General features: G+C 41.4%; 3 protein-coding genes across 3 annotated transcripts in view; all 3 read right to left on the bottom strand.

The window, feature by feature from the left end:
• The window catches only part of macf1b (microtubule actin crosslinking factor 1b), a 62,364-nt gene extending 54,506 nt beyond the window's left edge, over positions 1-7,858 (bottom strand). The window contains exons 1-6 of the mRNA XM_041242678.1: positions 6,674-7,858; positions 5,978-6,049; positions 3,990-4,160; positions 2,202-2,365; positions 1,080-1,239; positions 679-763 (exon numbers count right to left, since the gene is read on the bottom strand). Coding sequence (XP_041098612.1) covers positions 679-763; positions 1,080-1,239; positions 2,202-2,365; positions 3,990-4,160; positions 5,978-6,049; positions 6,674-7,195 — 1,174 coding nt within the window. The 5' untranslated portion in view covers positions 7,196-7,858. The remainder of the gene's footprint in view (positions 1-678; positions 764-1,079; positions 1,240-2,201; positions 2,366-3,989; positions 4,161-5,977; positions 6,050-6,673) is intronic.
• Positions 7,859-54,096: 46,238 nt separating this feature from the next.
• Positions 54,097-111,475, bottom strand: LOC121313682 (plectin-like). The gene is made up of 32 exons (XM_041246466.1): positions 110,587-111,475; positions 106,029-106,090; positions 97,558-97,647; positions 94,260-94,337; positions 93,964-94,056; positions 91,062-91,228; positions 84,924-85,039; positions 84,158-84,264; positions 81,473-81,592; positions 78,606-78,701; positions 77,911-78,038; positions 76,057-76,150; positions 75,780-75,934; positions 75,314-75,644; positions 74,892-74,969; positions 74,618-74,779; positions 74,330-74,434; positions 74,096-74,191; positions 73,846-73,971; positions 73,344-73,496; positions 73,073-73,227; positions 72,679-72,805; positions 71,807-71,990; positions 70,790-70,947; positions 69,661-69,839; positions 69,425-69,563; positions 68,765-69,121; positions 68,331-68,414; positions 68,044-68,148; positions 66,993-67,091; positions 61,185-64,565; positions 54,097-60,827 (listed from the first exon to the last, which is right to left on the bottom strand). Exons 1-32 carry the CDS (start codon positions 110,699-110,701, stop codon positions 54,489-54,491), a joined length of 13,779 nt encoding a protein of 4,592 aa, XP_041102400.1. The 5' UTR covers positions 110,702-111,475; the 3' UTR covers positions 54,097-54,488.
• A 27,257-nt stretch (positions 111,476-138,732) lies between these two features.
• Positions 138,733-141,731, bottom strand: LOC121313684. The gene has a single exon (XM_041246468.1). The coding sequence runs from the start codon at positions 141,252-141,254 to the stop codon at positions 139,371-139,373; it is 1,884 nt and encodes a 627-aa protein (XP_041102402.1). The 5' UTR covers positions 141,255-141,731; the 3' UTR covers positions 138,733-139,370.
• Positions 141,732-144,179: the final 2,448 nt, after the last annotated feature.

Below are 144,179 nucleotides of genomic sequence, written 5' to 3'. Positions count from 1 at the left end.
ACAAAGAACCAGGAGTGGAAGGGACAATGTTGGTCACCCCTGCTCTCGAATTTTTATAGCAAACAGAACTGTTAATTATATAGGTTATATGACCTAACAAGTTATTCATGTTATTTGTCAGTTGGTTTCACAACACTACTGCATTTACTGTGAGGTGCTCTTTTTGAATTATTCCAATCATAGTAGAATTATACCTAACATCAAATGAATATGTTCTATTATATGACTATTCTAATCCTAATTACTCACGGTGTATATAGTTCATGTATTTTTTTTCAAGGGAAAATAAATTGTATGTGTATGGTAAAGTCATGTACATATAAACAAGATAATCTGTCATGTGTACAATGTGTTGTGTAAGAGATGTCATCTTGTTCTGGTCTACCTGCTCAATCTGTGCAAAACAAAGTATCTTGTAATACAATTTCTTATTTTGTCTGTTATAATAAGAGGCATAACAACGTATTATACTTCGCAAAAACAGATCTTGTGCTGCTATTAAACATAAAAACAGTTCTTTTAATATCTTTTTTTTGTATATATAATTGTGTCTGTAATGAAATCTGTATGATAGCTGAATTGCACTTGGATTATGACAAACCCTTAGCAATTGTTGATTTCTTGTTTGTGGTTTTAGACGTACAGGGTGGTACACGGTTACACACGACTGATACTGACCTGATATACACTCCATTAGTCTCTGACCCTTTAACATGACTTCCTCCAGACTCACACTTTTGGATTTAATTTCTTCCACAGCAGCCTGCATAAGAAAAAGACAATGCCATGTTCATAACTTTTACATGTGTGCTGTTTAAATAAGATATCTCACACAGGTCTATATACATATACACATACACAACTTCTAGTAGACTATGATATTGAAGTAATACAGACATCTGACATTTCCTTGTTTAAGATCAGATGGAGATTAGAATTACTACATAGCATAAAGAATATTTAGTATAGGGTGCTATATATGTGTAATAAAATTATTGAGAACTTGAGCAATGTAATAAGCAATCATGTACTTGAAGTCACTTCATGTTTCCAGGCAGGTCAGTTAGCAGTGCTGATACCTGGGCGTGGTCAGCAGCCTCCTGGATGTGGCTCACATGCTTCTCTGCGGTTCGAAGCTCAGTCAGGTTTTGCTCCATGGAAAACAACCACTGCTGGAAAGTGTCCGTGGTCTCCTGGAAGGCCTGTGCTTTGGGGAGGATCAGCTCCAAACTGCGGTGCCTGTCAGAAACGAAAGGGATATACATTTATTATTTATTTACCCATTGAGACTGAGATCTTGCTTAAAAGGGGGTCCTGGAAAATGATAAAAAGAGAATGTATAAAAAAAACAATTACAATGTACAAACAACACAGCATGTGGTCCAAAGTTAATTAGCAGCATACAGAGATCTAACAGTAGAATAAAATCTATTTATTAAGGTGAAGTGAAGGATAAGCATTGGCAACACGTACTGATTAATTACCCAATACGATCTTTAAAGCCAGAGAAAGAAAGATGATCAAATTTCATGTTCGTACGATGATGGAAACAATTCCATGTCTTCAGGAATGGTGTGCCAAACAGAATTCTCCCGTACGTGTTCGAACCCTCGCAACAGCCAAATTAACTGAATTAAAAGTGTAAACTATAGCCAACGCTAGTCCTTTAAAAACCATAAACACAAAACAATACCAGCGCAAAATCCTCTGACTCATCAGTGAGACCTAGCCTAGTTGTATGTACACGTGACAATGATGTGTCAAAGGGGAGCACTAGAACAAATCTGCAACATGAATTATACAGTACATCTAATGTATGTACTTTTTAGGATACCATTTATATTGTAGTATATCAATGAAGGGTATATTCTTTTCCAAGAGTAATACAATTCCTTTTGCAGTTATTGGCTGAGTTAAGAACCACTTTTCTTGAAGTTGGAGGGGTGAGGGGGCAGAACGCCCTAAGCCTATACAAATCACACAAACGGCTCAAAATGGTTAATATTTTCATTCTGTTGAATCTTAATTCTATTTTTGTTTTTTTTACAGTCACCATTTTTAAATCTTTTGGATGTCGTGGTGCATTTTCTCTTCCTTGCCATTATACCTTTTTGGTCACAGCATAAATTCAGTGCAGAAGATAGCTGCTGTACAAACCTGGTTTCACCTCTGCTGTAGCTGGGATATGCTGCTGTACAAACCTGGTGTCTGCGTTCTGAAGCAATGTCTGCCACCTCTGCTGCAGGTGGGATATGCTGCTGCAGACCTTATTTTCTGTGCCTTGGCTCTGCTCTAGGAGCTGTGGCCCATCGAGAATCATTATCTCCAGACTGGGTCTTCTGTCTTCCAACAGGCGCTGCAGAAGCTGAAATGTAACCAAATCATATTAGTGCTGTAGCCCTTTATATTCCATCAAGGATGGGTAGAATATCTGTATTTCACTTTATTCTTATACCCACAGTAAGGTTACCAGATGACTCCATGTACACTAGGACAGTATGTTTTACCTGCCTCAGGTACTTTTCACAGCAGGACTACACTTACCACAATGCACTGGGGTGTGAGTTGAAAAGCATCGAGTGTCTCAAACTGTCATAGTATACATGGAGTCATAGTAACCCTACTTATACCTGAAATCCCAAAATATTTTGCAAGAGAGCAACATTTCCTGCTGCTGTGTTGTCTATTATTTTCCTGTTGCTCTGCTGTAATTTTGAAATGAATTTTTCTTTATCAGTGTCAGGACACAGCACACTTAGGGAGTTCAAGAAGGAGTGACTGGGATTGAAATGCAGCTCAGTTTCACAGTTAAAAATGTTTGCTTGCTCAAATGAAATCCTAACTTGAACACAACCTGATCTAATACATAACCTAGAGGAACCTGTTATTCAGTACAACCCCAGATTATTTCCTGATGAATAGGCTACGAGTGTATGAGGTTCTCCCAGCAATACTGCTGTATAAAATGGTTGTCTGTTTGGGCCTTTGGATAAGGTTCAATAGCAGGTGAAACACTTAGTTTCAGATATCCAGGCTTCATTGTGGATGTCTAATTAAATTTCTGTTTATACACTAAAACTTTAGTTTAAAAGCCCAGACAAAACTAGATGCCCTGTGAAAATCTAAATTGGACCTGACCCACAAAGATAAACTTCCAGTAATAAATATCATGGTGTCTTCTTTTCCTGAACAGTGAGAATGACTATTCAGCCTACAAGCTGTCATCTAATGTATTACATTCACACAACTCAGTTTAGTTTTGATAAGTGAGTACTATCACAAGTTTCAGGTTCCAGCTCACAACACATCAGTGAAAAGGCATTCTAAAATATCCTGCATTACAAACTACTAGTTACCACCACGGCTTTGAATACAGCTAAAACCAGATCACTGCAAGGAGATAGATTCAGCTGATCTGCTCAGGTCATCACTGCAAATAAGACATCAGATGGAATTATGCTAAATACTGTACATACATTTTTATCAGTTACAAATGGTGCAGACTGTTTAATGACTTAATCACACTATAGAGAGTCAGGGGCAGCTCTATAACGCTTTCATGGCAGACAAAACGTTTCCAGCTGGTTGGTGCAGCAGCACTGTTCCTTTGGGAGGCAGTCCTGCCGAGGTGGGACCCTATGGCCTGTCAAAGATTTTGGTTGTTTCATGAGGGCTTAGGAGAGATATAAAGTAGAGCAGGGTGTCATGAGTTGGCTGGATTGTGGAGGAGGGGTAAAAGCTCTTCGGGGCTGGATTGAGCTCCACCTGCAGCCTCCGTTATTTAATTAATATATTTTTTGTAATGGTAGCCATGTAAATTCAACAACCGTTATGGAAACCATTTAAAGCACTTTGCAAGGCGACGGGATAAAAAATATAATTGAAACTCAATATTTGAGCAACTTTGGCCCTAAGAACTGCTCCGAATGATTATAAAAAGGGTAAGGAAATTTTAGGCAACGAACTGAATAAATGCTACAATACAGTACCTTCTGCTCTTGTAGCTGGGCTGTGACCACTTTCACTTCGGAAGACGGGGGTTTCTGAGTGATTGTCAGCTCTTCAATGTCACAGACCCAAACCAGTAATGCCTCCAGGTTTTGTAGAAATGCTTGTGAGTTTCTTGAGTCCTCTTGGAAAGTTAAGGCACATCGTGCAACCTTAGCAGACAGACAGAAAATGTTTGAGAACTTATCGTGTAGAAAAGCAGACATACTTACTGGCATTGACAAACGCATGACGCGTTTGGAAACTGTGAAAAATTGTTTCTTTAATATAAAAAAGGGCAAATCTATTGTTAAGTTTAGCTGATTTCCTTATGCATGAATGAAACTCCCTGCTAGTTACCTAGTTACCAGATACATACTTAGACAGCAATTCCTTTCAGATTGGAGACACAATACATCTAAAGATCTCTCTTTATTAAGAACAGATTTCTTGCAAGACCATTTTCCGTAATAGAAGGATTGCACTGTATTTGTAAATGCATGTAGTACTGATAAACCTAAAATGAATTTATTCCTCTATCTTTGAGTTTCCATGACACCTAACACCAAAGGGAATCCAAAACTGCTGGTGGCAACCATTTTCAGAATTAGCTTTGGGACCCAATATTGTGCTTTTTTTCTTACGATCTTAGACATTAATTGACATGTTTGGCAGATAGCCATTCGTTCTCAAAAAAAACTTTTTTTGACTTGCGTCAGGCCTGAGAGCCCTTACTGTACCAGAGAGCTCCATGGGACAGCTATCCAGCACTACTCTTATGAGTGCTGTATATCTGAAACATCCCTTATACATATTCACTAGGAAACTGGAAGTAGTATTACTGAACACTTAACTACAATAGTGACTGTACTGATACCTTTACTACTGTACTCATTTCTCACAAAATATATTCCACTAGATGTCCCGCCTTCTTTTGATAACTGTTCAACGTATTTTAACCTTTTAATGTATGAACACATCTTTAACATTGTTCTTTGCATTTTGGGCTGTGGTGATTTTCCACATTTGGTAACCCTGCGTTCTCACTCTATAAATATATTGCTACAGTTATGCCTCCAAACAAACTTGCAATCCTTTTGTAAGATGTGGTACCTTGTTTATTGTGTTCTTGGGTTTATTGTAAACTGTGTTTTAAAACTATATATTTGCTAGTAATTATTGTTATATTTACCATTACTACAATATTTTGTATAACTTGTGAAAAAATATAAATTGGGAAATAACGTATTAATGAAGAGCTCTTTAAAAACTGAGAATAATCCTCTAACCTCTGCTATAACTAATCAAAACAGGGTTAAAAGAAAATACAGTCCTTAGCAAAACATTCCTACAATCTTTACGGCTTTGTGGACGTGTGTTCTCAGTGCAGGACGGATTTCAGTCTCAGCTCCTCAGTACTGCTCTCTTGAACCTTGGGAGCACAACAGCACTTCAGTCTATGCTCTCCAGCACTGCACTCCAGAGAGACAATAAAACCTTCTGTTTTCTACTTTCTGGCACTGCTATTGAGTACCTCAATGATCACTCAAGCACCATGGACCTCTTTTTCCAAAAGTTTTTTTTTTTTTTTTTTTTTTTTTATTTTATGAAAGGAAAATAGAACAACTCAAGATTTTTAAGGATGTTGAAGTCCACTTTGATGTTTCTTATTAGGCACATTAATTGTTTTTCTTTCACGATAAATCTTTGAAGAACATAGGTTTTTCTTTTTTTTTTTTTTTTTTTAAACATGGCCATCCTGCATAAAAACAAAACCTAAAACACTCAGTGTTTTGTGCGCAACCTCCTTTCTCAGCTCTCCAACGCTGTTCCATTGTCCCTTGATGAGCAGAAAGGAAATCAAAGAGAGATTTACATCATTTGCTTTCTGACTCTAACGATAACTAGCACACTCCATTATTTTCAACACCAAGTAAAAACAATACCATAGACACATTTTTATAGTGCAGTAATATTGATAATCTTGTACCTTTTTGTTAAGCACACTCCACTTATCCACACTGTTGTCTTGATCTGATATTGACTGCTCATCATTCTGAAGCTGTGGAGAGGAAGGCAAATTACAAGAAAAAGAAAAGTCCCATTACAAACTGAATTCAGAGGCTTACGTTATTGAGGGGGTCTGATTATCAGAGCTGTCATATATTAGACTCAGCAGCATTGTTGTGTTTTAACAATTACTTTAAATGGATGATTTTTAATGTGCACATTATTTAAATCTGTCACCACTGAATCTTGCTAAAAGGACAGTATAAAATAAACTCAAGTAACCACGTGTGTCAGCCTTGTTCTTTAAAGACAATGGCAGAATCAATCCATTCAGGTCCGTTTTCAAATGGTCTTAATCTGATCTGGCTGAGAGTATGACTATATGGTTTATATATTTACAAGCCATTGTTTTTGGACATGAAAGAAGGCATACTGTACATCATGACATATTGAAACCTGTACTTTAGTGAGGGATCATGAAATAACTTCCACTGTTTTTCCAACATTGTTTAAGGAGTTAATGCTTCAAGTTTAAAAAAGTGTTTATTGCCAACATTTCATCCAAAATCTCCTAACCATGAAATCCTGGCAATTAACAGGTTAGCCTCTTAAACATGTGTATTAGGTCAGTGTTTCTTCTTGGTGATGCACAGCACTGGGAAGGTAATATATTGACCTCAGAGAGCTCCTCAGCAACCCCAGTAAGGACCCTCACAGTCCTTGTGATAATGGGGTCTCCCCCCTTCTCTCCTGATGGATACTCTGTCACTTCCACGATCTCCGTGACAGTGGTCTCAGTGACCTCAGTGATCTCGGTCACTTCCCTGGTAGCCAGTGGCTTCCAGGACCAAGGGCTCCCTGAGCTGTGTTTCAGCACTCCTGCTGTCTGCTGCCCCTGTCCCCCAGTCTTGTCTTTGGGTTGGTTGCAAGAATCTGTGATGTCTTTCTCAATGAGAGTTCCATTTTGGGGGATGTTAACAGGAGAAGTCTGGATTGGGCTCCAGGCATTGTCAATGAGCCTGTCCTCTGTATTGTTGTGAGTTTCCGCGTCGTCCTTGTCTTTAAGGTTCTCCCCTCCCCAGTTCTCAATGAGGGGAGGACCTCTGTGCTGGTAACACTCTTTCAGGAAGTCCTCCTCTGACTTCACCTGCTTGGACTTCCGTCCTAGGCAACCGGGTCTGCTGATGGAATTCCCCATAGTCCTAAAGCCAAGAGGTTACTGAGGTGTGTGGATGCAAGACCCCGATTCATGCATACAGGCTGATGCTTAGCTGCCTAAAACAAGACAAGGCCATGGTAAAACAAAGATGAATAAAAAGCATGCTCCCACAACTCCTCCTCTCCCACCCACAACATATGACAATGGGCATCTACGGCTGGCTATGCCTGAATAGAACAGGTGGTGACACTTTAAAAATAATTAGGGTTAGGATCAGGGGCAGTCATTTGTAAGAACATTCTCATGAAGAGGAGCTTATTTTAGAACTACTAAATAGATATAAAGCTAATGCATTTCTGCTACCCTTGTATAAACTATAATGCACATGCTTTAAGGTATAACTTCAATGCCGTTTATTGTCAATTGGATATAGAACAGAGAAAATACATCTTCAATGTAAGTGTGGACTTTGATGACAAGCATCTGCACTGGTAATAATGTCCAGTTTAATCTGCTGTTGGAATTCAGTCCCCATTCTGTTCCATATCAGACAATGAAAAAAAAAAACAGATTAGGACATCCATAATTACAATTGGCAGAGGCTGACAACTCTGTTTAATCTGCAGTTAACAAGTAAAGATCCACATTTTTTATGTTAACTGGTGACTATTAACAGTTGGTACATATAGGATTAATGTTTTTTTTTTTTTTTTTTTTAATTTCCTTAAATATTGTTCTTTAATAAGTAAAAATGTTAATAAGTTGAAACTGTTCTACAACTTTTAACAAAAAAAAGTTAAAAATGTCACTTGTAAAAAGGAATTACAAAATGATAATATTACAGAATTTGTGTTTGAAATTAGTACATCTGAGTTCTAGACCGAGAAAGCGTGGAGAAGTTTATTGCTTAGGCAATACATTGATTTGCTGATAAAGGTGCTTTTATCAACAATATTTCCCTGGTGTGTTCCCTGTCTCTTTATTTACTGGGCTGCTTCAACTCTGAGAGCTCCCTCCATCCCTGCATTTATAAATATCTGTTCCTAGGTCCACAGAACATCTCCCTCATCGGTAAACACTCTTGTCCAGAATAAAATATCTGAAGAGGCAGTCCAGGAGGGACACCATTATGTCCCCCAGATCTCCAGCTGAACAGCAGATGGACATTGCCAGCAGTAAAAGCCTGATTCTATAGAGCATTTCGGAGAGCAGATGGGCACTGCCAGCTGCAGAAGTGCAGCTGGCTGGCAATGCCAAGAACACAATTCTTGTTGACTTCTGCTTAGAGACATATGGTCCCTGAATTATTCAATTTGGAATTGGTAAGAGAAAATAGTTTTTTTGTAAAAATACATGCTAAAATAAGGAATCAATTATTGACGTAGAATTGGATGTTAATTCCCATTGATTTCTCCCTAGTAAGTTATTGTTGGACTTTTCTCTGCCTATTTTTTTGTGCACTAGTCTAGTTTTTAAAATATTGCTTTTTCACTGGTCTTACCCACAACAGAGTGGGCACTGAATTAAGTGGAACTTTTTTTGGAGACACTGTTATTGTATGAACCTGTGGCAGGCTGGTGAGTGGATAAAGGCCCAGAGACAGACTGCAGTTCAAAAAATCCTAATTTTATTATAAATAAACATAAAAATAAAGTGCACAAGGGCAAAATAAATCTTTAAAACACAAAAAGACAGACAACAAAACTTACAAAATTAAGGTTTCCAGGCTGGGCAATGCCTTCACTGGATTCACAAATCACAAAAACCACAAACACCACAAACACCACAAACACCAACCTGCTTCCTCAGCTCCCTCCTTCCAAATGAGAAGCAGAGGCCTCCTTTTATGTCAGGGGGCTGATTGATCGTTAATTAACCTAATCAACCCCAGCCACCTGGGCATAATAAACCCAGGCAGGTAGGGGAAATTAACCCCATCCCTGCCAATTTAAAAGGGCAGAGCTTTGCTCTGCCACCCCCCCCCCCCCCCCCCCCCCCCCCCCCCCCCCCCCCCCCCCCCCCCCCCCCCCCCCCCCCCCCCCCCCCCCCCCCCCATGTACAACGTACACCGGCCACAATCGGCCAACTCCCCCCTTCCCCCCACCCCCCCTCCCCCCAAGAGTCCAATTATGTCCCTTGGGTGGGCTGTTATGGTGGGCGGGGTTGATGTTGGATCCCCCAAGCCTTCTTTAGTTGAGGGGGCCCCGGATCTCCAAGGTAGTACGGCGACGGCGGCCCGGCTCCCTCTAGTGGCGGCTCCTCACCCCTCTCTGGCTCTGGGAGCGGCGGCGGCTCCTCACCCCTCTCTGGCTCTGGGAGCGGCGGCGGCTCCTCACCCCTCTCTGGCTCTGGGAGCGACGGCGGCTCCTCACCCCTCTCTGGCTCTGGGAGCGACGGCGGCTCCTCACCCCTCTCTGGCTCTGGGAGCGGCGGCGGCTCCTCCTCCCTCTCTGGCTCTGGGAGCGACGGCGGCTCCTCACCCCTCTCTGGCTCTGGGAGCGACGGCGGCTCCTCACCCCTCTCTGGCTCTGAGAGTCACGGCAACTCCTCACCCCTCTTGGGCTCTGGGAGCGGCGGCGGCTCCTCACCCTCTCTGGCTCTGGGAGCGACGGTGGCTCCTCACCCCTCTCTGGCTCTGGGAGCGACGGCGGCCCCTCACCCCTCTCGGGCTCTGGGAGCGATGGCGGCTCCTCACCCCTCTAGGGCTCTGGGAGCGACGGCGGCTCCTCACCCCTCTCTGGCTCTGGGAGCGGCGGCGGCTCCTCCCTCTCTGGCTCTGGGAGCGGCGGCGGCTCCTCACCCCTCTCAGGCTCTCGGGAAGGCGGCTCACCCCTCTCTATTGGAGTGACTGGGGCATCTCCCATGTCTACCCCCAGGTAATTAATCACCATGAGGGCAACCTCTGGGAAGGACGCTGGGTGGTGTTGTTCCTCCCACTGTTCCCACCTCTCCCCATCTCGACGCCACAGTGTGTTGATAACTATGGGGAGATCGTGGACGAGGTCTGCCTCAGATGGCATCAACCAGTCCCAGATCTCCTGTGACTGGTGGTGAAGGTGGTGGTGCTGGAGGTAGTGGGGTGGCCCCTGATGCCCGGGGTGAATACTGCACCTCTTCCTGGGCCTGGTTGTAGGGGCATCCTGCCCAGTTGTGGCCGTCCTCCTCACACCAGCCACACCAGTTTGCCGGTGGCACATCTGGGCAGGACCACCAACGATGGTCCTCCTTCCCGCACCAGGAACACCAAGGGAAGAGGCTGGCCGGGTCCTCCAGCAGTGGCTGCAGCAGCTTACATTTCTTCAGCTGCTGCTTGTCCTGCCTTTGCCGCTGTCTGCTCTTCTTTCCCATTTAAAAAAAAAAAAAAATTATCCCAAAAATTCCAAAAAAATAAAATAAAATATTGCTCTGAGCCTCTAGGTGGCGCTATCCCACTCTGACACCAAATGTGACAGGCTGGTGAGCGGATAGAGGCCCAGAGACAGACTGCAGTTCAAAAAATCCTAATTTTATTATAAATAAACACAAAAATAAAGTGCACAAGGGCAAAATAAAAATCTTTAAACACAAAAAGAAAGACAACAAAACTTACAAAATTAAGGTTTCCAGGCTGGGCAATGCCTTCACTGGATTCACAAAAAACACCAGCACCAGCACCAACACCAACACCAACACCAACACCAACACCAACACCAACACCAACACCAACACCAACACCAACACCAACACCAACACCAACACCAACACCAACACCAACACCAACACCAACACCAACACCAACACCAACACCAACCTGCTTCCTCAGCTCCCTCCTTCCAAATGAGAAGCAGAGGCCTCCTTTTATGTCAGGCGGCAGGGCACTGATTGATCGTTAATTAACCTAATCAACTAATCAACCCCAGCCACCTGAACATAATAAACCCAGGCAGGTAGGGGAAATTAACCCCATCCCTGCCAATTTAAAAAGGGCAGAGCTTTGTTCTGCCACAGAACCATATTAAGATGTGTCATCCACTAAAAGAGTCAAGCTACAAAATAGAGATTGTAGGCTGGAAATCCTTCTTTTCATATTTGTGTAGGGCCTTTAATTAGGAGCTTTACCAATTTTCACACTTAGCTGACCACCTGTAAACCAATATGAACTGTTTATTAATACAGAAAAAACCTGCAGTAATCTGTTTTGATCATAGGTACGCTCAAGATGTATAAATATGAATTAGTGGTACTTATTCTCTCCATTTCCTAACTAAAGGAATGGAACTTGAATATTGCATGTTATATATGTTCATATATCTAATTACATAATTATGTGAAAACTACTGTTTCGCAAATCTGCAGTTTGTTGCTGTGTATCTACACTTGTAGGTGATTCTAATGGTTCTGTAACACTGTAATGCCCATCTCTGTATCACATACAGTGTGATACAATGATTAGCCACCCTCTGCATTATTCTTTCTTAAACCTAGTCTCATGTCAGAATTTCTTATAAGCAGTTCCATTGTGTGTTGCAGGACAGGATGAAAAACTGTGCATCCCCCATAGAATTTGCTTCATAAAGTGAAATGAAACCTGCTGAATAATGTTACGTTAACATTGTTGAATTACATATTTTAACATTTTGAAATCTAACATGCATGCTGTACAACTACTTATAAAATATCTAAATTATGTTCATACAGTTTCTTTTTTTTTTTTTTTTTTTAATTATGTCTCAATCTTAAAACTCTAGGTGATGCAAAACTTTTGACCATTTTGGTTTTTCTCATTTTAAAAATGCTTGGGCATTACAGGGTTAAGCACAGTCTGAAGGATGTCTCTTTGGCTGGCAGATTCTTCGTGCAAAAAAAGAAACATCTGAAGACAATTTCTCGGTATAGAAATTTGAAGACAGCTCTACTTGACGGGCAGTGTTCAAAATGGTTACCCTGTGTTCTGCTTGGCAGCCAGGCTTGGAATTCTTGGCCAGCTCAGGCCACAGACTTTCAAGGGGCAACTATTTATACCATGATCAAATATGACAAGCATAAAATGCTTTATTTTTCTTCTCAATGCTGTCTAGATTTGGCATGACATTTATCTTGGGTTTTTTTGTGGGTTTTTTTAAGAGTCTTGGCTACCATTGCAAAACCCTGCTTATTAGAGCGAGCCTGCATTTAATGCATTTAAATAATGCATTTGCTGCATTATTGCAAGTATTTTGTTCACGGTTATCATTGATTTAATGCTTTCCGATAAATTTACCCATTGCCATGTAATATGTAGTAATTCCCTGTGAAACTAATTTCTGAAAATGTAAACTGTAAATATACATTTTTTTATCATTTAAAAATATAATACAGCAAATGTTTGTCTTATTGATGCCCTACCTGTTACTGTACCGTGCATTTAGGAACCTGGCAGTCTGGCAGTTTACTTTCCATAAATGATTAACAAGCTGCAGGATTTCTTTGAAATGTCTTCAATGAAAAACACAGCAGCTGCATCAAAGATTGGAAATATTTCTGCTAAAGATTGCTCTGTCCAGTACAAGAAGGGAACATTTCACGTCTTGTTATCTTTACATGTATTTACACATTTATTTTGTCTGATTATCTGGCAAAATGGTAATCTTCCAAATAAAAGCCTGACACTGCTAAAAAAAATATATATATATTTTATTGATTTGTTTTTCCACTTAACCAATAAAGTAAATAAATACCTGTCTATGCAATTTTTATAGATGTAAATAAATCAATATATTGATTATAGTATATCTCAGAAACATCAAAAACATACTATCATTTTTAGGTATAACATGTTATACTTGAGGTGCATGCTAGCGAGACTGTGTAAATGCAGTAAAAACCAGGTCCTGTATACAATAACCACATGACCCCAGGGATAGTTCAAATAAGTCACATTGTAACGTATGGAAGAACCAGTACAGTACACAGAGTATGAAGGGTTTCAATGGGTTATACAGCTACAGAAGAGCCTGTCTCTCGCTCTGACTCCACATCCCAAATCAATGTCTGGTTTTTCCCACACTGGGAAGGTCATTGCGGATCACCAGCAGGGTGATTGAAACAGCTGGGCTTGCAAGTGGAAAGAGATTTATTGGTGCACTGAAGCACTGAAGCAGAAGACACTGCATTGTTAGGGTTTTTTGAGTCTGAGAAATACAATCTAGTTTTGGGACAAAATAAAAATAGAAACTCTCTGTTTACAAAGTGTTTTCTTTCAAAATGTTAAATTTTTTATACCAATGCATATAATAGTAATTATATTACAACTACTACTACTAAGAAGAAGAAGAAGAAGAAGAAGAAGAAGAAGAAGAAGAAGAAGAAGAAGAAGAAGAAGAAGAAGAAGAAGAAGAAGAGCATTTGAATGAGAATCGTCTGCAGTAATACTGCATCATCATTGGGAACTTTGTTGTGAAATTGTATTAAATCGTTATTGGATGTGTGTGTTCTTCATAAACATCTTCATAAATATTTCCAATATTCTTGATGCTCTGCCATTGCACACAAACAAAAAAGTGAGCTCAAAGTTTGCTTGTAGAATTGAGAAGTCACATGGGTTGAGACAGGGTTAGGAAGGGGCTAGGTAATGAAAACAAAAACCCTTCAGCCCAATTTTACTGAATTTTGCATTGTCCTACCATACTTCCCACGCTGTTATTTTGAATACAGTAAATGCAGGATACTGCCGCAATGTTAGCACTGTCCGATCCATGAAGACTGTAAGACAGACAGGGACCACAAATCGTGAGAAACTGTGCATGCGCTTTCTATGATTTTTCCTATAATAATAAAATAAGCATTCTTAATTTCCATTACAGTAAACCACACACAGGTGCTTACGTTGGGTTGAAGTGCATAACCTGTATCTGTACAATCTGGAACGCAATGCACCTTATTGTAGCTGTGAAAAAATAGAGATTCGGATGAAACCAAAAGACTTTATACTTCACAATTACTAGAAGTCGTTTATTGTTAAGCATTTTGAATGTTTGTGATCAGATTCTGGCCTTGACATGCCATGTAGAGGATGGCATCCAATATAAACTGAAAACAGACCTTTCTTCTGCCTATGACAATGTACGGTGCAAAGGGCCCATTGCGAAGCTGTCAATGGCCTTCAAGTGCCGACCTACCATCTGGTTAATAAACGCAATGCTGAGTGACCCTTAGTTCCAAGTTAACCATGGTGTCTGAACCAGCCACACACAGACTTTGAACAATGGAATCCCACGAGGATCCGTTCACCAGACCTCTTCCATCTCTACACCAGACATTCCACCAACCACATCTCACAAATTAATCTACGTGGACGATATTGCGCTGGCAACACAAGCACCTTCTTTTGCGGCAACAGAACGGAAATCTCGAAGCTTAAAATACAATGCATCCAAAACTGTAGTCTCTGCTTTCCACCTGAACAATTCTGAGGCCATGAAATCACTTAATGAGATGTTCTGTGGTACCCCACTTGTGCACAACTACAAACCAAGGTACTTAAGAGTCACCCACGATCGGATCCTCAGCTACCATCAGCATCTTGTATATTTCAGCAACAAACCAAATCCAGGATCAACATATTGCTTGCCCTTCTGGGGCAACAGCCCATACACACCAATCAATACTGCTAGATAGGTCAGTTGTGCACTTCAATCTACACCACCTCCCTGGCTATCAGTGCTCTCCAATATCACACCATTGAACATGAGGCAAGATGCTGACTTACTCCGAGAGTACAATTAGATTATAACCAACCTGGCCCTACCGATACATCAAGATATCAAACCGCCACCCCCCAGCTGGGGGAGGGGCACTGGCTCAATTGGATGGCATAAACTGGGGCTATTTGGTTAGCATCAACATGAGAGTTTTTTAATACTTGAAATAGTGCGCTGTTTATTCCTGGATGATGGCCATTATTGTCTAAACTGGAAAATAAGTATGTTTTAATTGTCCCAGTTCAACACAAACTGAAAACATGCAAGCGATATTGCCTGATAAAGTTCTGTTTAAGATGTGTCAGTAAGAGTTGCATTACAGAACAAGTGGAGAAAGACATTATAAAGACATTATGAAGTCAGAAATGACTTGGAACTGACCAAGATTAACCACTATAATCATAATCACAATCATAATCGTAATCATAATAGATGATAAGGCTGCAATCCCATTCAGATCACCACCACGGTCTGTTACTGCAATCAGAAGATCCAGTGGAAGGAGCTTCTTTTACGTACAGCAGTGTTGTTTTGGTTTATATTATTTGTTGAAATGGGAAAAGAAAAAAAATGTACTTAGGAAAAAAAAGTAACATATTCTGGGATGTTAGTTTCTAGTTTGGCTACAAGATAGCAGTGTTCCGGGGGGGGGGGGGGGGGGGTAAAGAGTTGTGTCTCGTAGAGAATATAAAGCATGTTGAAATTGTCCCTGAGCAGTGCCTTCCTGGTAATGCAATGGAGCACACCATTTATGTTGACACAACCTTTAATGAATGGGTTGGGGGAAGGGCACTGGCTCAATTGGATGGCATACACTGGGGCTTTGGTTAGCATCAACATTTAATTGTGTCAACGGATTTCATTGTGATGCTAATATCAGCACTAGTAGCATCAGGGTGCAGTTTTTGCACCATCTGGAAATGTGATTCTGTTATCCCTTCTGATAAACGAGTCTGAGTTATTCTATAGGATGCCAATTAAACACTTCTAAATTTTCCAAAGAACTGTAATAGCTCAGCAAGGACATGAAATAACCAAAGCAATGGATGAGCAGGACGCCCCCCCCCCCCCCCGACTCACACACATTCCTGCAGATCATTGTTTGACACAACTGCTGTCTTCTGACACAGACCAAAAATAAATTAATAGGTATTGATGTAAACAAGGTTATTTCTAAGGTTTGAGTGTTTTGATACTCAAGAAAAAAAATAACAAACATTATCTATGAAAGTTTTACAAATATCAAACCTAATTTTTATGAAAATAAAAGGTGAATTAAAGTTTAACAAATATGGTATAATATTTTTACAAGGTGTGTCTCATACACAATTGTATTTTGAAGATTGTTCTTTAATTGAAATATTATATTTATTTATTTATTTATTTTTTACAACGGACCACTACTCCACATGTGTACAACAGAAAGCTAACAGAAATAAAGGCTTAAGGAACATGGATGGTGTTTCAAACAACTACTCGCGCAAGACATTGCCTATCAGCATCAGTTTTTGGGTCAGTGTCATGTGCTGTCTTTTAAACCATGACATTAAAGAGGTCTAACAGAGATGTGAAGTCCTGCTTCCTATCGCTGGAACTCAACCTTCTGTACACCGCTGTGGCCTGCTAGTAAGCACCCTATACTAATGCAAAACATTTTTTGAATGACCACTGTGCTAGCTGTCCCTTTTGTGGTAATTATTGGAATTGTCCTGACCATAAGAAATATATCCATTGAAATAAGTAGAACAACTTTGTATAACCCATTTAAAACAAGCAGTTTCATTCAGCCTTAAGCGTCTCAATGCAGAAGTGTGTGTGCTGTACTGCCACTGATTACTAAGAGAGAATGCAATAGGAATGTTTATTTTGTCAAGCACTGCCATCTACTTAAACAAAATAATACCTGATCAGCATTACATTTAGACATAATGTTTGAGATTAACAAAATTAGAGTAAATTATCATAACAATACAGTTAAAGAGCAAGTTTAAATAACAGGTAGATAGAAGCCAGTTAAAAATGCTCCAAAAATTACAAAATTAAAACCGAAGCTCATTTTTTATTACACTACCCCTTTTAAAAAACAGGGACCTTACAGTGGCTTACTTGTTTGCTAAGGTGGTTACTCCACACTTTCCCTGGAGTTACAATGTACAAATGAGCAGTATTTGCTACAGTATGTACTTCTGCAGTTAAGTCAGTTAGCAGCACCTGCACATTGACTCCAGGCTAATATTGCAAAAAGCACCCCCATCCCCCAAGCTGTGATTGATGTTGCTTGCTGTTTGTTGCTGTTTTCAAAATACTTATTTTAGTTTATGCAATAATAGTGAAAACCACCAGCAAGCGGGGCTCTATTTAGTACTGAAAGATAGAGCATTGATATTACAAATGAATGCAATCAGTTAAGTTTGTGACACCTGCTGGATATGAAGGAACAATTAATTTGCTAGGCATTTACACAGTTAACATTAGAATATCTTACCAAACTTTTTTTTTTTTTTTTTTTTTTGTAGAGGAACATTCAAATTTCAGAACTGTACATAATGCTCTAAAGTGAGAACTGCCCTCTAAAATATAAAGTACTGCACTCCCTATTTATTAACTTAAAGAAAGAAATTTCCTTGATATACCACTTTTAATTATGACCAAGAGATGTACTTACTTACACTGATGGGTGAAAGGCTCTCTATAACCACCGTATATTCCTTTCCACTGTCAGTATGCTTTCCCATTCACTGAAGCGGAATCCTGGCTGTACAAACACCCACTTATCAGATGCTCCATTTGCAAGGACAAACACAAATCAAGCCCCTTCGCCAGCCACTTGCTCTTGGACAACTTGTGAAAAACTGATCACATTTCCTTTTTTTTTTTTGTTCTTCTGAAACTGACTGTCTCCTTCAGTTCCCTGTAAATCAGATTTTCAGGATCGGATGCATACCAGAAATACCAGAAATATTACACTAAAAAGGTCCATCCATCCTTTTTGTTTCTTTCCAAAGTCCTCTCTGCTATCCAGTGCTTTCCTGCTGATAGGGTCTCTATGCCCTCTTGTCAGCTCTGCCAGAATGCCAGGCAGTAAACCCACCTCTTCTGGATAACCCCTCCCCCAAGTTTCTTTATGTTAAAAACTCCATGCTGGTCTCAGTGAAAGAGCTCCCAGAGGCAGAGCTCCTGATACATTCAGATGTTAAGTGATAGCCGCTACAGCCCAGTCCCCTCGTACTCCTGCAGTGAGTTCAGAAGCAGGCAGCTCGGGGCACAAAAGAAGGAACTCCCCTCTCTTTTGAAAAGCAGTTCACCAGCCGAGGCAGCAACGACAAAGAAAACGAATTACTGTAAAAACCCTGCTTGTTTTTCAACTTGGGTCAGGCTTCCTAAACTCCAACTGGCATCCCTGCTGGAATACTTTGTCTGAGGCTTTTCATGAGGTCACTAACTGTCTCCCTTTATTTTAAGTTAAAGTATTGTACGTTTGGTTACTGCATATATTCAACCACCAAAGTCTGGAGTATTCCCTTCCTCGAAAACATTTTGGACACATTAATCTGACCTAAAAGATAAAAATTGAAAATTTGAATCAATAAAAGAACACAACACCATTGGTTCATTTAAAATGATATGCATGTGCAACTTGAATTAGGAACCCATCAACGAATGCACATGCAATCGTATGTTGATAATGAGCTTCCGTTTTTTGCATCACCCAAACAGTGATCTCACAGATACGGCTTGTACAATGACTGTTGCAGGTCCTTGGGTTTAAATGTCATTTCGCGATTCACTTGGGTGGTCTGCAATAACACATTACCCATGCCAGGTTTTAGTCATGTTGACTGCAAAAACTACTCCTGTGTAGGGTGGGGTCAAGGTAGGGTACAATTTCTCAATTTTACACCTGCTAGTTTTACCTGATGTGTGGTGTGGGGATCAGTTATTTAGAGTCAGACAGAAATTCATTATTCAATTAATTATATTTTAGTTTGTGAAAATGTTATTGTGGAACAATGCAGCAGGAAATATATATATATATATATATATATATATATATATATATATATATATATATATATATATATATATATATATATAATAAATAAAATGGTTTTTAAAAAAAGATTGTATTTTTGCTTGAGTTGATGTCGCCCAAGACCTTTGGCTTCCATCTTCTCAAGAGATTTTGGGGCCCACAAAACATGTGTAATCTGGGGGTTATGTCTCCTCAGAGGGAAATTGATTTCTTTTAATTCACATGAATGTTGAAGTTTCATTATAAAAGTTCAGACTCTCAGCCTGAGGAAAAAAAAAAAAATGAAGAAAAAAAAAAGTTGGCACTGCAAAGGAATCCTTGTAATCTGCTTGTCTGTTAGCCTTGTGTGGACAGGTGCCCAGCAACTCCACTAAGAAGTTGAAGTTGACAATGCTTTTCCCAGACTCCTCTTTCATTCCCCTACCCCCAACCTTTCCTAATAATGTGCAAAGAGTCAATGAATCCAACCTGCCGTCTTCAGACTGGAGGGAAAGTCTGTTGGGATTAGTCAGAGGAGAGAAGAGCTTAATGAATAACCAGCCACTGGTCACTGAGACAGAAAGAGGGATACACAACAGAGAGGGCAAGAGATCTTCATCTGCTGTGCCAAACGACAGGCTGCTAATTCCAGTTAACCGTTTCTTTCCTAATGCATTACGCTACATAGCTGTAATGCTCTGCCCATCCTCTACCAGAACGTTTCAGGTCTTGTTTTGTTATAATCTTTTTTTTTTTGGCGTGGGATTACTGTGGGTGTACTGTGTTCCAGCAGTGTGTTATGTTGTGTCACACAATTTGAAAGACTAAGAGGTAAGAAATGGAGAACATTTCCCATTAACTTGTCATGTCTTGAGCAGCAAGTTTGATTTTATTTAGTTAAAGTTGTTTAAGTGAAGTAAAAACAACATTGAAGCATACTCTAAAAATACATTGAAGCATCCTCTAAAAATACTTTGACGCATACTCTAAAAATACATTGAAGCATACTCTAAAAATACATTGAAGCATACTCTAAAAATACATTGAAGCATACTCTAAAATACTTTGAAGCATCCTCTAAAAATACATTGAAGCATACTCTAAAAATACACTGAAGCATACTCTAAAAATACATTGAAGCATACTCTAAAAATACACTGAAGCATACTCTAAAAATACATTGAAGCATCCTCTAAAATACATTGAAGCATACTCTAAAAATACACTGAAGCATACTCTAAAAATACATTGAAGCATACTCTAAAAATACACTGAAGCATACTCTAAAAATACATTGAAGCATACTCTAAAATACATTGAAGCATCCTCTAAAAATACATTGAAGCATACTCTAAAAATACACTGAAGCATACTCTAAAAATACATTGAAGCATCCTCTAAAATACATTGAAGCATCCTCTAAAAATACATTGAAGCATACTCTAAAAATACACTGAAGCATACTCTAAAAATACACTGAAGCATACTCTAAAAATACATTGAAGCATACTCTAAAAATACATGTTCGTCTCTGGAATGTACCTCAGTAAACTGACCTCCCAGCCTTGATTTTCTGAGCAGACAGCAAGTTGAGATTTGAGAGCTCAGCTTGTGAAATGACGTGTTAGATCAGGAACCCCGCTGAAAATTAAAATGTCCCATCTCAGTGGGAGATATGTTGCAGCATCCTAAACACTAAAGCAAAACAGCAAAACTTATCATACCTTTCAGCTCGATCTCTGATACTCTGTTTACGTCAAACCAATGTGTTTAAAAAAAAAAAGAGGAAAGAAGAAAGAAAACGTAGCTGCCCCTTGACCCTGTGAGAGCAGACTTGTCAAATGACCTCCGTGGGTGCGCATGTGACAGGGCATTTCAATGCAGCAGCTATCCTGGGAAAGTTATTTCAAACTGGGTGACCCTGCGGTCAAGTTATTTCACCTTCTTATGTCCCAGTCCCTCCCAACAATACAACTGCATATTCAACAGGAGCCACCTCTGTCAGGCGGTCCAGCAGAAATAATCTCCTTTTTGTTATTAGTGGTTGGCCAGAAGGAGGATGACAAACATGTTTTAAACCTTTAATCAATAACCCACCACTTCAATCCCAGTTTGACCCTTATATGAAAAAGTAATTTGGCATACAATAGTGAGAGTACTGCGGTTCTACTGAAATGTTATATATCCCTCCCCTTTGACGATATAATATCCTTCATTGATTAATTCGTGGCAATGCTGATCCAGCTGCTGAATGAACAGGTCCTGTATCAGTGGTTGCATGGCTGCTTCAGTGGCACCTCTCCCAGCAGATGTGACCTTGAATAAATCAATCCATTCATGTTTCTATTACACAATTAAACTTCCTTTACAGAACAAGTGAAATAATAATCTGGAATACAATATCATACAGGTGCCCTGAAAAAGAACACAAACAGCAGGCAGCAGCATTACCAACAATGCAACTGAACACTGTAGTGTTACTGGTATGGTACTATGGCACTACAATGGACTATTAGTGTGTATTGACCCCATTATAATACAGTTGATATTTAAAATTGTGAAATAGTTACCATTATTCAACTATTAGATCAAAACCAATGCTAGCTCATCGCAACTTGCTAATGAAGGGTCAAATGACCAAGAATAGTATATGATTATTGAGGGTTTAACAATTGGTACTGTTGAACAAAAAAGTCTATGTGCTGTCAATAGTGCCCCCTGACTCATCAGACCACCCACATGACCTGCATTTCGGGGGTCAGATCCCCTAATCTGCATTCAGACCCGCAGACCCACGACAGTCATTGTAAAACGCGCAAAATAAAACGTATCTGTAAGATTGGATTTAAGGTCAATCATGTCAGGTTCCCAGCCTCAGTGTGCAGTACAAAACTAGAGTCCTCTGTGTCTGTGCAGTTATCAGCACAAGACTAGAGTCCTCTGCGCCTGCAGTTATAAGAACATAAGAACATAAGAACATAAGAACATAAGAAAGTTTACAAACGAGAGGAGGCCATTCGGCCCATCTTGCTCGTTTGGTTGTTAGTAGCTTATTGATCCCAAAATCTCATCAAGCAGCTTCTTGAAGGATCCCAGGGTGTCAGCTTCAACAACATTACTGGGGAGTTGATTCCAGACCCTCACAATGCTCTGTGTAAAAAAGTGTCTCCTATTTTCTGTTCTGAATGCCCCTTTTTCTAAACTCCATTTGTGACCCCTGGTCCTTGCTTCTTTTTTCAGGCTGAAAAAGTCCCTTGCGTCGACACTGTCAATACCTTTTAGAATTTTGAATGCTTGAATTAGGTCGCCACGTAGTCTTCTTTGTTCAAGACTGAACAGATTCAATTCTTTTAGCCTGTCTGCATATGACATGCCTTTTAAGCCCGGAATAATTCTGGTCGCTCTTCTTTGCACTCTTTCTAGAGCAGCAATATCTTTTTTATAGCTAGGTGACCAGAACTGAACACAATATTCAAGCTGAGGTCTTACTAGTGCATTGTACAGTTTTAACATTACTTCCCTTGATTTAAATTCAACACTTTTCACAATGTATCCGAGCATCTTGTTAGCCTTTTTTATAGCTTCCCCACATTGTCTAGATGAAGACATTTCTGAGTCAACAAAAACTCCTAGGTCTTTTTCATAGATTCCTTCTCCAATTTCAGTATCTCCCATATGATATTTATAATGTACATTTTTATTTCCTGCGTGCAGTACCTTACACTTTTCTTTATTAAATGTCATTTGCCATGTGTCTGCCCAGTTCTGAATCTTGTCTAGATCATTTTGAATGACCTTTGCTGCTGCAACAGTGTTTGCCACTCCTCCTACTTTTGTGTCGTCTGCAAATTTAACAAGTTTGCTTACTATACCAGAATCTAAATCATTAATGTAGATTAGGAATAGCAGAGGACCTAATACTGATCCCTGTGGTACACCGCTGGTTACCACATTCCATTCTGAGGTTTTTCCTCTAATCAGTACTTTCTGTTTTCTACATGTTAACCACTCCCTAATCCATGTACATGTGTTTCCTTGAATCCCAACTGCGTTCAGTTTGAGAATTAATCTTTTGTGCGGGACTTTGTCAAAAGCTTTCTGGAAATCTAAATAAACCATGTCATATGCTTTGAAATTATCCATTATGGATGTTGCATCCTCAAAAAAATCAAGCAAGTTAGTTAGGCACGATCTCCCTTTCCTAAAACCATGTTGACTGTCTCCCAGTACCCTGTTACCATATAGGTAATTTTCCATTTGGATCTTATTATAGTTTCCATAAGTTTGCATATAATAGAAGTCAGGTTTACTGGTCTGTAGTTACCTGGTTCAGTTTTGTTTCCCTTTTTGTGGATCAAACACAAAACTAGTGTCCTCTGCGTCTGCACAGTTATCAGACACAAGACTGGAGTCCTCTGCGTCTGCACAGTTATCAGACACAAGACTGGAGTCCTCTGCGTCTGCGCAGTTATCAGCACAAGACTAGAGTCCTCTGCGCCTGCAGTTATCAGCCCAAGACTAGAGTCCTCTGCGTCTGCGCTGTTATCAGACACAAGACTGGAGTCCTCTGTGTCTGCGCAGTTATCAGACACAAGACTAGTGTCCTCTGCGTCTGCACAGTTATCAGCACAAGACTAGTGTCCTCTGCATCTGCACAGTTATCAGCCCAAGACTGGGGTACTCTGCGTCTGCGCAGTTATCAGCCCAAGACTGGAGTCCTCTGCGTCTGCGCAGTTATCAGCCCAAGACTAGAGTCCTCTGCGTCTGCGCAGTTATCAGACACAAGACTGGAATCCTCTACGTCTGCGCAGTTATCAGCCCAAGACTGGAGTCCTCTGCGTCTGCGCAGTTATCAGCCCAAGACTAGAGTCCTCTGCGTCTGCACAGTTATCAGACACAAGACTGGAATCCTCTACGTCTGCGCAGTTATCAGCACAAGACTGGAGTCCTCTGCATCTGCGCAGTTATCAGCCCAAGACTAGAGTCCTCTGCGTCTGCGCAGTTATCAGCCCAAGACTGGAGTCCTCTGCGTCTGCAGTTATCAGCCCAAGACTGGAGTCCTCTGCATCTGCGCAGTTATCAGCACAATACTGGAGTCCTCTGCACCTGCGCAGTTATCAGACACAAGACTGGAGTCCTCTGCGTCTGCGCAGTTATCAGCCCAAGACTGGAGTCCTCTGCGTCTGCGCAGTTATCAGACACAAGACTGGAATCCTCTGCGTCTGCGCAGTTATCAGACACAAGACTGGAGTCCTCTGCGTCTGCGCAGTTATCAGCACAAGACTGGAGTCCTCTGCGTCTGCGCAGTTATCAGCCCAAGACTGGAGTCCTCTGCGTCTGTGCAGTTATCAGCCCAAGACTGGAGTCCTCTGCGTCTGCGCAGTTATCAGCACAAGACTGGAGTCCTCTGCGTCTGCGCAGTTATCAGACACAAGACTGGAGTCCTCTGCGTCTGCGCAGTTATCAGCACAAGACTGGAGTCCTCTGCGTCTGCGCAGTTATCAGACACAAGACTGGAGTCCTCTGCGTCTGCGCAGTTATCAGCCCAAGACTGGAGTCCTCTGCGTCTGCGCAGTTATCAGACACAAGACTGGAATCCTCTGCGTCTGCGCAGTTATCAGACACAAGACTAGAGTCCTCTGAGTCTGCACAGTTATCAGACACAAGACTAGAGTCCTCTGAGTCTGCGCAGTTATCAGCCCAAGACTGGAGTCCTCTGCGTCTGCGCAGTTATCAGACACAAGACTGGAATCCTCTGTGTCTGCGCAGTTATCAGACACAAGACTGGAGTCCTCTGCGTCTGCGCAGTTATCAGCCCAAGACTGGAGTCCTCTGCGTCTGCGCAGTTATCAGACACAAGACTGGAATCCTCTGCATCTGCGCAGTTATCAGCCCAAGACTAGAGTCCTCTGCGTCTGTGCAGTTATCAGCCCAAGACTGGAGTCCTCTGCGTCTGCGCAGTTATCAGACACAAGACTGGAATCTTCTGTGTCTGCGCAGTTATCAGACACAAGACTGGAGTCCTCTGCGTCTGCGCAGTTATCAGCCCAAGACTGGAGTCCTCTGCGTCTGCGCAGTTATCAGCCCAAGACTGGAGTCCTCTGTGTCTGCGCAGTTATCAGCACAAGACTGGAATCCTCTGCCTCTGCGCAGTTATCAGCCCAAGACTAGAGTCCTCTGCGTCTGAGCAGTTATCAGCACAAGACTGGAGTCCTCTGCATCTGCGCAGTTATCAGCCCAAGACTAGAGTCCTCTGCGTCTGCGCAGTTATCAGCCCAAGACTAGAGTCCTCTGCGTTTGCAGTTATCAGCACAAGACTGGAGTCCTCTGCATCTGCGCAGTTATCAACACAAGACTGGAGTCCTCTGCGTCTGCAGTTATCAGCCCAAGACTGGAGTCCTCTGCATCTGCGCAGTTATCAGCACAATACTGGAGTCCTCTGCACCTGCGCAGTTATCAGCCCAAGACTGGAGTCCTCTGCATCTGCAGTTATCAGCACAAGACTGGAGTCCTCTGTATCTGCAGTTATCAGCACAAGACTGGAGTCCTCTGCGTCTGCGCAGTTATCAGCCCAAGACTAGAGTCCTCTTTGTCTGCGCAGTTATCAGCCCAAGACTGGAGTCCTCTGCATCTGCAGTTATCAGCCCAAGACTGGAGTCCTCTGCATCTGCAGTTATCAGCACAAGACTGGAGTCCTCTGCGTCTGCGCAGTTATCAGACACAAGACTAGAGTCCTCTGCGTCTGCACAGTTATCAGCCCAAGACTAGTGTCCTCTGTGTCTGCGCTGTTATCAGACACAAGACTAGAGTCCTCTGCATCTGGACAGTTATCAGCCCAAGACTAGAGTCCTCTGCGTCTGCGCAGTTATCAGACACAAGACTGGAGTCCTCTGCGTCTCAGTTATCAGCACAAGACTAGAGTCCTCTGTCGCAGTTATCAGACACAAGACTAGAGTCCTCTGCGTCTGCGCAGTTATCAGCCCAAGACTAGAGTCCTCTGCGTCTGCGCAGTTATCAGCCCAAGACTGGAGTCCTCTGCGTCTGCGCAGTTATCAGACACAAGACTGGAGTCCTCTGCGTCTGCGCAGTTATCAGCACAAGACTGGAGTCCTCTGCGTCTGCGCAGTTATCAGCCCAAGACTAGAGTCCTCTGCGTCTGCGCAGTTATCAGCACAAGACTGGAGTCCTCTGCGTCTGCGCAGTTATCAGCCCAAGACTGGAGTCCTCTGCATCTGCGCAGTTATCAGCACAAGACTGGAGTCCTCTGCATCTGCAGTTATCAGCACAAGACTGGAGTCCTCTGCATCTGCGCAGTTATCAGCCCAAGACTAGAGTCCTCTGCATCTTCAGTCTTGTGCAGGACTCCAAGACTACGCGATAGTCCCTCCTGCGTCTAGACGCAATAGGTCGTATCTGACCTCAGAGCAACACGACTAGGAGTCCTCTGCCTCAAGACGGGGACGAATTAAATCAGTCGGGTTCTTATCTCAAAACAGTCCGTCTGCGGGTCTGACCTCAGTTTATACATCAACAGACTCTGTCCTCTGGAACGTAGACGCAGTTATCAGCACCAGACTGGAGTCCTCTGCGTCTGCGAAGTTATCAGACACAAGACTAGAGTCCTCTGAGTCTGCACAGTTATCAGACACAAGCGTCTGCGCAGTTATCAGCACAAGACTAGAGTCCTCTGCGTCTGCGCAGTTATCAGCCCAAGACTAGAGTCCTCTGCGTTTGCAGTTATCAGCACAAGACTGGAGTCCTCTGCACCTGCGCAGTTATCAGCCCAAGACTGGAGTCCTCTGCATCTGCAGTTATCAGCACAAGACTGGAGTCCTCTGTATCTGCAGTTATCAGCACAAGACTGGAGTCCTCTGCGTCTGCGCAGTTATCAGCCCAAGACTAGAGTCCTCTTTGTCTGCGCAGTTATCAGCCCAAGACTGGAGTCCTCTGCATCTGCAGTTATCAGCCCAAGACTGGAGTCCTCTGCATCTGCAGTTATCAGCACAAGACTGGAGTCCTCTGCGTCTGCGCAGTTATCAGACACAAGACTAGAGTCCTCTGCGTCTGCACAGTTATCAGCCCAAGACTAGTGTCCTCTGTTTGTAGAGTAGAGGTTGTATGTATAGTACACTCCATTCATTGATGGGTTCTTAAGTCAAGTTATGAATAGTCTGGTGTAGACCAATATTTCAGCTGATGAAACCCATGCTTCTTAAAATAACTTACAACATTACAGATTTCTCTGGATAAATATCAGTAATAAAACAGACATTGACAACAGCCACAAAGTCCATGTTATTGCCCTTTTCAATCCTCGAGTCAACAGTTTTCCACTATAAGCCTAAACTCCAGTCAATGTCGGTTTATAGTGGTATCATTTTACCAATATCTTTCTGTATGTACCTGTCCTTGTGCTACCATTGCCCCTACAGGACCACTACATTGTGTTATCTGAGTGATGAAAATAATCTAGAGAAACCCTATGCAGTAGATTTCTTTGTGGATAATGGACATAGGGAAAGGGAATTGGATATACATGTCTATTCAGCAACAACAAATCTAATAAAAACATTTCTGTGCGAGTAATTGAAAGAATTGAAAGCAGGCCAATCCTCCCACCCCCGCTTTATTTCTTCAAAAATAAATTGAAGCTAGGATAGATACTTTAGTTTATATGCTCATTACCACGTTCACTCAGCATGTAAAAATGAATTGAAGCTAGGATAGGTACTCTAGTTTATATGCTCATTACCACGTTCACTCAGCATGTAAAAATGAATTGAAGCTAGGATAAATACTTTAGTTTATAAGCTCATTACCACGTTCACTCAGCATGTAAAAATGAATTGAAGCTAGGATAGGTACTCTAGTTTATATGCTCATTACCACGTTCACTCAGCATGTAAAAATGAATTGAAGCTAGGATAGGTACTCTAGTTTATATGCTCATTACCACGTTCACTCAGCATGTAAAAATGAATTGAAGCTAGGATAGGTACTCCAGTTTATATGCTCATTACCACGTTCACTCAGCATGTAAAAATGGCACACAAAACCTTTTTTTTTTCTGAAGAAAAAAAGGACCCCTTTTTATAGGTCAAAACTAACTGCAATTCTTTAAGCAGTCATTATCAACAGGGCTGTAATTTCCCTGAGCTGCTCAGTTTTATGAATGGCAGGGGGCCTCCTGCAGGGAGCTGTAGCTGTTCTTTGCCTGAGTTATAGAAAAAAAAAAGCTCTCTCTCTGGGATTTTAAAGGATTAAAAAAAAAAAAAAACAATAGAGGAAGGTCATGTTAAGGAGGGCTTTGTTCTCAGTTTTTTCCCTTCTGTAATATAATATATATTTATATATATATATATTATATATATATATATATATATATATATATATATATATATATATATATATACACACTCCAAAAATGTTTTCCAATTTCCAACACCAGATGAAGACACGCTACATGTCGAAACGCGTTGTGATTTTGTTTGGTTTTGTTCTACTCCAAAATGTTTTAAAATAAGTACAATTTTTGAACTTGCTGAATGACATCAGTGGTCATGTCTTAAAGAATACATTGAAATTCTCACACCCCGAGGTTTTCATGCAGGTAGGTATATAAAGGATATAAATGACAAATCTTGAGGTGTTCTGATAAATATGCACACTACTGTGTATCAGACCTGGGATTAATAATGATTTTATTTAAATATTTAAAATGTATTTGATATGAATCTAAATAATTAAATATTTCAAATATTTTTTGTAACTATTGAAATGCGTCGATTTCTGTATCAAACATGTTTATAAATGTGTTGCAATGATGTGAAACATAACAAATTAAGTTTTATAAGAAGATCTATTTAGTTTTATATTAAAATATTTTCAAATACATAATTGAGTGCGGACAAAATCTTAAAGTATTTGATATATATAAATTAAATCTCAAACATAAATATACTTGTCTCAGGTCTGTGTCTGTGTATATATATATACAGTATATGATTCATGGATGAAGGCTATATTTGCATCCTGAGCCATTCAAAAAAAAGGCATAATACCACAGTAGTGACGTCAAAAAGTGATAATTTCTCCAGAGGAAAATATACTTGAATTTTGACCCATTTGACTCCTCTAGACCATCACTTTCAATTCAAACACAAAATGTCTCGTTTTCAATCACTCGAGAGTACAGAAATGTTCATTAATGATTAACAAAATGAGAATAAGTTATATATATATATATATATATATATATATATATATATATAAGATATAGAATTAATATATATCTTAAGATTGCTCCAATTGTTTCTTTCCTCGCACAGAGGTTTTGCATGGATTGTGGAAGTTTGCAAATGGTTTTAAACATAAGCCTGTCACCGACTGAGTGAAATGTTTCTCTCTGCAGTGACAAGTCATATACCAGTCCTGGGTGAGTCAGGTGCACCAAGAAATTAGCAGCTTAGTTCCTCACATTAAAATAGAATCTTCAAAAGTATTTGTTCTGGTTCCTTCATTAATCATTACTGTCTTAACAACCCACTGTAAAAGCATAGTAAGGCCCAGTTAAAATGTTGCAAAGCGTATTGAAGTGTGGGGTTTAACAAGGTTCCAAAGCACAGAGCAGCAAAGAAATGCATGTTTGAGCACAGAGGTCCAGACAAGCTGCATACCTGCCATTTTCACTCATTAACAAATCTAATATGCACTGCATTTAAACTGACACACACGGTTCTGGCATGCCACTCAGATTCAGTTGAAATGTGTTTGCCCACTGACGATGGGAATGAGAATGTAGAGATGGGAGCCCAGCTAACAAGATTGAAGTTTTTGTAGGTACCAAACCTCGCTTATCATGCAAAAGCATATTTTTTAATTGGACTCAGAGCCTCAGAACATTCTGATCCAGCAAGAGCAGAATGGCAGAATCTATGGAGCGCGGTTAATATGCCAGAAGCAATCAAACTAGGTTTGATTATAGCAAGAAAAACAAAAGTATTTAAATAAATAAGAAACCTAATACAATAACATTAAGCAAATGCATGAGCAGTCCTAAGTTTTAATATTCAGTTAATATTAATAATTACAAATTAGCCTGTCTTCTGTCTATATCAACGAAGTAAAATAGAATTGCAGTTTATAAGAGATTGCTATATTAACATATCTGAATTAGAACTACATGTTATAAAATCATTTAAAGTATAAACTGTAACTAACAGTAAATTTAATAAAGGAATACAACTAATGTTGTAACCTTGTTCTCATCTGATTGTAGTACAGGCAATGTTGAAAACGACTCATTGGTTTTGGCCGATGAAGCGAAGATTTTTTGATGGTCAGCGATTTAACAGCCAATATCCTCTCTATAACGAGCGATCTCATTAATATTAACGAACGGAAATTTTGGATAACAGAAGATAGGTGTTTATCTTACAATAATCAATTTCTACATATAACAGAAGTTAATTAGAACCTGGAAGGAAGAGATGGGAATGTAGAACGTGTTAATACGTTAAATTAGATATTGGTTTGAAATAATGAGTATTGAAAAATGTTTACGATAGTGTTTCATATCAATCAGCCCTAAAATTGGGAAAAAGCAAAGGTTTTCTTAGCACCTGCTTTGACTGGATTTTGTATAAACAGTGAAGAAGGTCAGGCTTAGTTCAGTCACTGGAGCACTAGGGCATTTTAATATGTTAACAGTGGACTGTATTTAGATATAAATAATGGACTTTCCATTGAAAGCTTGAATTATTTTATAACAGATCAACAGATCACAGATCTTAGGTTATAAAATGCAAAGAAGCATTTTAGCTCTTCAATTAGAACTCTTCTGATTGGACAATGCACACAGCTTTTACACTTTACAGTACAAATGGATGCGCAACGTGACATAACACTGAGTGAGAGACATGAAATATGGCCTGTCAAACAGTAATTAAATTAGTCAGGATTTGTGAGATTAAATAAAATGGATTGCTTTGCTTTGAATACAAAATGTTATTTAACAAAAGTGAACAACCATAAGTACAAATGAAATTATATATAGTTATTTTTATTTATTATCATAATATGAAATTGAAATCTGAATTTGCAGGTCACTGTGATACCTTGAAAAAAATGCGCTGAGCCGATAAAGAACCTTGTAGAATACACGTGTGGCTGTATAGGAGTTCAAAGCAACATTGCAGTTAAAATGGAAGGCTCCTTTTTTTATGCTTACCCCATTACCACTAAAGACTATACAGTATTTATCGAGATTACTCATGACTTCAAGATAATGTTGCAATTTACCACATGAAAATACATTTTACTTTGTCAATTACACGGTAAGTTACTCCCAGACCCAAAATCTTATCTGGAGCGCTGTTTGAGCGCATAGGTGAGGTAGAGGTATACAGGTGAAAGATAGGAGAGGTAGAGGTATACAGGTGAAAGAGGATAGGAGAGGGAGAGGCATACAGGTGAAAGAGGGTAGGAGAGGTAGAAGGATACAGGTGAAAGGGGATAGGAGAGGTAGAAGCATACAGGTGAAAGGGTAGGAGAGGTAGAGGTATACAGGTGAAAGAGGGTAGGAGAGGGAGAGGCATACAGGTGAAAGAGGATAGGAGAGGGAGAGGTATACAGGTGAAAGAGGATAGGAGAGGGAGAGGCATATAGGTGAAAGAGGATAGGAGAGGAAGAGGTATACAGGTGAAAGAGGATAGGCAAAGCAAGGTAAAAGTGTGGTAAATATATTCTAACATACAGAAGCATAATAAAAAAACACAAGTGTGAAAAGGTGATAAAAGAAAACACATGAACACTGTAAAAGTAGTATACTTCTATAGACAGTAGAATATCACCAGTGTATTGTGTTGACCTGACCATACACAAATGTTAATTTATTTATTTCTGCTGCATAAAAAATAAGGAAACAGGGTTGATGACAAACACAACAAAACTATTACAGAAGAAGAGAGAGTTTGGAGTTTTTCCTTTTAGAATGTCTCATTTAATCGATCGAGAGGTCATTTTAAAATGGCTTCTACAGATGGAGCAAAACAATAATTGCACAGAATGCTAATTCCCACGGAAGAGAGCTAGCTGTTAGCCTGCAGGATTGGTCACCTGTAGCACTGTAATAAATGCCCTGGAAATTGGGGGCGGGGTGGTTGGTAAATTGATTTATGTGAGGACCAATGTTGAAATGCAAAGGAATTCTTTTGTTTTTAGAACAGAGGTAACATTTTTCAGCTCAGCATGAGTTCCTGCTAGCTTTGTATACAGTTGCCTAATATATGCCATTTAGAAAAGCTGTAGTTTTTTTCCTTCTCACCCTATGTTGGCCGACCCTCGGGACATTTTTTTATGGGGATTAATTGCTGTATCTAAACAGGTTCCTTTCCCATGCTATGAAAGTGAAATAGTTTATCTGGAACAGCCCTGTGAGGTACAGTAAGCACTTTTACCTCAGCTGTTGGGGTGGTGAAGTCAAAATATTTAAACAGAACAGACTTTTAATGTTGGTAGTTATTTTTGAAATAGGACTTATTAGACTTTCAACAGCACCACTGATGTGCAGCAATTCCTTTGACTATAGTTAGCAGTGTAGCAGTTAAAGAGCTGGATCAATCGAGAATGGTCATGGTTAGGGTAACTCTCTACTTAAGTAACGCGTTATTGTAATAATATAATTTTTTTGTCAATAACGAGGTAACATGACGCATTGGATGTTTAATCTGAGTAATAATATTACAGTTACTTTCCACAAAAAAAAAAAAAAAAAAGTTTGTCTCGTTTCCTTTTCTGTGTTGTACTTACATTAGTGCTCTAATGTAGGTGTCTCACCACCGAAGACGCGCTCTCTCTTCCGGGATTCCTCACGGCAATAAAACACACAGAGGTTTTTGACTATTGAACATTGCCTTTCCCAGGAGGACTAAATGCTGCCAAGAACAAGCGAACCAAGGGGGTTCGGAGAGTGGACACGGAGCAAAAAACAACCTTGAACAGGCAAGAGAAAAACAGCAAGAGACTGCTAGCAGTATTGCAAATACCTGTGTGCACTGTGTCACTATAACCCATTGTACTGTAAATACGTGTGTGGGCACTATAAACCACTTGTGTTGCACTGAACTCCTGGACTGTTGGGATTCTTATTGTTACAGTCCGTAATTCATAACTCTAATCAGTCAACAATTCAGGCCTTTTTTAGATAATGACACAAGCTCTTAGGTTCCAGTTAATTATACAAAACGTATTTGTCCTGTACAGTAAACTATATGCATTTGTTTATTATTATTATTATTATCCATCCACCCATTATCAATAACCGCTTAATCCTTTACAGGGTCACAGTCAGACACAGGGCACAAGGCAGGACTACACCCTGGACGGGATGCCAGTCCATCGCAGGGCACCACCCACACACAAACACTCACACAGAGAGCAAATTAGAATGACCAATCAACCTGAACAGCATGTCTTTGGACTGTGGGAGGAATGGGGAGTACCCAGAGAGGCAAATGCTAAACTCGCCACTCATGATCTGTACATAGGCTGATGGAGTAAAAAAACTAAAATAAAAAATAAAAACTATCAACAGGAGAATGGCGTTGTACAATGCAAGTCTTGCAAAGTATCTGCAGCGGCACACTGAAGTGATGTATCAGTCCTGTAGCTGTTTTAAAAGCCATAGTCGTGGTATAATATTTGTTGTTGAACGTAGCGGTTTGATATGATAAAGGCTTGTCCAAAATGAGAGTGTGAATTTGCAAGAGTATCTTCTGTAACACAGTTTTGACAAAGCCTGTAGTTGTTTTTTTTAAATCATGCCATGTTAGATTATTAGGAAAGGAAGTACATGAGGAGGATAATTGAGAGTGATTTTCTTCTTTATTTATTTACATTTTAACTGGAAATCGGGAATGCTCTACACTGAAGGCACTTGGTTTCAATAGCATATGTTAGGAATATATTAGAGGAGATCAGGTTCAGATCAGGTTTTAAATTTTGGCTTGAGCATGCCTCTACTCTACATGTCAATTTTAACGATACACTTCAGAAACACAGGAAGCATTTCTACCACTGCATATTTTTAAGTTTAATAGGACAAGATGAAGAGGAGGTTTACTTGACTGTGTACCGCTCTTATTTGTTTGTTTGCTTGCTTACACAGTGGTGGCCACATGCATTGCATCACTCCATCATTTTACATTTACTGCTTTATCACCACAAAGTTCGTTTTTCTATATTTTTTATGTTCTTATTGTTGATTTGGTATTCATGGTTTTATTAAATTGTAACGTTTCTATGATTTTCATAATGTGAAATTATTGAGTCAGGAAATAAACAGTACATTGTTTATATGCCAAAAATGAAATGTATTTATACTACAAAAATGGTAAAAACCTGATTGACACATTTATTAAATTAATTACCAGACACACAGTACAATAGTAAATCATAGTCACAACTATTTTTTTTTTTTCACAGGACAAGACGAGACAAAGAAATACGAGTAATATGTAACAAGTAATACAGCCTGCTACTTTGTTTTATTGAGTAATAAGCAAAGACCTTATATAATTTTTTTTTTTTCTGAAGTAACGAGTAATGAGTAATAAGTTAAGGCTAAATTGTTATTTTTTTAAAACCTTTTCAGGGCTCATCAGAGCTCCATCTGTCAGATTCAGCTTATTTCTCCTTCTGATCCACAAATCAACCCTAATTCCTTTTCAGACTGTGCTCTCATGTGTGCAGGGGGCCTCTGTTGTAGGTCTGCTCTGAATCCTCCCTGCATAGAACCATACAAAAGAAACTGGCGGCTGTTTCAGCTCATCTCACAGACCTGCCAGAGACACTGAACCCCCACCCCCTCCTCCCTGCTCCTGATACCCTGACCCTCTCTGCCTCCCTCTCTCCCTCGTACAGACCTGCCAGAGACACTGAACCCCCACCCCCTCCTCCCTGCTCCTGATACCCTGACCCTCTCTGCCTCCCTCTCTCCCTCGTACAGACCTGCCAGAGACACTGAACCCACACCCCCTCCTCCCTGCTCCTGATACCCTGACCCTCTCTGCCTCCCTCTCTCCCTTCGTGCAGACCTGCCAGAGACACTGAACCCACACCCCCTCCTCCCTGCTCCTGATACCCTGACCCTCTCTGCCTCCCTCTCTTCCTCGTACAGACCTGCCAGAGACACTGAACCCACACCCCCTCCTCCCTGCTCCTGATACCCTGACTCTCTCTGCCTCCCTCTCTCCCTCGTGCAGACCTGCCAGAGACACTGAACCCACACCCCCTCCTCCCTGCTCCTGATACCCTGACTCTCTCTGCCTCCCTCTCTCCCTCGTGCAGACCTGCCAGAGACACTGAACCCACACCCCCTACTCCCTGCTCCTGATACCCTGACTCTCTCTGCCTCCCTCTCTCCCTCGTGCAGACCTGCCAGAGACACTGAACCCACACCCCCTCCTCCCTGCTCCTGATACCCTGACTCTCTCTGCCTCCCTCTCTCCCTCGTGCAGACCTGCCAGAGACACTGAACCCACACCCCCTCCTCCCTGCTCCTGATACCCTGACTCTCTCTGCCTCCCTCTCTCCCTCGTGCAGACCTGCCAGAGACACTGAACCCACACCCCCTCCTCCCTGCTCCTGATACCCTGACCCTCTCTGCCTCCCTCTCTCCCTCGTGCAGACCTGCCAGAGACACTGAACCCACCTCCACCCCCTCCTCCCTGCTCCTGATACCCTGACCCTCTCTGCCTCCCTCTCTCCCTCGTGCAGACCTGCCAGAGACACTGAACCCACACCCCCTCCTCCCTGCTCCTGATACCCTGACTCTCTCTGCCTCCCTCTCTCCCTCGTGCAGACCTGCCAGAGACACTGAACCCACACCCCCTACTCCCTGCTCCTGATACCCTGACTCTCTCTGCCTCCCTCTCTCCCTCGTGCAGACCTGCCAGAGACACTGAACCCACACCCCCTCCTCCCTGCTCCTGATACCCTGACCCTCTCTGCCTCCCTCTCTTCCTCGTACAGACCTGCCAGAGACACTGAACCTGAACCCCCCTCCTCCCTGCTCCTGATACCCTGACTCTCTCTGCCTCCCTCTCGTGCAGACCTGCCAGAGACACTGAACCCACACCCCCTACTCCCTGCTCCTGATACCCTGACTCTCTCTGCCTCCCTCTCTCCTTCGTGCAGACCTGCCAGAGACACTGAACCCACACCCCCTACTCCCTGCTCCTGATACCCTGACTCTCTCTGCCTCCCTCTCTCCCTCGTGCAGACCTGCCAGAGACACTGAACCCACACCCCCTACTCCCTGCTCCTGATACCCTGACTCTCTCTGCTCCCCTCTCTCCTTCGTGCAGACCTGCCAGAGACACTGAACCCACACCCCCTACTCCCTGCTCCTGATACCCTGACTCTCTCTGCCTCCCTCTCTCCTTCGTGCAGACCTGCCAGAGACACTGAACCCACACCCCCTACTCCCTGCTCCTGATACCCTGACTCTCTCTGCCTCCCTCTCTCCCTCGTGCAGACCTGCCAGAGACACTGAGCCCCTCCACCTCCTCCTCCCTGCTCCTGATACCCTGACTCTCTCTGCCTCCCTCTCTCCCTCGTGCAGACCTGCCAGAGACACTGAACCCACACCCCCTACTCCCTGCTCCTGATACCCTGACTCTCTCTGCCTCCCTCTCTCCTTCGTGCAGACCTGCCAGAGACACTGAACCCACACCCCCTACTCCCTGCTCCTGATACCCTGACTCTCTCTGCCTCCCTCTCTCCCTCGTGCAGACCTGCCAGAGACACTGAACCCACACCCCCTCCTCCCTGCTCCTGATACCCTGACCCTCTCTGCCTCCCTCTCTTCCTCGTCCAGACCTGCCAGAGACACTGAACCCACACCCCCTCCTCCCTGCTCCTGATACCCTGACCCTCTCTGCCTCCCTCTCTCCCTCGTGCAGACCTGCCAGAGACACTGAACCCACACCCCCTCCTCCCTGCTCCTGATACCCTGACTCTCTCTGCCTCCCTCTCTCCCTCGTGCAGACCTGCCAGAGACACTGAACCCACACCCCCTCCTCCCTGCTCCTGATACCCTGACTCTCTCTGCCTCCCTCTCTCCCTCGTGCAGACCTGCCAGAGACACTGAACCCACACCCCCTACTCCCTGCTCCTGATACCCTGACTCTCTCTGCCTCCCTCTCTCCCTCGTGCAGACCTGCCAGAGACACTGAACCCACACCCCCTACTCCCTGCTCCTGATACCCTGACTCTCTCTGCCTCCCTCTCTCCTTCGTGCAGACCTGCCAGAGACACTGAACCCACACCCCCTACTCCCTGCTCCTGATACCCTGACTCTCTCTGCCTCCCTCTCTCCTTCGTGCAGACCTGCCAGAGACACTGAACCCCCACCCCCTCCTCCCTGCTCCTGATACCCTGACTCTCTCTGCCTCCCTCTCTCCCTCGTGCAGACCTGCCAGAGACACTGAGCCCCTCCACCCCCTCCTCCCTGCTCCTGATACCCTGACTCTCTCTGCCTCCCTCTCTCCCTCGTGCAGACCTGCCAGAGACACTGAACCCCCACCCCCTCCTCCCTGCTCCTGATACCCTGACTCTCTCTGCCTCCCTCTCTCCCTCGTGCAGACCTGCCAGAGACACTGAACCCACACCCCCTCCTCCCTGCTCCTGATACCCTGACCCTCTCTGCCTCCCTCTCTCCCTCGTGCAGACCTGCCAGAGACACTGAACCCACACCCCCTACTCCCTGCTCCTGATACCCTGACTCTCTCTGCCTCCCTCTCTCCTTCGTGCAGACCTGCCAGAGACACTGAACCCACACCCCCTCCTCCCTGCTCCTGATACCCTGACCCTCTCTGCCTCCCTCTCTCCCTCATGCAGACCTGCCAGAGACACTGAACCCACACCCCCTCCTCCCTGCTCCTGATACCCTGACTCTCTCTGCCTCCCTCTCTCCCTCGTGCAGACCTGCCAGAGACACTGAACCTTCCACCCCCTCCTTGCTCTTGCTGCAATTGCCCATCCTCTGGTTAGCAAGTGAAAAAGCTGCACTGATTACATGCTGAGTACAGCACCCTCTTGTGTTAAAAGCATATAAATGTGTGTGTGCTAATCCAAAATGTAATGCAGCAATTCTAAAATATATTTTCTAATACTGGGACATTGCTGTACTGATGGGGTTGTATAAAATGCTTCATATACTACACTGTACAGGAGTACTACAAATACTATACTCTGTTAAAGTGTCATAATGCTTTGTGTTGTAATGTAAATGACTTGTCAGCCACTAAATAAAATAAAGTGCAAAGATGGGAAAGACCAGGCACAGTAGAGAGCGAATAAAAATAAACAACAGTTACACAGTGATGAAATCTAAGGATGCTGAGAATGGAATGCATCTATTGTGTTTCCCCTATTCATGAAGTTCTGGTTAACTGTTTGCTCCCACTTCAATTCCACTTCTTTTCTGGTGAATTCGTTTTTGTCGGTTACCATGAGGTCTGGAATGTCTCAATAAGAACTCCAAAAGATTTGATAAAGCAGCAATACCCAATGAGAGGTTAAATAAAAAATATTGCTCTTGTATAGAAATTATTAAGATATGAAATATGAATTTCTATTTTCTCCTTCGTTTTTGTGTTTATGGCATTGAAGATTGTCTAGTTGAATATTTCTTCTCCTTTGTTATCCTTGCTTGCAACCTAAACTTTTTAGCTTCAGGAGATGACACATATAAGTTACTATGAGAGGTTTGTAGCGTCTCAGATTTGGCCCGTGACTTGCCATGACCATGTCTGCAGGGTTGCATCTTGCTGTATCTTCCCCCGCAGTCACATCTGGTTATTTGGCATCACAATTAGAGCACATTTCCCTGTTTTGCAAGCTGTCTGACTGGTGGATATCCACAGGCAGTGCACCAACTTTAATAATTAAGCTCTGACTTACTTACTCTATTAGTACATACCCAAGCTTCCTGGTTATGAATAATATTTGCTATGGTGGAAGAATAATTGCAGTCGGCACTGTGTCCTACACAGAGTATGTTTCCTGCACATTGAAGGCTTTCTTCAATGCGTACAATGTGTTCCCTGTCCCCAAAGTGTATTAAAAGAAAAGGTGTGTTACATGTCAATAGTTTAAGTTACCCAGTTTGAGAGTAGAACAGTTTTCAAATCAGCAGTTGTTCTCAAATTGTGGTATACAGAGTGCAGTGAATTGGCTTCTCAGCCCATTGAATTGAATGGAAAGGCGAGGGCTCTAAAGCGGACTGACTTACCATTCAACTAAACAGCAAGCTCTGTATTTGAGATGTAAGTGAATGTCTTATGCTGCTGTCAGTGTCGTTAACTCAGCAGCCTGCATTACAAGTGGTAGCCGAGAGTGTTCCCAACATTTCTGAGATTTCATTCAAGATGCTGTCTTCTACTACAACTTTCACTACAGTGCAGTTTCACTTTGTTGTTAGAGATTAGTTGGGGGTCCTTGTTTAATATTGCTTTTTAAAAAGTAGTTCCCTAGCCCATAAAAAGCCCTGGACAGGGAACTAACCTCAGGATCCACAGCAGGAAGCCTCTTCTCCATCCCCTCCAGCCAGTGCCGAAGAGCTTTGATCTGTTCTCTAAACTCTGCTCGCCATTGCAGCCAATCTTCATCCTCTTTCCTAATGGAAGAACCGGTATTAGAGACAGTGTATCCAGAATCTATAAAAGTGTTTGCGCAAACTTTGTAAACGTTGTTTCACTGAACGCAGTTACAAATTGTAAATAACAATGTGCAAAAGAAAATATATCAGAAAGTGTAATAAAGCATGGTAAAGCACAGGTAAGCACTGTAAAGCCCAGAGCACTATGGTAAAGCAAAAAAAAAAAAAAAACGTGGCAAACCATGGTAAACTATGAAAAATGCATTGTATAACCATGGAAAGAGCAAGACAGAAAAACTGCAAAAAATATCTTGCAACAACACTGTGGTACATTTTTATAAAGGAATAGATAACATATTTGAAATGCTGCTTCAACTGTTACCGTTACTCAAATGAAGCTTTGATTAAAGACCTATAGTAATTGAAAATGCCTTACTTAAAATAGTGTAGACACACACCCTCACACTGATAAACTAAACATGCACACGTACCCTCACACTGATAAACTGCACATGCACACGCACTCACACTGATAAACTGCACATGCACACGCACCCTCACACTGATAAACTGCACATGCACACGCACCCTCACACTGATAAACTGCACATGCACACGCACCCTCACACTGATAAACTGCACATGCACACGCACCCTCACACTGATAAACTGCACATACACACGTACCCTCACACTGATAAACTAAACATGCACATGCACCCTCACACTGATAAACTGCACATGCACACGTACCCTCACACTGATAAACTAAACATGCACACGCACCCTCACACTGATAAACTGCACATGCACATGTACCCTCACACTGATAAACTGCACATGCACACGTACCCTCACACTGATAAACTAAACATGCACACGTACCCTCACACTGATAAACTAAACATGCACACGTACCCTCACACTGATAAACTACACATGCACACGCACCCTCACACTGATAAACTGCACATGCACACGCACCCTCACACTGATAAACTGCACATGCACACGCACCCTCACACTGATAAACTGCACATGCACACGCACCCTCACACTGATAAACTGCACATGCACACGTACCCTCACACTGATAAACTGCACATGCACATGCACCCTCACACTGATAAACTGCACATGCACACGCACCCTCACACTGATAAACTGCACATGCACACGTACCCTCACACTGATAAACTGCACATGCACACGTACCCTCACACTGATAAACTGCACATGCACACGTACCCTCACACTGATAAACTGCACATGCACACGTACCCTCACACTGATAAACTGCACATGCACACGCACTCACACTGATAAACTGCACATGCACACGTACCCTCACACTGATAAACTAAACATGCACACGTACCCTCACACTGATAAACTAAACATGCACACGTACCCTCACACTGATAAACTGCACATGCACACGCACCCTCACACTGATAAACTGCACATGCACACGTACCCTCACACTGATAAACTGCACATGCACACGCACCCTCACACTGATAAACTGCACATGCACACGCACCCTCACACTGATAAACTGCACATGCACACGTACCCTCACACTGATAAACTGCACATGCACACGCACTCACACTGATAAACTGCACATGCACACAACCCTCACACTGATAAACTGCACATGCACATACCCTCACACTGATAAAAAACATGCACATACCCTCACACTGATAAACTAACATACACATACCCTCACACTGATAAACTGCACATGCACACGTACCCTCACACTGATAAACAGCACATGCACAAGTACCCTCACACTGATAATCTGCACATGCACACGCACTCACACTGATAAACTGCACATGCACATGCACTCACACTGATAAACTGCACATACACACGTACCCTCACACTGATAAACTGCACATGCACACGTACCCTCACACTGATAAACTGCACATGGACACAACTTACTGATAAACTGGCATCACACCAGTTTCCCCTTAAATGGTCTATTGCTCCCTATATTTAGAATTCAGCAAGCTTACAACCCAAGAATTACAAAGCCTAATATATCTATTGCAAAAAAATATATATTATTTTATTAGAGCTAACTAAGCATATCCTGCCATTGGCAATTCAGAAAACAACAACAATCGAGCGACTGTAATATGCGGCCATTCAGTTACATGGAGGCTGCATCTGGTAGGCATGATGCCTAACATAGTGTTTAACCTGGCATGCACCTGAATGCATGGCCCACATCCAAAACCAGAAGGCATGGTGTCTAATATTGAAAATATAATTAAGGGATTCCATTTAGACTTGCCCATGACAAATGTGCACATGGCCTAGATTAAAAAGTTTGGTTTGTGATGAAAGCCAACTGCTGTACCTCTATTCTTGTTAACATGACCATTGTTTACATATCCATCTTGGATCTCATATCACATACCTGTTATACTGGAGCAGAAACAGCACATCCTGGATCTCATAGTGCATACCTGTTATACTGGAGCAGAAACAGCACATCCTGGATCTCATAGTGCATACCTGTTATACTGGAGCAGAAACAGCACATCCTGGATCTCATAGTGCATACCTGTTATACTGGAGCAGAAACAGCACATCCTGGATCTCATAGTGCATACCTGTTATACTGGAGCAGAAACAGCACATCCTGGATCTCATAGTGCATACCTGTTATACTGGAGCAGAAACAGCACATCCTGGATCTCATAGTGCATACCTGTTATACTGGAGCAGAAACAGCACATCCTGGATCTCATAGTGCATACCTGTTATACTGGAGCAGAAACAGCACATCCTGGATCTCATAGTGCATACCTGTTATACTGGAGCAGAAACAGCACATCCTGGATCTCATAGTGCATACCTGTTATACTGGAGCAGAAACAGCACATCCTGGATCTCATAGTGCATACCTGTTATACTGGAGCAGAAACAGCACATCCTGGATCTCATAGTGCATACCTGTTATCTTCTTTTCTGGCAGATCTTTGGAGTTTTTGTATAACTTCAGCTTGTTGCTCCTAAAACAGATATATTCAGCTTAGTAAGGCACAGGGTTAAATCCTTGTAATAAAATGTGTAAGAAACAATGTCAATACACTTTGATTTTATTCAAACAAAAGCAATGAAAGCATTAGCTGAAATTCAGATTGGCTTATTATATTAAAGGGTATGAGTGCTAAACAAAAAACATGGATCCAGTAGGCCTCTGTGTACCATGGCTTTGTGAGGCTGAACTGTAGTAGCAGTTTTCTTTATTATTATTTTCACATTTATTAATTTAATCACATTTTCTTTTGATCACTTATATGTATGTTTTATTCATTTTATTCACATTTGCTTTGTGCACTGGCTTGTTGATCTGATTCTGTAATATTCACGTGTAGTATTTTGAGTAGTGGCACCTTTTTGTCACTGCTAATCACCCCCCTCTTTCACCAGCTTCCTGCTAATTAAGTACTTCACCTGTTGATCAATCTGAGATGGCTTTAAAAATCAGTCTCGTCAGCACAGCAGCAGTGATACACAGAAACTGATACTGCTGCTCTGTTCATTTTAAGGTAACGAAACTACCAGGATTTCCAGGCTGTGCTGGCTTTCCGGTCCATCCTTAAATCTACTGTCTGGATATTTTCTCTTTGCGTTTTTAACATTGTTTTATTGTATTTTCTTTTACTATACAAAGCCCCCATTTTATACTACATACTTTTATGATAGTTGCTTTGTGTATTTATTGTAAACTGCCTGGAAATAAATCATTTAAGCATTCTGGTTGTCCTGTTTCTCCCTGTCTGGAGTCGTCACACAACCATTCCAATGCTGAACAAAAGAACCAGTGTGGGTGGGTAATTGCCCCCGTACTTAGTGAGTGGATCTCCACTCTGGCGTAGTCAGGCTACGTTATTGAATTTTTCTATAAATACTTGCTACAGCTTCTTACCTGTGAAGGTAAGTTGATGAGCTCTGAAGTTGACTTCTCTTTACTAGTCCTTTCTGGTATAGGATCACTGTCAATGTCTACACATTCCCTTGGATCTCCTTGTTCCATTGCTTCCTCTTCATTGGGACTGTCTTGTATATTTGGAAACACAGCAGCATCACTTCTCGGACTGGTTCCTGTTTCTGCAGGAAGCACTTCCCTCGTGTGCAGTATCCCCTCAGATGATCCCTCGCCTGGGCTGTCCCGACGAGTCTCTTGCTGTAGCTCTGATTCAGGAATGAGGCTTATGAGTCGGGCGAGCTCTATCACGTTTTCACAGTCAGAGTGACAGTGTTGATCACACTGTGGAAGCTCAGCCACTGGATTCACACCATGCTGTGAATGGAGACAATCACTGGTCATTTATCAAGTCAGACTGTTTATATAATATTGTTTTGGTATGGTTGCTGCTAATAAATTAAATATACAGATGTCTTGTGAAGGAACATAGAGACTCAAAGACAGTTACACTTTAAAATATTGGCAAACATATTCATATGGTACATTAGGTGTTATTCCTGCCAGGTTCTACTTGAATTCATTTAAACACTACCAATGTATTACACAAATAGAAAGTATTATTCCGAGGTTATTCCCGATTACCAGATGTCAGCTTATGGGTTTGGAACTCAAACTTCTAGAAGCCTCTCTGTTTAGCTCAGCTTCTAATTAACCAGGGTGTTTTTTTGTTGTTTTTGGGTTTTTTTGGGGTTTTTTTCTAGTTTCCTTTTTTCAGTCTCTCTGGTTCCTTCGTGTAAGCTCTTGTACTAAAATGGAGGGACTCACACAGCAGAATTGCAGCAGAGACATATCTGGTCAATTTGGTTCATTAGTTCATTACTTGCTTAAAAAATATATATATATTAAAATAGAATCACATTATAAAAATAAAATACATGTAAGTCTTTTTAATAGGAAGGTGTGAGGCCTACAAAATTATGATAATTTATATTAGATAAGATTTACTGGAATCTAAGGCCTTATGTTGCAGTGCATACAAAGGTACCACAGAATGTTCCTGTCAGGACAAATGAGGAAGTCAGCACCGCCAGTCACTTTTTTTTTTTTTTTAAGTAACAAAAACGCTTATTCACTGGCAAACATGAACTGCTTTAGATGTGTAATGGCTGCAGTATAGGATAGTGACCTTAGGTTTAGGGTTTCAGTGTAGGAAGAGGATTATTCATTGCTTTATTAACAATAATATGATAACCAATCAGAGTGCAGTGTCCTAACATAAATGCATAAACAAAGCACATGGCAGCAGTAGAGTTGTGTGAGTGTTGATAGGGGACTGCCCCCTACAGCTAAGATGTGGTGATGCAACCCTCTAGCTTGAAAGAACAAGCCTAGAGGTTGTGCCGTCTGTTCCCATTACAGACTGTATTGCTGCATCAACAACTACACTGTACAGCTGTTTAATTAAATATGTAACCCTGTGAAAAAGGAATGACCTTTTACCTATTTACAACATGTGAACCCTGAAATATACATGCTTTAAACTGCTATGCCAGGTCACATCTTCAACCAGTCTGGTTCTAATTTCACCCTTTTTTTAAACTGGCTTTTGATGTTTTGTATATTGTAGGGGAGAGGCGCTATAAATTGAAAGACTGCTGCAAAACAAGTTGTTCTGATTGGGACTGCGTGTTTGGGACTGACCAATCAAAAGTGTTCTATTTCGATGCTTCTTTTGCAGGAATGTTATAAAATGTTGTCTGTGAATGGCTGATTTGGGAGAGGGGGGAGTGGAGTATCTTAAGAAGATTTTACTATTGGTTTAGGATCAGGGACCCCACAGCTATATTTTGAGCTGCTTGCCAGCTGTATGTTTGGGTCATATAAATTGCTCCTGTTCTTGTGCTTGTATGGTTTGACCTCTTCAATAAAGCTCATGTTGGAGTTTAGCACTTGTCTCTGCTTTACTTGTCACAGCCACAACCGTCCTGTTGCAATATTATTTCTGTCATTAATGTTAATATTAAATAATAACATTATATTAAAATGCTGGTATATACCCTGCAATCAAGCAGGCTTTTAACAGTTCCCAGTTCCATCCTTATTTATTTTGGCTCAAGAGCTTTGAGCTGCTATCCTTCTAGTGCATGGTGCTCTGCAACAATAGATTAGGACCATCGGCTTCATGCTAATGTTTTGCTTTCCAGTAGGTTGAAAAACTTTATTTATATTTCAATTGTTTGGGTTTATTTGTAATTGTAACACTGAACTTGTTTGCAAAAGGTTCTTTATAAGTGTGTCATTTTAGTTTTTGTTTTTAATACTGAAGACTTCTTAACCTTTTAAGGTACAAGGGACATATGTGTGCCCCAAATAAAAATGAAAGGGTGAATCTGGTCATTCAAACTGTCAATTTCCTCCTGGTGATACTTGAGTCACTCTTCCACCTGTGTACCATGTGAGCAGATGGAGTAACTATACGTATACAGATGAATGACATGAGGAGACTTGTACTGATCAACAGATGAAAGACATGAGGAGACTTGTACTGATCAACAGATGAAAGACATGAGGAGACTTGTACTGATCAAGATATGAATGACATGAGGAGACAAGTATTGATCAACAGAAGAAGGACATGAGGAGACTCGTACTGATCAACAGAAGGACGTGAGGAGATTTGTACTGATCAACAGATGAATGACATGAGGAGACTCGTATTGATCAACAGAAGAAGGACATGAGGAGACTCATGCTGATCAACAGATGAATGACATGAGGAGACTCGAACTGATTAATAGATGAATGACATGAGGAGACTTGTGCTGATCAACAGATGAATGACATGAGGAGACTCCTACTGATCAACAGAAGAATGACATGAGGATACTCGTACTGATCAACAGGTGAATGACATGAGGAGACTCCTACTGATCAACAGATGAATGACATGAAGAGACTTGTACTGATCAACAGATGAATGACATGAGGAGACTCGAACTGATTAATAGATGAATGACATGAGGAGACTTGTACTGATCAACAGATGAATGACATGAGGAGACTCCTACTGATCAACAGATGAATGACATGAAGAGACTTGTACTGATCAACATATGAATGACATGAGGAGACTCGAACTGATTAATAGATGAATGACATAAGGAGACTCGTACTGATCAACAGAAGAATGACATGAGGAGACTTGTACTGATCAACAGGTGAATGACAGGAGACTTGTGCTGATCAACAGATGAATGACATGAGACTCCTACTGATCAACAGAAGAATGACAACACATCTAAATGAGGAGACTCATACTGATCAACAGTTCTTCCAGCAACAGCGTGGGAGTGGCATTGTATGAGAAGTGCTTCATTGAAAAGCACAGAGCAGTTAGAAGCAGTAAGGAGAAATTGCACCTGGAATTGCTTTTATCAGAAAATACATTAATTGGGAAGTTAATGCAGCTTAAATTCTAACAGCTGCAGCTAACAGAGGCAGAAATGTTAAAGGGACTAGGAGCTCTGGGCCAGATGAGATCCTCTCAATAGTATTCAAAGAAATGAAATAAGTTATTTACAAACCACTAACCAAGATCATGCAACAGTCTCTTGACACAGGGATTGTACTGACAGACTGGAAAATTGCAAACTTAATACTGATCCACAAAAGGGGAGATAAAACCAAACCAGGTAAGTACAGACCAATGAACCTGACCTATCAAACAGTGGCTCTCAAAAGTATTCACCCCCCCCTTGGACTTTTCCACATTTTATTGTGTTACAACATGGAATCAAAATGGATTTAATTAGGAGTTTTTGCCACTGATCAAAACAAAAAAGTCAAAATGAAAAATTGTACAAATTATTCTAGATTAATTACAAATACAAAACAGAAAATAATTGATTGCATAAGTATTCACCCCCTTGAATCAATATTTGGTAGAGGCACCTTTGGCATCAATTACAGCCACGAGTCTATTTGGATAAGTCTCTACCAGCTTTGCACATCTGGACACTGTAATTTTTACCCATTCTTCTTTGCAAAATTGCTCAAGCTCCATCAGGTTGGATGGGGATATTTGGTGAACAGCAATTTTCAACTCTTTCCACATATTCTCAATTGGGTTGAGGTCTGGGCTTTGACTGGGCCACTCCAGGACATTGACCTTTTTGTTTTTAAGCCACCCCAGTGTGGCTTTGGCTCTATGTTTGGGGTCATTGTCCTGCTGGAAGATCTTCTCCCGTCCTAGATCTCTTGTAGACTTCAGCAGGTTTTCCTCCAGGATTTCTCTGTACTTTGCTGCGTCCATTTTGCCCTCTATCTTCATGAGCTTTCCAGGCTCTGATGCAGGAAAGCATCCCCATAGCATGATGCTGCCACCACCATGCTTCACAGTAGGGATGGTGTTCTCAGGATGATGTGCGGTGTTAGGCTTGCACCAAACATAGCGCTTAGTGTTTAGGCCATAAAGCTCTATTTTGGTCTCATCAGACCATAGAATCTGCTTCCACTTGGTCTCAGTCTCCCACATGCCTTCTGGCAAACTCTAGCTGAGATTTGATGTGAGTTTTTTCAACAGTAGCTTTATTTTTGCCAGTTTCCCCATAAAGGCCAGTTTTGTAAAGCACCCGGGCTATTGTTGCTGTATGCACAGTGTCTCCCAGCTCAGCCGTGGAAGACTGTAACTCCTTTAGCTTGCCATAGGCATCTTGGTGGCCTCCCTGACTAGGGCCCTTCTTGCCCGGATACTCAGTTTTTGAGGACGGCCTGTTCTAGACAGATTCACAGTTGTGCCATATTCTCTCCATTTCTTAATAATGGACATTACTGTGCTCCAGGGGATATTGAATGTCTTGGAAATGTTCTATATCCTATCCCTGACTGATGCTTTTGAAGAACCTTATTCTGGATTTGCTTTGAATGTTCCTTCGTCTTCATGATGTAGTTTTTGTTAGGAAATGTACTAACCAACTGTGGGACGTCCCAGAGACAGGGGTATTTAACCTGAAATCATGTGAAACACCTTAATTGCACACAGGTGGATTCAACTATTATGTAACTTCTAAAGACAACTGGTTTGCCCCAGAGCTTATTTAGGTGTGTCATAGCAAAGGGGGTGAATACTTATGCAATCAATTATTTTCAGTTTTATATTTGTAATTAATTTAGAACAATTTGTAGATTGTATTTTTCACTTTGACATAATGGACTTTTTTGTGTTGATCAGTGGCAAAAACTCCTAATTAAATCCATTTTTATTCAATGTTGTAACACAATAAAATGTGGAAAAGTCCAAGGGGGGTGAATACTTTTGAGAGCCACTGTATGTAAACTTATGGAAACTATGATAAGATCCAAAATGGAAAATGACCTATATGATAACAGCATCCTGGGAGACAGTCAGCATGGTTTTAGTAAAGGGAGATTGTGTCTAACTCACCCTGCTTGATAGTTTTGAGGATGCAACATTGATAATGATTAATTGCAAAGCATATGACATGGTTTATCTAGATTCCAGAAAGCTTTTGACAAAGTCCTGCATAAAAGATTAATTCTCAAACTAAAAGCAGTAGGGATTCAAGGAAACGCATGCACATGGATCAGGGAGTGGTTAGTACTGATTAGAGGTGAAGCCTCAAAATGGATTGAAGATACTAGTGGAGTACCACAGGGATCAGTATTAGGTCCTCTGCTATTCCTAATCTACATTAATTACTTAGATTCTGGTATAATAAACAAACTTGTTAAATTTGCAGATGACACAAAAATAGGAGGAGTGGCAAACACTGGTGCAGCAGCAAAGGTCATTCAAAATGATCTAGACAAGATTCAGAACTGGGCAGACACATGGCAAATGACATTTAATAGAGAAAAAAGTCAAAGGTACTGCATGCAGGAAATACAAATGTGCATTATAAATATCATATGGTAGATATTGAAATTGAAGGAATCTATGAAAAAGACCTAGGAGTTTATGATGATTCAAATATCTTCATCTAGACAATGTGGGGAAGCTATAAAAAAGGCCAACAATAGCTTGGATATATAGTGAAAAGTGTTGAATTTAAATCAAGGAAAGTAACGTTAAAATTTTACAATGCATTACCAAGGCCTCATCTAGAATATTGTGTTCAGTTCTGGTCACCTCGCTACAAAAAGGATATTGCTGTTCTATAAAGAGTGCAAAGAAGAGCGACCAAAATTATTCCAGGTTTAAAAGGCATGTCACATGCAGACAAGCTTAAACAATTGAATCTATTCAGTCTTGAACAAAGAAGACTACAGAGTGATCTGATTCATGCATTCAAAATTCAAAAAGATACTGACCCAAGGGACTTTTTCAACCTGAAAAAAGAAACCAGGACCAGGGGTCACAAATGGAGATTAGATAAATTGGCATTCAGAATAGGGTCTGGAACCAACTCCCCAGTAATGTTGTTGAAGCTCAAGAAGCTGCTTGATGAGATTCTGGGATCAATAAGCTACTAACAACCAAACAAGCAAGATGGGCAGAATGGCCTCCTCTCATTTGAAAACATTCTTATGTTCTTATGAATGACATGAGGAGACTACTGATCAACAGATGAGTCACATGGAGATTCGTACTGATCCACAGATGAATGCCATGAGACTCGTACTGATTAACAGTTGAATGGCATGAGGAGACTTGTACTGATCAGCAGATGAATGCCATGAGACTCGTACTGAACAACAGTTGAATGACAACACGGCTTGATTACAGCACATTGGTTTATTTACATTTGATTATAGCGTTATACTGAAAAATGCACCAGATGCCTCTTCTTTATAACCATGCCCCATAACAATACAACCTCATTATTATGGTCAAAACCAACCAGTTAGTTCTGAATAATTAAGTATTTTTAATTATATAAACCAGTTTCAAATAAAATGGATACAGATATATTTAATGCCTTTATTATCTTACTCTTTTGTATATAAATTTTATTACTGAGTTAGTAAAACATGCAAAGCAAAAATTTCTTTATATATAATATCAAAAATATGATGAAAAACAAAGAAAAAATATGACATGATTTACAGAAGTATTTTTAAGGAGCGCAACAGTACATAAATGACAAAATTACTGCTATTTGGAAAGCACATGGCTTCAGCAAGCTATAAAAAACACATTTTAAAGTCTTCAGATGCTTGAGACGAGTGTTGGCTATATGTGGGACAGGCACCCTACTTCACCAAGATTTAGCATCAAGGAGAAAATGTGTGGCACAAATTGTATGCTAAATTACAATTCACACACAATTTGACATTTTGTAGTAAAGAAAATCATAATATGTAAGATTAGTTATTTTGAAGCATACTGTATTTAGTAGGTCTATATACTTTCTTAACCTTCCAGTGGCCCAATGGTGCATGCCACTTTTCTCCTTGCATAAAACTGATTGCAAGATTACAATATTTTAAATGGGGGTTAATTATACAACATTAAATTAAAAAAGAATGTAATACCACATTTCAAAGAAAAAAAAAACATTGTATATTATCACTTAGCCGTCAGCAAAATATATATATCTTTTTTGAATGGGTGTAAACCAAATTAGCGAGTCATGAACGTCAGTTATTACAGTAACACAATAATGTTTAACTGCAATGGTAAATTTGAGTGAACAAGGTATTATTGCAGTTAAAATTATTATTATTACTATTATTTTATTAGATTATTGGATATCCATTACTACAGTAGATGTTAAATAATTGATTAAAATGTCAAAAAAAAAATGAAACATGCAACTGACAGCAATATTCCTTCTCTAGTTTGACAGTGTTTTGCATAGAAGGCACAGTCTCTTTGAGGAGTAACGTCCTTTTCTATAATGTGTTGACAGACCAAACACAACACGCATAGGCGACACACATGAGGAAGCCTATGGACTCATTGTCTGCCACACTGAATTATGGATGAAAGGGACTACATTTGCCTCTCTGATCTACCTCAAAGCGTAAACTGCAAGTCCAGTTATTGTAACATTTCAGCTTTCCAGCTTTTTACTAACATGTACAGTACTGTGCGATTGATTTTTCTTGTTCTTGTGAATGTAAAGCTCATGTTGAAATATTTGAAATCGAAGACACACAACAGTATAACAGCACTGTAACTTGATATGGCGAGATTCTTTACAGTGATCATCGCATGGGGACATTTGCAAAGTAAATTACCATTCTGTAACGTGGCCTCCATGGCTATCATGGCCACGTACTATTATGTACAGTACCACAAGTCACTTTACATATTGGGTATATACTATACATGGAACACAGTCAATATCTGACCCTAAGTTAGCCCTTTAAAGTGCATGCCGTGACACATTCTTAGTCAGAACACATTTTATTGGCCAACGTACTACAGCGTAGCTTTGAAAGCCTCAGAAGACTAAGCATTGAGAATATCTGTGCAATTTGAGCAGCTTCTGAAGGTAAGGCATGTGTTAGGCATCAGTCTGTTTGGTGTGCTGGAGTTTCTATAGCAATTCTGGGTTCAGGTCAGGTCAGGACAGGACAAGGGGCATGCAGCTTGTTCCTGGAATCTCAAGGCTTCTCGAAATCTCAAAGGTGTGATAAGCTCAATTCTCTTCAGGCAGGAGATGAGGTGGGAGAAGAAGGGTAAACACTTGAATGAAGATCTAAAATAAAACAAAACATGATTTCAAATCAATGGAATGAAAACAAAAAAAAAAATCTGTTTTTGTGATGGGAAAAAAAAATAAAACAGTAAGATATCCAACAGCCCCTTCCTTACTACAACATCCTGGCGTGAAAACTGTACATGTGATTTCCAAAAAAATTAGAATTGTCAGATTATTGCAATAACAAAAAGAAAAATACATAAGGGCATCTCAGGGCAGCTGTTTGAGATCTCAAAAAAGATGAATCAGGTGTCGGAAAACAACAATGAAGTGGCTGTAGGTGTCATTTTGTCTTGAACCATGGTGATAATTTTTACCTGAATCCCTGGATATGCAGGCAGTTGAGTCTTCATAGTAATGCTGCAGTTTAGGTCAGTCTGAGGACCCTGAACCTCAGATATCCATCTTCGAGTTTCTCCCTCTGTTCCTTGTCTTTGGAGTAAAGCAGTGAAGAGGGACGCCTAGAACCAACATAAAAAAAACTTATAGAAATCAAAAGAAAAAAGAAAGGAGTCACCACTAAACTAACACCTTGCATGTTTCTAACATTCGGCACTTTCTGGTTTGCATGCTATTAAGAGGGGTCAATCTCCCATGTCATGATACAATCGTGTGATTACCTCCTTGACATGCTAAATTTGAATGCTATGCACAGACATATTGTGAAGTCCCACCACGTGTTCTTTACAGTACTTGTGCATAAATACCTCATGCAAACAAAACAATCTGGAAATAAAATAAGTACCACCAGGCCATCATGTCAACGAGCCACAGAAAGCACCTTCACCATGCAAGTAAGCTGATATCCAGAGCACCTTTTAATTCATTAGGGTAATGGACATGTGAGCCACTCCCCAGATAGAGAAATACAGTAGAGAAAGAGGACAGACTCACATGCAGAGCAGCCACCCTGTTCTGGGCACGTTTATTTGGGCAGCTTCTAATCTCACTCAGGTAAATGGTGGAAGAGAGAGGAGCCGTGCCGAGTGAAAAATTGTGAAGATAAAAGTGAGTAAAGAATACAAGTGAAAGCAGCTAGAGGAAACAATCCAATTGAAGACAATATGAAGGGAAGGAATTCTACTTGAATTTACTTACAAGCACCATCATCATCATCATACTGTATCTCCAAGGAGGCTCTGAAGAGCCTTTGAGCTCCTGCTTCTTACTGCATCCATATTCATTGAAGCCAGAAATCCAACATTTCAGTCTTATTTGCTTTATTGAGCTACAGCAGGCATGCTTTATCCTGTGGCCTCAGTGGTGGAGATTCCCCATATATTTATATAGAAAACAGGAGGGATTCCTGAGAAGGGTGTGGGAGGGTTATATGTTGACAATACTTCTTGCCGTACATGAATTTAGGTAATTTGTGTTTCCCCATGATGTCTGGCCATGAGTTTTTAGGGTGCATAATTGCTTGAGTCCTGCAGAGTAAGTGAGCAGCTTAGGCAGAAGACAAAACATCACATAGTTATAGCCGAAAGGGCAGTGAACAGTGCTTTGGGTTGGCAGAGGGTTAACCGTGGAAGGGTAGTTGAGTTTGCGTTATATTACAGAACTATAAGGTTGGTGTCTTGAAGCATTTATTTTCAGTGTTTTCCTTTTGTCAAATGTGGCTGGTATGTTTATTCTGCTCTGCAGGTAGTCAAGAGTTTAATTTTTTATTTTTTGTTTGCATGGCTAAATTAATTTTCTTATTCAATCTTATATCTTTTTTAATTGATCTGTGTTCATTTCCCGGTTATATATATATATATTATATATATATATAATATATATAATATGTATATATATGTTCATCTATCATTAGATTCACAGTCTTATTGAATATAATAATATCTGCTTAACATAGAATGTACTGTCTTGTCATCTAAAGGATAACTTCAAAGTACTTAGAGGCTATGCGAAAATATTCTTCTTTATTTTTTTTTAGAAGAAATAAAGGCTGGAATATGTTTTAGAGGTTGATCAAGTGTAGTATATCGACAGGTGGGAAATTATCTCATACTGACGTGTTAAAACAATTGCAGTCAGTCACAAAAATCTGTTATATTATTCATTCAAAGTTAAAACTAATTAAAATACTACAACTAAATAGGCCAGTAAAACAGAGCAATCAAAACAGATGTTAATAACTGAATGCAGATTCCTTTGAGCCAATGGCTTGGTTTAGAATAGAGGATGAACAGGTAGAAATACTATTCAGAAAGGTAGTAATATTTATACAGCACTAGTCCTAATAAACTCAACTACATGTAGAGCAGAATAAATAATGTATTTTTTTTGTTTCTTTAACATGTTTCCTATAAACTATGCCACTGCAGAGTGCAGCGGTTGTACTGCTGTAAAGATCGCTCTTTCTTCAAAACTGCAGTTCCTACTCAATGTGGAGAGGGCTTGTGCAAGTTCATCCAAGTTCACTCCACTGTGAGGCCCGGCGTCATATCGACGACCATAGCTTGTGGAGCTGTAGGAGGATGAGGAGAAGGACGTGGAGAATGGAGTTCCAGTGGCATCAAAGCTGCCCCGTCTTGATCCTGTTCTTGATCCAGTTCTGGACCCGGACCGGGATCCGGAGGCTGACCCAGAGGCACTGGCGTTGTAGGGGCTGTACAGCCCTTTGGATGACTGTGAAGAGGCCTCTAGCAGACGCAGCCCAGAGCCTTCTTCAACCATGCTCCTGTCCATGGCGTCCTTGTAGGAGATCTTCAGTTTGGTTTTGGGGCAGGTCAGGTATTTGGTATAAGCGCTCACGTCTCTGAGCTTCTGTGCAGTGCGGGCATCCAAGGTTCCCTTCCTGATGGCCTCATCCAGCTGGACTCTGCCAGTCACATCAGGTTCAATCAATCCGCCAGTGAGATACTGGACTTCCAGGAAGCGTTGGCCAGCTTCATAGTATAGCCAGCCTTTCTTTAAAGCTTGGGCAGCAGACATCTTTGTCTTGGTTCTTGGGTCTTCAAATCCATGGTATGCCTTCTGGGCCAGGTTGATGCGATCCACCATGATTTTGTCCACCAACCCCTTATTCACGGCGTCAGCCACAGGGAACTTTTCCCCAGTGTTGGGATCGATTATGCCTCCTGTGCAAGACTGGGCCTCCAAGAGTCTTTGACCAGTGATGTTGTCTACTAGGTTGCGGTGCATGGCTTCGGTAATGGAAACCTTCTCCAGTGTGTCAGTGTCTAGGATTCCAGCAACTGGACCTGTTTCCTCAGTAGGGTCACTCCATGTAGTTGCTGGGGTCTTGATTGTTGGGATGGGACTCATTGGATAGGAGGAGGAGGATCCAATGGAGGATGATCTGGAGCGGAACCCACTCATGTTGCCTGACAACATGTCAGCAAACTCTGTGATGGAGAGGCTGCCAGAGCGATACTGATCCAAGGAAGACTGATCAATGAGACCTTTGGAAATAGCATCATCAATGTCATACTGCCGACCGGACCTCCTGTCAATTATCATGGATTTGACCACACCATCAGAGGAAGAGATGGTTATTTCTTCCCACTCACATTCCTGCTCTGAAAGCTCAAGGTAGGTCTGGTGGTCAATAAGCCCCTTGCGATAAGCTTCGTACACAGACATCTCTTTGCCTGTCTCGGGATCCACAATAACCACTCTACGTTTGCGGACAGAAGACTTTGAGGAAGTCTTTCTTTCCCGTTTCTTCTCTTTTAGAAGTAGTAGGACCAGGCCTGTCTCAGGGTCTGTGAAGCACCTCTCCATGAGCTGTAGGTAAGTCAGGTTCTCCTCTGTGTTTGGGTCAAAGAAACCTCTTGTGTCATCACTAGGGTCTAAGAGGATCTTGTTCATCTCTTCATCAAACAGGCCACGTTTGTATGCCACCTCTACTGGCAAGCGATGACTTTCCTCTGGATCGATGATACCTCCGGTGGCAATCTGAGCTTCAATAAGACGGATGCCATGGTCCTTTAAGATCAGCCCTTTTTTCATGGCCTGGAACAGAGAAATTATTTTGCCAGAATATGGATCTTTGTAACCTGTTACAGCTCTTTCAGCAGACAGAAGTTTATCTTTGAACTCAGGGCCTACAATTCCCATCAGGACAGCCTCATTGACTGTCAGCTTCTGGTTCTTTATTGGGTCAATGACATATCCAGTAGCAGCTTGTGCTTCCAGAAGTTCAAAAGCAGTCCCTGGCCTAATCATGTTCTTCTTCATTGCCTGGTAGACTGAAAGGCGGTCTTTAGTGGATTCAACAAAGACTCCAGCAATACAGCTGGTGCCTTCCAGGTATTTTTGAAGTAGCTTGCTTACTTCTTCAATGGTAGTCAAACCTTCCTGGAGCTGCTGAACTGTCTTCTGGTCTATAATCTCAGAACACACAAGCTCTTCTATGGTAATCTGCTTTCTCAAGCCTTTAAACAACATCAACCTCCTATCTGACAGAGATAGCAGATGGAGGCCGGTGCCTACATCAATCTTACATCTCTTGAGCAGCTGAGCATAGGAAAGCTTTTCCAGTGTGATGGGGTCCAGGTAGCCTTTGATATCCCCATTTGGATCAGAAATCTTCTCATTCGTTTCCTTATTCATGTACCCCCGTTGCAGGGCAACATCTGTTGGCAAGTGGAAATTGTATTCTGGGTCCACGATGCCACCTGTGGCAAACTGAGCTTCAAGTAACTTGAGGGCATAGTCTTCACAGATCAAGTCTTTCTTCATGGCCTGGAAAAGGGAGATGGTTTTCCCACTGTAAGGGTCCCTGTAACCTGTGACTGCTCTCTCAGCTGAGAGGAGCTTATCATGGATCTCTGGCCCAACGACATTCTTTCGAACAGCCTCGTCAACAGTTAACATTTCATCTTTTACTGGGTCAATCATGAACCCAGTTGCTGCTTGAGCTTCCAAAAGACCAATGGCTACTTCAGGCTTAACCAGACCTCTCTTCATTGCCTGATAGATGCTAACCTTTTCCTTTGAGGAGGCCAGAAAACCAGCAATACTGCCGGTGCCAAACAGGTAACGTTTAACAATCTCAGTTTCCATGATTTCTCTTATGGTCTTCTTTCCTTGTTTAAGGAAGTTATAGGTTTCAAGGTCAATGATCCTGGCACTGTATAATTCTTCAATAGTAACCCTGCGTCGGATAACATCGCAAGTAATGCTCTGTTCATGCCTAATGATCTCTCTCTGCTCAATAATTTCGATAATGATAATGATCATGCGTTCCTTTGTGATACTGCCTGATTGATATTGTTGCAGTAGTTTCCTCCTTTCCTCCTCTGGAAGAAGGTCAGAGTTCAAGACATCCCAGAGGGACATTGACTTCCCAGCTTGGCTTTCAAGAGGTATGTCAACTTGGGTTTTCTCAAATTCATTCCTGGTTTCTTCTTCAGTGTACATAAAAGTCTTTTCCACCACTGACGGTCCCTCTGTCTTTTTAAGTAGGATAAAGCATAGTCCAGTATCAGGGTCTCTAATACACATTTCTTTCAACTGCTGGTAGGTTAGCTTGTCATTAGTGTTTGGATCAACAAAAGCTTTGGTATCATTTGAAGAGTGAGAGAAGATCTTGCTCATTTCTTGGTCAAAATACCCCCGTTTGTAGGCCACTTCAATAGGCACACGGTGGCTGTTTACTGGGTCAATGATGCCCCCAGTGGCAATCTGAGCTTCCAGGAGTGGAATTGCTTGTTCTTTTAGGACCAGATCTTTCTGCATTGCTTGGAATAGAGAGATTGTATTTCCAGTATAAGGATCTTTGTAACCAGTTACTGCTTTTTCAGCTAAGAGAAGTTTTTCATGCATTTCTGGGCCAACAACACCTGCCTTGACAGCATCATGCACTGTGAGCATCTGGTTTTTGATTGGATCAATTACAAATCCAGTAGCTGCTTGTGCTTCCAGCAGACCAAGAGCTGTGCTTGGTCTTATATAATTTTTCTTCATAGCTTGGTAAACAGTCATTTTTTCTTTTGTAGACTCTACATAGATGCCGGCAATGCTGTCGGTCCCTTGTAGGTATTTCTTCACTGAATTGATTTCCGAGACTTCCTTTGGTGTCTTCTTACCCTGCTGTAGCTGGCTGTATGTAGCTTTGTCAATAATATTGGAGTCAAACAATGAGCTGGCTGGGACTGGAGCTCTCAGGCCATTAAAGCTAACCTGCTGTTGTTTCTTGGTCTCTGTTTCATCAATGATAGTAATCACAATCTTAATGATCTTCTCCATAGTCACCTTGCCTGTCCTGTACTGTCTAATCATCTCAATCCTTTGTTCTTCTGTCAAATACTCAGAGTTGATGATTTCCCAGATGGTCACTCTTTTCCCCTTGAAGGGTCCAGATTGCACCTCCACTGTAGCCTGGTTCAGAGCCTCTTTAGTCTGGATTTCAGAGTGTTTCTGCTCTTCCTTGGCTTTAATAGCTTGCTCTGAGAGGGGCAGCAAGCACAGACCAGTATCTTTGTCAGTGACACATCTTTTTTGCAGCTGCCGATATGTCACATTCTCCTGTGTGTTAGGGTCAAAGAAACCTTTGGTGTCATCGGTTGGATTTGAGAGGATTTTGTTCATCTCATCATCAAGATACCCACGCTTGCAGGCAATATCCATCGGAACACGATGGCTTTTGACTGGGTCAATGACACCTCCGGTTGCCAACTGGGCATCTAGCAAACGGATTCCCTGGTCTTTGTGAATCAGGTCCTTTTGCATGGCCTGGAACAAGGAGACAGTGCTTCCAGTGTAAGGATCCTTGTACCCAGTCACAGCTCTCTCTGCAGATAGCAGCCTATCATGCAGCTCAGGGCCAACAAGACGTGCTTTGACAGCCTCATCAACAGTAAGCTTCTCATTAGTGACTGGGTTGATAATATAGCCAGTGGCAGCTTGGGCCTCTAAAAGAGCAAGTGCAGTCCCCTGTTGCAGAAAGTCTTTCTTCATTGCCTGATAGATGGGTAACTTCTCCTTGGTTGACTCGATCACAACCCCTGCAATGCTGTTTGTACCTTTCAGGCACTTCTTAACTGGCTCCAGCTCAGATATATCCTTAATAGATGTTTTGCCCTGGTGTAACTGGTTATACAAGTCTTTGTCAATGATTTTGGACTCCAAGAGTTCATTCGCGGGGACAGGAGCCCTAAGACCCTCAAATGCAACCTGTTTCTTTTTCTCGCCCTCTTCCACCACTGTGATGATGATCTTGATTATTTTCTCCACAGTGATTTTCCCTGTCTTGTACTGCCGAATGAGATCCCTTCTTTGCTCCTCAGTGAAATACTCAGAGTTGATGATTTCCCATATGGTGACAGTCTTGCCCTTGAATCTGCCGAATGGAACGGAGACAGTGGCTTTTCTAAACACATCTTTCGTTTCTTCGTCACTGTAGGTTTGTTCACTTTTGGCTGCTTTCTCTGTTATAGGAAGGAGGCAAAGACCGGTTTCGGGATCTGTTACACATCTCTCCATCAGCTGCAGATAAGTGAGGTTTTCCTGAGTGTTTGGATCAAAAAATCCTTTGGTGTCATCACTTGGGTCAGACAAAATCTTGTTCATTTCTGCGTCAAAGAAGCCCAGCTTATATGCAGTCTCAATTGGTACACGGTGGCTGTTCACTGGGTCAATAATGCCACCTGTAGCTATCTGTGCCTCTAACAGGCGAATGCCATGTTCCTTTATAATCAGGTCCTTTTTCATGGCTTCAAAAAGGGAGATCTTGCTACCTGTGTATGGATCTTTATAGCCTGTGACTGCTCTTTCAGCTGAGAGCATTCTGGTGTGCAGCTCTGGTCCAATTAGCCCCTCTTTAACAGCTTCATTGACTGAAAGCTTTGCATTCTTTACTGGGTCAATAATGTACCCAGAGGCAGCTTGTGCTTCCAGCAGGACCATGGCAGTCCCTGGTGTAATTATTCTATCCTTCAAAGCTTGATAAAGACTCATTTTCTTGTTAGGCTTTAGCAAGATTCCCCCAATGCTGTTCTTTCCTTTCAGGTAATTCTTCAGGTTCTCAGTCTTAGCGAGTTCTTCTACAGTGGTTTTACCTTTCTTCAGTTTATCCATAAGCTTTTTGCTCAAGATTCCAGCTTCAAGAAGTCTGCTGGCAGGGACCTTTTCACGAATGCCATCAAAAGTTGGTCCTGCTTCTCCGTTTTGCTTGGGACTGCCCACTGAATCGACTGCGTCCCGGCCATTTACACTCTGGACTCCCACTTGGGTCATGGCAACTAGTTCTTCTTCAGGAACATCTGTCTGGATCATGATCTCCCTTGTGTGGGTTTGGGCCGGGGCTGGTTTCTGCACCACTTGGAGCTGCTGCAATTTTTCACGTAGCTTCCGGTTCTCCTCAGCCAGCAATTTCTCCTGCTCCAGTCTTTTCTTCTCCAGCTCCTGTAGCTCATTCTGTTTGCTGCAGACCTCCTCCTCGGCATCTTGTTGTTTCTTCAGAGCAGTGTCCAAGGTGGACTGAAGCTGCTTCTTCTCCTCTTCCATCTGCTTCCTCTGTCGCTCCTCCTCATCTTTAAGAGCCTTGGCCTTTTTCATCTCCTCCTCAAACTGTTTTTCCAGCTTTGATTTCTCTTCCTCAATAAATTTCTCCTTCTTTATGAGCATCTCCTTTTCTGTTATGAAAGTCTTTTGAAGAGTATGGGTCTCCTGCTTGATTTGTTCTTGCTGGGCAACTGCCATCTAATGGAAAATGCAAAAAAAGTTTTAAAATGAGTGATTCTAGAAAATAGAGTCATGCAGTTACTGAACCATCAAAAACCACAACTATTAAGCACCAAAAATATACCCCTCAAACCATTTCAATTTTCTTTTTCTGCAAACTCAGCTTTGCCACTGACCTTGTTTCAAAACAGAGCTCATGGTTTTAGTGTGGCTGCAACTCCAATATTGTTTTTAAAATAAACTCTAGGAATTGTTTTAAACGTATTAAATGTTAGTTTGATATGAGCTGCTAGTAAGTACAATTAGTTAAGATTCATTATTAAACACAAATGCTGCTGTTAAAATACTTATATTAATAAAGTCAATTTGAAATACCTCTGCTGTCTTCTTCTGTAAGTCATCGGCTTCTTTTTGCAGTTTTGCCTTCTCTTTCTCAAGTTCAGCAATGGCTTTGCGGAGGTCATCAGACTCTTTGTTGCTCTGAAGTCGTTGGACCTCCAGCTTCTCTACCACAGCAAACTTCTCTTTATTGGAGAGCTCAGTCTCATGGAGACGAGAACTGATCTCATCGGCCTGCTTCTTGAACTTCTGGGCTTCCTCCACAGCTCTGGACTGAGCATCACTCAGTTGAGACACCTTTAGCTTCAGCTTCTCCGCCTCAGCTGTGATCTCCAGCTGTCTCCTTCGCTCAGCCTCCAGGGTTTTTTGGAACCCTTCTTTCTCCTCTTCCAGTCGTTGCTGCATCTGCTGTTTGTCCTCCAGGAGCTTCTGGGCCTGCTCCTGGGCTAGGTCTTTCTGTCTCTGGAGCATCTCTGCCTCTGCTTTCAGTCTGGATGCCTCTTGGATGGCCTGCATTTTCTCCTTCAACATTTTCTCTGCAAGGGCCCGCTGTTCAGCCAAGTCAGATTCTGCTATCTGCCTCAAACGAGCAGCCTCTTGGGCTGCCACGCTGAGGCGGGCGGCTTCCTCTGCCAGCTTTTTCATATTTTCTGCCTCCTCTTGCAGGAACTGTTGGGTGTTGTCCTTATCTTTTTTCATCAGCATCTGGTTTTCATTCTCAATTCTGATCTTCAGCTTTATCACCTCCTCCATTTGGATTCGGACCTTGAACAGCTCTTCCTCAACTTGCGCTTTCTGCTTGGCAGCATCAGTAACTTCATCCTTGAGGCGATGAAGCTCCTCATCCAGAAGACGCTTCTGTGTGTCTGTCTCTTCCAGCTGTAGCTTCACCTTTATCAGCTCTTGCTCAACTTGAGTCTTTTGCTTCACAGTTTGTTCTGCAAGCTTTTTGTGCTTCTCCATCTCAGCATCTGCTAATTCCTTCTGTTTTAAAGCTATGGCCTCAGTCTGGGCACGCTTAGTTGCTTCAATCTCTGCTTCCTTTCGCAGTTGTTCTGCATCGTTTTGGGCCTTAGCTTGGTTGGTGGCTTCAACTTCAGCTGCCTGCTTTTGACGCTCAGCCTCTTCAGCTTGCTGTCGGAAACGGGCCGCTTCCTGCTGTGCCTTCTGTTTGGCTTTTTCTGCTTCTTCTGCCATCTTCTTGGCTTTTTCTGCCTCCTCCTTCAGCTTATCCAGGATCGACTGTTCCTGCATCCTGGTCTGCATTAGCTCCTGTTCTTTCTGCTGCACGAGAACAACGTGGGCCTTCTCTTCAGCAGCAATCCGTTTCTCGGCAGCCTGTTGTGCTAGTTGAATCTGCTTCTCTGCCTCTTTTTCAGAAAGTTCCTTCTGTTTCCTAGCCTCCTCGGCTTTCTTCTTGAGGCGTTCAACTTCATCCTGAGCTGCCTTGTGTTGACGGGCAGCTTCTTCCTCAGCAGCCGCAATCTTCTTCACCTTCTCCTCTGCCTCCCTGCGTCTGTTTTGTTCCTCAAGAGCTAGTTGACGTTGCTTTTCAGCTTCTTTCTCAGCCTGCTCCTTACTACGCTGAGTCTCATCTGCAATATTTTTCAGTTTGTTTAGCTCCAGCTCCAGGTCCTGCTTGCCAGATGAGGCTTTCTCAAAGCTGATCTTTAGTATCCGTATCTCTTCCTCGACAACCCTCCTCTGTTTTAAAGTCTCATCCACAATAGCTCTCTGCCTCTCCAGTTCAGACTCGGAAGACTTCTTCAGAAGATTAATCTTCTCCTCAATATCTTGCTTGTGTTGGGATGCTTGCTCCTCCAGGATCTTTCTTTGGTAAGCCTCATCTTCTGCCTGCCTTCTCAGGCGCTCATTTTCTGCCTCTTTCTCTTTCAGGGCGATCTCTGCCTCTGCTTTTAAGCGTGTGGCTTCGTTGATTGCAGCCAGTTTTTCCTTTAGGATTCTTTCAGCCTCTGCTCTCTGTCGAGCTGCTTCCTCCTCTGCTAGTTGCCTCTGTTTCTTGGACTCTTCAGAGATAGACCGAAGCTTCATGGCCTCTTCAGCAAGCTCCCTCATCTTAGCGGCTTCGGCCTCAAGCAGCTGCTTGCTTTTCTCAGAGTTAGACATCGTTTCCTTTTCAGCCTTAGACTTCGACTGAAGGAGGATCTCCATTTCAGCCCTAACTTTGGCTAGTTCATCTTCCAGCAGTTTTCTTTGTTGCACTGCCTCATTGACCTCCTTTTTTAGGCGGTAAAGCTCTTCCTCAAGCAGGGATCTCTGCTGTTCACCGTGTTCAAACTCAGCTCTCAGTCGGATGAGTTCCTGTTCAGCTGACAGCTTCTGCTGAGCAGTGCCCTCTGCAATTTGCCTCTGCTTCTCCAGCTCGTGCTCTGCCATCTCTTTTTGTCTCAAGGCAGCTTCCTCAGCCTTGGCTCTCTTCTTGGCTTCTCGCTCAGCCTCCTCTTTCTGCTTTTCAGCATCCTCTTGTGCCAGGCTCTTCTTGTGGGCTATTTCCTCTGCTTGGAGTCTCAACCGGAGGGCCTCGTTGGCTTTCTGTCTCCATTTTTCTAGTTCTTTCTCTGCTTCCTCTCTGGCTTTATCTGCCTCCTCCTGCTGCCTCTTGAGACGTTCTGCCTCCTCTTGAAGAAAAGTGACGGTGACATGCTCCTGCTTAAGAGACTGTTCCAACTGTGCTGTCTTTTCAGCGAAGGACATGCGCTTGCTCTGAAGCTCCGCCGCAGCACTCTTTTGTGCTACCTCTTGGGCAACCTGAAATTGCCTATCCTTTTCTATCTCTGCTTGTTTCATCCTTCGTTCTGCCTCTTCCGCCTGCAATTTCAGTTTCTCCAGGTCGTCCATGGCCTTTTGCTTTTGCCTGGCAGCTTCTTTTTCTGCCTCTACTTTCTTCTTCAGCTCTTCCTCGGCCTGACGCTTTTTCTGGGACTCTTCTTTCACCTGTTTTAGGAGTTTTTCAGCCTCTTCCTGGGCAGCTTTTCTCTGCCTCTCCGCCTCCTCAGCCCTTTGCCTCAGCTGTTGAAGCTCAGCCTCAGCACTAGATTTCTGCTTGACGGTAGTCTCCAACTGAATCCTGACCAGCCGTATTTCCTCCTCAATCCTGGTGCGGCTCAAAAGGGCTTCCTCCACTTGCTGGGTCTTGGACTTGATTTCCGTGACCGAGTTGTTCCTGAGCTGCTGCAGCTCCTGCTGGATGTTCTGCTTCTGTTGCTCAGCATCAACAGCCACTGCCTCTCTCTTGGTGACCTCCTCCTGCATCTTGAGCTTCAGCTCCCGGGCCTCTTTCTCAGCCTTGGCAATAGCTTTGGCATGAGCCTCGGCCAGCTGCTTCTGCTTGTCTAACTCGGCTTGCATTTCTGCCATCTTTCTCATCTCCTCCTCTTTAAGTTTCTCGGCTGCCTTCTGCATTAGTAACGGCGGAAATAATTGCAAGAAAAAAGAAAAAAAGCACAAATTAAAAATAAGCGCGGTGTAGATTTTAGTTATTAAGTTAATGAGCAACTTAAAAACAATATATGTCAGAAATATGTAATTAAGCCAGCGGTCAAATAAATATGTTAACATGTCCAACATGGACAGTCGTGGACTACCTGTTTTGTAACACAACTGAGGATGTGTCATGAGACATTTAATATAATGTATGGAAGACAGAACGTGACATTACTTCACAGCACTTAGTACAGCTCTGAACTGAAATGAAATGACGCATGCAGCACAGGATATTGGGGTGCTTTAAAAAAGAAGAATCTATACTATGAAGCTTAATGCTCTCACAGGCCTACTGAAACTTTGAAAGATAATAACACTGTACCTAAAAAGGAAGCCCCAATAAACAACCAAAATCCAAGTAAAGGTGCCCCCCCCCCACTAGATAGACGTGACATGCTGAAAAGATTACTCCGGCCAAAATAAATTCCCCTATGTTTGATCTGTTAGTCATTACATTACATATCTGTAAAACGGGCCACAGAACAAATACAAGCACTCGTTAAACTGGCAGTTAATTTAAGTTATTTTAAAATATATATTTTATGGCATTATGTATACTTTTAAGCATTTACCAAATTTGACTGTAATAGAGCAGTCTTCCTGTACTATATTTCTATTTAAACAGTAGGTGCTTTAGGTTACAAAGCTATGTCTGTTTCAAACAGAGATTAAGCACCAGGCAAGGCAGAGCCACATCCCCAATGCTCAATCCTCTTTCTTCAATGCACTAGAAACTACTCATGCAAGGGAGCACAAGTTATGAAAAGATGGCTGATGATCTGTACTGCAATACAGACGATTCAAGTAAAACGTCTTTAGTAAGAACATATAACTACAGTAATCAAAGTAGACTCATCTTTTATTTTCCTTCCACCAAAATTGGCACCAAAAATATGCCAAAGTATAATATTGTGGATTTTTAAAACATGTAATAGGGTTATTAGATGCTGTTACCTCCTAGTGTAATATGTTTTCAAATGTAAGTTTCATTTTTAAATAACACAAAGGGATTTACATGTTGAGGTTCTGTAGCACTATCCAACAAGGCAACTGGATTAACAGGCAACTGAGTCCAGAACACTGTAGTCATTTAAATTTGATAAAACTGTACAATCCCAGAACATGCATGTAGATCCACATCATATAAAACAAATCGAAACCTACATTTTATTTTTAAAAAATATATATATATATATTTTTATATATATATATATATATATACACACACACACATATGGTTCTGACTGAAGTCGTTTCACCCTATTTGTCAGGATTCTAAGCCTAGTGGTATGTGTGGGGACAGGGAAAGTCATGCAGAGGTGGTCAGTTGAAAAACTGGTGCATAGTGGGTAATTTACCTCTTTAGGGCCCAATCAGCATGACAAAGCACTGGCAAGCAGTTTAGAGAAGCACAAAATAATAATTTAAAAAAGAATTAAGTTAGAGTTATAACAGAAAGGAAAATAAACAAATAAATAAAGTGTTAATCTTGAAAAAATCAAAAAAGAGTGAAATGGTCAGCTGAAGCACACTGTCTTTTCAGTCTTGATCATGCACACCAAATTGGAACGCAATGACAAGATTTTCAATTATCAGAGCTGGACCTGAAGAAACCAACTGGGAACCTGTCAAAAGCCCCTGTGAATATTACAGAGACAAGCAGGCCCTGTCCGCTGAAACTGATGAGGCTTTAACATAGCAAGTAAAGAGTTTTATATTCTCAACACAGGGGGCAGCTTTGTAATGATTTTTAACATTGCCTCATGGCCAACTGGTTCCTCTGAAGAATAACAATGACATTTTAAATAGAGTGAATGCTGTGTGCTTCAGGCTGAAGAGATACTGTACTAAGTGAATCTGGGAAGTGTCTCATTCTGCTGAAGAGCCAATGCGCTGGTATGGTTTCTGACAGGAAGACAGATACTGCTGAGCAATGAGGTGAACTGCAGAGCTGGTTTTCTCTTCATTTACAAACTAGTGAACACCTCATTAGATTAACGTTTGAACAGACAGACCCCGAATGGTGACACTCAAGTACTTTAGGATTCATACAGTACGCAAACCAGAAATCCAACAAAGGAATAATGTGCAAAACTATCACACAGAGGGCTGATGTCTGCTTAGGATCTGTTCAATTTACACTCAAAGCTGAACCACGCTTCACAGAAAATGGTTGGTCCGCATTCAAATCTTGGCATCCTCTTCCCTTACAAATAAATCACCAGACTTTTCTGTTCATTTGTGAGCTAATCAGTTCACTGAACTGACGAGAATATACAGATAATGTTCTCTTCTCCCAGGGTGTGTTTGCTGCTGTGCTTCCTGAGCACGGTCACGTACCTCATCCTGCTCCAGGCGTCGCTGGGTCTCTGTGATGAACTTGATGTACTGGCTGGTTAGGGTAGTCAGTTCACTGTAGCGGGTCCTCAGGGTGACATACTGGCAAAAGAGAAACACTGTGTTAGCTCATGATTAATACAATGGGGAATTACAGCAGACTAGTTTGGATTATTAAAATTGACCACATGTCTTATTATAAAATGTGACTCTATATGTTAGTCATTTTAATTTAGAGATATTATTAAGTGATTGTTCCCATTGGCTTTACCGTGAGGTAATTGACAGAGACAAGAGTTATGCGTCCCAAGCTCAAGACACAGACGCCAATGAAAATCAAGGTCAACTACCACATGGTGGAGTCTTCATCGAGAGAGCACTACCATTACTAGAACACTTTTTTCATTATTTTGTTGAAGACAAACAAGAGATTTACTCTGAACTTGTAATGATTCCTCATTCCACTGAGAAAGGATTTGGGAAAATAATCCCAAAAATAGCTTTTTGCTTGTCAGAGTTGCTTATAGTTTATCTGGACAGTGCCATACATCTGAATGGAGCAATATCAGTGAACTGTCCCTGACTCGGTGTAGTGTTGTTGAAAGATGCTGAGCTCCACTCCAGCTGACAGGCTGTGATTGGCTGACTCGGTGGTGCCGGGTACAGGACTGGTTGCTTTTGTACAAGTATTGATTGGCTGGTTTTGGTGGATGTAAAATACATTTGGACCAATTAAGTTTTTGTTTAGTATTTACTGTCCAAAAGATGTAAACTAAGCTTTCATTCCCGCAAATCAAAATGAGAAAGCTGACATTTGCACAGGTTGATTTTAAATTTGATTCACAGTTGATCCTGTGACATAGTAGCGGGCACCTACCATCTGATAACAGCCCGCTAGAGCTGGAAGCTGATTGGCTGATGGTACGGACTCGTTTTCTAATATACTGTAGGGTGGGAAACAATCATTTAATTAGTCTAATACTGGAGTAAGATTTCCTTCATTTCGAGTTACACCAGTGGGCCAGAGACTTAGAAATGGTTTTAAAAAACTCACCTCTTGGATAATGTTATCAGCTGCAGATTCCACTTTGGCCTTCTTGACAGGAGAGGCCACTGGTTCCACCATGGCTTTGTATGTCACCAGTTGAAGCTCATAGTCCTGAGAAATGAGAAGATGTTGAGCTCAAATCTATCTGGTCCAGGGTAGTGTGAAAGATACAGGTTTGCAACAGCTTAGCATGCAGAACAAAAAAGAGTGGAAGGATATACTGTAGATGTTAGCTATGTTATTACAGGTGGGAGGTTATGATGTTATTGCTAGACTGCGCACAGCACTGTTACCTTGATTGTGTCGATGTACCCCTTGGCGTATTTCTGGCACTCATCCACCTTGTCTTTGTTCTTCTCGATCTCTTCCAGCAGTCTCTGTACATGAGAGACAGAGTGTTGGGTCAGTATCTCAATCTCAAACTAATTCTATTTTAAAATCTTTCTCTCCATTTACTGGTTTGTTTATGTACATATGTTAATTCAATGATGAATGTATTATGTACATTTATGCATATTCTTATAAAATCTATACAGTGTCAAAATATTAAGCTATATATTTTACAGGACTTATCCCCCCCCCCCCCCCCCCCCCCCCCCCCGAAAAGTGCTCCCATTTTTAGATCCATTTTACGAGAGTCTTGAGAGATAAAATGGCACCGGAAAATCAGCCTGCACTATGAGGAAGCAATCCTTTGAGCTCTCCTCAGGTCAGTGTGCAGACATACCTTCTCCTGGGTCAGCTGCTCTTTCAGTGTCTTGCTGTTGCTGATGGACACAGCCTGGATGTTCTCTTGCCGCTGCTTGGCGTCTGCGATCCAGGTGATGAGCCAGTCGTAACTCTCACGGTAGTAGCGGAGCTGGCGGCCCAGCTGCTCCAGCTCACGCTGGCGCAGGTCTATCTGTGCAAAGATGCCCTGCCAGCGCTCCAGCAGGCCGTTCACACACAAGCGGTATCGATCCAGGTCAGCATCACGCTCGCTGTGCACGCGGGACAGACGCTCGCTCACTGCTGAAGCGCTGGTCAGCTCGGCCTCCAGACCGTCAAACACAGGCTGGCATCCCTCAGCCTCGCTGCGGGTTTTCTATAAGGGTAAATGAACAGCGGGTGGGTACACAGCCGCTCGATTGTAGCACAAATAAACACACGTGAGGCAATATTAGATCTATTTTTGTTGTTTACTGATTGGTATTTGAAGTTACTCTGGTAATAGAGTCAAAATGCCACTATGAAATACTGCTCTGGAAAAGAAACCTATTTGAAGAATGTCACCGGTGAACAAGTATTGTGTGACTGTGTGAGAAGAAAAATCTTTTTTGTCTGACTGAGCGTGCATCAAGGCTATGTGCACACGTGTTTGTAAGTGTATTCTGTGGCTAGGCAGTACCTTCAGCTGTGTGCGGCAGGTCTCCAGCTCCTTGTCGTCAGCGGGAACATTATTGACCTCCCTCAGACGGTCCTCATACTTCTTGACCAGTTCCTCTGCCCCTTGTGTGCTGCGGATCACCAGGTCAATGGTCTTCAGCCTGGGGAAGAGAGCATTGAGAGAGAAGACTTACAAGACTCGCTCCTTCAGAACAGGACAGGCAATGGGACAATGCTTGTAACGGCAGCAGGACATACTTGTCCAGATAGACGGTGGACAGGCTGTAGACCTGGTCCATTTTTTTCAGGGTGATGTCCAGCTCAGAACGCAGGACCGGGACAGAACCTGACTGCTCAGGAGAGGCCAGGACGGCTTCTGTCTTCTCAGTCACCTTGTTGAGGTTCTTCTTGATCCCCTCCAGCTCCACTTGAATTTGCTGTTGGGGAAAAAAGCAAAGGCTGAGCTTATTCTCATCACTGCTTCTTCTGCAGACATGAGGAGACAACTGGGGTTGGCATCCAAAGGGTTTATATATGAGTCATATTTTATAATAAAGCAGCAGGCAAGAACAAATATGCATATGTATGTAATTTATACTCAATTATCCCTGATCTGTCACATTCCAAATAACATCATTATTATTATTATTATTATTATTATTATTATTATTATTATTATTATTATTATTATAATAATAATAATAATAATAATAATAATAATACAAATGTTCATCAACTATTTGTAAAATATTACCTTAGTTGATGCATAACTAAATAAACAAATAAAAGCAAGATACGCGAGTGCCACTCCTTCACAGCCTCTCCTGCTCGGCTGAGCCTCAGCAGAGGGGTAGAATGTCTGTAAAAGGTCAAAGTTTAAGAGCAGCAATAACACGAGCAGCTCCAGCACTTCCAACACTGACAGGAGGGAGAGAGGAGCCCCCGCGGTGCACTGACTTCAGTCTCCAACTTCAGCAGGTTCCAATACAGGGGAGCATGGCTGTGCTACACCATCCCAAGCACTGTTTGCCCAGGGAAGAAATGAAGCAGCACTGGTTCTGTGGGGGCGGCTGACAGCAATGCAATTCCACACCCTCACTCAGCAGCCCTCACTCTCTCTGTTAAAAGTCCTCACTATAGGACTTTGTTTCTGGTGCCAGTTGGTAGCTCTCAGCATGGAAGGAATTTGAAGAATTTTTTTGTTTTGTTTTGTTTCTTTGCACAATTTTCCTCCTTCCTACTGTTTCAACTGATTTCCTTGCATTCTTTTTTTTCTCTCCCTGCCCCTATTCTGACAAGAAGATCAGTACATGTAAAACTTACAAGAGGACAGTTGTTCTGTGACCCTTGTTTTCCTGGGGCGGATGTTCCAAGCACACAGGCTTACCTTCTGCTCAGTGATCCTCTGGGAGCAGTCCTTCAGGGGGTCCTTTTCAAAGGGGGAGCGGATCTTGTTGATGGTGCGTGACTCGCAGCCCTCCAGCTGCAGACGGATGTCTTTGATTTGGGTGACGAAGCTCTTACACACAGACTCATCATGTTCCCCTGGGGACCAACAATGACGTTTCACATGTAGTGCAGAGACACTTATTGAAATAACATCCTTACAGTGCTGGAACAGCATATGAGCAATTCTGTGAATGGACTCTGAAAACGTTGCTCTTAGTTGTTGTTTTTGGGGTTTTTTGCTGCAAGTGAAATGCAGTCAAAGCTTGTCATGCTTGTACTGAAAAAACTGACGTGAAATTCATAAAAGTTGTTGCGAAACTGCCCTAAAACCATTCAAAGGAAACACAGCTAAACACATCCTGAATGAAAAATCATGGTCATCTGTGCTCAGTGTTTCCAAAAGCTAACAAATTCAACAGACATATGTTGAGCATTAAAATAGCAGGAGGTGCAACACATGGTGAATTACCAAACCATGCAAGTGGATACGTGAGGTCTAGCTCACATGGTTCCACGCATTGCCAAATCAAGTGAAAAACTGTGCTAGTGTTTCGTGAGCCACAAATGAACAGGCACACTGCACTCACCTTCCCAGCTGCGCTTATGCTCTGGAATGTGAAATGAACAGTTAACCACTGTTTCATTCTCTTTCTTGTACTTCTGCAATGGCACATTGGATACATGTGTAAAGGCTGTCCAATAGGACTTAAGATTGAGAAATAGATTGAGGTACATTCAGCGAATCAGGTTAGGAACGATAAGTTCCCAACAAGCTTTTCAAAATGGTCCTTGAGCTCAATCAGGTCTACTGCATGAACTTTACCGACACCTTTGGGCATTTGCAAGACAACAGTGTACAAGACGATGTAGTATTTGTGTAATTCACTGTATAACACATCGGTGCATGTTTTAGACTGGAGGAGTCATGTGAAAGCTCATGCTGGCTGGCGCTCACCTTTCTCGAGCGTGCGGAGCAGCCTCTCGTAGTACTGCGATGTCCTGCTGTATTCGCTTTCTATCTGCATGCGGTCATCAGCCCCGAAGAGCTGCGAGTCCTGGCTGTCCCGCATGAAGTCCTGATAGTGAAGCTCCAGGTTGCGCAGGATCAGCATGTACTCCTCTTGCTTCATGGTCTTGAACTGTGGGAGACAGGAGCAAGGGCCTTGTTACACAGTGCTCAGCTACTGAACCCCTCACTACACCCTGTTGTACCTTTTTTTGTAACCTACACTTTGTGCAGTTTGGCATGTTTTACTCTTATTTAAAGCAGACTGTAATATATATATATATATATATATATTATATATATATATAATATATATATATATATATATATATATATATTTCTTTAGTTTAGACTCGTAGCTCTATATGCTTATGTTTTCAACTGTATTGTATTTGGTTTCTAAGAATGGAGTTTATGTATACTTCTTGACATCTAAGATAAAGGGCCCAATCCATTAACTGTAGACTGTGTAGCAGAGTCTGGGGGAAAGTGGTAGAAGGAAGGTACATAGGACCTCAGATGATGCAGAGTCTGTATCCTGTAGGTTAAGATGGGTTGAAACAAGAGGGAATATAAATGTAGTTCTACCATTTAAAAGTGAGCTAAAGAACTCAATTTCCCAGAATTCCTCAGCCATTAGTGACGGACTGATTTTGTTGACAATCGGTTAACTAGAGACAGGTATAAAAGGTCAGGTTAAGCAGACCTTGGTTGGCTGAGGAACAGGGAGGACATGTATGGACCACAGCTGACTGTGTTCCTACGTCAGTAGCCAGACCTGACTGCCACTAAAACAATACAAACAGAGCAGGCCTCCTCACCATAGTGATGTTCCAGGACTTGATCTGCTGGATATCCCGGATCAGGTACTGCCAAGACAGCATGCTCTTCATATCGACGTGCAGGCAATGCCACATGGTCACCAGCTTCTGGTGGCTGGAGTCCAGGCTACAAATTACCAAAGAATGGGTTCAAATAATCAGGGACTTCAAAATACTTCACCCTGATGGCTAGATGTTCACTTAATAAATGTCACTTAACCAAAAACATGTTTCACAAGAATAAGGTCCTTTAATACTTAACTACATTATTTTGGACAAGATTATTACCGACTGTTATCACAATAGCAGGGTAAAGAAACAGTTCAGTTCTGCTCTGTCGCTGCTTTTTGTTTTTGTTTCTTTGAGCAGTGCTTGCTTGGGTCAATTTCCATACCTGCTGACTGCATCAAGGGCTTCCTTGTTGGGAGGTGGGACAAGGAAGCAGACAGACGGCACCACAGCTTCGTTACCAGAAGCATTCAGCACCTTCCACTTGTAGGGCTGGGAGTTATTTAGCAGAACACACTCGTCCCCCTTGTGAACAGTGATCTAAGAGGGGGAAAGAGAAGGAACAGTAATTATTATTATTACTACTATTAATAAGTAACCTTTTAAAAAGTTTTCATGGGCATAGTTCTGGCAGGAGAGTTCCCAGAGGGTCTCACCTCCATCTGCTTGAAGTCACACACAGCCTGGACAGGAAGCTTGCTCTTCAAAGGGTTGGCAGCATTGCGAGGCTTGAGCTGAACGATGGCCTTCGCACGTTTACTGAGACCGGCCAGCTGTCCTTTGTACTCACTGAGCTGCTCCTTCTCATCCTGGAACAGAGACGGACAGAAGATGATAAAAAAACCCTGCTATTAAATGACCTGTTAACAATAACGTTTTGGTTTTTTCTTGCTATCCCTTCCATCAAACAATATGACTGACTGTTTGCTAAAGCAATGTTTTTTTAAGATGACCTGAGAATGACTTTTCTTGATTAATCTGAAAGCAAGTGGCTTTTAGTAGCCATCGTAGAACTTTTGTTTTACCTTATATAAGCGTTTTTGTAGGTTGATTTGCAAAATAATTGTGGGTGAGGCACAGTTTTTTTTTTTTTTTTGTAATGATCCCAATTAATCTTTTGCAAGGATTATTTCAGAAACCAGAGGAAGGTGTGCTTACCATGGCATCCTGCAGAAGGTCCTCTAGACGTGTGACAGTGACCGTTCGGTCGCAGCTGTACTTCTTCTTCATGGACTCCTGCATCTTCTTCAGGTACTCCTCAGACTCTTTCACATCTGAGAAGAACTGCAAGAAAGACGGAGCAAGAGATGACATTAAACTGCTGTAGGAGAAAATGGGCATGTGCTGCTCAATGCTGGGTGTATCCCGCATTCACGAGATAACCAATGAAGAAACGGGAGCTGTGTACCTGGAAGTAGGCTGTGTTCTCCTTCAGGTGTGCCTCGATGCAACAGCACAGCTGGAGTATCCAGCTCCATTGCGTCTGCAGGGCTGCCATGAATGCCTGGAGAGAGAGACACATGCAGGAGTATTAAGGGAGCCCCACGAAGACACTGCTGTTAGGTCTAATCAAGCTCTCGTGCTGTTAAAGCTGACCCCCTGCTCAAAGGTTATTCCAGTTGCTCGTGGTCATGAAGCTCACCTCGACAGTCTTCCTGCCAGGGTTGCCCTCCTTCAGCAGCTGCTCTCCCGTGGCCTGAGTGCTGTTGATCTTCCTCTCTTTTTGCTCCAGCTCCCGCATCAGACCCTTCAGAAAACATAACAGACTCCTCAACATCGCTGCACTCTGCAGAACCCCATCACCTTTTATTACAGTAAGTGCAGAATGGCACTAGAATGCAGTACTGCAAAGCCTTTCGAGTGTGTCTGGTTTTTTTCATAACAGACTGTAGTTGCTCAGTGTAGCCGCGGCAGACTGGCAGTGCCGTACCGAGTAGTTGTCCTTCTTGGCCGACATGTTGGTGTTGCGGTCGCTCCAGTCGTAGTTCACCTCTTCCTCCTCCTTGTCGTTTAGCCACATTAACTCTTTGGTGGCTGCAGACACGAAACCGTGGAGGTTGTCCAGGTGACGCAGACGTGACTTGGAGGAATTCTAAAGGAAACAAACGAAAATACATATTTCTGTTGGAATGGGGCACTTGGCATACCTAATACAGTAGGATTGTAATTTGGTCATTTGTACAGCTTGTAAAATAGTTTCTTACCAGCAGCTTAGCGTAGTGCAGATCCAGCTTCCCAAGGTATTCTCTGTAGGATCCCTTGCTGACAGGGGACAGCTGATTCTAGAAAATGACAAAACAGCTGATGAGTGAGTGAGTGAGAGAGAGTGCCCAACAGTATGTAAGACTGAGTCAGAAAATAAAGTGTATGGGTGAATAATGTGTAAGAATATGTGTTAGTGTATACATGTCAGTGAATCTGTGTGAGAGAATGCAAGTTAGCGAGTCAATGGTTGTTTAAGTTACAGTAATGAATAGCCCAAAGCCCTCACTGATGTCTCTGCTACTTTAGACCAGGAGCTAGCTCTGTGAGTTAACACATTATTTTAAATTCCAGCAGGTCTCTCAGTTTTATATCCCATGCCCTTCGACAGCGACAGTGCCTGTCCAGCTGCCTGTTTCTGTACCTCGTCAGCGCGTGCCCGCTCGATCTTGGAGCGGAAGTCCTCGATGGACTGGTGCAGGCCCCGATGGCTGCCCAGCTGGGACTCCACAGAGGGCAGGTCGACCCCCCACTCAGCCCCGTCGATGCGCCTCTGGTTCTCCTCCACCCAGGCCTGCAGGTCCTGAACGTAGTGCAGCGTCACATCGTCCAGCTCCGGTCTCTGCCGTGAGCTCATGCTCTGCTGGGTCATGCTCTGCTGGGTCATGGTGATCGAAGACTGGGAAGCACCAGCATTGATACGCAGGTTGTAGTCGGTGCGCAGAGCCACCAAGCGCTCATGGAGGCGGTAAACCCTGAATCGCAAAAACAAAATGCGTATCATCAGCATACGTTTAAGGGACTGCACACAAAAGCAGAGTAATGAAAAGTAGATAGGAACTCTAGGGAGCAGCAGCCACCCTTTCCCCTGCCCAGCACCATATTCTTACCTCCTGTACATCTGCTCAGCCTGGGGGTGGCGCCCATCCTTCAGGGCCTGCACGTCGTTGAAGAGGAGGCGGATCATCCCGTCAGCTTTGTCGAGCTCTTTCTCGATCTCCCCTGAGTTCTGAGGCGCTTTCCCAGCACTCATCAGGCGGATGTCCTGACAAGAGATACGCAGTCAACAACCTGCCGTGATGCTGTACTTGAGGCACACCATTTTAAAATAGTGTGTGCTGTTACTGTAGCAGGTCCTTTACCGGTGCTGCAAATAGAATAACTTACCATCTGTAAGAGAGAGTCCACCTGGTTCAGCTGCTCCTCACACACACCGGACTCCATCTGGATCTTACTGACGATTCTCTGGAGCCTCTCCAGCCTGCCACAGAGAGGAAAGACAAGTCACTCAATGATGGAACGAAGGGAAGTCCGGCTGCAGCAGTAATAGTTAGAAAACACAGCATCATTGCTAAACAATAATAGAAGCTGCACACACTGGGCTCTGCACACTGTATTTACATTTATTTACATTTACAATCTGTATCCAGATTCTAACCAGTTTTGTTTGACAGATTTGACACAAGCATAGTTGTTGTTACATATATAGTCCACTAAAGACACAACTACGTGAACCTTAAGTAAAGACCCACTAACGACACCTGCAGGTTGTAGTGTTTTTGTACAGTTCTACAATAATGCCAGAATTTGTTTAGTACAGCTCTTTAGCTTTGCGTCTGCAGACACAAAATAAATGCGCAATATCAGCGTAAATGGCAGTCTGAACACATGTTTAAAGCTTCATTAATTTTTAAACATAATGTACTGGCACCACAAATTCTAAATGGTTTACACCTTTAAAAAGTAGCGCAGCAATGGTAATATAATCTAGGTGCAAGTTATATATGTACAGTATAGCTGGTCTAGTTTCGCTATACTGAGGTTTAACTATACAATGCAGTATACGTTGCAGTCAAGTTCAGCAGAAATTATATCTAACTAGCAATTAGTGAAGAAAGTGAAAACTTACTGCCTCTGCGAAGTAACCAAGTACACTAAACTCAGACTGTAAGTAACGAAATCCATGCAGATTTGTTCTCTTTTTACACAGTATATTAAGAAATGTTTGGCTATAAATCCCCTTGTGATTATGACTGAGAAAGGGATGTAATTTGGGCTGGGTGGAGGCGTGGAGCAGCACATTCCCTGTGACAGTGCACAAGCTCTTTCTGCTGGATCTTCTTTACATTGGCAGTTTCCTAAACACAAAACTGCAGACTGATCGAGTCCCAGCAGTCCTGTGATTGCACTAATTAATCAGCATTGAGTTGCAGTTATTTCATCATCTTAATGCCCCATGAAATAATTAATCTGCATTAGTTTTATTGCAATGTAGGCTTGTTTTACTGCATCCCGTGAAAGCCTTTGGTTTTCTCTTGTTCGTTAACCCATGCAGTCAGGGAAGTTCCCATTCACCAGTAGCAATCTGATCATTAACGGATCAGTCCATCAGCAACATGCCAGCTCCCAAAGTTCTTAAAACGTACCATAAAACGTATCTATTTCAATTCAACAAAAAACAAGTGGACATGTTTAAACACTGTGTGTTTGTAAGTGAGCATGTTTAAATACTGTGTGTTTGTAAGCATGTTTAAATACTATGTGTTTGTAGGTGAGCATGTTTAAATACTGTGTGTTTGTAAGCAAGCATGTTTAAATACTGTGTATTTGTTCAGGATGTGGATTGCCAGAGAAGTCCTTTGTAACATAATGTTCTTTGTACTGTACAGCATGTTCTTGCTTATTTAATTTCCTCCGGCTTCCTGAAGTCGGCTCTCTAAGCAAAAACATGCCATTTATACTGGCAACAGCACAACATGTGATGGTATTCCTCAGTCCCCTCAGGGTATGCAGTAAACTCTAGCAAGCGCCATGTCACCTGACTCCTAGCTTGTGAGATAAATGCTGTGTTGTTCCTGTAGCAGCTACTGATACACACAAACAGACAGCCCTTGACGCAGCCACAGAAAAAGAATGCAGCTACACTGCTTAACTATAAGCCAGGGTCTTAATAATGTGCAGAACTCTGAACCCCTTTGTGCTATTGTCTGAGATATTTGTTCTTCACGTCACTGAGCTCACCTCTCGAATTCTGTCCTGAGCAGCCTCTCTCTCTCCAGTATTGCCACGTGAAGACGGCCCCATTCCTTCTCAACATCGATGGGATGGTAACCGGGAGGGACCTTGACCTGGCCAGCCTGCACAGCACCCTGCAACGTGTTCCACATGTGTAAATACAGCGGCTAGCTGGCACTGCACAGGAAACAGCTCTAATGTGTGTATGCATGCAAAGATTGATGTTACAATACAATATGCACAGCACCCTGCATCATGTTCCTTTTGTTTAAATACAGCAACTAGCTGGCATTGGTTAGGAAAGAGCTCTAATGTGTGTATGCATGCAAAGATTCATGTTACAATACAATATGCACAGCACCCTGCAATGTATTCCATGTGTTTAAATACAGCAGCTAGCTGGCATTGGTTAGGAAAGAGCTCCAAAAACATCAAGAATGTGTGTATGTATTCATGTTACAATACAATATGCACAATGTCTCGATACAGCTATAACACTGTAACTCAGTTTGAAAAGAAGCTGAACGCAAAATTGAAATGAAGATGCGTTGCTGTGTGGTGTTGTTTTTTGGTTTTTTGGAGGGGTGGGGGATGCATTTTTGATGATCTGGGAAGACTAACAACATGTTTTTACAGTTGGTTTAGCTACATTTAAGCATGTCTATCACACATAGCGAGTTTGTCGTGTTCGTGCAGCTCACCTCAAAGGACTTGTAGATGCTCTTGGAGCGGTTCTTGTCAGCCTCCTTAGCCGGGAGCTCAGTTTCCTTAAACCTCAGGAACTGTCGCCACAGGACCTACAGAAGCACAGTGTATCTGACTCAATTACTTTCTGCACTTTTATCAGGATCCTTCACTTTGACACACTAAAATGTCAGCAACCATGCACTGACACACCCAGTGCACATACTTGCTTAACAATCTCTAACTGCCAGGATGTGTACATGTGTGAAGGAGACCAATACAGAGCAGCAGAAAGGCTGGGTTCTCTTCTTCCTTTATGTCTGTCACTGGGAAGACCCAGCAAACAGAGTACTTATTTAAATACACTGTTACAAGAGCAGAGGACAAACATCACTGATCAAACAGGACATTAAACCCCTGTGTGTGGCTTACCAAGCATTGCCTGTATACTTAATGCTGTAGATCACAGCATGTCTACTGGGGCAACACTTTACTGAACACCTTTTCAATGCCGCATTGCTTTTGAATACATTGAAAAAGACTTCTAGTCGAAATGCTGTTTGTCATTCAATTTCAGTTTCTTTGAGTAGTACAGATGAACCCATTTTATATCACCTCACTTAATATCATACCCTATTTATTATCACAATTTTATTTACAATTTCTATAACCACTCTCCATGCACCACAGGTTCTTTGAGAAATGACCCCTCTTAATATCACCTCACAAACCCGCTTCTTGTCACGTTTTGTGCAGCCTGTCAAATGCTGCGTGCCTGGGCTTTACTAAGTAACCACAGGATAGAATTAATTCCAATGCAACTAACAATCAACAATCATCTTGGCTGATGAACTGACATTTTGTGCTGCCTATCAAATGTTGCTTGGGTCTTAACGGGATACAGTTCAGTTACAAAAGACCAACGTTACCAAATGTATCTTCTTTAATATAGTCAGTCTTATACAAATGCACACAAAAAAACATCAAGTGCAATGCCTAATTGACAGCTCTCATCAGATCAACAATTCATGCCTTTTTTAGATAATGACACAAACTGTTTCGTTCCAGTTAATGAAACTAACATTTGTCCTGTAGTAAACTATATGCATTTGTTTAAATGTAAAGAATGACTAAATGTACAGTATTAAAGCACTGCTCTTTAATTCACTGTTAGTTTTCTTTCTTTTTTCTGTCATAGGCAAGTGTGAAACTCTGTTTACATCAGGACCAGCTTTCTATCACAAATTACGCCTGCACGGCAGTTGTGTTAATAAAGCAGGCTCATCTGTACCTCTAAATTCAGCACTGCCACTGTTAAATATCAACGCAGCATCGTTACACAAAAGTATAAATCCAACAATATAAATATCAAAGAGACAATAAATATTTTAGCAATGATGCCGTTAGTACATTTGCTTTCAAATCGATTATATGTTTTTACACATTTATACGCACACAGTCTGTTTAGAGCTGGCAAGTTCATGAACTTGTATATCAGGACCTCAAGAGCCAAAAGTTACTGGGTTAACACCACCCCCCACCCCCCCCCATCTTTTGTTCAACAGATTCACTAAAAAGAATAAAAACAAGAGAGCACAAGTAAACCTGCTTTGTCCCAGAGGAATTTATGGGGGTTTTAGAAAATAAAACAACTTTGTTTTTCTTACAATGATCTAATATGGCTGGATCTGTAACGCCTTATAAAACGCTGGTTTTAAGAGCCTACTAAGGAGAAGTAAACCGCGTCCCAAGAAAGAAGGCACTGAAAGGGAGAACTGTGTCTAGTGACACACTGCACTGCTGCTGGTGGTTGAGCCCCTCACGCCTTGTTATTAAAAGGAATATAAACCAGGTCAGCCTGAGATCAGCCCTGTCAAGGAAAGTCTAAAAACGTGATGCTAATGACATTTATAGTGAAGATGGACAGTATGAGACAAGAGTTCATTGCGTTAAAAAAAAAACTATTCTCAGGATAGATTGTATAAAAAAAAGTCAAATTATGGCCAGCCATCTTGTAACTCGATTCTAAAGAACGTTCTGCTTTCGGCCAGTTTAGCTGACCATTACCCTCCTGGCAGTGAATCCTTCCCAGAGTACGGTAAGGAAAGGTCTACCAGTCAGCTTACCGAGCTGCTGTCTCTTGGGTCGGGACTCGCAAAACAAAGCATTGCCTCCACCCAGCTGAGTTCAACCCAAACAACGCCCTGCTATTAAACACAATTACATTTCCCCAGGAAGAGAAAAGAACCCAGCTCTGTTTGATCTTGCTTGAAACTACAGCTTTTGTTGGGAGTAACAAAGCGCTGCAATTACAGGGATCTATGGCAATCCTGAAAACTTGAATTAGGCTTAAATTACTTTTCTATGTAACAAATGGTTAAGGAAGGGTCTTCCTGTACTTGAAACTGTACGCGCAGGTCAGCTATAAGACAGTGCTGAGTATTGAAGCCACGGGGCATGGTTTCAGTCCCACATTGATTCACTGCTGTCTTCAACCTAACCTAAAGCAATCTCTACTTTAAGGCAGGAGATGTGAATTAAATGCAATCTCAGTCCAGAGCAGCTTTTAATGACACATTTTAAACTACAGCTTGATCAAAACTCAAAACAGCACAGTGCATTTACTCATAAAACAGATATCCCTCTTTAACTAGAATATTTGTAACACTATCAAGGCAGGTCATTCCAAAGCTTTGTTGAATAAAGTGTGAGCTAAGAACAAGTTAGCAGAGCTATGGTTCCACATTAACACTTTGCATTACTGTCCCATCCTCCAGGTGTTAGACAGGCCACTCTAATTTAGATGGGTGTAAGATGCTTTGGTGCTTTCCTTTCTGCTCCAGTTTAGGCCCCCATCCCTGGAAGCCAGAGCAGTGAAACTGACCTCGATCTCCTCGTAGCTGCTGGGGAACTTCCTCTCTTCCAAGACGATGACTTGGTGTCGAATCCACTGCAGCAGCAAGGTGACCAGCTCATAGTACTCCTGCCATCGGAGTTCCAGTTCCTGCAGCCCAGAGAGAGAGAGAGAGAGAGAGAGAGAGAGAGAGAGAGAGAATGGGGCTTTCAGTGCAATGCAGGGATTATTCTACTTGCTTTCTTACTTACATACCAGCTTTACATATTTAATTAACTCAGGCGTTGCTTCGGAGACAGACAGATAAAGGGAAAACAGCAGTTAGAGGCATGCAAAGTGTTGTGTTATTACCCTCCACACAGGACTTGCTGGTCGCTTATGAGCTTAATTCACACAAATGTGATCAGTGTGTTTTTTTAATTAATTTTTTTATTCAATTTTTTGATCAAAATAATTTCTACTCTGGTACTGCTGATTTAAAATGATGGCTAATGCAACTTAAGGTCGCAGTGGTAAAGCCTGTGCTTAAAAAACATAATTTGGACCTTAAAGTCCTCAATAACCATAGGCCAATCTCCAACCTGCAATTCTTAGAAAAGATTCTAGAGAGAGTTGTTGCAATTCAATTACAAACATGTCTAACTTCTTAATGGTATATTCGAGAAGTTTCAGCCTGGTTTTCGTTTTGCACATAGCACCGAGACGGCCCTTGTCATAGTTGTGAATGATCTGCTGATAAGCTCTGACTGTGGTTTTCCATCAGTATTAATTCTTCCAGATTTCAGTGCTGCCTTTGACACTGTAGACCATTCCATCCCACTAAATCATCCGGAAAGCACAGTAGGACTGTCTGACCATGTCCGATCCTGGTTCAAATCTTATCTTTCTGATAGGTTTCAGTTCGTCTCTACTGGGGAGGTAAAATCGACATTATCGGAAGTTGTCTGTGGTGTTCCACAGGGCTCCATTCCAGGTCCCTTGCTGTTTTCATTATATATTCTACTGTTAGGTGACATTATCCGCAGACACAGAGTGAACTTCCATTGCTATTCTGATGATACCTAGAGGTTATGCTAGTGGACTAGTATGCTAGTCTCTCATCAAAACAAACTAGAAATTAAAGAGTTTGGGGGTCATCTTTGATCCTGATCTCTCATTTGAGACTCATATTAGGGAAGTTACTGAAGTACATTTTTACCATTTGACAGATACAGCCAAACTGAGACCAGTTATTTCCATATCTGATGCTGAGAGACTAATGCATGCCTTTGATTAATCTAGAATTGATTATTGTAATGCATGTTTTTCTGGTGTCACAAAACATGTGGTATCCTGCTTGCAGCTTGTTCAGAATACCGCCGCTAGAATTCTGACTAAAACCAGAAAAAGTGACATATTACCCCTGCTTTGGGCTCCTTACACTGGCTCCTTGTGCAGTATAGAATTGATTTTAAGATATTGCTGTTAACCTACAAGGCCCTGAATGGATTAACACCTACTTATTTGTTACTGACTATCTTCCAAACCGCACTCTGAGATCACAGGATGCGGGGCTGCTGATTATTCCGAGGGTCAACAAAAGCAACACGGTAGGAGGGAGGGCTCTTTCTTGTAGAGCTGCTAAATTATGGAATGCTCTGCCTTCGTTTGTCAAGGAAGCTGGGACCGTTACAGTTTTCAAGTAAAGAGTAAAAAGGCACTTTTATAAAATGGTTTTCTTATCTTGGTGGGTTTTAATGTAACTTTAGTGTTGCTGCTTTTGTATTATTATGTGTATGCTGTTATTTAAATGGTCTGACTGTGGCAGTTATATGTGTGACATGCTAGACAAATGTATTGTGGTTTGTTTTTTTCTGCTATGTACTGTACAGTGCTTTGCGATACTTTAGTATAAAAAGCGCTATATAGATGCAACAAATAAATAAATAAAACTTATGATGTCTTATATCTTGAAGAGCATTCACCTAAATTGATGTACTCTAACAGACATTTTTTGTTTGTACATTGATGTCATGTGCACAGTTTACCAGAGTCTGCTGTAAAGAGCGCAGCAGCTGTCTTTCAGAAAGCAGTGTCTCCATGGAAAAAAAGGTTAAAACTGTGTTTACTGACCTCCCTTACTGATTTCAACTACAGCACAGAGAATTATACAGCATACCCATGATATGTTGTGCTATCCTAACATCTAACTAAACACAAAGCAGGGTGGACTATGTTAGAGATTACCGGTTTAAAACGGCTCACTTTTCCCTTTTTGTGAGATATTTTGGTGCCTAGAAGCAGGTCAATCAGCATGTAGGCGTCGAGACTGATTTGTTTCTGATGAATTCACAGAACCCAGAGATGCAATTACAACCTAAACTATTTCATTTCAGCCCCATCTGTTTTTTTTTTTTTTTGTTTGTTTGTTTTTTTTTTTATATTATATGGAATCCACAACATTTGTTAAAATGAATAGGTTTTTCAATTTAAAATCACATATGACTCGCTGGCTCCAGACTCTCCTGTCTGTTGCAGGGTTGTTTTCACAAGGTTTGTAACAAAGGCAGTTTTGTTTGCTGTGTTTTTGTTTTCTTGGTCGTCGATGAATGACTGTCTACCTTCTGTGTGGGAATTCCAAAACGGGCCGACATTTTCTGTGCCTAAAAATGTTTTTTTTTTTTTTTTTTTAATAATAATAATAATAATAATAATAATAATAATAATAATACTCACGTTGGCTTTGACCCCATCCTGGACGTCAGGAACGCGTGGCATGGCATCGTAGAGAGAGGACACATATGTAATGATGGACTTCTCATCAGGATGGGGGACATCCACATCTAAAACGCACACACACACACACACACAACCACGCGATGAGTGTTACCAGCAAAGTCCCACCGAGATCCGCTACCTATTCTCTTGTGGAATCCTGACAATTTCACACATATTTTCACAAGTTTTTTTCACAAGTAGAATTTTTATTTTCCGTGTTTTATTTTTTTACTGCTCATGATATGGTTTAGACTGCGAAATCACAGGTCCCAGAGCTCCAGAAGAAGATTATTATTCAATTATAAAGATTGAGATATGAAGCACACTTTCCTTTGATAACCACAGCTGTATCAAACAGCGGTTACTGGGTGTTTATGGGAGAATGCACCTCAGAGCACAATGCCTGCTAACAGACACTGGGCCCAATTTTATGTTAAAGACAAACTTTCTGAGAGTAACTTAATAATTTTAAGTTAAAAGCCTAGCACAAGACCACTTTGAACTGTACCTTAACTGCTTCTTCATCTACTACATTGCTTTGCAATTGCTGAACAAAGTATACACCATTTATTGAGGACATAAACCTAAGTTACTTGACTACTGTTAGAAACACATACTATAGATCATAGTAAAATAGACAGAAAGATCAACATTCTTGCTACAAAGTAATTAACAAAGCTACTGTAATATATCATTCTATTTGAAGGCAAGCCCTGCAGGATACCTTCTGGGTCCAGCAGTCGGGTGACCCCCAGCTCCCGGTCTGCCACAGTGAAGGCCTGCTCCAGGTTGTCATGGTTCGTCTGTCGGTACACTTTGTTCATGTCGATCAGCATTGGCCTGAATTCAAGAAGGAATGAGAGGGTGAGAGATTGAAAAGGACAGGACCCAGTACGGGAACACGACACAGAACGACTACCCAGCGTATGTGTCCATCTATCCCTCTGTCTGACAATTGTCTTGGTTAAATGTGGGATATATTTTAGAACTATTTGATGTTTTATCAGGTGTTGGGACATATGAACAATACTGCACTACTAGAATATAATTCTATAGATCCTTTAAAGAATATAGACAAAAGTGTTAAATTAAATTCCGTTTCTAGTAGTATAGAGAGGGAGAATAATAAAAGGGCTTCAGTATTACAAGGTTATAACTGCATCGAGGGGTGCTGGTGACATAATAACCCAGGAGAGCAGTTTATGATGAATTTACCAGAACGCCGAGATTAGAACCTAAAGTAATTCACTTTAGTTCCATTTGTTATTTTTTCATAATCTACAGATTCCATGACATTCATTAATTTTAATTTTTCACAAATGACTTGCTGTCTCTAGACTCTTGTCTGTTGTAGGGTTGTTATATAAAAGGCAGTTTTGATTGTTTTAAGTTTTCTTGGTCGCCGATGAATGACTGTCAAGCTTCTAGTGTGAGAATTTCATAACAGGATGACATTTTCAGTGCTTGGAATTGTTTTTAATACGAACAGGAAGCAGTTAAATTAATTAGGACTTTTTGAAGTAACATATAATATAGATTTCTTACAGGGAATAGAAGCAGCACTCGTATTATTAGGTGTGTATATTAAAAGGATGTGTGCTGCTGAAGCACACTCTAGATGGCAGTGCCTGCAGGCCAGTGAAAATGATTTACACATTTTTCAACAGGAATGAACAGTATGAAAGATTTAGATGTTTTTAAAACGGATCTGGGCAAAAAAAGAGAGCTTCCGGATTCTATACAAAATAAAAAAAGGGGGGGGGGGGGGGGGGGGGGGGGGGGGGACATGTAACAAGAGTGAAACACTAACGAGTATTCATGCATGCAGCTACGTGAGAGCCCAAGGAATGTCAATAACAGCAAATGCACAAAATAGCGATTAGAAATCAAGTCTGACCACAATACATATCCTGCAGCTTTCAACTGTATACTGTACATGCTTATAGGAAGACACAAAGACAACTGGCACAGCGCTAACCATGGCTTTGCTGTATGGCTTAAACATAAATGACATCTTATGCGCCACTAGTTACACTAGTTCTTGTTAGCACTTCCCACATGGTTACATACATAGCGCTATCTCCTTTAACAACTGAGCTGTAACACAGAACTAGCAAAAAAAAACATTCATAAAAAAAACACATCTACTCCAGTGCAAGATTTGTACATATTGTGCATTAGAGATTTCGTTTTTTCCTACTTTACAGTAAATTTTCCGTACAATTCTCGCAGTCGAACCGTGGAGCAGACTGAATACCCTCCTGCCTCTTGCTCCGTGCCCTGTGCTCCTCGGTATGATAGCTGGCGTTCCCGACCCCATCTCGACTCCGTGCCGTGGGAGTCTGAGCTCTGGGTCCCCTGTCCTGAGTCGTAGGAGCTCTGGGAACACTCTGAGGGGATGTCCTCGCACAGCATCACCACCCGGTCCTCCAGGTCTGAGACTGAGCCTGAGCGGCTCCCCGTCGAGCCAGTGTGCCTCTTCTTCACCCTCGGCTTCCTCTTCAGGCTCAGCATGGCTACTCACAAACAGACAGCTTCTCTTCAAACAGCAGGGGGCTGTATAAGGCTGACCAACAGGAGTACTGTCCTTTCTTGCTTGTTCTTGTTTTGGTTTTTTTGCACTAGATTAGCCAGCCATCTTCCTCTTCAACTAAGGCATTGCTTGGAAATAGTTTATTTTTCTGTCCTGGAAGCTCCACTTGCAAATCACTTTTTTGGGAGGGTTTAAATTACCTTCCCCTTTCAAACTGACAGGAGCAATTATAAATAAAGAAAGACTTTATTAGATCAGCTGGTGGTTCTTTTTAGCAGAATCAACAGCTTTAGCTTTACAGCAAAAAAAAAAATTCTTCACTGGTTTGCCTAATCCAATTCACCCGGAGATTCAATATAACACCCACACTTGCATCTGCTTCTCAGTATACACCTTGCCACACTGCCACACTGCACCGCACTCCAGTCCACACAACATCAAGTAAATCTCCTTTGCATCTCAGGCCCAAGCCACACAGGTCAGGGATTTAATACAATAAAATCATTTTAATAAGTTTCCAGAACGTAGTTCTTCCATGCACAGCAGCCAGTCAGCAGTTCATTAAATGAGCTTGAAGCTCTGTACACCCTCCCTAGAAAGTTTCTAGCTGCATCTCTTCTGAAACATTTGCTCACTTCAGACTCCCACAGCAGTGTTTTGTGGGTGTTCCTGGCAAACACGCCGATGATCCTTTGAAACCTCTCACTCTGGCAGCTGGGCGTACCTGTCCTTCGCAGGTACATGCTGACAGTTCAAAACACACAAAAATGTTCCCCCTCCAGGCACAGTCCTTATTTTTGTAATGTGTCTCTGAAAAACGTGCCACACCTCAGAAACAGTGTTTAATTACAGCGCTGAGGCAGTCTCTTTAGAAATTTCTCGATTCAGCTTCCTGAGCTACACAAAACTCTGCCGATACTTCACTTTAACAGCACTATTTAAGAAAACCAAGAGAATGTGAAGTGTAGGGAAAAAAAGACTAATACTACACAGCCATACAGTCACAAACAGCCATTTTACTGGAAAGAACTCTGCAGATTATTAACTGAAGCTGTCAAGAGCAGCACCTTGTGTGCAGTGCTACTGGATATTGACTGTTGAACATACAGTGGTGTTTATAAGTAATCAATCATATACCTGTATAAATGTACTGTTATCTAACCTGCAATGACTATACTACATGTGTGTGTATAACAAGTGTAGTCCAAGGAGGACTGCAGGACTACAAACCCCAGAATGCCACCAGAGGGAGTCACCTGACTCCAGCCTGTAATAATTATCACCTGCCTGCAATTAGCAGACCAGTATTTAAACCAGAAGAAATGTTTGTTCTGAGCAGTCTCAAGTCAGTGTGAAATGAGGCTGTCACAAAAAAAAAAAAAGAGGTACTGTGTGACCCTTTGTTGTTTGGTTTGTGTTTGAATTTATGTTATGTTTTGAAACTGGTAAACAACTTAGCTGTCCAGTTTGTTAGTTTAGGTTCGTGAAAAGTTTAGTTAGTGCTCCTGTGCGAGTTAGGTTTTTATTTCTGTTTTATTTCTTTTTATTATTATAAATAATAAAAAGTGTGCAAAAAATATTAAAGTCTTGTGTCTGGGTCCCGTTTTTAAAAGGGCAAACGGTCCTGAGTGAGTAACATCTTTCACAGTATATATAAAAACAAAAAAAATATAAAGACATTTTAGTATTCTCCAACAAGATCCCTCTACAGCTCCTATTTTTAATAATCCACCTTACAAAAGAGACAAAAATCTAAGAATATTTAGTCCACAGTAACATGCAACACAGTTGTGACCAATTTAAAGGCTCATTTCCATGCAACAGGTTGTGCTGTGCTACATCAAAAACATCAAAGTAATCAAAGGGGCAGAATCTTCATTCACTATTCATGAGACTTTTACTTGCATCAGTAAAGGAATAATATACAGCATTGGTTGTGTGAAGTGTAACAAACTGCACATCAGAGTTCAGCTGATCGTTTCATGGAACATCTACGAAGTATAAGAATGAACACCTTCACATTGCCGACATTTCAACACAAATGACCACACTGCAGAAGACATTCCTGGTCAGCTGCTTCGTTTAAAAACAAGCGGTCACCATTATCACTCTCTCCCCAACAAGAACAGTACAACAGAGAAGTAATAATAAATTCAAAATAAAGACATGGACATTCAACCAAACAATGACCAGAACTTGGAAACAATGACGTTTCAGTACAACAATATATGAATTTAAAGAGACGTTTGAAAAAAAAAAAAAAAAAAAAAAAAAAGCAACAAACACGAACATACAAGGAAATATAGCCGGACCCTCTCGAGACCATCACGTTCTGAAGCGGTATTGTGAACGAAGCAACTGCACAACTCCTGCATTGATCACACATTTATTAGGCACTGTTTCAATTACAAAGGTAAACTCAATGGAACTGGAGAGGAAGTTTATAAGCCAAGAACCAAGATGTTTCCACCCCAGTGCTGAAGTACCTATTGAATGCTACATAATAATATTTATGGGCGTTACTGTATATACAGCCAATATGACATGAAATATTATTTTTATTGAGCTGAGTTCTATATCTTTTTCTGAGCTGCTCTCAGTGACATGAAGCTGCCTGATATTCATTTGGTTTTAGTCGTCTGGGCCCCACTAAGCCCTGGACACAAAATAGTGTTTCTCTCTTATAAACCAGGTTCAAAGCAGACTACCCCCTGAGTCTGATGATAACATGAACTGTATCTTCAGATTACAATAACAACAATCATACAGTGTAATGCTCCTCTTTGTTCTCCACTCCTTCTATTCATGTAGAAGTTTGCTATTGTCCGCTACACCCTGGATAACACCCCTCTCAAGTATGTGGAGCCTGAAGCTCTGACAAGTTCATCAATATTATGAAACTATTGCCCCCGTGAAAGATATTCATACCCGTAACCCAAAGACAAGCCTAGACAGGACCAGAATTCACTTCCTCCAACAAACACACTTTCTCCCTAAAACTGCAACGCCACGACTAAAAATCCTACTTGTCTGCTGTCTACCTTATAAAACTTTTTTTTTTTTTTTTTTATCTGGAGCGTTACAGAAAAAAATAACAAGCTTGTGTTAGAAATGAAGAGGTTCGGCTGGTTTCTGCCAATTCTCCAGTGTGAAAAAACACAGGTAGGTTATGCCCATGTTATTAGAAATCAGGTCACATGTTTTTTTATGTTTAAGATATCCAGATTTACATCACTTTACCGCACTAAAACAGTTTGTTTCGTTCGTGTTATGCATTTTGATAAGATACAGTACCTATATAAAAATAGTTCAATATTAGCTGTTCAATTAGAAAACGGGATCCTTTTAATTCTGTACAAGAATTCAGTGAAGAACCGCTGGCTGTAATTATAGGGTTTCACTTACAAGAATGATAGATGTGGGTACCTGGCTATCAGGCAGTACTAACAAGGGGAACAGTACAGGTTGCATTGACATCACTTGTCTTACAGTAGTGCAGTGTAGAGTCAGGATAAAGGCTTTTGTGCTTTTGTTTAAAGAGAAACAAGACTAACATTGCTCCATATCATAACAACACACCAGTCAATAACTTTCAACCCTTTTCATACTTGCAGTGGTCAAAACAACGTGGACTTTGATGCACATTGTACTTAGAGGCAGGTAACCGGCTCACATAAACACTGCGTTTGGGGAAAGCTCCATACAGCTAATCTCTGCTTTGCTCAAATAAGACCCTGTGCACAACATACCCATGTGTGTACATATGCTTTGTAAAATGCAAACATACAAATATAGGATTCAAAGAGTACAGCAATGTTCATCTGTTGACTTATGGCTGTTTTTAAACTAATGTACTTTCATATCTTTTAGACTTGTAGTAAATGCAGGCTAAGACATGTTTGTCTTACTAGGGTTATACTGAACACTTAGAGATTTCACATTCCTGACCTTATCTACAGAGTAATAAATTGAAAGTGATGGCTAATATTAACCAAGTGCCTAGGGCCTCTCAACTTATTTCCCCCCAAAGCTAAATGTTGTGTATATATGTGTGTGTGTGTGTGTGTGTGTGTGTGTGTGTGTGGGGGGGGGGGGGGAGGGTGTATATACGTTTTTTTTATTATTTAGTATATATAATTAGTCATAGTATGTTTTTTTTTACGAGTTCCTACAATAACATAATGCCTGTATACACATTACATTGACTCTATATAGGTTGTGTTGCCTCTATGCTTGGATACACCCATGTGTGATGTGTGTCAAGCTTCAACACTGAATGCACACCCATGATGGCGGTAGCCATCACTGTGACTCTGATCGCCCCTTCACCTGTGCCTGTGGATCACTGCGTTGAACAGCTTGCCATCCCTCCAGCTGGTGGTGAAGTTGTCACAGCGCAGACCCTGGTAGCCCTCCACCATTCGCTGGGACCACAGCAGGAGCTTCTCTTTGGCTGTCATGTCCTCTGACTGCCCGCACACCTGGATATCAGAGATCTGGAGAGAGCGACAGAGAGCAAGAGAGAGAGAAAGGGAGAGAGGTTCGGTGCAAAGTAGTTCAACCTTTTGCTGCCCAGTGTCCGATATATCTGATACTGATTTGACAGTGCTCGATTAGCTAGAAGGTTTAATGTACCAGTCGACACAGCCTGTGGTTCTTTGAACTCTGCATTAGGTGGCACTCTTGTAATTGAAAGTCTGCTATGGATGTATTCCCGCAACAAACACCAACTATAATTACAACTGCTTCAACTTGGTTTTCTGTGTATGTTATTTTATTGTGTAATAATGCACTTCTGCTTGCTGATGTTATTTCCAGGTCTCATTTTGGAAAATAATCTGATATTGTTTAGCTCATTAACCACGGGAGGACTGCGTGGAGGAAATCTACAGACAGAAGGAACCCGCTAACCATACTCACAGGACTGCAGCGAACCAGCAATTCATAACTAAATAGGAGAACTAGTTGGGACAAAGAGGAACTCTTGAGACCACAAGAAACAGACACAGTTTCTATCGGTCGGACCCCAAGCAATAAAATCACTATTATACCACTGTCCTGTTTTCAGTGTTAAACTGTAACAAGACAAGTAAGAAAAGAAGAAACAGAGGAGACAGCATAGAAAATAAAAGCAGAAACCTTAGCCAATCACCCATAGGGTATAGGTTGCATAATAGACCAAATCTAATTTGAAACAAGAGTACACTGTTTCTTGTAAAAATGTGACAGACAGCCAGAGCAATTTCTACAACTTCTGGAACTTTCCGTGATTCAAGGGCATTAAAAGTCTCCCTGCTCTGCAGACTGCACAGCAGTCTGGAGGAATCTGACTGCACTGGCTCACTCTAACCTCCCCTGGCACTGCAGAACGGTGGATGGAAATCAAAGCTACTCTGTTATTTCCCCTTCTTGAAAAGAAAGAAAATGACTTCTATGTGGATAGGGTGACTCATTTGCGGGATGAAAGCACCCCACCCTCCTTCTTTCATAAAACAGAAGAAATTTTACTTAATACATAGGTCAGAGTTACTTTAACCCCTGAGGAACTGGACAAAACCTATACATTTCAAGCTCCATAAACTGATTTTATAATGAGAACTAAAAAAAAAAAACACACACACAAGAATAGATGTTTCTGTTCTGTTCAGTTGAGAAACTAGAATTCATAACTATGTATACATTTTCAATCAGCACTAACGACTTGACCAGGTTCTGCAGTTCGTAAGTGTCATCCTTGCAATTTGAATCACCAGTGTCTGAGTTCTGGCTCAATATAAATGTATCATTATAATAATACACAGTACCGGCACCAGTTACGGCATGATTCATTTAAGACAATGCTGAATGACGGGTGGAGAATTTGTTCTCTATTTTACCCCAAAACTGATTTTCCTGAGTGGTCCTTTGCAGCCCTTAGCCAGAAACCTATTTCTGAGAGTAAAATGAAGAGAGAATGCACACCCAGTCATTCTGCATTGGTAGTAACTGGATCATATTTGGCATACCACAGCACTTGTGAGAGGGACTGTTCATTAAAATCCCCTATTCAGGGATACCAAGATATTTAGTGGGCAAGTAGTCTGAGTAAAGACATCCGGCAACAAACTCCCCATCCCCAGTTGTACTGCTTTCTAGACAAAGGAGAACATTTCAGAGTAGCTTCCTACTTGTGGCATGTCTTGCTCATTAAAATATTTAGCATACGAGAGGATTATCTATTCAGAGATACCAGGGTATTTAGTAATCAATGGGGTCTGAGAGAGGAAAAATGGGCAATACAATCTCTACCCCTAGTCTTGTAAAGCATTTGTTGTTGCCTTAATCTGTGCCAGTGCTGTATAACATAATAATACCATAAGGGAGTAAGAATGGCAGAGAGCTTTGCACCAAAGCACTGGGCGTTGGCTGTGCCCCTGAGTCATGGTGCCTCCACCCTTCTCTCTATTCCATTAAACCATCATCTCAGGAAAATGTGACTCACTGAATCAGATGGTCTGACCACAGATTAGATATCCAGATGGGCCTATAATAGCATGTGATTCAGACCTCTTGAATAGAAAAATGACTAATTATCAAATTGCACATCCGTATATATAGAAACTGGTTAGTCAACCCTAAACTCATAAGCAACTTCATCTGAAAACATACATTGCATTACATTACATTACATTATAGTTTGTGTGATGGCTGTCGTGAAGCGCTATGAAGTTTACCCAGAGGAAATGCTACCAATGACTGTTGCACAGCATTTGAGTGGTTTACTGTGAACCCAGACATTGCTTTATCTAAAATAAACTGTGACATACTAACCCTTTCTATTGCATTGGACTTTTCTAGACTCCATACTACTACAGATTTTATCTAGCGGTAAACAGAACCTCGTATTCCTAGTGTAGTCTAATGGACAAGTCCAATTCAGAAAGTCATAACTAGGATTAACTAGTGGGTTCTGATTTGAAAATGTATTGGAAGGGTTTTTGAAAGGCTAAGTAAGCCCCAGTTTATAATGGGGTACATACAGTTGGGTGATGGGGAGCGGGATAGTTGTGCAGTACATGTCATTCTCTATGCTGTTGGACTGTCAAGCATGGCGGTGTCTGATCTATTCATTGTACAGAAAGCAGTTTTCACGGCGGTGTCTGATCTATTCATTGTACAGGAAGCAGTTTTCATGGCGGTGTCTGATCTATTCATTGTACAGGAAATAGTTTGTGCACCAGTGCATGCTGACCTGGAAGTGGAGGATGATTGTCCATATTAGCCCCAGGGTCAGCTTGGGGTTTCCGTCTGCAATGTCATCGTTTCGGATATTCACAAGCTTAACCTAGAAAACAAGCAGAGATTGTTCATGCTTTCAATTTAAAGTTGCTTTAGATACTATGCAGAGAAGCCTGCAGGATCATTTTCACTGGGGTTCTGTGACTAGACAGGGCAATACAGTGAGCAGTAAATCATCCAGGCTCCTCCGCTGACACTCATTTTGTTCTGATAGTCGGGTGTCCCTGAAATCTCCAATGTCAGCCTTACCTGGCGGTGTTTGAGGAAGTCCAGTGCAATCTGTACATTCTGCAGCTTGTGGAAACGCATGCGCCCTTTCTCACGGGGCTGTGGAGAGACAAAAACCAGGGAGTTAGAGAGGGGTGGGGTGCTGCCCTTTCCTCACCAGCAGCCCTTGTCCATGTACACATCTGGGCACAAGGAAAAGGGTGGGGTGTTAGAGATAAACCGGGTGAATCTGTACCTTCTCTCACATAAACCATGAGAGTGACTTCAAATTTGGTTGTATTTATAGCAAATAAAATATTCTCCATATTCTCCATTTACCTCTTGAATAAGCCAGGCGTGCAGTTCCTGTAATAAAGAGCTACATGGTACTGCCAAGGCATGGTGAATCTTATGTGCTGCTCAGCTGACATATCCAACACAGGGCTATCTGACAGAAACAGCTATCCTGAATACTGGCAGGGATGAACCCAACACTCTTCTCAATTCAACATGTCTCAAAGATCCTCTTTTTCTGTACAGTTCTTGTAAGTGGAATGAACTGTATGACTTACAGAACTGTATGCCCCATATTACTAGTTTTTAAAAGAAACATGGCCACAAACTTAAACTAACCTATCAGAATGAATCTACAGCAGATTAATCCAGCTTCTGGGAAATTCTCAGTGTTCATGCTAGGATCAGTCATGAGCACATGAACAAAAAAAAAAAAAAAAAAAAAAAAAAAAAACTGCTCAGGCCACAGCAACAATGTTTTAATACAGTCAGCTGGCAAATTTGTGCTGCTGTTTTGTAAATTATTTTTTAAAGCAGAACATTTTCACAGGAAGACACGTGACCAGCAGATCAAAGTGGCCACGTGAATACACACGTTTGTATATAATAGCTAAGATTTCTGGAGGACTGCTGGCAACCATTTGGTGAAATGACTAAATTCTACAGCACAGCCTGGTGGTTAAGGTAAAGGTATACTACCCTTCAATTCCTTTTAGGATACCTCCTTTAGAAGCATTTGAAGATCAGAGTTTCACTACATAATGGTTCTGCCGGGCTGACCAGCATGGAGTTGGAGTTGCTAGAGTGATAAAAGTCTAACCTCCTCCCCCCCACCACACCCCCAGCCTCAAACCCCTGGTCCAAAGATCAGAGAGCATGGTCTCAACCTACATAAACATGCAACGAGTCTACGGCCCAGCCAATCACGTGTCAGCTGAAGGATTAGTAAAGCTCATATTGGCTAGGTTTGCATTGTGTCACAAGTAAGGCTCTCTATGGGAGAAAATACCTTCTTTTATTTTTTTACGGGACCAAATTTCAAACATTTCTAAACTGAAATATTTACCAAATTTAATGAGTTATACTTTTGTAAATTCAGTTTTCTACAGCTGCAAGTACTGCGTTACCTTATTACTCTTAAATGTCCATTTGATCATGTCACATCATTGTATTTCCATATATTTAGTTAAATTGTTTAATATGTATTTAATTTGGTAAGGTTTCAAATATTTAAATTGTATAAAATGTTATATTATACATAAATAGGTGAAGACTCCTGTGTAAACACTTAATAGTGACATTATAATAAGAGGGTAACATCGTATGCAGACCAGCCAGTGAGAGCGAACCATGCCATAGCAAGGACGTGCCTAAGTGCAGACCCACTCACCAACCGCAAGTTCCTCATAACGTCTCGCTCCCTCGGCTACCCCCAGCAAGAGCAGTGCAAGAAAGGAGGCAAAGGCGATAGGGCAAAGGTCAGGGCAGAGGTCAGCAAACAGGAGGTATAAAAGGAAAACCAGGAGTCAAACAGGGCACACAGTTCACAGAAAGAAGCAAAGTGAGGTTAATGTGGTTAAGGAATTGAAGCAGTCTGGAAAACAATTACGAGTAACCACACCAGAGCAGAGACAAGGAAAATAATACAGAAGAGTAAAATCCTAAAGCAGTCTTAATCATACAGCGGAACTTAATAGATTTTACCCCTTAGAACCCCTCCTCATTATGGAACTCCACTGTCTATCTGAAACACCACCCAGGATGCAGGAGGGACTTAACAGCCCCAACAGCCACTGTGCCTGCAATGGGACTTAACAACACACAATCAGAGACCACCCTCACAGGCCAGCCCAGCAAGAATGAGGAGCACTGTGCAAGGACTACCTGGCTGTGCTTCAACTCTCAAAGAAGCATGGAGACGGTGTGTCCTCCCATGGACCGACACGTTCCCGGATGGGTACCGAACACAAGTTGAGAGGACTACCTGCTGTGACACGTTCTCGGGTGAGGACCAGACAAGTTGAGAGCGAAAACCTTCTCGTGTGACACGTTCCCGAAGATACCGACCGAAGGTGAGAGCTTGCGGCTGTGCAAGGCTACCTGCGCTGTGCGGTGTGTTCCCCTGCTTTGATAAATCCTTTAAAAATCTCTCTCACAATATATATATATATATATATATATATATATATATATATATATATATATATATATATATATATACACACACACACACACACACACGTAGTACTTTGGTATCTATTTATATTATTTACTGGGTTTTTTTAAACTCAAATTCTATCTCAAGTGAACGAGCAGGGACTCAAATTACTGAATGTAATAGTTTCTACTGGAAGAAGACCGCATTCTAAGTGGAATTCCTATCAGCTACCATTGGAAATGCTGAACGAATTCCAAACACTTGTGAAGAGTAAAGAAATACAGAAGAACTTTAGTGTGGGGGCTGTTTCCGAGAAGGAGGGGGAAAGAGGGAGAAAAAGAAAGGGAGAAGAGGGAACGAGTGGGTTGCAAACTGAAAGAACCAGCACAGATACCCTGAAAGTCTGGAGACCACAGTGTGAACTTTAATTTACACAGCTGAGATTAAGAAACTTGGGCTATGTGCAAAATGATTAACCAAATCCAGTACAACAAACAGAGTACCTTTCATGTCCCAAGGCATTGTACACAGTATGCCCTGTGCAACAGCCTCAAGTGCATAAGTAAAAGATACTGTGAATATGTGTACGGCATGCAGCTGCTTTACAGAGATTATACTACTAGTGAATAGGACCTGGTGCAGTCTGAAAAAAGAAGCTGATACCTCCTGTACAGCCATGAAAATCTAACTTGCACACTAACTGCTCTGCATGTATCGCTGCTGTGAACTGGAAGTTAAGAGAAACAGCAGTCTGGAACACAGTTGGGAGAAAGCGATTAGAACAGTGTGGGGTGGGAGTCAGGATTGGGGCGGGTGGAAGTGACTGGAGGGAGAGTTGGGAGGGAAGGTGCAGAAGCCAAAAGCTTTTAAAACCCCACCAGGACTCACCAGGGTCTCCCCGGAGAGGACCTCCAGCAGTGAGATCAGGTTGTGTCCATCCCTGAGGTCTTCATACAGGTCACTGATGTGGCGCTGGGCCTAGGAGAGGGAGGGGGGGGAAGCGAAACTCATCAGGAACAGTGCAATGAGAAATCCTAGAACCATACCTAAAGACTTACTGTGTGAACTTTGACAAATAAATCACACAGACAGATAAGTGCTACCAATAATTTCAGACAGTAACTAGAGATGCAAAATGCCTGGTCACATGTTCTTACTCATGGTCAGAAATCATTTAGCCATAACCGCGAATCTTTAATTGTCACTACCTTCTCCCTCAATGAAGTATCACATATAATGTGTGATTTTTTGTTTTTTTAAGATCTTGCATATCTTGCAAAAAAATAACTTTTTTAATAATGAATGTTTGGGCTGAATAAGTAGTTCTTAAAAGTGAACAATATTTGTAGAGTGCTTTCCATTTTTTTTTTGGTAAAGGAAATGTGAGGGTTGAGGTACTGGGGCTGTAACTTCGATAGACTCAGCCTTAATTATAACAGAGGAAGTTTGGATCCACATAAAACCTGGTAAACAGACGTCATAAGTAAATTCAAATTCTCGACTCCACTGGTTCTCAGTTTATGCTACAACCAGGACCTGACTCCGAAAGCAGCAGATTTGTTTTTCTGTATCCTGCAGATAGCTTGATCCTTACCTGAAGAGGATAGCACTTCATTAAAGAATGCACTGCAATGGATTACTAGGTGCCCCCAGCACTGAATATATTCTGCGTGTGCACTTTGAGCTAACAGCTGTTGCAATCTCATGGAAAGGGGTCATGCAACCTCAAATGAAAACTTCAGAAATGATACAAATGGTGTGAAGTAGTGCATGACTCTTCCTGCACATGGAATGCCAGGCAGCTGGGTATGTTTCTCTAGCAGTCTTCTATAACGTAATTATTATTATTTTTTTTTTTACCCGGGCAGCCTTTTTTTGAGATCAGCAAGGTAGAATCCCAGTTTGAATCAATCCCAGAAAATGTCAAATTCTTTACAAACTTACAAACTTTCTATCATAAAAGATACTGCGTTCACAATCTAGCACAATAGAATTATTTTGTTACCAAAACATTTGAGGTTCTACACATGATCGAACAATCAAAGTTTTTTGTAAAATTTGTGTAGCACAAGTGTAGAACACAATTGGGCTTCTCAAAATCACGGCTAATCCTGCATAACTTGTTGTCCCTTGTGCCTCTGAGGATGAAGAATCCCATTGCGTGCGAGTTCGGAATTTAACGTCACCTTATCAATCTCAGACTTAAAAATGGTTACTGAATAAAAAACACCAAGCAAACCCATATCATATTGACAGCTGGCTTAAGTTAATTACAAAACAAAAAAATACATCATGCAAAATAATAACTACAAACTATACATTTCTGTTTGCACATACTGAATGAAAGAAGTTTCTTTTCTTTTGATTCATTTTCTTTTTCTGTATACTGTAGGGTCTCACATTCTTATATTGTAACCCACAGCTGCTTAATGGAATAATTGTAGTCCAGTAGCATAGCCTTTTGAGCCATTCCATTATTTTTTGTGCGAGCCTGTACAAAAGTGTAACCACCCTAATCAAACTGCTATTAAATGGGAGTCCTATATTAAGCTTGAACTAATCAACAGAGTGGTGCAGAATATCTGCTGGTCTTGTGGAAAAAGAAAAGCTGTCAGCATGCTGTTAAAATCACAAGCAAATCAACAGGTTGCTAATGCCTGGGCTCTGTTCCTGCGTGCTCCAGTTCAAACCATCCCCTGCAGGACTGTCTGGTTGAGCACAGGTCGGGGGCTGGATGGGAATCTGCAGCCCCAAAAGCAGAAGTGGACACTGAGAAGCTCTGTGATGGGACAGGTGTCGGCACAGCTCTTTCATTCAGCATTGTTAACAGTTAAGAGTAGAAAGGCAAATGGTCTGCATGCAGTGAAGAATGTGGAGCATAAAGCAATCTTTTCAACTGTTCATCCCAGGCATATTTATGGACAGCACGTACCTCAGCTCTCCAGTGCTGGAGGGTGCAGAGGAGGGAAAGGGGAGAGAGAGAATGAAAAAAGGAGAGGAAAAAAAGAGAGGGAGAGGGAAAAATAAACAGCCAAAAGAGTAAAAGAAAAAATAAAGAAAAAAGAGAAAAGAATGGAAAAATGAAACAAGAAAATGAGGGAAAGGATAAAAGGTTTATGACAGAGGAGAGAAAAGAAAAACGTTTTAAAATCAGCACAAAGCAAGTGTCTTTTACACTCCAGTCCAGTCTAAACTTCAGAAACCCGCTGCCCTGGACCTGTCATGTACTTTTACTGGATTGGATGTTGATGCCTGAGGGTTCACAGGTTTTTAATGCAACAATTTTGCAGGAATGTTACGAGAGGAAGAAGTAAAATTTCAGGTGTTTCAAAACGCCACCCGGGGTACCTCTCACTGCACCGTACCTTTGCAGGGAATCAGACACATTTACAGCTTAAACAAGCAGTGGCTTGTCCCATTTGGAAGGTTTCATTGAGTCTAAATGTATGAGCCAACAATGCAGCCGTGCATATTATATTTTCTTTCAGTTGTACTTAATGGAAGTTCTTTCAATGGATGTGAGATTTGTGAATGGTGACATGACATTATGAACATACATTAATAAACATATGTAAAAAAAGAAGAAAAAAATGAGCATGTAAAAATGTGTGTGTCACACATTCAGGAATGTACAGAAATATTAGAGAACCTGAAGCAACAGAGATATAAATCAATTTTAGCCAGCAGGGGCCACTGCTGTTCTATGTGAATATTATTTATTCATTTTTCTATATGGTACTCTACATGTTAGTTTGCCTACCTATGTTAATATAAGAGTTGAAAGAGGCGAGTGTGCGTGTGTGTTTGTGCATGAATAATTACACCCAAACCCCTACTCTGGGGAGATAAGAAAACTTGGGCTGCCCTAGATTTTTAAAAAAGGAAGCTTAAACAAAGAAAGAAAGGAAGTTACGAGACCCAAGCAAGGCTATTTTTGTCATTTATGGTTTTGTTTGGAAGTTTCCAAATCATTTCTAAGGTCGTATGTATCAATCTAGCAATCAGTGGTTTGCTTTAATGGTTTGCACAGGATGCCTGACTCATAGCCCCACCACCGGGGCCCTGCTGTTTCTGTGATAATCCAGAGACCAGGTACCAAAGACAAATCAAAGACTGCATGGCTGCCAAATACCTCGGAACCTGTCGAGTGGAGCTAGAGGAGAGGGATTTCTTTACTGCAAGCCTCTGAACCACAGACCCTTAACAATGTGTCAGTAGTGTTCGCTGTTTACATGAGAGCTGTTTAAAAGGAAGACACTAAGCCCTATTTAACACACTCCAGCTCCCACAGACAGAGAAGACAGACCTTGAAATATCTCACTTAAATAACCCTAATATGAGCTGCTTGTGTGCACAGTTCCTACAGCTACTGCCAAACATTGTGGATCGCCCTCTACAGAATTAACTCATCGTGCTTCATATAATCGAATGCAACCTGCTGAATAATGTTACATAAACATATTGAATTGCATACGGCTTTGTCGTTTTCAATATACTTAACAAAAAACAAACTTTTTTTAAATGTGACATTTTGAAATCTAAGATGAGATATTGTTGTACAGTTCTCCCCCCCTTTATAAAGCTGTAGTCGGGAGTCATAGTTAAGAGACCGTGCTATCTGTGGTCCACCTTATAACAAGAATACTAGAGTTAGTGAAATGGCATTATGGGGCAAATGGGAGCCTTGACTGTACCGCCTTATAACCTGTTCATGAGTATAAAGGGGGAGCACTGTACTGTTATAGCTTTCAGTAGATTTTTACGATATTAAATAAAATAACTAAATTATGTTCATATAGTTTTCTTTTTATTAATGTCACAATCCTAAAATTATAGCTGATACAGCGCTTTTGGCCGTAGCTGTAGATGTACATCAGTGTGCCGTTTATGAGTGTGTGTGTGTTGTCAAGCATTACGTGCAAACATGCCCTGAACACTCCTTGCTGACGGCACTCCAAGGACTACATAAAAGGCCCATTTCCTACACACTGACACTCCTTTTACAGGTATGTAGACAGTTAATTGGAGATGGTGAATACAATATCATGCTCTCTAGAGGAAAAGCTAAAAAGAAAGAACAGCTAGCCATATTGATAGCTGGGGAACATTATTAACATCACAAAGCTACAATTATATTACAAGATCAAAATAAAAAAAATGAAACAAGGAGCCTCTTTCTCTGTACTGATTTACAAGATAACTAACATATCACGCTGCAGAGCTAGAAGATAGACTCCCTGCTTACTTCCCGCTATACGCGCAGGGCCTGAATTCCTATGGCTTGGTCAGGAGTTACCCAATATTCCTTTACAACTGCACACGGCCACACCCTGTTCTCTGCATGAATAATAACGGCAAACTGTGACTAATTCATTCCTAACATAGTCCATTTTCCAAAAAAGTACAGATTGTACTTTCTGTAAACTCACTAAATAGCACTAATCAATTCTAAAAAGAAATGTAAAAGATACTGGGCATCTGGATGAAAAACTGCTTGTCCCATTGTATTCTGAGGTAAAATTATTTCTAAAATGACTCCATATAGCCGGGGTAAACACCTGGGATAACCTGCAAAGCCTTTGAGCAACACAATGTGTTTCTTTCTACAGAAGCGGAACTCAGGTATTAGATACACTGACAGCTTTTACATTTTTTTAAAGCGGTAATGAAATTAATTCTATCAGACTCGACAGAGGCACTGACAACCAGACGCTGAATCTATGACACTAAAATGAGCTGTAGCTGCTTGTGCTGAGCAGCAGGGAGGGGAGTGGACAGGAGGGGAGGGGAGAGGAGCCCCTGTCTGTGCTGAGCAGCAGGGAGGAGAGGAACCCCTCTGTCTGTGCTGAGCAGCAGGGAGGAGAGTGGACAGGAGGGGAGGGGAGAGGAGCCCCTGTCTGTGCTGAGCAGCAGGGAGGAGAGGAACCCCTCTGTCTGTGCTGAGCAGCAGGGAGGAGAGTGGACAGGAGGGGAGGGGAGAAGAGCCCCTGTCTGTGCTGAGCAGCAGGGAGGGGAGGGCAGACGAACCCCTCTGTCTGTGCTGAGCAGCAGGGAGGGGAGGGGAGCCCCTCTGTCTGTGCTGAGCAGCAGGGAGGAGAGGAACCCCTCTGTCTGTGCTGAGCAGCAGGGAGGGGAGTGGACAGGAGGGGAGGGGAGAGGAGCCCCTGTCTGTGCTGAGCAGCAGGGAGGGGAGGGGAGCCCCTCTGTCTGTGCTAAGCAGCAGGGAGGGGAGAGGAGCCCCTCTGTCTGTGCTAAGCAGCAGTTAGGGGAGAGGAGCCCCTCTGTCTGTGCTAAGCAGCAGGGAGGGGAGGGGTGGGCAGGGGGGAGGAGCCCCTTTTTCTGTGCTTAACTGTAGGGAGGGGAGGGGAACCCCTCACTGCCTCCCCATGTAGCAGGGTGGCATCTGGGGCCCATATGTGCTACTGTCCGCTGGCTGCTGGAGGAGCGCCCGGAATGGAGTCTGGCACTTAAGGCAGCTAAAGGGAATCCAGATGCTTAGAAAAGAAAATGGCAAACAGCTGTGGTGTGGGCGGTAAACAACCAGTTTATTGTGCTGCTAATATTCTTTCTTATTTGGTTGTATTTTTTTTTTTCGGGTGACAAACTATTCATCTCTTTTTGGAAAGCTTTAAAATTCCTGTAGGCCACTTAACAGTAGGACACGTAGTAAAGACTTTACAGACGATGCGTGTGCTCACTGGGATGATGACACGCAGTAAAGACTGTGCAGATGATGCGTGTGCTCACTGGGATTATGACACGCAGTAAAGACTGTGCAGATGATGCGTGTGCTCACTGGGATTATGACACGCAGTAAAGACTGTGCAGATGATGCGTGTGCTCACTGGGATTATGACACGCAGTAAAGACGTGTGCAGATGATGCGTGTGTGCTCACTGGGATTATGACACGCAGTAAAGACTGTGCAGATGATGCGTGTGCTCACTGGGATTATGACACGCAGTAAAGACTGTGCAGATGATGCGTGTGCTCACTGGGATTATGACACGCAGTAAAGACTGTGCAGATGATGCGTGTGCTCACTGGGATGTGCAGATGACACGCAGTAAAGACTGTGCAGATGATGCGTGTGCTCACTGGGATTATGACACGCAGTAAAGACTGTGCAGATGATGCGTGTGCTCACTGGGATTATGACACGCAGTAAAGACTGTGCAGATGATGCGTGTGCTCACTGGGATTATGACACGCAGTAAAGACTGTGCAGATGATGCGTGTGCTCACTGGGATTATGACACGCAGTAAAGACTGTGCAGATGATGCGTGTGCTCACTGGGATTATGACACACAGTAAAGACTGTGCAGATGATGCGTGTGCTCACTGGGATTATGACACGCAGTAAAGACTGTGCAGATGATGCGTGTGCTCACTGGGATTATGACACGCAGTAAAGACTGTGCAGATGATGCGTGTGCTCACTGGGATTATGACACGCTCAGTAAAGACTGTGCAGATGATGCGTGTGCTCACTGGGATTATGACACGCAGTAAAGACTGTGCAGATGATGCGTGTGCTCACTGGGATTATGTGTTCCACCACAGTTTTTAATGGGAAATAAACTGAACAGGCGCCCTGCCCACCACTGCAGCAGAAAACAATTACATCCTAAACCCTTCTGCAGACTAAGAAATGCAGGAGGCAGCTCTGCTGGCAGCACACCGTCTCTCTGTATGACCGTCTCCTGTTTCTTCAGCATGTAGATTGTGTTGCACCAGGGACTCTTACAGATTCATGTCGGTAGAATATGTCAAATGTTATTGTTGATCAGGATCAAATATACTTATTATTTCATCATTTACTGGAAACCAGATACAAGGTAGGCCATTGGGACATTTGTAAGAGTATTATGGTGTTAAAATAAAGAGCTTCATATATGTGTGTCAGACAAACAGAAATATTTCTGTTGAGGTTTCTTACAATTTCTGAAATGATTTGTATCAGCAACATATGTTAGGATATGTTAGGCATTAAATAAAATAACCAATTAACAAATATTAATAATAATAATAATAATAATAATAATAATAATAATAATAATAATAATAATAATAATAATAATAATAATAATGGTGGTGAGTGTTATCTTTTCGGACACATATTTAACAGTGGCTTTGCCCAAGTAGACAAGACATTTTGTTTTGGTTTGGAAAGAAGACACTTAACGGCAAGTCTTCAAAAGGCTGCAGTAGCTTTTTACATTGTCGGTCTGCCATCAACACCCTGCCCCGAGGGTAATCAGGTTCAGTGAGCGAAGTGGGCGGTGGCACACTGTCCAGTCACAGGCTGCACTTCATAAGCAGCCCAGCGAATGCCTGCCGCCATTTGCAACAGCACCATTTAAAGCATTCAACTGCGACAATGGTCCGCTTCTCTTTGTCTGTCTATTATGATATAGTTCTGGGTGCTAAGTTTGAAAATACAGTTTTTTGCCAGCTTTGCTTTATCACCTCTTGGCTATCTTTGATGTGACTGTCTCACAGTTCCTCTTTTCTCCTGTGTTCTGCAGGCAGGGACACCATTTCCTGTGGTTTATTGTTAACAATGAGCAATATAATATATATCCCTGTCATGTTTACTTTGGGTTATTCCCTCTTCAGGACAGTAAATCACACAGAAATCTGTTATTAGAGGGCACATTCAGGGTTTGCCAACATTGGGTATTCTCTCTTTTAGGTAAATGGTAAAGATTATTGAAAGACTATGTATTTAGATCAGATTTGTATAATTTTCCTGTGCCGTTTGTATGTTTGTCTGTTTGCATATGTCAACAGATTGTCAAACATTAAATTTGGTTGTTCCATAACATGTTGAACTGTTTCTCAATAAAGACCACCTCATCAGTGGGTATATACAGTATATTCTTTTAATTTCTGCTTTTCTCCAGTTATAAGGCTGAGCGGAACAAGGCGGTAAGGTGTGAATCTTGTTTTCTTTGCTCTTACCATTTGACCAAATCACCTCAGTGGAAACACGTTTTGCATTTGCAAACAGGTCACAGCAACATGCCACACTAACAACCAGCCAACAGGAACTCCCTGGCTATAATCGTAAATTCCTGAAACCAAAGCCCAGAGCATTGAAACAATCGAACAATACCAACCAGTGACACAGCTATCAGCAGGGGAACAGACCTATGTCCTTTTTTTTTTTGTTAATTATGTTTTTAGTAATTTGAAAGGAAATACAATCTGTGTGTGTGTGCGCGTGTGTGTGCATGTGTGGGGATGGGGGGGGGGGGGGGGGGGGTGAATTCCATCCCTTGCACTGCACAGAGAGTTACAAACTGTGTGTATGTGGACAGAATGTGCTGCTGCATTACACAGAGAGGGCTCTCACCTTCATCAGGTGCTTGTTCACCCATTTCGTGAAAGTCTTCTTCTGCACTCTGTCTCGTTCATCTGCAAGAGATTAAAAAAAAGGAGAAGACAAAGTAAGCAGCCTATTAAAGGACAAGGCTAGAGCAGTAAGATCTCCACACAATTAGCCCTGCTGCATTCAGAAACCCTTCATATGGTTGCCTTTTCGTCATCCAGAATGGTTCAAAAGAAAAAGACATCAAGTTGTATCTTGCGTTATATCTCTCTCCCCATGCACCACCAAGCCCAACCCACTCTCACTATAGACCAGATTGTGGTTGTTTGGAACAGGCCGATCCCTATTAATAAATCATCATACCTTATCAAATGAGGGTGGGATGCAGTAAACTAGGGTCCAGGTTACATCCAAACAAGGTATGAACAGCTGCTGAGTCACGCAACACATCTTTCACAACAGAACATACTGTACACCTCATGATCAGTGAAATCAAACTGGCAAGAACTAGAAGAAGGGTGTCATTTGCACACTCTGTCCAGCACTCCTGCTGACGTGTGGAGAGAGTGGGTCCATGGCCACGATAGACACGCTGCAGACACGGAGCACCAGAGATTAGAGGAAGGACAGGGATTGAAACCACAATGCTGCTGCAGCACTGCAGAACACAGATGCGAGGTCAGCTGAAAAGACAATCTGTGACTCTGTAACAGTACTGCTGCACACACTGAATTACAAATCACCTGTTTCACCTGCTGAGATGCCGCATTGTATTGTCGCTCATCGATGTTTGGAAACACATGCAGATGTTTGTATTTATATGTAATCCAAGATATACAAATCATCATGCAGCTACAAATGGATATATTATATAGGTAGTAATGGATATAAAGGGCTAAAGCATTTAACCCAGTGCTGCGCAAGCTGTGTTTTACAGAACTGGCAAGAAACAACTTTTTAAATGAAACTCCTGAGTGATTTATTTGATGTGTAACATTAATGTTTTGTTTTCCTTAAAACAATAATAACAATATGTTTGGCACGTGTTGTATCAAATAAGTGCCCTGTATCCAACGGTGCTTGTATAATAAACTGCAAACACCTGCCGAGGGATGATGAGCCATTACGTGAAGCCACTATGGGCAGCCAGGAGGGTACCGATTCACAGGGAGTTCAGTTCTCCAGACAAGCCGACACCTTTCAACCAAGCACCTACTGTACAGTACTGTCACCCCTCTGTCAAAGTCTGTCAGGTGTTCCGTCTTACCTGTCAGACCAAGTTTTAACAAGGAGGTGCTGCTTTTATACAATTACAGAATGTCGGGGATAAATAATGAAATGAGTCGACTGAAGGACAGACAGGCTGTTGCTACACATTGCAAGCGTTTGAAAGTGGTTTGCGGTCCAAACCATGCAAAGGCTCCAGCTGCCTGCCTGAAAGTGTCTGTGGATTAAAGAGGAAAGGAAACAGACAGACCGAAGAGCAGAATCCCAGTTCGTATCCAGAGCTTGGTGTGAAAATCTTGGATCAGTGGTAATAATGGTATTTCAGAGGGAGTCACAGCAGGGGATGAAGTGCATGTGGCTCAGGAACATACAGACCTGCAGTATTATTTTACTGAGAGCGATTCCATCTTGTAAGTACATGGCGAAACAAACCCACACACCAGCAGTGAGGCACACCTTTCTATGTTGGTCTAAAAACTAGGGATGTGTTTATATATAGAAAACATATTAGAAAACATTTCTATGCTGAACAGATCCCAGTATATGTAATAAATGCTTTGACTGAATTTGCTGTCTTTATGCCAAGACATATTTGGGAATGCATTATGCAAACCTGATCTCATGGATACATGCATTATGCAAACCTGATCATACGATTACCTACATATAATTTCAATGGCCTACAAAGTGTGAAGAGAGCATTTGCACTTCCCATGTGAATGAACCTTCATTTCCTAAATCCTGTTCTAATCCGTGACCAGATTAGCCAACGAGAGAAAAGGGATTTAACCAGGTTTCCAAGGAAGGGGTTAATGTGGTCAATTTATACTCTGCCTTAATAAACCACTCCTAGATCTTACTACAGCATCACAGAATCCCCATGGATTTCATCAGCCTTCATATTTCTAGGGGTAATCTAGGATAACCAGGGATGCTGTAAAATGCTCTAATGCAATCCAGCAATGTCTTTTCCCAGCAGGGTACAGCTTGACCAAATCAATCCTAAAGTTAACCCAAACTCCATCAATCCGACTCGGGACAGATATACATTACACCATGGAGAAATGCAACTTCAACTGCTGCTCGCACGGTTTGTGAAGCAAGACAGCAGGGCCTTTTTTTGAATGAGCATGTAAACAGAACTGGTTACCCCAGTAGTACACGAACATAAAACTAAACTGTCTCAGACATACCCAGGCTGTAGGCTGGTAGTCAAGATATTAGGACATAAAAGGTCTTCCAGGGACTGTTGGTTAATTATCTCTTATAAACGGTTTCCCAATGCCTGGGTGGGGAGGGGACCACTCCCTCAAGTTAAGGAAAATAAATGGATTTTGACACACAGGACGAAGTACATGCTGACACACATGTACACTAAGAACTGGCCTCAGCCCCATCCCTGAAAGTGGACTGACTGCCTCTCCACCCCGACTGTGAGGAAGCACACCGACACACACTAACACATGCTTATAAAACACACATGCAATGGAAACGAGCAATATACGTGCTGCCCCTATACACTGTAATTGGGAGCTTTCATTACGAGACTGTGCTACAGTGTTTGCGTGCCTCCTTCAACGAAGGAACCGTAACCACCTTGTAAAGGGCAAAGGGAACACTGTGCTGTATTTCACAGACAAAGGCATGGTTTTGTGTTGCAAACACTAATATTGATGCTGAATAATCAGAAATGGTCTTAATGTACAACATAATTAAGTCTTCAAACAATTTCAAGCATAGCAGTTTGATCCGTTCCTGGTTTTACTTTGAGTTTAATAAGACACACATGAGCCTGTTACAGATACATTGTGGCTGATCAAGCACGTAGTAAAACATGGAATGGGTGAAACTGTTCTGCAATAGGAGTTTTGTTTCCAGCCCAGAAACATTTAATCCCAACGCATCATTAAAAAGGCATAAAAATCTAAAATCACTTCCCCCTCTTCTGTCCAAAACAAGTGTGGTGTAACTTGAACAAAAACTAAAGACCCCCAGATTGGAATGTGCCATTAATCATGGTTTGTTTAGACTGACTGTGAGACCGAGTCAGGAATTTGAAATAGGCACAATGTAGAATAATCTACAGCATTCTGTCAAAGACACTATCATCAAAAAAACCGGGGGAGGTTTTTTTTTTGGGGGGGGGGGGGGGGGGTTGTTGGTTTTTTTTTTTTTTTTTTTTTTTTTTTTTTTTACGGAAACAGTTTACGGCACTTTTACTGAAAGAGGGCACTGCTACATTTCAGTCACACCAGGCTCACACATACATATGGTTTTCTACTTAACTGCTCATGTGCCAAGATTTGACCCCCAAAATCTGCACAAGTAAATGAGCCTGCATGCTTTCCATTCATCAGCCCACAAAACTTCATCAAAGCTGCTTGAATGCCTCTGTTGTTGGCCACTCTGCCAGCAGTAACTTCAGTTTTTACTGGCTCTGTCTCACACAGTATCACTTCAAAATACTTTGTAAAAGACCTTAAACTTGGAAATACAGGCCAAGGTAAACGTTTAGTCCCTATGCATTTGGGAGGTTAGGCCTAGACATAAGGACCATTCTGCATTAAATCATTATGCAGCAAGTTCATTTTTCTTTGAAACAAATCAGAACGCAAGCTGTTCTTGTGTAATTTGATAAATTACATTGACTTTCACGTTAACAAAATGAACAAAGTTATCATAAAATTAGTTAACGAGAAAATCAAAACATGTAGATGCCAGTTTAAAAAAAAAAAGTATAAAGTATTATAGTACAAAATTATAAAGTAGCCTGTCCTCAAATGAGGGTAATGGCACTGAATGGGTTAAATGGTTAACTCATTTCTTTAAACATGCCCTCTCTCCAAGAGAGAGGATAAGAGAACTCCAAACCTTAACATTATCACGAGTGAAAGCGTTTAATCAAACAGTCTTTACTTCTATAAAGTATTGGTGTTTTGCAGTAGTGTTCTTCCACTACTTCTCTATTGACGGATAAGGATGTGTGACTAACCAATGAAGTACCACACAGTATGTCAGCGGCTGCGCTTAGCTATTTTCACGTTTAGTCCTCGGCACTCTTTGTTTACCGGAACACAACAGCCAGTTGTCATGGGTCAGCAGAATGGAACCTCGCACTCACTTTATGATTCACTCTTAGATGGCATGCAAGTGTGATGAGATGAAAGAACACTTAAGCAAAAAACATGCTGAAATTCTAAAAAAAAAAAGCAGCAGTTCCAAAAGTAATATACCCCTTACCACACTCAGAATACAAAAGTGCCAGTGCATACACAGCCTTTGCTGTAAATGCAACTGCACCTCCCTCTAAGTGTAGCTCCACCTCCAGAACCAAATAACCACAAAATACTGATACCTTTCCTTGCATCTGTGGCTTTGAGCATCCCCTGGTAATATCCCTCTTCCGGGGCAACTCTCTCTCTGCCCAGACTATCCGTGGAACGACTTCTAGAACGATCATATCCAGACATTTCTTTTTCTTCTGTTAACTAATTTTTTTTTTTTTACACAGAAGCCAAAACTTTTTTTTTTTTTTTTTTAAATCTACACTAGTTAGCTTAGCAGACCAGATACTGTGAGCTGCTGCTATTCCTTCTTGTCATTCCTAATATCTTCCAGCTACTGAAAACAGGGCACAGTTAATGCCCTTGTGTGGGTGTGTATGGCTCTCTAGGCTTCGATTCACTCTTAACCTATAATCTCTCTCTCTCTCTCTCTCTCTCTCTCTCTCTCTCTCTCTCTCTCTCTCTCTCTCTCTCTCTTTCTTCTAAGCTCTGCCCTTTTAGTTCTGCAAGCGACACACTGTGGGCCTGCCTTAGACAGCCTTCTTTGCTGCAATGGTCCTTGTTCCCTATGGCTCCTCCCTCGATTTGTCACATAGGTGTGGACTTAGGGGAGTGGAGGTTGAGTGAGTGAGTGAGTGAGCAAGGTGTGGTAGCAGTAAACACTTCACTGTGTAACCACAAGGATTTCTGAGTGTTACATTACGGAAGAATGTGCCTAAAGGTACAGCGTCCACATAGGAGACCAACTGGACTTCTTTTTTAGTCTAATAAAAAAAAAAAAAAACTGCTGATTAATTTAAATTCTTACTACTAGTCATTAACATGTCATAAAACTTTTACAAAAAGCTCATTCCTGTGGTTCACTATTTACTGTGGTTACTGGGACCGATTCAGTCAGACTGTTTAGCAAACAAGCCAGGCATTCCCAGGCCCAGTTCTCAGCCCAGTCACTGACTTGCTGTGTGATCCCAGCAGCCCAAATGGCTAATGTCAACATTTTATTTATTTATTTATTTATTTATTTAAACTAAAGGTTTATCCGCAAGATCTCCCCCTGTTCCGTTACACCAACACTACAGAATGTTCACAAGCTGCTTTTCAAGAAAAAGTTACAACAGGCTACATCTTGCATCCCTTATATTGTGCTTCGAGAACAAGCTTCAATAACACCCCTCCTTTGTTTAACGCCCCCCACCCAAGTAACGTAGAAATGAAAAGGGTAAAACATGAATGCCTGGCCCTCCTAATGCATAGTTTATAGTAAAACATCTCATGAACAAGACTTTGTGTTATCTCCCCCTCCTGTAGAAATATTTTAGCAGTCAGACTTGTGCTGTAGGGCATTAGAAAAAACAAACCATGTGCTGCATTCGGGACAATAACATTTGAAAAACGCGTTTGACCATGTGGCCACACCCTGACCAAGCCCAGGACTATCTGCTTTAATGATTTCGTATTCCGCCCTCGCAGATCAATACCATCTGCCTCTGTTGTCTCCTAATACACTCCTACCAATCAGAGTGATGTTACAATACATTCAAGTGGACAATGTACCAAGGGACCAGAGACCTCGACAGGGACGCAATAAAGCCTAAAGACAATGTCAAGCACATCTGCAAGAACGACAAACTCTATTAGTGTACGCTGATTGGACAGAATAAGAAAATCTTAGTCATCTCAATAGAGAACAGCTGTCAACCAGTACTCTAGCATCATTTGAATTCTTGTATCTTTTTTTCTTAGTAACATCACCTTTGAACAACATCCAAAGTAATCATTATTTGGAGAATATATATGAGAGGGAGGGACAGGACAAAAATCAAAATTAGTCAAGTCTGGAGGCCTTCTATACTGGTCTGGCAATGTGTAGGCATAATGGCATGTTCTACAGACACCAACTGTCACTAATCTTGGACTAACTAATGTTATTTTAGGTAAAGATTAGTGCTAAAACCAGCTGAGAGAGTGACATAACAGCAGATTAAAAGACTTTTGCAGTCTTTTAAAACATTCTGAAGCTGAGAAATACCATACCAATGTGAACACAGTCCTTCCTCTCTGTCCAGTTTTGTTGTGGAGCCAAGAAAGAAGGTTACATTTTTTGCTAGGGTTCCAGGGGGAGTTGATCCCAGGTATACTGTGCTGTAATCTTTTGGCTCTTTTATACCACCCTGCTAAAGATCAAGATATTTGAGAGTGCCCTTGTGGAGAATTACAGTGGCCTGTTGTACCTCAGTGGTAGAGGGAAGATACAGCTTCAAGAATGGAAACGGGCTCTGCAGAGGAACAACTACCAATAAGAACAAAGAGAGAACACCACAAGCACAACATACTTTTTAACCAGTGTGTTCACACAGGACAGTGCAAATAGGGTTTAATACTAGTTCCAATAACATAAACTGAATTGAACTCTAAACCAGTGATACAGAAAAAAATTGCTTGTACAACAACAACCACCACAATAATATGGAAGTTATTTTATTAGTTTTACACAGTGTGTTTGTGTTTGTAAGAGGTTTGTGTAAAAGTCCTTTCTGTGCAGTAGTATCACTATACAATGAACAAGGAAATCCTTTCACAACTTTTGTAAATCTTTTTGTCTCTTCTCAATGTCACCAGCTGAACATGTGTGTGCTTTTACAGACATCATTGCTCTGACTCAAGACATTTCTAACCCCTATCTTTGGAGAACATCTTCACCTGGAGGTGTGCTCTGTTGCGAACAGTGTCAAAACATTCAAACATTAATTTCCCCCTGCACCTTCAGAGTAGCACGACTGTTTCCGTAGAACAAAATCTACTGGATAATGTAGCTCATTAATGCTATGGCTGTTCAAACCCCTAGCCCCATGTGTTTCTGATAATAACAAACCCCACTCCAGCTAACACACATCAAACCGAGTGCTCCAGACTGTCACATGCTCCTTCCTGCTGCCAAGGTCAGGCTCGCAGACTGGCAGGCAGGTGTGCTGTGTTTTTTTTTTTTGTTTTTTTTTAAACACATTACAACAGGGTTTCGTTCATCTATTTTCCTTGGTATAAAAGTTCAGACTGGGAAAATGTATTTGCAAGTTGACTTCACTTTCTGGTGGTTCCTCCCTCCCACAGAAACCCTTTGGATTAGCATCTAATCTGATTGCATGGTTTGTCTTTCAGATTCTGGCGTTTACTAAGAGGCCCACAACAGGACACTCAATGCAGTTTCAGGATTCCTCTGCAAACTGCTGGAGTCTCTAGTAACAAAGGACTGCAAAAAGCAGTGGAACAAACTTCATGTCAGCTAAGCAGTCTTTTTAGTTGCTACTTAGTATATGGAAGACTAAATAATGAACAGCTAAATGAACAAAGGAAGTATCACACCATTTAAAATGATCTCCAGACAAATCTCTGATCGGTTCACAAGAATCTGCCTTTAGGACACAGACCCAGACAAATATGAAACAGATGTGGTATTCTTTCCCCCTAGTTCTCTGTGACTGTGCAGATTGTGCAGGCACATTCTCCCACTACCAAATGCATGAGTCAGAAGGAGGATGTCAAACTGAAAAGGCCCCTTTCCGTACATTCAGATCTGCTGAAGGAATTCCGGAAAATGGTGTTTCCCATAGAATTCTACATTTCCACTCCCACTAGCATAGCTTATAATTCCCAGGTTGCTTTTTCTTCCCCTCGTACAATTGTGGGATTTCATTTTCCAGTGGAACTTTCCATTTATAGCTCACCACAGACTTCTAGTTAAAAGAAGGCAGCTCCTAAGAAATTAACCCTGTTATGCCAGTTTTCTGTATTGAATTTAACAATTCCAATTTGCACTACAGTGTTCCAACCAAAAATGTTTCTGACGTAAAACCGTGTTCTGCAAAATAATTGCAGTTTCAGAAGCAATACAATTTTACTCCGTTCAAATGTAATCTTTATCAGGATAAGATTTTGCAAGATTCTCCCCATCACGGGAACAGAGCACACCAGACAGACTCAACCTTTCTGGGATTAAACCAGGCCAACCCTGGCCAGGAGACATAAGAACATAAGAACATAAGAAAGTTTACAAACGAGAGGAGGCCATTCGGCCCATCTTGCTCGTTTGGTTGTTAGTAGCTTATTGATCCCAAAATCTCATCAAGCAGCTTCTTGAAGGATCCCAGGGTGTCAGCTTCAACAACATTACTGGGGAGTTGATTCCAGACCCTCACAATTCTCTGTGTAAAAAAGTGCCTCCTATTTTCTGTTCTGAATGCCCCTTTTTCTAAACTCCATTTGTGACCCCTGGTCCTTGTTTCTTTTTTCAGGCTGAAAAAGTCCCTTGCGTCGACACTGTCAATACCTTTTAGAATTTTGAATGCTTGAATTAGGTCGCCACGTAGTCTTCTTTGTTCAAGACTGAACAGATTCAATTCTTTTAGCCTGTCTGCATATGACATGCCTTTTAAGCCCGGAATAATTCTGGTCGCTCTTCTTTGCACTCTTTCTAGAGCAGCAATATCTTTTTTATAGCGAGGTGACCAGAACTGCACACAATATTCAAGATGAGGTCTTACAAGTGCATTGTACAGTTTTAACATTACTTCCCTTGATTTAAATTCAACACTTTTCACAATGTATCCGAGTATCTTGTTAGCCTTTTTTATAGCTTCCCCACATTGCCTAGATGAAGACATTTCTGAGTCAACAAAAACTCCTAGGTCTTTTTCATAGATTCCTTCTCCAATTTCAATATCTCCCATATGATATTTATAATGTACATTTTTATTTCCTGCGTGCAGTACCTTACACTTTTCTCTATTAAATGTCATTTGCCATGTATCTGCCCAGTTCTGAATCTTGTCTAGATCATTTTGAATGACCTTTGCTGCTGCAACAGTGTTTGCCACTCCTCCTACTTTTGTGTCGTCTGCAAATTTAACAAGTTTGCTTACTATACCAGAATCTAAATCATTAATGTAGATTAGGAATAGCAGAGGACCTAATACTGATCCCTGTGGTACACCGCTGGTTACCACACTCCATTCTGAGGTTTTTCCTCTAATCAGTACTTTCTGTTTTCTACATGTTAACCACTCCCTAATCCATGTACATGTGTTTCCTTGAATCCCAACTGCGTTCAGTTTGAGAATTAATCTTTTGTGCGGGACTTTGTCAAAAGCTTTCTGGAAATCTAAATAAACCATGTCATATGCTTTGCAATTATCCATTATCGATGTTGCATCCTCAAAAAAATCAAGCAAGTTAGTTAGGCACGATCTCCCTTTCCTAAAACCATGTTGACTGTCTCCCTGTTACCATATAGGTAATTTTCCATTTTGGCTCTTATTATAGTTTCCATAAGTTTGCATATAATAGAAGTCAGGCTTACTGGTCTGTAGTTACCTGGTTCAGTTTTGCTTCTGAACACCCTACAACAACTGTGGAGAAAAACAGTGTTATGGAAATCAGATTTTGTTATGGAGCCCCAAGCCTGACTGTGTACAATGTGCCCATTTCACAAACCCTGCACGCAGACAACGTTCCCTAGTCCTAATCCCTTTTGCAGTACGCTGTCGGCCATTGCATTAGTGCAATTATTATTTAGTCATTTAGGAGAACGCTTTTATCCTAAGGGACTTACAGAGACTAGGAGGGTGAACTATGCATCACAGCTACTGCTGCAGAGTCACTTCCAATAGAGCCTTGTTTGTTTTGCGTCTCATCCGAAGGACGGAGCACAAGGAGGTTAAGTGACTTGCTCAGGATCACACACAGTAAGTCAGTAGCTGGGATTGAACCTGGAACCTCCTGGTAACAAGCCCCTTTCTTTAACCACTATTGAAATTTAAATTGGCAGCTTAAACAGACATATCCCTCCCTTTTAATATAGTTAAATGAATCTGCTTATTATGTGATGAAGAATGATACTGTAGTTTGCATTCAAGGTGCATAAGGTAAGTAACATTTTGCATATTGGGGGAATTTTTCTTCTCTGCTGTTTATATGAAGAAATATACACTGGCAGAATATCTGTACCTACTGTAGTGCACTATGGTCTATTAGGTATGCAGGTCTCAGGGTATACTGTAGTGCACTATCTGTATGGTGTTATTTTAATCCACTGCTTAAAACATTACACAGCAGGACTATGAATGTTGGATTTGTGTGCTTTACATGACAGTTCCATGCATTGCACACATGGTTTAATTACAAAGAAAAAAACACTTTATGCAAGCCTGTTCTGGAATGATCTCCCATAACTGTGTGAAATGCCATATTAGTACATAACAGTATGTTTGTGAACATTCTCACATATGTAAAACTAATAATTAAATCATTCAGAAGCGAGTTCAAACTCATCCAGGTTACACAATAAAGTTAAAAGCTTAAACACGGAAATCGACAGCAGGTTATTGGAGTTAACAAAAAAACACACGGTACCTGACAGTAACTAGTTTTGTGAATGCAGGGGACGGGAGGGATTAACACCTCTAGTCAACAATGCCTAGAATCAAGGTGACATGGTTATCTCAAGCTTTGTGGCAATCAGCTGAGACCGCTGACCTCTTGTAAATGGACCTCATTTGAAATCAACAGGGCAACAGATAATCCATAGTAACCAAAACAATGAGAAACCCATGGGGTGGGGTATGTGCAAAAGCACTCCTTATCACACAGTGGTAACAAAGAGAACAATGAACAGGTAATGGTGTGGAGGTCTACTCAATGAGACCAGCTCCATTCTCACTCATGTTGGTGCTGTATCACTTCTTAAATCTGAAAAGACATTTGAACCAAGCAATATCCGGGGAATTGTTGGAGTGGCCAATACAGGTACGTACGAGTGTAAACTGATTTCTTTTAAAAACACAACAGCAGAGTTCAGACAGCAAAACTGGAAGCAAGGGCAAAAGAAATGACTGCATTGCAAGAAGTTTTCTTGGTTGTTTTGGAATTGTCATGCCGTGCTTCTCCTTTCACACAATAAATTCAGGGAAACACTTAAATACACTACATCACTAAATCAAACATATATTTCAAAGACACCTGACAAATAATTCCCAAAGTACCTTATTATTCCTATTCTCATTGTCTATTTACTTGGCCTTTTATCCAAGGCATTACCGCTGTTATAAAAGCATAATCTGAAACATGAGCCCTTACATTCTGCTGTCATCTTATCCCTCTCAGATTTGTTTCACATGCAAATGTGGGGTGTCTATTCAAATACTGCTCTAAATCCAGCTTGCATTCTAGTGAATGTAAATCTATGTCCAGTTGTCTTTTATTTCACACAAATATGAGTGAAATCAGTAGCTGCCATAATTCCCAAGTGTGACACAATCCACACGGATCACGACTGTATATCACAGGTGACCTACCTGCAATATTTACAACACCAAATCGATTGCTTTGGGTAGCAAAAACAGCCAGTTTCTCTTTCTTCGTTATTCAACCAGTGACCCACATTTTAAACTAGGTTATATTACAGAACCATCATTAAGCAGTTTAAAAAGATTTACAGAAACAAGTGCTTTATGAGAGCCTTTTATATTGTAAAGGCAAGAGTACAAGTAAGAAGACCTTCTTCAAAGACAGACTGATAGAGACAACAGAGTTTACATATTATATATTCAGATAAATCTAAAATACTTTTCTTTGACAGGTATGTTCAGTTCAGAATTGGCGCTCGTGGTACTATGTAAGTGAATCAGTGATAATATTTTGATAGCCACGGTGATGAGACAGGCTGTTACTTATTCACATTCCTGTCATGAGTGTGCCCACCTGACCCACTCAGCATGGCAGAGTCGACACTGTTCTATTCCCCAGTCGCACCACCGCTTGTTACCGTGCCTGGCTCTATCCTGTTATCAGAGCTGTAAGTGAGAGCGTGTGCTGGCTGCCCAGCCCTGGGGAAAGGAATGCTTGCAAAAAAAATAATGATTTAGCACACACACCCACAAGCAGTGACGTACTAGAGAGATATGAATCATATGAACCACAATGCAGGGCTTGATAACACACAGAAGACTTTGCACTGAGCATTCAGGCGACCTCCTCCCCACCCCCGAATGCAAAAAGAGTTTGGATAACATCAAACAGGCACAAAGCAGGAATTTGCTTTATACATCTCGGAGTGCCACCAGATCTGGTACTGCATTTGTTTTGTTTTGTTCACATAAAAGTCTGGGTTTACTGCTTTACCAATTGTTTTTTTTTTTTTTTCAAACTACTTTTCAAAAACAGTTACCGGTTTGTTGTCTAACATCTTGTCAACAACACATAAATAAATTTACCATTTAATACTATTATGGTTTATTTATATATTACAAAATACTATCTTTTTTTACATTAGACACACATGTACTCCCTGCGTATAAAGTCTGTATGAATGATTACAATAAAATGATACTTTACAGGGGAGCAAACAGCTCAAGAGGCTGTGTTCGACAGCTATGAGGCATGCTGCCTCCGACCTCTCTGCTGCTACAGTTCACACTTCTCTTTGGAGGCAGAGTGGAGTAGCTACAAAAACACCTGTGAGAACAGGGAGGCACAGACATGCTCCTAATCCCTCCTCCTGTGCCTTGTGCATTTATAACAAACCGCAGACAATCCCCTGCTGTCGGCAGATCGTGTTACTTCAAAATCAGCACTCCCTCTGCTGACAATTTCAATGCACTGTATTTACAATTACATCACAGATGCTGGTTTATACCACTGTGGCCTCATTCTTTACATTCCATAATTATTATTCTTTCTTGGTTGTTCTTTTTATGTAAATTTAACCAAGAATATATATTCCATTGCTCAAACATATGGTAAAATACTGTCACTTGGTTTCCATGGCAACGCCTAAATAAATCAAAGCTATTAAAGGAGCCGTTATCTTTAGAGTTGTGGTTGGAATTCGAAGCAACATAAACAGAATAAACTGACTCAACAGGAAGAATAAACAATGTTCCTTTTAACACTTGCATCATCAAATAAAAAAGAACACCCCAGCTCCTATCATTGGCTATAATTTCTCACCACTTTGCTTTAGCACTCACTCACACACACACACACACACACACACACACACACACACACACACGCCTTTCTACTGGAATCAGTCAGGAGTAGGATTTACAGACATGGTACAGAAGATAAACCTCACCCATAATAATGTGTAACATATCTCACCCCCACACACACACCTTTCCACCAGATTTGGTATGATTAATGGTCGTAAAATTTGGCAACATATAAGGTAATGCATGTTACACTTAAAAGGCTGCAGTTGAACAGGGAACCAGGAGAAAATATATGACGTAAGACGGTAAACTAAGAAGATTATGAATTAGTAAATTGCATGTGTGCTAGGACCCAGACTTGCCACTGGGTGGGGAGGTAGGATCACTTTCCTTCAGAATATGCCCCCAGGTCATTCTGGTGCAGATTAACACCACAGTAACCTCTGTCTTTGGTAGATATGGTGTCAAGAAGCCCTACACCGCCTGGAAGGAGACTCATTCAGTTCCATTGGCTGTCTGGGTCCTGGCTTCAAATCATCAAAACGTTTACCTCTAAAACTTGTATCTTAGTGCTGAACTGCCAGTTAATAATTGGGTGGAAGCTGTACGGTATTCTAGCATCAGCAAAAGAAGGATCCATTCTGTTGCTCTGCAGGAAAAACTGCCACGGTACACACAAAACAGCTGGGTGAGCTATGATGAGACACGTTTTACTCTAACTGATAGAAAAGCAGCTTTTTAACACACATTGTGCATATATAGACATAACTGCACACCCATGCACGTCATTTTACATATGTGTGAATGTGCATGAACACAGTGCATGGAAGAATCTCTATTGAGGCACAATGCTTGAATAAATATCCTAGTGTAAATGCAGCTACAGCTCAGGTCAGGTTCATGTGATTTATATATATATATATATATATATATATATATATATATATATATATATATATATATATATATATATATATACACACACACAAAACTTCAACTAAATGCCTCTGACATTTATTTACAATATTTGCCAGCAGACCTGGCATGTATTGGAGACCGGCAATTATTCGAAGTTTTACGGTGTGTGTGTGTGTGTATATATATGAGAGAATGTGAATACTGTACTGTGGTTACAGTGATACAAATGTAGAAAATGAATACTTTTAAATAATACATATTCTTCTTCTAGATGTCTTATTGGGTAGACATTGATCCTTCACAGTGGAGAATAGTGTTTGTTTTATTTTTTAGAAGCAATTCCTGAGATCTTAAATACAACTTAAAAGCCGAAAAGTGCTCCTGTAATTAAAAAGCTCTTTGGACCAGCTGTGCAGGACCCGAAAGATTATTATTTTGACCACAGTTCTACTTGAAGAATCTGTCTCAAAGAGTTTTTATTTTGACTTGTCTGTTCTGAGGGGAATTTAAATATGTGGTAATTATAGTCTGCGCTTGTTTGTGTTGGAAACTAGAAATGTCAAATGTGTGTGTGTGTGTGTGTGTGTGTGTGTGTGTTGTGTGTGTTGTGGTGTGTGTGTGTGTGTGTGTGTGTGTGTGTGTGTGTGTGTGGTGTGTGTGTGTGTGTTTGTGCATGTATACTTGTCCCTGTTGAATGTTTTTAATGTATAATCTCTACTTATCTATTGAAAGAAGAGGCTGGCAACTCTAATGTGGTCCTGTTAACTTAATATTATTCAGCATGTATCATTCGACTTTATGAAGCCAAATTAGTTCACTTTATCACTGTAACTGCGTTTGCTTTATATTAAATTGCTAACATATGCCAGAACTATATTAAAGTATAAACCAATAACTGTAGATTTACTTTAATGTTATGTTCTTATAATAATAATAATAATAATAAGAAAGCCATTTTGTCAACAAGCAGAATGATCTCCGTGGACTCGCACACAGAGTTAAGACAGTATGCAAACACGCCTCTTTCTGGTGAAAACGCCCCCTTCCGGCGAGGACGCGCCGCACTCACCTGCACAGCACAGCTTGTTGTACAGGTAGCAGCTCGTTTCGTGCAGGTAGTTTGTCCTCTCGTAAACGAGTTCGCGTTTCACTGTGCGCTGCCACGACGCTGTCGCTTCTCTAAGATGTTGGGGACCCTCCATTTCTGCAACTGGGCGCTGACTTTTGCAGCTGCACTGGGCAACCGTAACTTTCTAGTGCAGAAGTGAGTAGTATAACCCGCCTACTAATTGTCAATCTCTCTCTCTCTCTCTCTCTCTCTCTCTCTCTCTCAATCTCTCTCTCTCTCTCTCTCTCTCTCTCTCTCTCTCTCTCTCTCTCTCTCTCTCTCTCTCTCTCTCTCTCTCTCCTGACAACACGTAATGCTGAAGAAAGGAAAGCACATGGATGCAGCTGTATCCAATTACAATAGTTGTCTTTCCTTTCAAAGTCCTGCCCATTCCTTGAAGAATAAAAACGACTCTTTCGCTGTTTTTTTATTTTTTCTTTACACATAAACATTTAAAAATGGAGACAAAAAACAAACTAAGCCTTAAACAAGATCTTAAAATATAACCAATTGTTCTGTTTAAAGAGATCATAAAAGGGGTGATGTTATAAGCTGTTCCTAAACAGCTATATTTTACAAATACCGTCATATTCATTGTTTTGAAGTTTTACATACATTAATCAGTAAACATTTCATAACAGTAAACACCATGTCATTCATGCTATGAACAGCTGCCTTTTGCTTCCTATTCCCTCAACAGAGAACTAGCACTCGATTTCAGTTCATGTCTCTGAATTCATGTGTTTAATAAATGCAAATAATTCAGTAAATATATTTCACAGAGTTACAATGTTTTCAAATTCTCTTCATGGTCCTCGTTGACACGTTCTACTTTAATTTTGTAAGCTTTTGATATTTTCATTGACTGCATCGAGTAAAACTTCAAGCCTACTGCAACACCTCTATAAACACCTGGGAGTGCATCTCAGACTTGACCACTAGTTAGCACAGGCACATTGGCAAGACAAGAGCTGCAAGTGTGAGGTTAGAGCAGTGGTCCTCAAAGTAATTTTGGCACGGGCATAAATTGATCTTATTTGGCTGTTCTGGCTATTGTTGTGTGTGTGTGTGTGTGTGTGTGTATATATATATATACACACACACACACACGCAATCTCAGGCAGTAATTGTGCATGCACAATTTACATGCGCAATTTAAATACGCAATGCAAATATTTTTAAATAGAATGTTTACACAGATAACAATGAATGAACGAGGACAGGCAAGGTTTCAGGGAACAGCTATTGACTGCTTTACAAGGTACACCGCTAAAGAAAAGTTAATAACAAAAATATCAAGCAGAAAAGCAGAGCGATGATTTCGGATGTCGTAAGTCATAATAAATAAGCCATCATTCATACATGGTATGGAGGTGGTTTGACAGCCTAAAGGAAATTTTGAAGCAGATTCAGTGAACTCCTGCAGTCTACATCTGTTTTGTCAACGACTACATGAAGCCCTAGGCAAGAGCAAGTACCAGCGAACACCTATGCCTGAAAGGCAGTCTGCACCTCACTTGGAAACTAGTCATTTTTGTTCATAGTTTGCATATCTACAGTAGCATATACCACTCCACAACTAGCACTAATCAAAGCAGTACTAACAATGAAATGAAAAACCCATTCTTGTCTTTCTGTTTGATTTTTATCCAGCAGGTCCTCATTTCTTCCAGATTTCTGAAGTGTTAGTATCACTTCATTATTAAGAAACAATGCTAAGAGATTCCAGCCAATAAGAAAGCCAGTCCTCTTCAGCTGTTTGTGTGCATGTCTGCAAGTTCTTGCATTATAAGGAATATGCTAATAGTCCCTTTTAAAAAGAAATAAAACAAGCCATGTGCAATCACAAAGTACTTTCCAGAATAATTTCCATCCAGACATTACAAGCTAAGGCTGACTGAAAACGGGTGGCAATTTCTGCCAGACATACTGTATAAAAGGTTTCATGTTTTTCAGGTGAACCCTGATATTTCCATGGAAACCAGGTATGGTGTGAAACGTGGTAAGGAAAAAAAAAAAACATTGCTGTTAGGATGGTATCCAGGAAACACACATCTTCCAAAAAGGGAACAAAACTATGTATGAGGCACCCAATCAGGTTTATTTACAATTAAAAATAATAACAGGTTCCCTCTCGCTGGCACAGGTACGCTTCTCTTCAAAATAACACAGCGCTGTTTCGAGTACATTGATTTACTGATAACATCAAACATGCACTAAAAAGAAGAAAGCTCTTAGTAGTTAACCCCTTAGGAGACTCCCTCAGGAATGAGAAACAGCACCTGTTGCATTATAGACAGCAGTAAACATTTATCAGTAGTAATTAGGGGAACACCAATTTATAAATGATCAAATAACTTTAACCAGACTTTAATTAGCTACAGGACAAAGTCACAATGGTTAAAACATGACAAAAAGTCCACACCGACCCCATAGGTCTCTACAGAAAATCCTGCCAATGTGTTACCCAGGACAGCTCCACAGAGCAGCCTTGTCTTAACCCAGGTGGGGTTCTCAATAAAGCCATGGGACCACCAAAGAACATGCAGGGGCTCTAGTTTCTAAGTGACACAGCTACCAGGCATTCAGCAACTAGCGGGTCAGAGACGGAATGCACCTTGGAGACAAATTGTATAGAGATCCCTGAACCACTTTTATTTTAAGACATTCCTGAAATGATCTGTAAGCCAAGTGACACCTGAAGCCCAAACAGCCCTTTCAAGCCAGGGCAGGGCAGGGCAAGTCATTTTGAAGTTCACAGCAAACTATGTGAATAACATGTTTCCCTGTAGTCAATCTCAGGAGCTTTGCACAACATAGAGTATTGAATATGTATGGTTAAACCCACCCTGACCATCCTAGATAAACTCCATATCTTCATTAAAAAAAGCACAAAAACTTAACATCAAAGACCATGTTTGATGTGATCTCTTCACTAACACATACTTGTTGTTTTTTTCTTATCAACATCTATATAATCTGCTCTTTTCTATCTACTTATTCCACTCAACTCCTGGTCCAAGATCGTGTTCTTTCTAGATTGTATTATTGTAACTCTCTCCTTGCTGGTCTCCCTGCTTTGGCTATTCGCCCTTTTCAACTTATTCAAAATTCTGCTGCTCTTCTGGTATTCTCAACCCTGCTACTCTCACACTACCCCTCTGCTTCACACTCTCCACTGGCTACCTATTTCTGCTCACATCCACTTTAAGACCCTTGCTCTTGCCTAGCGCTCTATTCATCATATTGCCCCTTCCTATCTCCAATCCCTCGTGTCTCCTTATATTCCTTCTCACCCTCTCCGCTCATCCTCTACTGGCTGATTTGTTATGTCTTCTCTTCACTCTCCTTCCTCCCATGCTCGCTCCTTCTCTTCACTCTTCTTCCTCCCATGCTGTTCTTTCTCTTCACTCTTCTTCCTCCCATGGTGTTCCTTCTCTTCACTCTCCTTCCTCCTGTGCTGCTCCTTCTCTTCACTCTTCTTCCTCCCATGCTGTTCTTTCTCTTCACTCTTCTTCCTCCCATGGTGTTCCTTCTCTTCACTCTCCTTCCTCCCGTGCTGCTCCTTCTCTTCACTCTTCTTCCTCCCATGCTGTTCCTTCTCTTCACTCTTCTTCCTCCCATGCTGTTCCTTCTCTTCCCTTGTTGTGGTGGAACCAGCTACTGGTCATCCTCAGGACTATTCAGTCTTTTACTGCTTTCCACTGTCTTCTCAAAGCTCACTTACTCAACCTTTATTTGTAAATTCCTATCTATACATCTTTTTGTATTTTCCTTTATTTATATTTATTTTGTATAGATTATGTATATGTGTTCTTTTTGTATTTGTATTGCCTGCAACTTCTATACTGTTTATATTTTGTTTAATTTCTGTAAGTCATTTTGGATAAAAGAGTCTGTTAAATAATTTAATAATAACCTCTGATTACTATCTATAAAGTTTTTCACAGATATGAATAACCACCCGTTACTGTAAGTAACACCCACTGTCGCCATGAAAGGTCTCCAGAGCCAATGGGAATAACGGAGTACTCTCGCCACATTTCCCTTCATATAGAATATCTGGGCTGTGAATCACAACATAGATGATAGCAGGTCCAGTTATTCATACTAAAACGGTAATCAACCTTATCACAGTGTCTGGAAAGAAACAGCTGACCAGATTTACTCTGCCAAAGCCCTGGAAAACAGCAATGCGTTTTAACAGTGAAGCTAATATTAACCCTTACTTAACAGTAAACCCCCCCCCCCCCCCCCCCCCGCCCTAACTGCTGATTAACCTTGCTTTGGTTGTCAGTTTACACTCTCTCCACTGACCTCATGCAGAACTTTATATCTTGACCAGCCCATGCAAGTTCTAGGAAAAATAACATTAGGTTAACTTTGAAACAGCAACTACCATGGAACCAAACACAATGGAAACACCCTGTGTAAAGTGTGCAATATAAACACAAAGACAAGCACACCTGCGCTTTGTTGGTTAAAGGTGTTGCTTCATAGGCCAAATATCATAAAAGTAAACATCCCTCAAACACATAAACACGGTGAGCGTTTGGCGAAAGCGATCAGGCAGGAAACCAGACTTTTGTTGAAAAAGTGATGCTACTAAGCAGGGCTGGGGTCAGTTTCTTTTTTATCAATTCTAATTTGTACAATCAATTCCCAATTCCAATTCCCATTCCCTTTTTATCAATTCCAACATTTAATTGCCTAAAATTGTAATTCACAGTATTCGGTTCAAATGAGCTTCTCACGGTGGCAACAAATCACTTAAACTGAAGTCCCTGTTAGTCAGTTTAACTGGCTTAAAATGAAAGCAGATTAACAATCACAACAATTATTCTGTCTCTAAAATATCATTTTCCTTCAAAGGAACTGGAATTGAAAAACAGGAATGGACCCCAACCCTGCTACAAAGTACTTTTATTTATCACAAATAAAGCAAAGCAAATTATTTTTAATAAATAAAAAATACTGTGATTGATGGAGTTGAATATAGAGTAGAATATGGAAGTGAATTAAAACAAGTACCACTACCAAATAAGTAAGCTATTTACATCAAATACATCACAAGAACAAACACTGTGGCCATGTGAGGGGTTTTCACCCTTTGCCCTCGCTCATAGGATTTCCTTTTCAATCACTGATTCGTTGTGAGTGGCCACTAGTCAACACTTCCTAAGTTTGTTTAGCCTAGCTTGGATAAAGCAATGTAGCCTAGTGGTCTAGCAGATAACTGGGAGCAAGCAGACCCTACTGTTCATCACATGCTGCCTGTCTCCTGCCAGGACATTCAATAAGGTAGCTAGTGAAAAACACACTGAATTAACTCTTAACCCTAAAGAGTAATTTCGGGGTTCATTAATTTCTTGCTAGTCTGTAAAGAAGACCATCCAACATGCTGCACGGAGCAACGAAGGGCAAACAGCCTCTGTTGTGAGTCCCTGGAGGAAGCAGGAGGGAGCCAGGCTTGTGGCACAGCTGCTGAGCCTCATAATTACAGAATCCCTCACCCACACCATGACCCACACCCCACTGTCCAGCCAAAACAGAAGAGAAAACCATCAGACGGAAGACGGGCTAATTCAATCAACGGGCAGCAAATTTCCTGACTGTACTCAGAAGCAAATGCCAGCCAGATACAGTGACAACTCCTGTGCAGTACTTCAAGGCTAAAAGGTGGAGACTGGTGCCTTCTTTTAAACATCCTAAAAAAAATAAAATATGTATGATATACAGTATACATAAAACATAAAATTCTCAGCAAACCTCCTCTTTACAGAAAGTGTATATTTAAATGTCCCATGGGGAAAAGATATATAAAATATAAAAAAGCATGTACCATTGCACAATACAATATATATTTACCAATTAGATTTTCACTACTGTACTTCCCTTTTGTTATGTTGCCCTGTTAAATTATGATATAAAAAAAATAATTTATCAGTTATAATTAAAATATAAAAAACATGAATTTTACAGATTAAAAAAACATGTATTTTTTTCTCAAAACACCTGTAATAGACAGACGTGAAATTGTGTGTTTAAAAAAAAAAGTATGAATCATAATTTCCATATATGCAAATACATCCTTCCAATATATCCTCATAGACAACCAAAGCTAATCCTCATTTACAAATTAGGAAGGGTGGTGTTCAACACCCCTTGCATAATAACACACTATCTAATTGCAACAAACCCAACATATTCCAACCAGCAGTTACAGGGTTAATAGAGAGAAAGCGGAAAGGAGACAGAGAGAGGGAGGGAGGCACAAGGCACTGACAGGATGACATTGTACACATTGTACTCTGATCAAGGTTACTGGTTTTTGTTTTGTTTTTTTGCCTCTTACAGTATTTGTTTTCATTAAAACCCAGAACTTACCTTCTCTATTCTTCTTGCGTTTTCTCCAGTGCCAAACAACCACCAACGTGACAATGTGGCCGAGCACCACCAGTGCCGGGAAAGAGTTTCCAGGGGGATTCACCGGCATGAGGACCCGGACAAGAAAAGGAGGAGGGGGAGTGTAGGCCGACTACAGGTGGGATGAAGGGGGGGGTCTTTTTGTTTTTAAAGCAAAGCAGAATTTGCTTGCTCTCGGACAGGAGAAAGAGGCAAGAGAGTGAGAGCGAGAGAGAAAGAGCCCCCCCCCACAGCAATTTACTCACTGATGGCCGTGCTGTTCCCTCCCTCCCTCCCACTAGTTTGTAAAGTTCCCAGCCCTTCCCTTTTCTTTTCTTCTGTTAGCAGCTCAGAGTCTGCAATGCAGATACAGTGTGCTGCTCGTGTTTCAGTTCTGCTTTTTCAACAAACCCTTCCTCCCTGCACCACTCCTGTACCTCTGTGTTTACGCATTCATCTATTTTTATTAGAGCAGGCTGCGGAGTCACTGCCTTCTGGCTCAGTAAATAATATATGAGGCTGTTCTATGGAAAGTGTCCCTGCTTTGGCAGCTGGAGTGTGAGTAAGTACATAGTGACATTTGTTCCTTCTTAATTCATCTGTCCTGCTTTTTTTTATTACACTACTATTCTTGTATATAGTTTTCAGACTATGTTCCTTCTCTAACTTATTTTTTTATTCCCTCTCTCTACCGTTCCTCAACAAACTGCTTTTGGAAACTCAACAAGCAAAAATGTCCTTTAATCAGTCTTTTCTAGCGTGCACTAAGCTCTAGGCTAAATGAAACCATATGCAGTCTTCCCCCTGCCTCACTATAACAAAGGTGCCTCACAGTTTCAAAGCGGACAACCAGTTCTTCCAGTGACAACTGTCATTAAAGCAAAGCCTTTAAAAGTAGAACATACTCAAGGAATCCCCTCTTGGTGAGCCTGACCCATCTGAAACTACAGTATTACTGCTCCAAAGGCTCTGGTTTCAAAAAAAATCATTGGCTCACATACAATACTTTAAGCATCTTAGCGCAACTCCCAGGTAACACAAAAGCTTCCCATCAATAAATAACAAAGCTTATTTAAAGAATCGTTTTGTTTTTTTTTCCCAAATAAACCACACACTTTTTTGGGGGAAGATTTTATCTCCGATGCCCAAACTGTCAGTGTTTAGTTATGTTGTTTATTAAACAAATCAAATAATGCATCCCTCAGAATGGAAAAGAAAGCCATATTGTCTAAAAACAAATATTATTTACCATCCCAACCATAACCCAACCAAGCCCAACAGACATAAACAAGTGGCTTGGAAACCAGAAAGAACCATGTCAAACATGACCTGTGCTAGTTCGACAGGTGTGTACACTATACTAACTGTGCAAATATCTGGTTAGGAATCCTAGTCCTTCCTCCACCCTCTGCCTAAATGTCATCGTGCAACAGGAAGGGTGACATTCACAGGCAGTGGAGTTTAAAAATAAAACAAAAAGAACATTCAACATAATTCAAGTCGGCCATCGTGAAGACACGTTTAAAAATGGAAAACATTTGGCTTTGAAATAGATGGTCATCACAGATGCGGTGTCTGTTCACGCTCTAAAAGTTTCACACACACACACACACAATCTGCCTGAGGTTTCAACATACCAGGTACGATCTTCATGGAGAGCAGAGGTAGAAGAGGAAGAGGACGGCAGGATGAGAGGAGTGAGAAAGGAGGAATGGAGAAGAGAAGATGTTGTTTGAATAGCCCTGCCTGGTATCTCTCCTTTTTTTAAGTTTTGACAGCCCGTACCTTCTGCTTGGATATGTCAGTTTATTCCCCTGTGTCTGTACACATGATGGGGGGGGGGCTGGAAATCTGAGGTGGATAAAAATATCCAATGATCATGCTGTCAGAGTTAGAAGGTGATGATACAAACCTGGCGTTTGCACTGAAACTGATTACAGCTTCTCTTTTGAAAGAACAAAGTTTATTTAGTGAGGTTACATCAGTCTTTCAGCTAATACATACAGCAGTATGCACGGATCCTCTCATACAAGCACAATTTGCAATATACACTAGAGGTTGCTTATAATGACTACCCAAGGGACCCTCTAAAAGCAGTCTTTATAGACAAGTGGTCTATAAACAGATGAGTTAACATGTGGATATACATTTTAGATTAATTGGAGTGGTCATCTATACACAGATGGTCCTTCTATATTGGTGGTTGTTGACGGAGATCCAAATCAGGGCAATAATGACAATCCTGGAAATGTAATAGGACCTTCACAGATATAACTTAACATTATAATACAAAGATTCAACAGCCAATCAGTAAAGAGCTTGCTATGTCCTTGTACCCTAACCTGCCTAATTAGACCCGCCATACATGGCCAGATGGATAATCACAGTTAAATCATATTCCACATTCATAGTACTGTACTTCATTCAATATATAACAGCAGATCTTCCTCATATATGATAAACATTCTGCGACAGACCACTTCCCTGTTAATATGAACCACCAGTCTGCAGTGGAAAAAAAAAAAAAGCAAAATAAAGATCATGATGTTACAGCTTCCAACTCCTGCATTCCCTTTTATTCTAATAAATTAACAGAAGTCTGGCTAAAATAACCCACCCTATGATGAACAATAATCTAACGGTGATTTTACCGAATTTCAATGATCAAGCTCTCCCGTACAGTAGCATCCGCCTCCATGACTAGTAATTACATTTGGAAGTGAACCGTTATGGAGATGCCTCGTGGTTTTGGTCTCACTATCACATCAGAATGCAATTGCAGCCTTTTCAATGGCAAGAGCCTTTTCAACTCCAGTTCTGTCTCTATCAAGCGAATGCACCTACCGTGCGACATGCAAACCCACACACAGCACAGCTGCATTCTGCCTTGCAGGGTCCCCGTGGTGATGAGCAACTCTGACACAGCAGCGGGAACACTGGGATGTCATCGCTGCACTAAAAGGGAGGATTTTATTGGGTTGGCGATTTTTCAATGAACTGGTTTCCATTGTGGAAAGAAAGGGAAGTTTGTGCAGTATTCTTTTTCCTGGTGCGCTAAGAAATTCCACTTATATACATACAATCACCAATACCTCAAAACAAAAGTTAAAATAGCATGGAAACTCGTGTTTGAGCTGCCAAACTCTCTTACAAAGCTCCTGTTGTTACCTTTGCAGAGCCCAGTACAACACAGGAGTCCTTATGATAGCAAGTACTAAATCATTTTGAGTTTTAAGAACAGATGAACCCAACAAAGAGTGTGATGAGACTGCTGTGAAATACAAGCAGACTGCTTTTAGCATTTTATCCCCTAGTCCCTGTCTAATTAAATAACAAATTCATCTATTCTACTTTTTTTCAGTTTGTATTAAGAGGAACCATTTTGTTTTTGTCTTTTTTCTCAAATCTCAGGGTTGGTGACCTGAGTCCTCATGAAAGATAAGGTGACAGAGAAGGGACAATTGCAGTGGTTAGTCAGTGACACAATGAAAGCTTTGCTTCGTAGCTTTGCAAGCACACCTCAAACCTAACCCAAACACCCTGCCACTCTGTCTCCAGCCTCTCTCAAGTTAAACTTGTTTTACTCCTGGCTTAATCATTTACGTGCCACTTCTGCCATTATCTTTTGTATACCAGTAACAGTCAGGCATACGATCACCCCATGTACTGTAATAACTATTACTGAACTCAGAAATACCCAAATCAGTGTGCTATAGAACTGCGAGTTTAACTCAAAATAAGGTACCACTGTTGGTTAAGGCTGATCTAACTTAGTCTTGAAGATAGGCTCTCCCAAAAAATAAATAGCCGAACTCAGAGAGGGTTCTGTCATCACTTGTTGAATTAACAGCCAAACCCTGGTGACTTGCCTGTGATTATTCAGTAAGAGATGTATCACACCGAGCAGCTAACTCAGTGAACAAGGGTTAGTCCCCTGTGGGCAATTGGGCTTATTTTTATATGGGTCATTAAACCATTGAGTCGCTCAACAAGAGGTATTACAACTGGGCACTAAGAAGAGCAAAAAACGCTTCAAGTTATGTGAATATCTAGCCAGTATATACAGAAATAATACAGACATAATTTCTTATAAATTATCAGATGAATTGATATTGTTTAATTTATATTAGTAATTTCCTGTTGCTTTTTATCTCTGGGCTCCTGGCTAAAATGTAATTAGCTTTTTTTTTATTTATCTATATGTTAAAGTTACTGCTATGGTTACAATGCTATTCAGGCTTGCAGATCATTTTTCATGTGTGTGTATCTCCCGTGGAGTTTAAAACAGCCTTGTAATCATTAAAAAGCCAGCCGAGGATAGCAAACTAAATATCAGTCGCCTCAGTTAATCAGGGCTGCTCAGTGCTGTGTTAAAATCCTCCTTCCTGGATGGATCCTGCAGATGTAATTGGGACTGATGAGACAAGCTACATCCAAGGGAAGGAAAAGCTGGGCTCAATACTGATGTGCTACAAAAAGACGGTTTATTAACAAGGGGTTTGAGTGCGAATGAAAAAGCAGAGCGGAGACCAGGAGCACCGGTAGGTTGCCAGCTTTGCCAAGGACTTTGATGACACTGCTGGGACTCCATCAGATTAACACTGATTATACAAGAATGAGCTGTAGGGGGTTAACCATCGCAGACTCCTGTTCAATGGGCACTGCTGCTTCCTGTGTATTGTACAATCAGCTTAACAATGAACGAGGCTTACTTTCTTTTATAACTGCACTGAAATCTAAATTTACTCCTTGGTTCTCATTACTCAGAACTGGAAGAGAGTATGTGAGATTGTCCTCTTATCTATCTAGGCCCCTGACCAGTGCAGTACGTGGGTATAATTATCTTGTGACTGTGACAATAATTAATCTTTTGAACTCAAGACTTACTCACATACTCTTTTTCTAAAGGGAAAAACAACTTTTAATTTTTTTTTTTTAAATCAGTTTCCTTAACGCTGGCACAGTTCGGTGGCTCTGCTTTCAATCTGCCTGGCAGCTTCCATTGATAAAACAATAATGAATTTACAGACCTTTTTTCCTTTGGTCTGGTCAGGTTCTGTTTTCTTTCTCAGTATCTGCCTTGTTGCTGTTACTGTTGCTTCTTTACTTTGTAAGAAGTTTTCTAACTGTAATTGCATAGTCCTACAGCATGGACCAGTTTATCGTTGGTATTAACATGCATATACTGAACATTGTGTTCAGAGTTTAAACCAACAGGTCAATAAAGAGAAAAAAAGAATACTGTCACTTACTGATAACAGTTTTTTTTTTTTTTTTTTTTTTTAACAAACTACCTTTTATAATAGAGCACCTTCTCAAAAATGACAGGCATTAAAATATGTAGTGTTTTTCATGCTGTATAAAAAGTTAATACATGTGACAGATAAGCATATTTCATATCGTACCTTGCTGTTTTACAACGGGGGTTTCAACAAAGTCATGTAAAATATTAAAACACCTTCATGCCCATTTAGTAAAATATGTGTGTGTGTGTGTGTGTGTGTGTGTGTGTGTGTGTGTGTGTGTGTGTGTGTGTGTGTGTTACAGGCTACTGGCAGCCGCCTAAGTAAAATGTGGTGTACTACCAAAGCATTTCCCTCTGCAGTATCCGTCTGTCTCAAGAACAGAATCAACCACAGTCAAAACTGTTATCGACAAAGTTTAAATAATTAAAACACACGTGACACTGCCCCGGGTTACCTTTTCTATTATTATTGCTGCTGGGAGATTCTAACTTGTGTTCAAACCAGTTTTCTGACAGTAATGAAATACGCCTCTCGCTGAAAAACGAAACTATGAATGATAACACAGGAGGACCTCCCTCAAATAGTTAAAACATTCAACCCAGATTGGCTGTCAGAACCCTACCTTGACCATGCTGAATCAAATCTTCCATGAACGATCTACCATCATCATTATCCATCTCTTGCTGATATCAGATATTAGAAAAAAATAATATATATATATATATATATATATATATATATATATATATATATATATATATATATATAATAAATATCTTATTGCAGATAAAAGGGCAACAGAGCCAAAGAAAGAAAAATGACGCGCTGCAGTGTACTATCCCTGTTCCTTAAAACCCAGTCATATATACTGTGTTTCCTTTACGTACGAAACGTGTGTGTGTGGGGGGGTAGGTTACAACTTGCTCCCTTACACATGCACGCCAAATCAAACCCTACCCAACAGGCTTGAGCAACATTTAAAAGTGTATTTGTTGTGTCAGTGATTGGAGCCAGGCTCACCCAGTCACTGTCCAGCGTAATGGTGAAAGTGTGGGTAGAGCGGGGAGGGGCGGGGGTTACGAAATCTACTAACAGCCCTTCACCCAGCCTACTCGGTTTTTAATAAACGCTTTTCCTTACCTCATCCTACACGTTATTTAAAATAAACGCTTGTTTCCCTTTAAAAAAGGAAACAATTGTTCAGTAGAGTGAAGAAACAACTGTTGTCCAATCAGACAAACCGGTTTCCTGAAAACATGGTTCCTTATGTCACTAAGAATGAGAAATAGAGCCTTTTAAAAAATACAGTTTGGGACTACAAAGCTGCAAACCCTTAGTATTGTGTATATATGTGTATATGATATATATACTACTATATATATGTATATATATATATATATGAATACTCTGATATAGGTAAGAGACTCTGTGAAAAGACTTTTCTAAATCTGCAATAGCTTATGCTGAAGGACTAGCATCTCAAGAACCTGTAATAAACTGAAGCAATTTTATTTTTTAAACTTCCTGAAATAGACTTTTTAAATTAAGCATCAGAAATGAGAGATATGTTATATTATAAGGCAGGCGCATATTGGATGTGCATTCTTTAGTATGTGTTTCATAGAGTTCAAACTTTGCCAATGAAGACCATGGTTTTTCAGGCTTTTATTATGGTAATGGATTGTGTTGTTTTTGTTATAACTGTCTATAATTCACTTGCAAATTGCTGCTGTGTAGTCTGGTATGTGCTTCCTCCCACGCCGTGGCCTTTTGCAACACACAGTGCAGATCAACGCAAAAGAGTTTTGTGAGACCCTGGGGCAGGTGGTCTACTAAAATACTAGTGACGTTTCAATATCAACGAGAGCTACTGCTGACTTGGACAAATGTCTGCCTATAAACTGTACAGGTAAGTGCTACATTGCTGTTTATTTAAAATGCATGAAACCACTGGTTTAAAAAAAAAAGTCGTACTGATATATGGCTATATGTTTGTCAGTATTTGTTCTCGTATCATACGAGAACAGGTTTTCATGAGGCTAACTTATTATCATTTATTAACATTATTTCTCTCTGTAACTGCAGTTTTCTATGTGAACCCGAGTAATCTGATATGTGCAGTGGAACATATCTAAAGACCTGATAGAGCAATGTTGACGTGCGAAGTACAGTACAGTAAATGCATCAGTACGCTGGCTGGGTAAGCAATGGGTTACTCCACTAGTAGGTGGTAGCGTTGAGTTCCCTCAGCAGATTTACAGTGATGACACATCACGTGATGTGTGACTGCATACTTCCCTGTACCTCCTCAAAAAGCAGCTGCAAGCAAAATATATCTCAAATAACTAATGTTTTTTTTTCAAACTTTTTACACTTCGGTAAAACTGAGGGAATACAGGCCACTTTTTCAGGCAGTGGCTTGAACCCTGGTTCCAGTAGAGCGGGAGACCTCGTTTGAGGTACTTTGCTGTATCAAACCCCAAGACACTAGTCTCCAGAAATTTCCTCATTGCAAGTCATGTCTATTAAGATATTTAGGACTTTATTAGTTTACTGTAGTGACCATTAACCCATTATGTACCAAATAAATGTTTATTTGGAAAAAAATCAGAACACAAGCTGTATACATTCTAAATCAATTTCTTCACAGACTTTTTTTTCTTTAAATCCTTTGTTTTGGCTACAAACTGTCTTGTTTTGAGGACAGTCAAGCTAGACGTAAAAACGTTCAATAAAATTACAAAGTAGCCTGTCCTCAAATGAAGACAACAACACTTCATTGCAGCCCTGATTGTACAATATTTATCTTTCCATGAGCCCTTAGGACCCATGCACTAACACATACCAGGGGCGGGGCCTGTCTGACCTTTCAGTTTGGACATTTCTACTGAAGGCAGGAACACCCCATGGTTGGCCTTCAGCATGTATAGTGTGCCAATCACACGCCATAACAAAAGCACTTGCAACAGGGCATCAAGCGGTCACCTACATTAGGCATATTTGATTTACTTTAGCCAACTAAAACCATAACTATTATTGGTTATTATACAGTACTATGTTACTGTTACTGATAATTGTGGACAATACCTGAACAGCATTCATTACACATGCTGGTACTGTAACATGAATAATTCAAATGCATTTGTTAGAAGACAGGAACTGCTTGTACTACTAAAATTAATAATAATTGTACGGCTGAATGGATTGACCCAAAGTTCTTCACATTGAAAGGTTCGGTGTGTGTTACATGAACAAGCACCTGCATATTCCAGACATCTGTGCACTTGACCTTCTAGAAGTGCAACATAAAAAATAACTTATTTGTGGCGAGACTCACTCTCAAAGAATTCAATATCAAGTCACATTGAGGTTGGGGTCCTGGTGTTGCTGAGTGAATTCATTAGATAGTGAAATAATTACAAGCCCCAGTCAGGGTGTAATATTACATGGAAAGTGATCCACATGGACCCATGTGCTTCTCTGCAGCTTGCCTTGAATAAGCAGCTGTTCTTTTTCAGGGAGCTGTTCATTATTTTAGTAAGTAGTCTTCAGCCCTTATATATATATATATATATATATATATATATATATATATATATATATATATATATATATATATATATATATATATATTATATTTGTAATTGATTTTAACTATTTTTTTAGGTTATCTCCATGAGATGCAACATAGTGGTACCAGATGGTGGTCATTCATAAAAGGTCATTTGTAATGCAATGATAACTTTGGATGCCTCCCATTATTGGACATTTTATAGCAATGCAAAGCAAATGTCCCCCTACGGGGTTACTATTTGGTTTGAGATGAGAGAACGGAGCAAGGTCGTATTTCAGATGTTTTCTTGTCAGAATATGTTCTAGATTCATTGACTGCAGTTTGATTGATAAGCACATGACAGGTGATTGGCATTGCTGTTAAATTACCTGCATCAATGCACACAAACACAATGCATATAAAAAAACAGCTTGCTCAAAAACACATTCAGGCCACAGGTCTAGTTAGAGGGGCCCCATTTAAACCCTACCATATATACATATCCCTAATGACACTGTCTAAGGTCAGGGCTGTTAGGGTTCCAGCCCTATATCAGCCACAAAATGAATTTCCTCACCCGAGCAGGCCTCACTGTCTCGAGCCAGTTTATACATTCAAAAACAACGTGTTGTGCTTCTTACATAAATTAAAATTAATTATAACTTCCTCATCAATCAAAACAGGCACAGTCCATGTCATTCAGTCTGTACACAAAAATAATGGACACTGTAGATTACAGTCGGTCTCAGGCATATGTTCACAGAATCACTGACTGTGTGGAGAACACTAAATACTGCTGGTCACTAGTAGCAGAGTTTAGTTCATTTAAGGATTTGGTTAGTTATGTCATTCTAATTTTGTTCACACAGGGCCCCACATTCTCAATGCTTCATTTTTAAAGAGAGTGTTTGAAAGATGCAAATAAACTCCAACACTCCACACTCCAAATAAGAGAATCTCTTTCTTTAGTAACAGCTGACAGCTGAAGTGTTCTCTTCATCCAACAGTCTTTCAAACAAAAGTGGCTTTTATGACTTTTTCCATTTAGTTTCACACATTTAATTGGTAAATAAAAAGGTTCTATATATATCCTATCCTATATATATATATATATATATATATATATATATATATATATATATATATATATATATATATATATATGATAGATAGATAGATAGATAGATAGATAGATAGTACATGTTATGTATATAGAGTTATATACTTGAAATCCTGGTGGCTTGGGGCATCAACACGGGCACAGAAGAGTTCCGTCTCTTCTCTATGACAGCGAATTACAAGGACAAAGAGGCAGTACATAAACCCTATCATCTGACCTTAATAAAAGAAATGAGAAACCACCACAGTGCCCGACACAAGGCTTCCTGTTTGCACAGCGCATGTCACATAAATCCTGAAGCTGATCATTCATTCATTCATTCGAATTGCCTTTCATGGGATACAGCACTCGGCATTTGAAAACGCCTTTGTAAATATTTTCTACTGAAGCAGCACATTTCTTGAAGCTTGCAGCATTTCTTTCCACACATTTCTGACCTTATGTTGTGGATTGTCTTACACTTCTTTAACACATTTGTCTTTGCACATGTTAGGAAGGGATCACACACTGACAGTTCTCTGTCATGCTTCAACTGCATTACAATTAGAAACAGCTGTTTTTTATTGCATTTTTTTAAATACAATATTTGACATCAAAGAAAAACAATTGCCTTCAGCCCTGAGATCCCAATACACTGAATTTGCGTTCTCTATGTTAGCAGTTCCCTGGATTTCATAGTTACAGGTGTGTAGTACAGCTATGGCCAAAAGTTTTCATCACCTAGGATTAAGACATTATTTAAAACAAAAACTATATGAACATAATTTAGATCTTGTATTTAACATGATCTAATCAAAGACACTACCAAATGTTATTGCAAAAGTCTACCGGAAGCCAAAATAGTAGTACAGTATTTTTAGATTTTGAAATGTCTCATTTTTTCAATTTTTGGAAAACTACAAAGCGGAATGTGTAATTCAACATGTTAATGTAACATCATTCAGCAGGTTTCATACAACTTTGTTCAACTCAAAATGTGCTAATTCTATAGGGTAATGCAAAACTTTTGGCCATTTCTGTATTTTCTTCAGAATGGGATTCAGTACTGATTTACCGGTAATGCAATGCATTGTCTCTAAGCTCAGGGTACAGACATCCCCGTTTTTAATATTCTGGCTCTAAGACCCAGTAGATAGTTGGCAATAAATGAATTTGCTGGTTGAAGGATCCTTGATTCCACTAACTGTTAATTTGCCAGCTCAGACAGAAAAGCAGCAGCGAGTTGTTGCTTCTGGGAGCCGAGACTTGATAAGTATTCTCTGGGATGATGCACTGAGTGTAAATCTGTATTACTGTATGTAAAATGAAATGGACATGCTGTCTGTGTAGTCTTAAATTGCACAAATAAAACAACCCAGAAACTTAACTAAACATTTAGAGACATCTGTTAAATAAGCCCTTTTTTTAGGCATGCTGTATGGCCAGGACGTAACACACACACACACACACACACACACACACACACCTAGCAATGTCAAGGATATCACAATCAGCATGGAGAAAAACAGAAATGCTTTAGTTTTACAAACCTTCCACAGGATCTAGGTTATTTTCCGATCCTTCTAATGCAGTGATCTTCTGAGCATCCTCCATCACCGTCACTTCCTGTTCCTGGTGATGCGAGCTGGAGCCTGGGACCTCAGTACCAGCTCCCAGTGATGGTTTAGAGGCACACTGTTCAGGAGCCTGTTGGGCTTCAGTCACTGCTGAGACCTGAATCTTTTCCTCCACCACTATCTTTTTCTCCTCTGTAATAGCAGACAGAGGCTCTGCCCCACAACCTGATTTGGGTTTAGCAGTGTACAGCTCGGTGGTCTCTTGGGATTCAGTCTTTGCAAAGACCTCTTTGTTTTTCACTATTGTAACATTCTGAATCAGAATGTTCTCTTCCACCACCATCATGTCATTCTGAACCAAGATGGAGTCCAGGACCTCAACTCCCGAAGATGGCATTGGGGTGACTGGCTTGGGCTGGGAACCTTTCACTGAGCTCTTTTGTGTTTTAATCTTTTCCACTGCTATCTTCACCTCCTTCTCCAGTGGCTCCTGGTCCAAGGCAGGGACTGGGGTTTCAGTGCTTACTGATTTAGAGGAGTCCAGCTTGGGGGGTGGCTGAGAAGCTTTCAATGAGCTCTTCTGTATTTTAATATTTTCCTCCTCAACCTTCACATCCTTTTTAGGTGGCTCATGGCCTTCCAATATAGAGGCTAGGCTCTCAGCTCCTGCTCCAGAAGATAATTTTGGAGTGACTGGCTCTGGAGGTGACTGAGATTTTTTTAATGAACCCTTCTGGGCTTTAATATTTTTCTCAGCTACGTTTGCCTCCTTCTTAAGAGGTTCCTGACTATCCAAGACAGGGGCCGGGGCCTCAACACTGGCTTCCAAGGATGGTTTAGTAGTGTCCAGCTCGAGGGATGAGTGTGAATATTTCACTGAGCTCTTCTGAACCTTAATCTCTTCTTCCACCCCTTTAGCCTCTTTCTTGAGTGTCTCCTGGCGATCCAAGTTAGGGGCTGGGATCTCAGCGCTGGCTCTTGAAGATTGTTTATTGGCATGCAGCTTGGGGGCCTCCTGGGACACACTTACTGAAGAGGCCTTCTTGGTTACTGCTCCTGAAGAATTATGAACTGTAATCTTTTCGTGTGTCGCTGTCACCTCCTTACGGCCTCCCTGACGATCCACGAGGGGGGCCCGGTCCTGTGTTCCGGGTCCTGCTGGTTTAGGGGTGGGGGTCTCGGGGGCCATGTGTGATCCTCTCCCTGCAGAAACCTTCTTGGTTTGAAGCATTTCCTGTACCACCACTGTCTTCTCCCTGTGGTTACTCTGTCGACCCATGAAAGAGGATGATCCTTCAGCAGCAGATGCTGGTTTAGATGTGTAGAGCTCGCGGGGTGGCTGAGAAGCTCTCACTGTAGACACCTGGGTCTTACTCTCCTCTTCCTCCATAGCCACCTTCTTCCGCCGGTACCCCTGTCGATCCATAAGTGAATCCAGACCCTCCGCTCCGGCTCTGGATGATGATTTTGGAGCATAAGAAGTGGGGCCTTCCACAACCTGGACCCCCGCTGTCTTTCGGGCCACGTCCAGGGTGGAGGCTGGCCTGCGCACCCTCTGCAGAGACGATGGGACGATCTCAGGAGGCAGACGCAGGTAATCCCGTAGGTAGACGATGCCCTCGTTGGTGAGGTACCAGTAGAAGTGCCTCCAGGCAAAGGTCTCACGCACGTAGCCTCTGGATTTCAGGGAGCCCATCGCTCTGATCACCTGCAGATTGGTGACCTCTGGGACCTCTGGGTGCAGGCTCTGTGGGCGCTTGTCCTTCTTGGCCACCAGAACCCCATCCCGAAACAAAAGCTCGTAAATGGCCCGCAACTTCTCCAAAGGCATTAACATTCCAGCCACCATCTTCTTTTAATGTGTGTCCAAAAATGTACAAAGAAAAATGTAATATAAATACAATTTTAAAAAAATCTGCTTTTCAAAGTAAAAATGTAAGAAAAACTAACTTCTTATCAAAAAACTTCAGTGGAAGTGTTTACTGCTAGGTCCTTTCTGTTCAAGAATCCTCCTCCTGTTTGCTTTTCTCTCTCCTTTTCCCCTGGGTGTCTTTGTAATATAAATATTTAAAAACTAAAAAAGTTTGCCAGCCTTGCTTGGAAGTAAGCAGGTAATGGCTAAGCAAAGATTCTGTGACAGGGAGCACTCCACAGTGTTCCGAGCTCCTCCTACCTTCACTGCAGCCGAGGAAGCAACAGCATGCAAATAAAATGCAGGGGAATGAGTGCGAGAGAGAGAGAGAGAGAGCGAGAGAGAGAGAGAGAGCGAGAGAGAGAGGAAATAGAAGAACACATGGAATCAGTCCACTCTGTGACTAAAGAGCACACACACACCCCACACACTAACACATGCTCTCTGTGGGAGAAAGTAGGCTGGCCTTAGTAAAAAAAAAAAAAAAAAAAGAAAAAAATGAAGCCACCCTTCAAATGCTGCACAGCCTATAGCAGACATTTAGTTGCCTAGCAACACCAAACCAATCAGGTATTTCTTCCCCTTCTGAGTACAGATTTAGGCTGCTGGAGGGAAGGGGGCAGGGAACGTAATGCCAGGAGAGGGGGTGGAACAAAAGGCACAACATGCCCTGTCTGTCACTTGTCATGTATTTTTGGATTGCAGGCTTACCTCTGGCACGTCAGACAGCAACTGTTTTTTTAGTTTCTGAACACCGATATGAGGTAGAAATGAAAGCAAGTTGCTGGTTTTTAGGTTTTTTTGTTTTGGCTTGTCACCCATTTTCACACACTGCACACATACACAACAGTTTGCAACCATTCATTTCACTCTTCAGAACAACCAAGATTCACATTTGCTATCTGAAACCTCTAATCATGCTGCAATTTCTTGTGAGCAGGGAAGAGAAGAAGGCTTGGTATCAGTTGTTATGACCTGTGCAGCCTGAAATTTCTAAGTGACATTAAATCTGTTTTTTCCAAACTTGAGGTTAATATGGGAAACAAAGCTGACACCTTGGATCATGCATGAAACTGCCTTGGGCTTGCATGGACGTACTGTTACCAGTGCAAGCCTCAGATGGGATATATGTGAGCTTAGATAATGGAGGGGAGAGCCACCCTCACTACTGAGAACTTGCATCTGATGCAACAGGAGGCAAGCACTGCGAAACAGAGATTTAAAATAAGAGCTGAGCTAAAAGAGGATTAAACATGTCTAATATCAGTATCACTTGTGAAACCACAAGGGTGTGGCACAAGAGGATATCATTCTCTCTTTTCAGAATGATCTTACTCAGCACCCGAGACCGCACTAGGTGCTATTAGATTACCAGCCCCTTTCTCTATTCTGTACTGACACTTATGAATGTACCATACAGGTCTGTAAATATACCTCAAATGTCACTGGACACAGCTCACATATCCTTGCTTGCTAAAACATTGCAGCTTCCTACTATTTTCCCTCCATAGCAACTGCAAAGGAAGTATACAGAGAAAGTCAAGGAAAAGTCCATAAATCAGCTTGAAGGCAGCTGCAAATGGATATGATCTGAAAGCCACCATTGCGACAGCTGTCTTTAGATTGGCTGCAATATCTCCACTGCCCAGATATCGCTTGAACAGCAATGCTGGCAACATGTCACGGGCAGGACATTCTCACCACACCAGCATCAGTTGCAGACAATAAGTGACTGATGAACTACAATGAAAGAAATCCCTGAGTGTTATTTGGTGAGTGTTGGCAGCTCAGAAGGTCTTGAACGTGCTTCCACAGGTAATAAAAAACACTTTAAAAATGATGTGTGTGTGAAAGTAGGTTCAGTCCTGCACCACGTGTTCTGCAATATACATGCTTGCTTTGCTTATCAGTCTTCAATTACAATAAGAACAAACAGCAAATATGCAATAATTATTTATAGAATATACTGTAGCTTTGCAAGTTCAGAGGTAAAAGTGGGATGTGCACAAAGATTGTAGGATAATGTACAAAAACAGTAAGTGCGGCATTCCAGACTTTATATAATCTTTACAAAAACATTTCATTCATTGTTTAATCATAAAACTAGCTCTGTCAATAACCTAAATGTTATATAGAGTGACTCACGAATGGCCGTCTTTTCACACATAATATATTGCATTTAAATTAAGTTCTGGTCTATTCCAAGCACCACATTGCTTTCAATACTCCTGAATACTGACCTGATTGTCTAAATGCTCTTTTAGAGACGTTTCTACCCTAATGCTGCATACGCATGTACAATTCCTGCAGCAACACATGCTTTGTCAATGATGTGTGGCTGCAATCCCAAGCTGAAAGTTCAGAAACATTGAAATGTGCATTTCAACTGTGTTGTATATAAGTAAACAGGATGCTTGTTCATGCACTGTACCCTACAATAAGTGCCCCAATACAGTATGGCATTGAAGCTCTGAAAAGCAGCTGGGCTGAGAATGTACAAACAACAGTGTATTTGTGTCCTTCAAGTCATATCCTGCAATTATTATGATATTAAACAGAAGCTCTATAAGGTAGTAAAAAGAGCCCACGCCTAGTCCGTAAAGTGTTTATTGCTCATCACAAGCCTAACAACGGTGCTGCGATGGTGTCAGGTTTGAACCTGGATCTCAACCGCAAAGCAAGCACATCCCCCTCTGAGAGGAGAAGGGAAGTCACTGTACAGTATGTTCCAAAATGCCCACTGAAATAAAATGCTAATCATGGCAGAGTTCATCAGAAGTAATTTGCATCAATTTGCCGGCAGTTAGGGCCGTTCAAAGAGTAGATTTTACAGCTGATTGTACACAAAGTGTCCGATTATCA

Source organism: Polyodon spathula, chromosome 3 (assembly GCF_017654505.1).
Source record: "Polyodon spathula isolate WHYD16114869_AA chromosome 3, ASM1765450v1, whole genome shotgun sequence".
In the NCBI taxonomy this organism is placed as follows: domain Eukaryota; kingdom Metazoa; phylum Chordata; class Actinopteri; order Acipenseriformes; family Polyodontidae; genus Polyodon; species Polyodon spathula.
This window is presented reverse-complemented; position numbering and strand designations above follow the sequence as displayed.

Bases quoted from the DNA above. Each gene is read 5' to 3' on its own strand.
- LOC121313682 (XM_041246466.1), bottom strand. From the start codon at position 110,701: ATGTCTGGATATGATCGTTCTAGAAGTCGTTCCACGGATAGTCTGGGC. The intron at 72,806-73,072 runs GTATGGAAATTG...GGTAATTTGTAG, and splicing joins GCCCTTGATGCAGTCAGCAG to CCTGGACTCCAGCCACCAGA. The intron at 69,122-69,424 runs GTACTGCCTAGC...TTACCCTTATAG, and splicing joins CCTGCCGCACACAGCTGAAG to AAAACCCGCAGCGAGGCTGA.
- LOC121313684 (XM_041246468.1), bottom strand. From the start codon at position 141,254: ATGGTGGCTGGAATGTTAATGCCTTTGGAGAAGTTGCGGGCCATTTAC.